This window comes from Anser anser, assembly GCF_964211835.1.
Source record: "Anser anser genome assembly, chromosome: 12".
Taxonomy (NCBI): domain Eukaryota; kingdom Metazoa; phylum Chordata; class Aves; order Anseriformes; family Anatidae; genus Anser; species Anser anser.
In genome coordinates this window covers 4,752,364-4,896,542 of record NC_139733.1, presented here as the reverse complement: position 1 = coordinate 4,896,542, position 144,179 = coordinate 4,752,364, and the positions used below count along the sequence as shown (strand labels likewise).

At 38.2% G+C, this 144,179-nt stretch overlaps 2 protein-coding genes across 11 annotated transcripts; one reads left to right on the top strand and one right to left on the bottom strand.

The window, feature by feature from the left end:
- Positions 1-30,178: 30,178 nt before the first annotated feature.
- On the bottom strand, positions 30,179-106,534 carry NUP210 (nucleoporin 210). Of its 2 annotated transcripts, XM_083796375.1 has the most exons (42): positions 106,431-106,534; positions 100,747-100,908; positions 99,082-99,213; positions 87,373-87,509; positions 86,461-86,592; positions 81,852-81,948; positions 79,731-79,881; positions 77,181-77,313; positions 76,162-76,320; positions 75,623-75,691; positions 75,208-75,314; positions 74,023-74,163; positions 72,649-72,786; positions 69,067-69,222; positions 65,803-66,001; positions 64,378-64,523; positions 61,546-61,767; positions 59,674-59,847; positions 58,230-58,422; positions 57,836-57,942; positions 55,505-55,609; positions 55,281-55,382; positions 53,430-53,558; positions 52,593-52,720; positions 51,572-51,707; positions 51,193-51,255; positions 50,385-50,564; positions 48,884-48,964; positions 47,796-47,927; positions 47,434-47,592; positions 46,456-46,547; positions 44,973-45,147; positions 41,083-41,258; positions 39,492-39,709; positions 38,856-38,992; positions 37,896-38,019; positions 36,887-37,033; positions 34,587-34,837; positions 33,794-34,013; positions 33,114-33,209; positions 32,900-32,983; positions 30,179-31,851 (listed from the first exon to the last, which is right to left on the bottom strand). In XM_083796375.1, exons 2-42 carry the CDS (start codon positions 100,797-100,799, stop codon positions 31,751-31,753), a joined length of 5,682 nt encoding a protein of 1,893 aa, XP_083652501.1. In that variant the 5' UTR covers positions 100,800-100,908; positions 106,431-106,534; the 3' UTR covers positions 30,179-31,750. The 2 variants fall into 2 exon arrangements, with proteins under 2 accessions (XP_083652501.1, XP_083652502.1); XM_083796376.1 differs by lacking the exons at positions 99,082-99,213; positions 100,747-100,908; positions 106,431-106,534 and adding an exon at positions 96,055-96,308.
- HDAC11 (histone deacetylase 11) lies at positions 87,517-140,693 on the top strand. Of its 9 annotated transcripts, none has more exons than XM_083796425.1 (10): positions 94,956-96,095; positions 113,514-113,662; positions 116,676-116,776; positions 122,362-122,478; positions 127,547-127,589; positions 129,170-129,246; positions 130,956-131,018; positions 133,122-133,218; positions 136,043-136,260; positions 138,739-140,693. In XM_083796425.1, the coding sequence occupies exons 2-10, from the start codon at positions 113,596-113,598 to the stop codon at positions 138,976-138,978; spliced, it is 1,023 nt and encodes a 340-aa protein (XP_083652551.1). In that variant the 5' UTR covers positions 94,956-96,095; positions 113,514-113,595; the 3' UTR covers positions 138,979-140,693. The 9 variants fall into 9 exon arrangements, with proteins under 9 accessions (XP_083652552.1, XP_083652551.1, XP_083652555.1 ...); XM_083796429.1 differs by having other exon boundaries at positions 95,353-96,095; positions 136,082-136,260; XM_083796422.1 differs by lacking the exon at positions 94,956-96,095 and adding an exon at positions 111,699-112,423.
- The last annotated feature ends 3,486 nt before the right edge of the window (positions 140,694-144,179 follow it).

The following is a 144,179-nucleotide window of genomic DNA, read 5'->3' as shown; positions in this document are numbered from 1 at the left end:
ATTCAAAATGTGAGTGAGAGAGCTGAAGCATTTCCCCTTGTGAGGAGAGGCTGATGGAACTGGACTTGGCCAGCCTGAAGAAGAGATGGCTTGGGGGAGCTTAGGAGCAGCTTTCTGATACGTACAAGGAGGTTACTGAGAGAATGGAGCGAGGCCCTTTGCAGCTGTACACCATGGGAAGACAAGCACTGGGAATAAGCTAAAATGAGAGTCTCAGAAAGACTATCAAAGGAAAAAGAAATGAAGACATTCAAGGATTGGGATGAAATTATCCAGAAAGTTTGTTTTCTCTGTCTTGGACTAGGAGACCTGCTGAGGCTCTTTCCATCCTAGCTTTCCTATCTGTCTAATTCTTATCTTCCTACAGCCTATTGTGTTATAAGCAGGCCTCTTTCTTTTTGAGAGGGGAAAGTCTGTGAAACCTGGATGGACACAGAAAAATCTGACACTGAATCCTAGTGACAGGCAGGATTTAACATCATTGCCACATCCTGATGTTTAGCTAAGACATTTCCCTCTCACCATTCTATCTACTGTGAGACACAGCTCTCCCCGTACCTGAAACAGAAAGCCAACATTTTGGTTTGTGGAGCCAAATAACTACGAATTTGACAGTGCTACATTGAGTACCACAATGCCGGGATCCATTTGTAGCTCCTGTTGTCATTTACAGTCTTTTTAAAAATAATTTTCCCCTAACACCACTCTATCAAACCTCACAATCACATCAGAGCAATGGAGACTGGTTATAGGCATTGTAACCTCTGCAAGAATCTAGATTTGAAAGATGAAATAACATCATTCAAAGTCCCTATTCCATATCTTCCACTTCTGTAACCCTTTGATAGAGTACTACCTCAAAAGTATGAACATTTCTAAAAATAATTTAAGACAGTAATGGTTGTAGAAGCAATTCTCAATGAAGCTCAGAAAAACTCCTGCAGTTTGATCCCCAGAATATTAAGTCTCTGTTTACCTTGCCACAACTTCCTTAAAGGACCAATACATAACTTATGTACACAAAATGTATTTAAATCTACAGTACTTCAATATTTACCTCAAATCTGAGCAGTACCTGCATGTGCAGCTGTTTGAAAACAGACTAGTGCTATTTTCATAGTAGGAGCACAAACAAGACAGGGCCAAATCCTCTGTAACAGGGTTTTCTACTTGGCCTACAATAATAACAAATTACTGAATCACTCCCTAGCTGAAAGTCTCACTTTGAAGCAAGCCAAGGAGCATGAAGATGGCACATTTTAAATATTTTTTTTCTTTTTCTTCTAGGGTGCAAGTGCATCTGACTTGAACATATGTTTGTTCTCACTGAATACAAACATAAACTGCAGCCCACCTTAATCTCCTTCCTCTGTCATATTCACAGCATCATGAGCTAGCCTGCAGTACAGCCAGGCTTTTTGCTGCACTGTAGATAGTTTTTGTTGGGCTTATCTGAAGTGATTCCTTTCAAGTAAGACTTGCCCCAGCTGCAACACAAAGCAAGTCTCAGAGAACAGAGAGGACAAGTTCCACAGCCAGTGCTCCTGTGATTGAGGGGTTGGGGAAAGGTTCCCACTTTGTAAAATGTTTTGGATCTTTTTACATTAAACATAACTATATTCAAAGCTGGTGTTCAGAAGCAGTTGTTCAGGATAATCTCCATAACTCCAGCATATTTTTAATGCAGTACCTAAGATAGCTCACAGTAAGCTTAGCACAGAACTTGCAAAGGGAAAAAAAAAAACACCACATACAAAGGAAAAACAGAACTGGCACAGTTTCAGCTTTCTGTCTTGGTTCTTTACAGTAAGAAAGCAGTGTGGCCAGATGCCAGTCCTCTCAGAAAAAAAAAATGAAAAACTTTGAACTCTTCCTCTCTTCCTCATTATGGGCAGACTTTTTCCATCACAGCAAAGTTCCCAAACTACAAACCAGGTTTTATAGTCATAAACACACACACAAACAAACAGAGACAATGTTTATCAAAACATAGGTCCCTATTTTGTCCTCATTTTTACAAGTTGTCCCTACTCCATTCAAGATGCTTTTTGGCAAATGATTGGTGGTTGCTACTGCCTCCAATTTTCTGCAGCAACTAGCAAATGAGCAGCCCAAGACAGGAACTACGATTTTAGAAGGACACTCAGTGAATCAGGTAGTGTATTTATAGCATATACCATCATTTTCAAGTATCCTCAGACCTTCTGATGTTAGCAGGACAACAGAGCAGGTCAGAAAGGCTATATCCTCAACTTCTCTCTAATACAGCTTCCTCTGTATATTCTCTTTTGTAACGGGAATCTTTTCTTAAATTTGTTCTTGAAGATTCAGTTCCTAAAGAAGAACTTGAATGTCTCATGGTAAACTTGTTCTATTAAAACTTCCACCAAACTCTCATTTGAAGACAGAAAGACTTAGCACCTTTCTTAGTTATTCTATTTCTGCTCACAGTAGTCTGAAGGAATGCTGCTTGCCACCACGTTTTCAGTCTCATGACCCTACACTCACTGATGCTTGCTCTTTAGATTTGGTTATTGCTAATATAAGTCGTATTTAAAAAACTGACCTTTGGCTCACAGTCCTGTTTGGTGCTTTTGAAAAGCCTATCTTCTTTTCTACACTATAGGGCTATATCACATCTCACTGAATTTCGGAAGGATGCAAAACAAATATTATGGCCATTTCCTAGTACAGTTTGCTAATTAGCATGAACATTAAGCTCACCCTATAAGTGAAGTCACTATGCTGTGAAAGGAAACAGATTATCAGCTAGCAAGAGGCATAGCTTCATTGAAAAAGACTGAATGAAGTACAAAAGTTTGCGACAGCTGCATATTTTGGTCCTTGCTTTTGAAACACTACTTGATCATTGTACTGTTGTTTCTTATAAGTGTATAACTGATTCTCGCTGGAGATTCAAAATTCAAAGTGACCCTTTTACCCCTACTTTTGCTTCTAAAGAAAACTAAGAATCAGGGGAACAAATAAAAAGGCAATAAGTAAAAGTCTCTATGCAGTGTTTGTGTTGAATTTTAAGCCCAAAAGAAATCAAACAGCTAGAGAACAAAAAAGTTCCATTTTGGCATCCAGAATTGTGTTCTTCCCTATTTACAGCAGGAGTGCAAGAATAGAAGTGAAAAATAATGTGTACTCAGGTAGTATTGCCAACACTACAGTGGGGATCTGGCAGAGGAACACTGCCAGTCTTGGGATGCAGCTTCAGGTTCCCCAGTTCAGAAGTAGTCACTTTCTTAAAAAAAAAATATAATAATAATAATAAAAAAAAAAGCCACTGGAGAAACAAGGTTTAACTAATCCTGCCACACACTTTAAGAGACTACTGAGCCCTGCATATCTGCCTTGCTCTTTTCCTAGTGCTGATCGCTCCCAAAAGATTGAAAGTTATACTTATTTGAGTACTGAATATTCATTCAAACCACTGACAACAGTGGATTTGATTTAAAAAGTTGGCCTGTGAGTCTCTGAAGCCTAGGCATATACTGCATTGTGCCAACTCTACTCCACAGGCAATGAGTGCCAGCTGAAGAGTGATTAACAGCTGGTGAGATTTAATGTCTTAAATCTTCACAGATGTCTGCTCACTGAAAGTGAATCAGCAATTTTCATTAAGGAGGATTCTACCAGTCAGAATGGATTTCCCTTCCTCTCAATATTTTCTGTCTTAACTGCCACATTGAAGAATTTTATTTAAATTCCTTTTGGTTATTTATTTCCCAGTAACTAGTTCGACTTGCAAAAGAACAGTGTTGTGGCAGTTTTTTATATTCTTTACGTTCTCTGATACGCAGCTATCAAGACAAGTAATACAATTCAAAAGATATGGTGTTGTTTTGGTCTCCTTCCTGTGTTTATCATTAGGAAGATGAGATTAGTAAGAAATTTCCACTTCTGACACACAAAAAATTATCAAAACATAACATCTACACCCCAAAACAAAACAGGAATTATAAGACTCTCCAGAAAAATGTATCAAGGAAACGTCTGCATAAATATCTGCAAATGGAAAGAATTATACTTGCATTCAGAATAACTAAATCTGAATCAGTGAATACTTTTTCATTTATTTCAGTGAGAATTGCATGAGAACTCCAGCAACCTTGAGCAGGAGTACAGGTAAGTCAGGCCAATTGGTTAATGCCCAGTGCTGAAGCATACAGAATTATGTACTGCATGTATATTATTAATATAGAGGTTTATATATTCAATATCAGAGTGCATATGAGAACATGAAACCCACTTCCAGCTCAGAAAAACTTTTCTTCTACTATGTTCCAAGTACTAGAAAAGACTTGAAAGAATTGAATGAGGTCTCATTTCACTGGAATTACTTCATAGGTTTTAAATTAAGAAGGGGCTTAATTACCTGGTTGATGGGACTGATTTTATTGCCAGGATACATCTCTAGAAATGTGGTGTATTCCAAGTCCTCAGTAAAGGCTCAGTGAGGACCTTGACAGTAGATTTCTTAGAATTGGTCTACTAATCTAGAACAGCAGCCATCAAACTTGTGGGAGCAGAAAATTCAAGTCATTGCACGGAATTGCAATTTGAGTCATTAAACAGAAGTGGGCATGTGGCCAGAGGTAGGGATATAAGAGATGTTGAGGACAATTCAGAGAGCAGAAGTTTGCAGTTTGTGAACCAGGTCACTCCCTCTCAGTACTCTTGGCTGTGATGGTCTCTTTTTCCACTTTTGGAAAAGCCATGGCTTGATTCAGTCTGCAGCCAGCAACACGCTCCAAGGGGGAACGCTGAGCAAAAAAGTGGGGCTCTCATTTTCAGAGTCTAAACTGTAAAAAAAAAAATAGTAATTCTAGGCTCTTGGTTCCAAAGCTCACAAACATTATGCTCTCAAAACAGAAAGGTAAGAGAGATGACATTTTAATAATTTAAATTAAATGTCTCAGTGCATGACCAGTGTTTATGTTTATTGTACCTGAAAGAACATGGCATCCAGGATTTTCACACAGTATTGTATTTTTTATGTGACAAGTCAAGACATTGCTGTTAAGGAAATGTCAGCGATGTGCTGTTATTAATTACAAAATTATAACAGAATTATAATGTGAAGAGGGTTTCTGAAGGATGCAGTCTGGAACCATGAACAAAAAGATTCATTAGCAACTGAAAACAGTTGGGATGCACAGTAAGACAGTAAGGAGAAAAAAAAAAAAAAGAAATCAAACCAATAGAAATTCAGAAAAGGCAATAACATCAATAACTGAGTATTAAGTAAAGCAATTCAGGAGTCAGTTCTTGTTGGTTTTCTCACTGTTACAAAGACACCATTTACTCTTAACAAATTTCAAAAACAAAGAAAAGAGAAAAAGTGCAACTGGAAATCTTAATTCCTATTCTAAATACCGGCAAACATCTTAACCATTTTGTAGCTTTCCACATATCAGTGTGGAAGTTCATGGAAAAAAGAAGCAGAACTGGGATTTAACTCTCAGTTCACTCCACATTTATTATATAAACACATCTTCTAGATTCTCCATAAATTTCATTTTTCTCCTTTAAGAGAGAAGAAAAATCAGCTGGCATAGTGCCCTAGGGATTATGTACTGTAATATAGGCTGTTCTTGAAACCTGTAGAAACAAAGAATCATCCAACAGACTGCTGCTAACTTTAGCACACAAGCAAAGTCATTTAGCTTATTATTTGTGAAATAAAAAGAAACAGACAGCATCTGTATACCTGTATAATCTTCTAGAGTTTTTCTATTTCAGAAAGATCCCATAGAAATGACACTTTTGTTTCTAGACTTGCTATGACTTCTTGACTTATATTATTAGAGAAACTGCATTTTTAAAGGATAAGTATTTGTAGGATTGTTTTTAATAACAACGTAACTACAGGCATACCCTTAGCTGTGATTTGGGCAAAGAGAAGCAGCCCAGGCATGAATGAAATATAGGAAAATTCTGATAAATTAGACAAAATAATATAAATCATACTAAAAAGGTAGCATTACAGTAATGAGAGTCAGTGTTGGCCAACATCATCTTCAGAAGCTGCATGAAGTGACCCCAGGTTGGCTTGTAAATAGTCCAGTGCAATATAATGCTGGAAAGACAAGGCACGTTTCTGAACTGGCCCACTTCTGTTTTGAGAGCAAGTCTGAAACAGAAACCTCACATTGTCAGTTCCTTGGAACTCAACTGTGAACCTAACTCTTAGCAGCCCAAAGTCTCACATTATGTTAACTTACTTAGCTTATGTGGACTTCCCAAATGATAACACCGTGCTTTTTAACATAATATATAAAATTAAAAAATATAGATAAAAATGGTAGCCAAGACACTTGGGGGGGGATGATTTAATTCAGAACAGTTTTGCAAGGACAAGCCTTTAGAACATGAAAATCAGCTTCTGTAGCAGCAGTATTTAAGATGAATTAAAGTCTTAAAGTAATAATTGCCAATTTTGTTTTAAATATACATTATCTTAAGATCAGTGTCTAGTGTAATGTGATTATATAGCTGCATAAGCGGCCTTCCCTTTAAAGCTGTTGATTAAAAGTAGCCTGAAATCTAAGCTTATATTTAAAACAAACACAAAAAGATCCTCCATATTTTATAGCTACAAAGTTAACCTCCTAAAAGGATATAAACCAGCAAACTAGCTTGAGTTTGCTCCAGCCAGAAACAACACTTCTGAAGATATTGTGTGTTAATCTCATTAAGTTATTTTGCATTAATCTGTGAGAGGCTGGCTTAGAATCATAACTGAAAAATATGAAACGATCACATTAACTTTCTCTGATGACTGCTTCAGTTAAAAAAAAAAATTTGAAAAAAGCAGAAGAAACCACGTCTTCCAGTGTTAAAGGGAATGGTAGGGTTATGTTTCCACTCATGCAGCCTGACAGACACCAAGGCAAAGAAGACAAACAGAACATATCCATCTGGGCCTAAAAACCCAAATTATCACCCAGAAGTTGCTAAAACACTGACTTTATTCCAGCCGGGTGAGTTGGTGCCATGGATTCTCCTAATTCAGGAGAAAGAAAAAACATTTGAAAATCAAAAGGTGAACAATAATTTAGTGCAAATTTAGTGCAAATGAACAAGCTTCTGAACATTTAAGTGAAATGAGATTGGTAGAATAAAAAATGGTAATATTAAGAACATGTAGACTCTTACAAGTTAAAGGAAATGACAGGCTGATGAGGAAGACCGTGTGAGAGGATGACACTGAGGATGCACAACCTACTTCAGAATTTTACAGAAGATGAAAGCAGCCTGGCTCACCATCTTTATCCTGCATGAAACAGAAAACCATGCAGCAGGAGTGCTTGGCGCCCAATGGCCAAACTCTTTCACAGAATCTATAATATCTGGCATTGAAGAATGGCATCATTCAACAAGAAATAGGAAGGAATTGTTCCATGTTTACTTTGTAGAGGACAGATGTTATTTGGAGTACTACATCTAGTTCTGGACTGAATGCTTTGAAAGATTAGAGATAAATGTGGTAGAAAAAAAAAAATCACCACATAGAATCTTAACTAAAGGAAATATAATTGCTTGTGAAAAAGAGAACAAGAAAGAAAGTTTTCCAAGCATTATAGAAAAGACAATATTGATTGTCCTACATTGTAGCTGGGGAGAATACAGTAAGTCAGCTTGAAATTGTAGAAGAGAAAATGCAAGTTAAACGGCAACAAAACCTCCAAAACCAGAGAACACCACTCTTCCCCCACCTGTCTAACCATGACGTATGCAGAGCTAGGGACACATCAAGGATTTAGGGAAACCTGCAGCATTGTATGTGCAGCTGCCTGTATGGGCACAGAGCATGCATTACACAGTGTGCTACATATGGGAGCAAGCAGGGAGCCACCCTTCAAACTAGTCCTAGTTTTATACATAACTTCATCTAGTTTATCTATAATTATGATTTTGGAACCCCTTGCAGAAATTCATCATTCATGAAAAGGAAGATAAACACAAGCAGGAAAAATAATGAAGGTTATGTTATACTAATTCTAGACAAGTAGAGGAAAGGCCATTCAAAATGAGACCGTGATGTAGCAGCACTGTGGGGACAAAGCGTGTCCTCGCACTATGTGCTGACATACTTTGGCTTTAACATTCTGAAGAGGACACAAGCCCTTCCTCAAATGTAATGAAAAGATATATAAATAGAATCCTCATGCAATAAACAACTCCTGGCTCTTTTATAGTGCTCTTCACCAGGTTTCAAAGAATTTAGTAGAGTCACCTCAAGTCTCGCTAAGGTTGTTGGCACTCTGTGGGCTAGATATTTGCTCTCCAGACGCATTTGTGGAGTCTGAACTTTCTCTAACCTTAAAAAATAAAACTAAAAAAAGGCACAATATACTGATTATCAGAGTAATTTTAAAGTCAAAGAAAAACAAATACCAATCCATCTCCCTAGCTTTCTAAATACCTTGTAATTAGGATGATTTGTTCCTTGCATGTTTATATGGCTGATCTGAACTCTAATCAGGAAGAGGCAGGGCATACTTTCTGCGTAATATGCAAAGCTGATTAACCCAAGCGCCGGATTTTATTGCCATGGGCCATACCATAGCAATAATGAATGCTTCCTTACACATTGTGTCTTTGAATGGCATTGCAGGAAATGTCCTTGTCACAACAAACTTACCAAAAAGCTAAGGCAAGTTATACCCAGAGGGCTCATAAATTTGCAAGCAAAGGGAAAAAATAAAAAAAAAGGCAAAGTTTAATTGCAGTTCAGCAACTCCACAGGTAATATTATTTATTTACAAACTATTAATTTGTTGTCCTGCTAACAGAATTGAATAGGGGAAAAAAAATCTTCCTGTGGATTGCAAAAAGGTCATGCTGCCTGAAGAAAAGATATCTCTAGCCATAATTTGCAATGAGGACCTCAGCTACCCTATCACAGTACGGGGAAACAGGATAGATTCATAAGATACCTTCGCATTACGGCCTAAGCCTGCAGTATTTACATTGATGTGTACATCGATTAAATTCTTTAATTGCTGTCACGCAGTCTTACACCTCACCCATTTGCCAAATCCAACATACAATAATGTTACACCTCCTAGAACATAGGACGTGGCCTATATTCCTACACTGTAAGATTTAATTCTAAAAACAATTTTTGGACATCAGATATTTAACATTTCTTATCTCGAGGTTGTGAAATTTATTTTGCAATACTTCCCATTAACAACCCCAGAAATTGTATTTTATTTTGTCTTCATAGCATCATTTTTACACAATGCTCAAAGGCTTATTTTGTGAGATTTCAACTTGTAATTTTTATTACTGATTTACCGTAAGCTAGAATTTTACCCTTCATTTAAGGTTACATTATCTGTGCGTGTGTATCTACAACTTCCATGTTGGAAGCAAATCACTTCTGTCAGGGTCTTTTTGAACAGTTCTCCCACTGCTGGAAGGGAGTTTTTTCAAGGTTAACAGAAATATAACAATTCCAGGTAAGAACTGTTCACAGTATCTGTAGGGGAAAATCCCTCTTTAGAACTCATGTTTTTGCTCATATGTTTCCACAACGTCTTCTGCTGCCTGCAGATTGCTTTTTATGAGACACATTTATAAGTGAGGGGAGGATAATGAGAAGTCCAGTGTGTCACCTTGCATCACACTTGATACATGTGTGCTGAGCAATCAGACAGACAGATTTCTGTTCAGGATTTGTCAGTGAGAACAACAGGAGCTTCAAAGATACAATTTTATGGATCAGAACCAAGTGTCCCACAGACACATAGGTAGATGTCCCACTCATGGAGGGACATCAAACCAAGCAGCTCTTATTTATCTTTTGGCAGGTAGTTCAGGTAGAATGTGAATAACCAATCTTGAAAAATTGGGAACAGGGCTACAGGTGTTTGCCCTATTCTGGGAAGAATATTGCATTTCCATTTAAGCTCTATAACCAGATTAACCTCCACAAGAATTTTACTGAAGGACAGCTAACGTGGAATCGCTATACAGTAGTAAACAAAGTCTTTCTCAGAGTATATTCAGAGGGAAATTTCTATAACCCTTTCTCTTACTCTTTCCCACTGTCACCTTCATTGTGAAGGGAAAGCTGGGCACTTCCAGCATCAGGTTGCACTTCACACGTGAGACAACCTGTAGTTATCCTGACTATTGCATTTTAAATAGCTGTAAATACTTTACCTGCATCTCCTCTTTTAAGCAATCAAATTGGGGGAACTCTCCAATTACATCCTTATTAAATGTAATAGTGGAATTAAACCTAGCCCACATGACACTTTGGATTCATTTTAAATCTTTTTCTCTACTCTAGGCAGATACTTCATTCTGCTGACTGTGCTCCTGAAATCTTTATGTTGCATTCCTAGATGCAATGATCCTAGATTTATATATATATGTGTGTGTATATACATATATATACACACACACACACGCATTAATTATTAATACTCTTTTGTTGTCCTTTCATCCAAACAGGGGCAAAAATCCACAAACAAAACAAAAGTCCATGCACCTCATCCTTTCTAGATCACTGCAACAATAAAATAACGTTAGGTCAAAGAACTGTTACATAACTGCAGCGCTTGTTTTGATTTTCTGGGCCATACAGTGGCCTGAAGTAATCTCCATCTGGAAGGCTTCCTCACTCTCCTGATGCACGCGTATACACACAGACACAGCCTGAAAGCATTATGGTACAAACAAGAATATGTACTTGTTAGTTAGGAGTATTCCCTCCCAGAGTCTGTGCTAGAACCTTCTAGATGGCATCTTCCCAGGCAGAGAAAGAGCACTAGCAGCGAACTCCTGCACGTACTGACCAAGTCCAGGAAACTGCTACAGCCCCACTTTACAGATCCCTGCCGACCTGACAAACTTGCTCACTGCGTCATAATCAAGTGATTCCACCTCACCGACGATTTACAGTAAGAATACATTAAAAATTAGGTGATAAGATTACTATTTAAATAATTCTTTTACTGCCTAAATCTAACAGGAAAAATACTGTGTTTTAGGTAATGACATCTGTACCAGCTACACACTAGTGAAAGTCAGAAAACAGATCTGTTTCTGCCATTAGTTAACTATGTTGCTTTATTCTTGTCTAGTTCTAATTGCCAACATTCTTAAAAATAATAACAGTACAAATTTGTCATGCTTTTTCACCATTGTCCACTAAACAGCAATTTTCCTGCTGGATTAAACATCTTAAAGTTCTTCAGGAGTATGTAAATACCATCTAATTATTTTAAAGAGTTTGGTTGTTTGTCTTTGAATACAGCAAGAGACTTTTGAATTACAACCTGAAATTTTATGCAATTAAAATAAATTCCATATGTATCTCTTTCTCTGCTCAAAGCCCTGATCTAGTATATAACACTAGTATGCTAGAAAGTTTATGAATTTGAGTAGAACAGTCTTAAATGGAACTAATTAACTAGGCATGATTTTAGCTACATATTTAAGCACTTTGATGAATCAGGCACAACTTTATTTTTTTTCACTAGAAAAATCTAAAGAAATGGGGAAGAAAAAAGCAGAAAGAAAATGCATGTACCAGAAATTTATCCCAGACTCACCCCAGATAACAAATTATGGTACTTAAATAGCTCAGTACTTAAATATCATTGGGCAAGATTGTCACATACCAGTTTATGAAAGAAACATTTTCATCTAAGTATGTAATGCTGATGTGATGTGTGCAATGGAATAAGATCCCCCTTTATGTGAGTAATGAACTTAATTGTATTAACGGGAAAATACTTCTAAATTATATGCAAATAAAAATATCTCTTTCAAAACATCAGTTTCCCACTGCTAACTCCAAAAAGTCGCCTTTGGTAACTTCAGCATTGGACTTATGGTATTGCCCTACTAAGTATGCCTGGCTTAGCTGCATTAAACAATTCTTGATCTGCAAGATCCTTAGCAGAGATATGTTCACATGCTTTTCAAAGCAGATTGTCAAAAAAACAGCATGTTTCTCCTCTTTTCTGAGCCTTACATTGCACTTCTCACATAATCATTAGTTAAGTGACTATTGGCTGATTCTTTGAAATGTACTCAAAAGTTCAGATGTGCTAAAAAGTAGTTGTCATTATTTTAATATTTAGAACAAGCACTGGTTTATTGACCACTGACTTGTAGCAAACTTTAGTCTTTCAGCATTTAGGCAAGCCATTTTCTACAGAAAGCTAACGCATCTTATTTCTAGCAATGTATACCTGGGAACTGACGAGCTGTGTGTCACTCGGACTACATTGCTGTTTGTATGTTAGCATTTTCCATTCACACTTTCTCTTCAGAGTGACAGGGTCATAGACTGAGCAAAGAACTCAGCACAAACACAGGCTTTGCCACTGGCCTCAGAGGGTCCTTGGGCAAGTCAGCTCTGTTTACTTCAGCTTTCCCAATGATGAGATGAGGTTAACAATTCTGATTTACATCACACTTGGATTCTCAGCAATTGAATACCTTACAGTTCTATATCAAGCACTAAAATGGTGCCTTGGGCTCTGGAAACAACAGTTCTTTCCCTTCTTTCTATTATCCTTCTCCACACAAAAACCCAAAAATACAGTCCTCAGTTGAAGAGTCTTATAGGTGTGTTTCATAAAGGATATAAAAATGTTAAAATTTACATTAAGCAGGGGGCGAATAATAGTAGAAAATATTAATGAAATGGTGGCCTGTAAAGTGTAACATGCAACATAGTGGTAAGGGAAGGAGAAAAAAACAGTTCCCTGATGGATCATGAGGTAAACCTAGTTCATCTCCTCCTTGGGGACACCTTACTGCAAACTTAATCAAAGGGAATACTGCATTATATACGGCCTTATAAGCTTGGTGAGCCAAGTGAAGGGATATCAAGAGCCATGTTGTAACGTAGACAAGGGAAACATACTTTAATGCCTAAGACGTAGATCTTAGCTCACTTTAGAGACTCTTGTCACATGAATTCTCATAGTTTCATGTTCTAATCATTTTCCATTAAATGGATAACTGAAAGCTATTTATGAACTTCGAAAAAACACTTCTGCATTTTTACAAATGACCACAAGCCAAGGCGCATGCAAATTCAGCAGCTGCAGGCAATCAAGGCACCACTATGCCAGGAACAAGATTGTCTTTTTGCACATGCAAATCCATATAATGAAACGTATTCACCAAAAGGGTATCCACAGATTTGCATAGTCATACTAATTAAGACATGCTGATAAAAATGACTAAAATGGTTATTCACAAGTATTTGTATATGAGCGTTTGTAGAGACAGAAAATTACAGGATGTAGTGTCTGTGGGATGGGCCTCTCCACTTGTGTTGGAGCCACAAGTTTACTAGCTACTTTCGATATGGAAGTTCCCATAATTCCATCATACACAAAGAAAGTACAGATATCTAGGTGTGCTTTGAGCAATAGTTTTGGACTGTAACAGTGGAGCTCCAACTCAGCGCAAAAACCACTGGGAAATTGCTGCTAAAAGTTTTGAACAGCAAGTAGTGACTGAGCAATATAGGTGCAACATTACCATGCTAAAAGCTTATCCAAATTTACAGATATTAAGGCAACTGAAAGATATTCTGAATTAGAAACCTGAGCAGTGGATGAATCAAGCAGACAGACAAATTAATTCACGTAAATAGGTGCTTGTTGAGTCACATGCAAAAAGTACTTCACAATTCATACTGCCACTTTAGGAAAGAGTGGGTGAGAGAAAAACAGTCAACTAACCTGCAGTGACATTTGGTTCTAATTTAGGAGAGTTCTCAAAAGAGACTGGAGTTTTGTTTGAAGTAGGAGAGTTTTGGAATCGTACACTTCAATTTGTCTTGGGCTCAGCATCTCAGGAAATGAATTGGATTTTTGAATAGAAAGCTCAAAGAAATCTACTTGAGAATTTCATATTATTCTGAGGAAACTGTTTAGAATGCAGTAACATATGTAATCCAGTTATAGCGTTGTACTGAGACTCAGGAGATTTCAGCTCTCTTTCTTGATCTACTACCAATTTGCTCTTTGAATTTGCAGGAGCTCATGCACATGACTTAATTCCCAATCTTTTACTAGAGGAACAATAATCTTCCTTACAGTGATATTCTGTGGCAGACAAACAGACCTAAGAAAATCGTATCCAGAAGATAAGATTCAATTAATAATTATTCAAAACAGTATATATTAGAAAAAGCAAAGTCATGAAAAAAAGAAATCATGGGCTGTTTGATCTTGGAAAGAGACAAGGAGGGGAAAATAAGAGTGAGAGAAGTGAGCTTTCAGCATGTCAAAGAGCGATAAAGCATAGAGATTCTGCTCCAAGGGTTGGACAGTAAAAAAATAAAAATAAAAATCTTCATTTGCTGCATGATAGATTTGGGGTTAGGTACCATGTTGGAAGGCAGGAAAACTAGAAATGAGCTTAGGAATAGGTTACCTTGAAACACTGTGAATTTTTCGTAATTAAATATTCTCAAGAACAGTTCCCAGAAAAGAACTGTTCTCACGAACAGTTCCCAGTGTCCCAGAAATGTTCCAGGCATACCCAAAATTACACATTATGGAAGGGAGCTCTCCTCTTCATTTCTTCCCCTTTGAAATTCATTTTATGGACTTTCTAAGCCCACTAAGGTGGCTGATAACTTGTCATTTTCCATCAGCTCCAGAACAGTCAGGTAAAATTGTGTAACTTCCAGCTGTTGTGGATCCTCTCAGTGAGGATAAATTCAAATGCTACTGCTAAGAAACTAAACAGAGATGCTGAGGAAAAAGAAACTCAGTGAGTCAGATTCACATACAGGAAAACAGTCAAGATGAAACTACTTCTGCTGTTCGAGGAATGCCTGTACTTATTGGTTCCTGCCTAAATCAGATTATTCTTCACCAACAAAACAAAACCGGAAAGACACAAGTTTTGAGCTCTTGCTCTCTTCTAACAATGTAAAGTGAAATTGCAGAGCAGCATAACTACATTGGAAGGAGTTTATCTCAGAAAAGGTTAGGTGAGTAGACTGTATAATTCACACCATTATCTGCCTGTAACAAACAACCCTCCTCCCCCCGCACTTTTTAAAGAAATGCATTAATCCATCTTGAATGTTTCCTTGCATGAGAAAACTGTGAACTTCTTTCATTACTCTAGGACAGAAGTTGGTATTAATACAAAGTGTAAGAGATTTAAGCAAAGTAATCAACTATCTTGGTAGACAGCTAGAATATCTTTCTGGGGTGCACACAGCACAGCATTGCTAGCTGGTTGAGGGAAACAATTGCCGCAATCTACTCTGCACTGGTGTGGCTTCACCTCAAGTACTATTTGCTCTTTTGGGCACCACAATACAAGATGGATATAAAACTTTTATAGAGCTTCCAAAGGAGGGCTACACAACGATGGTGAAAGGTTCTGGAGGGGAAGACGTGTGATGAGCGGCTGAGGTCCCGGGGTTTGTCCATCCCAGAGCAGAGCAGGCCGAGGGGAGGCCTCATGGCGGCCTGCAGCTCCCCACGAGGGGAGTGGAGGGGCAGGCGCTGAGCTCTGCTCTCTGGGGACAGCGACAGGACCCGAGGGAACGGCATGGAGCTGGGACAGGGGTCAGGATGGGTGTTAGGGAAAGGTTCTTTACCAAGAGGGTGGTCGGGCACTGGGTCAGGCTCCCCAGTGCAGTGGTCACTGCACCAAACTGCTGAAGTTCAAGAAACATTTGGACAGTGCTCTCAGACATAGGGTCTGATTTTGGGGTAGTCCTGTGCAGAGCCAGGACTTCAATTTTTGTGGATCTCAACTTGAGATATTTTATGATTCTATCATTTATTTTCAGATTTAATATAATCACAGAGTAAACTATAAAGAATATATATTCTGAATATATTCAGAATATTCTGAATATATTCTGAATTCTGAATATATTCTGAATGCTCCAGCAATCTAGGACTCTTCTAGTTTCATTCTAAGAGCAGATCTGAGGAGTCATTGTTGAGAAATTCCAAAGTTATCTGAAAATACAGTAATTTTTTGTTTGTTTTGTTTCTTAAAATAAACCGTCTGTGTTTTACATTAAAAGTATTGCCTGAACCTCTGGGTACAAAATTACAGAACATTTAGTATGCAACAAACAGCGACTTAGAAATTATCTGACCTCAGAGAACAAAATTTCTAAAGCTCAGTGGCCCTGAAATATTTTATGTTAGCAGTTCTTATTGCTTGAATTCAGCTAAATACACTGTGTGTGTTTCTGAGTAGCTGCAGGTAGTGGAAAAATACTCATTTCAAATATTTTAGCTACCTGGAATGAAACAACCTAAACAATAATAGCAGACTTACTATAGTCTCATCTACTCATGCATATAGCGTAAGAGAAATTTATAATAATAACTTAACGCAAGTCCTAAATCACAATTGAATAGTGCAATACATGAGACTTGGTGTCAAAAAAAACTTTATGTCCAAAATCCAGCAGCAAAGCACATGTGCTTTGCTCACACAAAGTTATACCACGTTAACCTGAAAGGACAATGACCCAGAATTTAAGAAAACTCACTGTTTCTAAGTTTAACTACTTAGAGGAAGTCTTCCCTCCCTCCTTGCTCTCTTCTCCTGAGTTTTATTCCACATATCCAGGCTCTCATAAAAATGAGATGAAGACTGGTAATCTTATTTCCTTCACTAGTCTCATGCTGTTGTATAAACCTACCTAGAAAGTAAAAGCCATCATCTCCTACTCTCTGTCTTTGCTTTCAATACCTTGTTCAACACCTCTTATTTTGTGGTTTTTTTTTTTTTTTTTGCTTTTTTTTGGTGCTTTTTTGTGCCTCTTTTGAGGCTACTTCTGAGAAGCTGTTCATGTATTTTACTTTCAGAGGTACAACGATGCTGACTTCCACTTGTAAAACTAAACTGTACAACTAGAGACCTTCATGTTTTATATAATGGTTTTTCAAATCCTATGAAGAAACTATTGGTCCACCAATACCAAAACTTCAAACTCAAGACAACTCTTTTTAAAATCCCAAGACAAGCACAAGCACAGGAGGTGGTACATTTGTAACACATGAGGTCAAGCTATTTACCACAAGGTTTCTCCAAGTAGCCTGAAATGCAGTTGATGCTGGTTGTCTTTGGGATCACCACAAAGCTCATCATAGGAAGACACAGTTTTACAATTTTAAGCTCATAGAATTGCAGCAATGTTTTTAATTAGACAAGCAACATTAATAGCTTGCTTTCTGCTACCAACTTTCATTTGTAAAACCATAACTGTCTGAAGACTTGGGCTTTACTGCTGGAATTGTTTCATTAGATGAAAGGCTTCACCTTGAAGATCATTTCACAAGAAGAGCAGGAAATAAATATTTAAGGTCCTATTCAACCGTAGCTTCTATATATAAACTGGTTTATTTTATTGCTGAAAGCAAAGAGATTTTATTCACGATAGCAATCACTAATCTAACAGCAGGATGCTGTTCAAAGATAAGCCTACATGCAAAAGCCAGAATGAATTCTGACACATTTACAATAGTCTTCTGGAAAGCAATACCACTCTGTAATTCTGCCTCCTTTGTTGCAGAGCAAATTTAATGACTTGAAAATGACATTTGACAGATTTTCTGAAAATACGTGTACTCACAGTACACAGTCCAACTATATCAAAATAACGACACTTAAACATACTGGGTGAATCAGCAGAAAGACAACAGCCAAATCATACAGAAAACATCTTTTGACAAAATGTTATGTTCATTCATTGGTGTCTAAATGACAAGATGTGGTTGTTGAACAAGGTTGCTGAGTATTTGAATAGGTCTAAAGAATGTGAAGCCATCACTCTTGGTCTGTAAGAGTATTATTACCCAAATTAAATGTTATTTGCCAGGAAACCCTGAATTTACAGGGTTGGGAATCTGGTACTTGTATATCATTAGATCAATTCACAAGTTAAGTCAGAGGGAAAAGTGCTACTAACAGACATATTAAGAGCAGTAAACAAAGGATGCACATTTGCATATACAAAGATGTTGTCTTCAGGGAGGAGGCCAGACATAGGTATAACAGATACAGAAAAACAGCATTGAGTTTTGAAGGAAAATACTTCTCTTCCCAAAATAGCACAATTTTTATCTACAGTTATGTATCTGAAGTCCACAGATTCCAAATCTCTGATGTTCTAAAGTCACAGTTAAGCTCATGGCTTAGTGCAATTTTCTAAATAACAAAACACACTGTCTTCCTTCATAACCCTCATATTTAGGGGAAAAATTTCTCTGTCCAGTGCTTTCTATACATACTACTACTGTGACTCACTGATGGAACTGAGATTCTACTTCCAACCCAAACCATTCTATGATTCTATATACAAACCCCCCACAAAATTTCCATCTTTGAAGAGCCTGAGATTTTTGTTTTACCATACACAGCTTTCAAACAAACTGAAGGAAGTGTCTGCAGGAAAGGATCATACCTGTATTATTAATGACATGCAATATCAATTATTTGACAGCAAAAATAAACACCCAGCAGCAAAGCTCACTGCCCATCACTGTTAAAATGAGAGAGAATAGCTCTTTCAGAGATGCTAACTGTGAGGAGGAAAGACAAAATATTCAGCCTGGAGAAGAGAAGGCTCTGGGGGAGACCTCAATGCAACCTTTCGATACTTAATGGGGTCTTATAAAAAGGCTGGAGAGGGACTCTTTACTCAGGTAAATAGTGATAGGACAAGGGGGAATGGTTTTAAACTAAAATAGAATAGATTTAGACTAGACATTGGGAGGAAATTCTTCACTGCAAGGATAGAGAGAGGCACTGGAACAGGTTGCCAAGAGAAAGTTGTGGATGCCCCATCCCTGGAGGTGTTCAAGACCAGGCTGGATGGGGCCGTGGCCAGCCTGATCTAGTGGATGGCGTCCCTGCCCATGGTAGGGGGGTTGGAGTTACATGATCTTTAAGGTCCCTTCCAACCCAAGCCATTCTAGGATTCTATATCTCATTTATCTATCTCTTCCTGCAGAAGAATCTCATATCAGTGAGGCCAAGAAAACCGCCCGCATCCAAATTTTGCAGTAAAGGAGAAGTATAATATAGAAACTATAACAATGCTAATAATTTATGTAACATACACAATATGAGCTCCAGCATGTTAGAGAGCATCATGCAGAACTAAATAGTCAGTGGCAAAAAAATTATTCAACAACCATAAAAAACACTCCAGTTAACCTTTAAACACTCCTATTAAATCAGTACTTCTACAATCTTTCCAAAATAATCCTTCAGTTCAATTTCTGATTAGGAATTAAATCATGGCATTCCAAGCAGGATGCGTAGCCTTAAATGTTTGGATACTTGCTGAAAATGTTTTTTTTGTTTGGTAGCTTTATTCGTTTTCTTCTCATCAAAGAAACAGTTGGCAGTGAGAAAGAACCAGCTGAGGTCAGATGCTCAGGACAACAATTATTTTTTTTTTTCTCCCTAAAAGATACTTACTATGCTAGAATCAAGGCCATTTATTTCCACTGGTATATATTAAACTAGCATAAAATGAAAAATTAATCTAGCAAATGAATGAAACCCCAAATTATACCAGGACCTGGTCATGAACTTCAAATCTGAAGATGACTATTGAGCGATGATGAAAGGCAGAGAGGTATAAAGAGAAAATGTATGAGAGAAATGTATGAGAGAATTTATGTAGAGAACAAAGAGAAAATTATATAGAGAATAAAGTGCATTCAGTCACTCAAATTACGTTGTGAATTCTAGTACTACAGGTAGACTGCAGTCTTTTTTGCAGGCTGAAAGGTAAGGATTTTTATGTTTTATATATTTATATAAATATATAACTACAATTACAATAGCTAGTAATTGTTATGGAGTTTATCTAGATAGTCACAGCTTAAGCTGTTGAGTTTTAACTCACTGTGATCAGATTAACATTTTAATTCCTTTGTTTAAGGGAGCTGACAGCAGTTTCCAATTTTTCTTCTATCATCCAGAATGCAAAGAATAGAAAAACCACACATAGTCTACTTGTGATAGTTCCCCAGATTCTGCCAAGATAGCTGGATATTAAGGTCATCAGAACATATCTGTAGTCATGTAGCTGGTAGGTAACTATTTCATACATTAAGGCCAATCTGATGTCTCTGCACAGTGTATAATACCAAACAAAAACTCAGAGAATTGCATAACTCCTCTGCTATCTTTGATTAATTTTCTACATACACGCGATACAAAGACAGAATGGATAAAAAACTAAAATATATCCCAATTTAATTATTTCAAAAAACTTTTGGAAGAGAAAACAACAACAACAACTCCACAATTACATGGACTTTAGATTAGTCCGCACATGAATTTTGAACACTCAGAAGCAACCAAGGAAACGCTAAGGCTACTGGTACCGTGGGAAATGCCAGCCCAATCCTCCTCCTGCCTTCCACATTGCTAGGTAGTGTACAAATGCAGAAATGGGAATCACATCAGGCAAATCGTAGGCTAAATAAAGGAGGGCAAACAATTGCACGATGATGCATAATTCAGCCTGGAAATCTGTAATAATGGTTGAAATAGTACTCAAATCTTTGGGTACCTTAACGAGTTCATCAATTACAGCCGTGCTGCTTCTACTGTGCCAGATCCTTAGGAAAGAGAAGTTTGCAAATGACTTCTCTGAGTGCAGTCAAGGGGAGTGTGCTGATTTACTGGTTTTAGTTGTCCAAAAACCAAGGGAATTCCATTGAAAAAAATGTGCATGCTTGAGAAAAGACACAGAAAAATCTACACAGCTAAGAACTCCCAAGTTCAGAAATGCACGATAGGTGCTATCTTGCATTATTCACTACTAAGCAGCAAGACTAATTCAAATGATTTTTTCTGTGTAATAACATGTTTACTTCCAGAAAGAATTGCTTTTTTTCTCCCTCTAGCTCAAACTTGCTTTCAGCTTACTTTTTCCTTTTCTTCTCCTTTTTTATTCAAGTTCATTCTTTCCCACCTGATATTGGTTTTGTGCCTGCCATTGTTGCAGATTTTATTATTAACAATGAGTAAACACTCAAAGTAACAATGAATTCCATTCAGTGATGCAGAGCAATTGTAAGATGTAAATTACTGACTTGATTCTTTGTTGGTTTAACTTGTACCATTCATGAAGCTTTCTTTTTCACATTAAATCTTCAGCTTTCCACAACTGATTCTATTTATATGTTGCATAATTAGCTGTTGCACTGGATATTGCTGCAGTGGAATAAATTCCACTGTGTATTTTCTGTTCACAAACATTAAGAAAATTCTATTATATAGCACTTCTTCCGTATAATCAAATCCTATATTCTCTGTTTGGGATGAAAAGAAATTCTGTTGATGCCTGGTTTCTTACAGATTTGATCCTCATGGAGGATTGCGAACTCTCACTAAAATTGTAAAGGTCTGCGTCTTTGTGGGTTGTCTAGAAGCTAGCAAAGAATGGGCTCACAGCACTAAAAATAGAGTTATAAAATTTCCTTTACATAGCGATTAAGTTCTGCAAAATTCATGAGGACTTAATTATCATTTAGATGCCCATTCTATTATCTAATTTGGTTGGAATCAGGTTAAAAATTAAAACAGTAAGTTTTAATTACAGCAAATAGACACAGGGACAGTGTGGCTGAAAACGCCTCCTTTCTTTAGGGATCCAGGCTAAAAATATCCCTACTATTATTCTGAAGTTCCCGGTTCCGTCCTCCCCCGATCCAATTTATCCCTACATCTGGGTAAAGCTCAAATGTACATAGAAACTATCATGAAAATGAAGCCGAATTATTGTTAATACATCTGGTAATGCTCATGGTGACTTGAATTAAAAGACTATGCGGCAGAAGAGTTCAAGTCTTGATCTCCATTGGTAGAAGATCGATCATAATACTGAAAGTCAAGGCTTCTTACTATTTTTATTATAAATATGATCCAACTTCCATTAAAGGCCATTTAATTGGCTCTTACAGGAAAACAAATAAGTTAAATCAGCTTTTACCACTCATTTTGAAAATAATAAAAGAAGTTCATAAGAATAGCATTTGTAATGAGTAAATTTCCTTAAACATTTCAAATAAGCTTTGACTTAGACTACCCAATTGATCGTTATCTTACTTGCAACATTTTTTAGGTAGTTTCTTTGTTACCTTGATACATTTTGAAAAATAACTCTTTTAGTGCCTCTTCTATTTATGACTCACTCATAATAACACAAATGACTCATGCTGTCAAATTACAAGCTATTACTTTAGAAAATGAGTTTTTTTCCCTTCCTTTTGGGTAAAATATGACAATTTTCACTATTTTGTTACTAAGGGCAGTTTCTTACTTAACAGGTTCTCAGAACTATTTTCTAAGTAAAACATATGCCACAAAAGACAGAAGTATCTCCCACCTCTTGTCTCTTTCAAAGACGTATTCATCTTTGAGAAAAAAAAAAAAAAAAAAAGAAATTATTTAAAACTATTTCCAGAACTTCAGAGGTTGTTTATCAGCAAGCTGTTTTTCAGTCATTGGATTTTATCTAGACAATTCTGCTTCTTTCTTTAAAGGTGGTCACAGCAAGCTATTAACACGCATTGGCTTAAAATTACTTACTATGGATACCATCGTTACAGCCAAACTCTCAAATCCCGTTTACAGTGATTACTGGTCTGCCTTTGTGGTTATGTTACATCATGCTTTCAATACCAAATGTAAAAAGGATGTTCTCGTGTGGGAATTAGCTTGCACAATAGGGAATGGAATATTTCCTGGGTCAGAAAACACCGTGAAGCTTTTTGTTTCCTGATAGCTTAGACAGTCCTTCAGATTGTTTTTTTTTCCTTCCACCTCTGGACTTCATTTTTTTCCACGATAAAATCAACAACATTGATCTAAAGAACTATCTAAAGAACTAAGGATCTAAATAATTCCTGTACTACCATGCAAACTGCAGTAACGTCACACTATTCTGTTATTGCAGATATGCTTACTGATGCTATAAGTCCTGAAAGTCAAACTGACTTTCATGTGAGGAAGCTGTTGCACTCTGATGATTTCTCCAATTACTATCCCAAATGAGGCCCAGTATTGTCTGCCTAGTGCCCATTGAAGTTTGGTATTCAGATCATCACCAAACCATTCTTTTATTAAATGATATTCCTCCTTCCTCCATCCCCCCTTTAGCCCTGCCCGTGCCACCCCTTGTTCCCTTAGTGGATCCCACTGGATGACATCCTCACTAGTTATTTGCTGTTAAGAGTGATAACAGTTGCACAAGAAAACTCTCTGGAAGCTCTTTCTTATGCATCCTTGTCCTTACATGTAACAACATCCATGATGACAAGATCCAGAAGATGGCTACATATGGATTCCCTAATACTAAAGAACACTGTTTGCAACTCAGGTTAATATTTTCTGTTCTTATAAGATTCTGACTCTGTGCATGTCTCACAAATGAACAGACACATCTTCTGAGAGAAGAAAAGCTGCAAGTCAGCATCATTTTTATTCTGTGGTCTTCATAAATGCAGATGCAGTTATCCTGACCTTTCTTGGATAAAATAAACCCCAGAGTAGGACACATTGCCACATTTTTTTTTAGGCATTATCAGCTGACCCAATATTGCCGTCTAGACATCTATCGGGGGGCTTTAGGAAGGAAATAAACCCGCTCTTTGGCTCAAAAATATCCCACACTGGAATGTTCTTTTTGAAATTGCTGCAGTTTAGACTTCATAACTGAATTCTGTGTCTAGGCCACATGCTGTCTTTTCTCACATGGATTCTGTGCCAAAAGCAACATTCATAGAGCTGTTCTTTCTGCTTCTTCCATCATAACCCTTGGTTTAAAGCCTTTTCTCTTTAAATTCATCAAACTTACAGCCTCTGATAGAGAATAGAGTCAATTCCATCATTTGATTTTTCATTACATTTTCCTTTAACATGCTTTAATTTTTTTTAATTTTTTTTCCCCCTTCCTAGGTCAAAATTCCGCCTCAATGGAAACAGAAATAACTGTCAGAATTCAAGCAGGTGTACTAATTTTTATTTAGAGATTTGTTTTCTATATTCTGTTTATGCTACTTTAGAACTATTTGATTTTTCCTTCATTCCTTCTGCCATTTTCTCTAAAAAATCCAAAGCACTGCTCATTAACAGTGACATTAACATTCATAGTGCTGTCCCCAACCCCACTTCACATTTGGATATTACAGGTCAGGTTTCAAAACTGACTCAGTCTGATGACACTGTAGCAGAAGCTGAACACCCGTTGAACCACATGGGTTATGTGAACTCAGTATCACAAATCAAAAAATCCTACATTATCTCTGTTGAGGTCTCTTTTCCTTTGTGAGAAATAGTACAGTAATCCCAGTACAAATCCTAGACCTTTGTTTAGGATGATATCAAGTTATCCGGTACATGTGAAGCAGCCACTTACCAGGAAGCTTTGCCAGGAGAAGACAACCAAAAGCAAATCAGTATCTTTTTAACTCTGTGTGCAAGTCTGCCATTAAATAGCTCTAAATACAGATACATATGAGTACTGTGCAACTACCCTATCTACTACACCATCTGGATCGGTGCAGTCTATATTTAGAACTAAAGCTGTGTAACATTAAGATGCTTAACATTTTTTCATTGCTTAAATGGAAAATTGTTCTCTTACCTGAACAGCAATGAGAATAACTCCGAGAAGTAACAAGAGTTCTAACACAAAGGATGCATGTTTGTGGCTACAACTTCAAATCTTAGTTTTCATTCGCCTTACCTCGTATTTACTCAGTAAGAAACCACTCCCTTATGACAAATGAAGAAAAATAAAATGTCACAACAGTGACATCTATAAACACAACAGCTTGAAAATAAACTTATGGAGGATAAATGCAAAAGTGAGAGGCACAAGATAGTCCTTCGGACTAGGCAAAATGGAAAGAGCACTTTAAATATGACATAGTAACTAAGAAGGGAACTCAAAAGCAGATGATTGGGTGAATTATAAACATGTACACAATGGCTGTAAATGGAAAATAACAACTGCATCTTGCAATCCATTTAGTAATTATGGTAAAACAGACCCTGAAGCTTTGAAATAGAGAGAGTTTAGCACACTAAACAAAGAAACAAGATGCTGTGCTGAATTGTGAAGACATTATACATTGCAGGAAATGGTTTATTAATATAAAAAGCTCTGGAGCTGGCCACCTGCAGTGGTAAACACAGTACCTGTGATAAAAATAGATCTGAAGATAGAAAGGACAAGTGGTATGAGGAAAAATACAGAAAATGGTACTAAGCTTACTGTTGGTAAACTCACAGCTCAAATACAGTGATGATAAATATGAATCAAGGAGAAAAATTAGTTTCCCATTCTTGTTTTAATTTTTCAAGCTTCATGAGGAGAACCTTAGAAACTGTATCTCCAATTCTTGTGCCCAGTTACACCAAGCAGTTTTCCCATTGCAGTTAACAGCTGAAAAGTGAACCCAGATTAGCTCAAACTAAAAATGAGGCAGAAGTTTTTGAAGTGGGGGTAATAAACCGACTAACACAGCTATAAAGACTAACATAACTATATAAAAACATGAATAGAACATCTAGTTGCCTTACCAGGAAAAACACTTAAAAAAAAAAATGGAAATAATTTGAATTCACATACCTTGTCTGTCAACCAAATGCTATCTCTAGAACTTTTTCTTCACCTGCAGTTGCTACATCATGTTGTTTCAGTACAATTACAGTGAAATGATGAGATGCAGCATAACGGGGGTGCAAGCGGCATGTCACAGAAAAGGCCAGGAAAGATGACGGTGAACGTCAGAGTTTCAAAGTCTCTTGAGTAGGTAGCTATACAGAAAGTGTATTGCTGGCAGAGGATCACTGGATATGTCCTGTAAGGAAAGGCCAGGGTGTTTAGTAAAACTAGGGGAACGTGTTCTGGTACACGTCTCTTTCTACTTACATGGAAGTTAACTGCCTGGTACCCCCTAGCAGTGCAAGCTGCAGGCACTATTTATGTACCACATTCATGCAGATCTAAGCCTAGACCCACGGGTCAGTGGCTTTTAAGTAAGTACACGAGCAGTATCTTCTTCACTAAAAGACCTAATACCAACATACATTTGTTCAACATGTGCACTTACTGTTACAACTAACAATTAAGTTCATAGATGTTGTAAGTACCTATGAGTAGCTACAAATACCTGGCTGTTGCATTTGTGGAGTAGAAGGGCCCCTGTGCTCCTGTACTGTTACTGCTTCCTCAGAACCACACAAAAAACAACATTTCGCCTTCAAGATTTTGTTTGTTTGTTTGTTTTTTCCCCCTAAAGACTTCCCCTTGCATTCATTCAAGAACCCCATCTACGCTCAGCTTGCTACAAGACAATGTTAGGCCAGTTTCCTGACAAACACGCATATACATTAAAAAAGCTGGCTAAGGAAAATGCCAAAAGGGATTGGTACACACTGATTCTGTCTAGAGCACTAAAGGGGGTTTCAAGGGATATTACCTGACTGCTTGCTCCTTAGGAGACCCTCTGTCAGAGATGACAGCTAGAACAACATGCCCCAGCTGGTCCGTGCCCTACTCCAGCTGTATCTCTAACTGGGGGAACTGGAAGGAAGAGGCATCTCGCTTCTTGTAAACTTCATGTAAAGAACAAAAGTCAGCAAACATGCTGCTAGAAAAATCTTCTCCTAAAGTTCCACAGAATAATCCTGACTCCTTACCAGGAAGAATTTCAGCAGAAAAGGTTGGTTCAACATTTTATTATCTGGCTGTGCTAGTTAAGGGGGGGAAATGGGAAGATAATGATTAAAGTGATAGTTGAACAATTCTTTGCAGCATGGCTGTTCGATGGGCAGGAATTTTCTAGATGAACTTTGAACTGAAAATAGGCTCTTTATACCTCACCCATTTGAGGTACCTCACTGACTTGTTTTGTGGCAGTACTCAGCTGCTGTACAGGAATGCATGCAGACATATGCCTGCTGATTCCGGAGACTGATTCAACAAAACACTTATAGACAATACCATTGCACTGTGTCATGCGGCCCCCCTCCCACGTATGGGGTGGAACCATATGAGGGAATTCCATCCTTTATTACCAATCACTTTTTTGTAAGGACTTTATATCTGCTGTCACAAGCAAACATCTTCCAATAATTGTGATCTGGTTACAGTATCTAGGAGAGTAATCTAAGCCACTTTACAAAAAAGCATTAGAGTGGTAGGCCCCCACTCTGCATTTCTGCCTCAGAGAGGCACAGGAGACCTGGGGCTAACTTTGATTAGTAGAGAAAGGTATTTCAGAAACAGTAATTGTACTCTAATTCTGAGTACTCTTATTTTTTTGTTGTATTTCAGTATGATCCTCATATTATTTAGAATGTTTTCCTAACACTTCCCTCCTGAGTACTTGAACATCTGCCAAACGTATTTCAGTGAACAGCGCCTGTTTTGTTAGCATGACATTTTCTTCCCCTTCAGGAATGAATTCCCTCAATGCAGATACCACAACTTGACTGGGATTTCATGATAATTGCTTTCATTCAAAAATTGCTCCTCCCTTTCCTAATCCTTATGGATGTTAATCACCAGACACAACCGTGTCACCTTTTAGATGACTTTTCTCATTCAAGTTTGCCACATGCCAAGTTTGGATTTAAAAAATAAAGTATGTGGAAAGCCCTCCACTCCTCCCCTCATTAGAGCTTTTTTAAAAAAAGGAGCTGAAATGGGGGTGAGAGGCAGTTTCTATACAATGAATGCTACTTTGCCTACCACAGGCACACACCTGTCTGCAAAATGGCTCCCAGCAGCTCTGGAAGTCGATCTGCACGGGCAGGGCAGGACAAGGCCTCAGCATGCAGGCCTCAGGGGCTCGGGCCCTGCTACAGAGGGCGCTGAGTCACTGTGCCCCAGTCCCCTGAAGAAGAGGCCCGGTGCAAGCCAAGTATAAGCTATAGCATTATCAGAAATACCTTTGCATAGATCAAGTCTAAATTTTGGTATAAATTATTAGCAAATAATAAACTAAAGTAAAGCAATCCAGCCCCACGTGGAGTAAAAGTACCACTTTCACAGCAGGCCCGAGGCCTCTGAGCCCCTGCCCTCTGCAGCAGGAGCCGCTGCGCCACGTGAACACTGCAGACTACACCATTACCACTGTTTGCTTTCATTTTCTGAGGTAAATGTCTTGGAATGGGACTTTCTACATACATATTTGCAATTGTGAAGTCAAAACCTGTTCCCTGTGGTATCAATCTAACGCAGCTTCAGTAGACACATCTGCCACAGAGCCCTCTGGGCTGGGTATGCAAAGACAGGAAGGCTTCAAGGGCAGTCTGAGTCATTTGCTTTGCAATTTCACTGTTCACAGGTTGGACCTGCTTTTTTCATCATTAATTAAACTCTATTCAACCCATTTTAAGAAATACTTGGCCTGAGAACCAACATCATGGGATGAACATGTGCATGGAATTGCTGGCATGCACTAAATCCCACTCCTACCAAAAGTGTAGACAGAACTCCTGCTCGATGGGAAGGGACCATGATTTTTATTTGAGTGCAGCATGATTTTTTGTTAACTGATGAGCTCAAGACAACAAGTCAACTCATCTAAGACATTTAGCTTACAGTATACACATTTCCAGCAGCCCTTCTCCCAGTCAGGCAAGTAAACACTTGGAAATAGGCAGTAAGTGAATAGAGGAGAAACTCAGTATTAGATGAAAAATACCCCCCCTCCAAACAAATACACAAAAAGACCCCACACACCTAAATCTCATTTTAGTCAGACAATTTTATATCCCCAAATCCCATCCACAGGATTTGCCCAACAGACTGACTTGAATGGTCTCAAGGCAAAAAAAAATAAAAATACTTCTTGCAGCAGGTTGGCCCCTGAACTATTCCAGCTCTCCATTTCACACTTTTTTTTTCCTACTTTTCAGAACTCCCCTCTAACACTAGAGTTTGTGGCAAATCAGAATTCATCAAGACGCATGCCAGGAGACTACAACTACCTGCCTAAAGAGGTGAAATAAACAGTGAACATTTGCCAAAGTATTCCCACCACTTGGAGCAGTTCTTATTACAGGACATTCAGTGACAGATTGGTAGGCTTAATAGAAGAGAGAAGTAAAACTTTCCTGTGGAAGATAAGCGTTTCTGTAACATTTATCACAGTAGCATTGAGATGTTCATAGCCCTTTCATCTCTCTCTGAAAGGAAGTGGAGAATGATGATGTTTTTCCCCTAATAAATAAATAAATAAATAAAGTTGGAAGTTTGGACAAACCTGGAAACTAAAGATCTGCCTCTTCAGCCACCACTGACTTCAGTAGGAGCTGGTGACACTTAGTGAAGACTGGGAAAAGCTCCTGACAATAAACAGTAGATGAAAAATTGTCAAAATATTTTAAAATCATTGTGTTATTAATAAATGTAAAATCATGATTGCAAATACTGAGGGCATGTGTAAGGATATAATGTATCTGATATACCATGGATACCTACTTCAGACAACGTTCTCAGCCACTTCCTAAGAGTATTTTAGATATATACACACACACGTATATTAAATGTCTAGTACACTATCTATAACATCATACCATATAAAAAAAAAAAAAAAGAACTAGCTTCCACTCACCTTTCTTTTCCATAAGGAAGTGTGTTCAAAAGCTTTGCTTCATTCATTCTCCAGCTATGTTCTATACAAACCATTTTACCTTTACTGTTTGTATGACAGTCACAATAATGCATATTAACAATACTACTGTGTTAATTAGCACAATTAGTGTATTAACACAACGTAAAAAACACACTTTTAGTGATTCCAAGCTAATGCATAAAGAAGACCTTATCCTATCTCACCTGATTTTGCCCCCATCATTTCCCTTTCAACTGTTTGCAGTTGGAGTTCACAGCTAAAAGGCTTTTCCACTACTGGAGTGAGAGGAAGAATGTATTTTAAGACTCAGCCAGCTAGAATCAGAATCAAGAATGCTTTCACAACAAAATAGCTTATTGTGGCAGGGGTGGTGTGGAAAGTGAGGTATACTCACAAAAGTTGGACATGAAATGTAGGAGGTGAAGTGCAAATAATACAATCTAAAGCCAAATTCTGAATAGCCAAAACCCAAGAAAGTGCATTAACAGTATACTAAAGGAATCTTACAAAGCTTTATTAAATAATACAGGTAGAAATGATTATTTATTTACACCTGAATTGTCAACTTTTAGTAGTAGCATATAAGGCACACATTTTTCCAACACAGGCAAATAAATTATACAAAACTTAAAATAATATGCATCAATGTTGCTTTTTTGCACTACTGCATGAAATCAAAACCATATGCCATTGGCATTTTCCATCCTCAGGGAAGTATTACCAACTATTGTAACCAGTGTCCTCACCCCCAACTGTTTAAAATTAAATTTATTTAGAAAGAAGTTCGAGTCAGCGTACCTCACCACCATCTTTTTTAGAAAGCAAAATACATCTGAGCATACATAGTGATCAACTGCCTGATTTAGCAGAATACTTTCTAACATACTCTGAATTGTACATTTTATGTCTGTATCATAGCTATTCAGGGGAAAAAAAACTGTCACAAATCAAGCAAAAAAAATCAGTAATACATATGCAGTGAAATGCTACATTGTATTTAACAGATCAACAAACAAGCACTTAGTTAGCAGTACAAGTATTCCAAAGTCTGGTCATACCAGTAATATCTTACTGTATAGGTTAGATCAAAATTCTGGGTGTGGCTGTATTAGTATGTACACATAGTATGTACGCACATAACAGAGATTAGCAACACTGAACCAACTGAAAAAGTCACTCACAGTAACTATGAAATAAGCCACTTACTTTCCAGTGTATCAGGTGACCAGTGGTAATAAAAGGAGGCTCAGTTCCTACTGAGGTATTTCTATACGTAAAACGTATTATATTTATGATCAGAACACAGGTAAGATAACTGCCTTCAGTTAAAAACATTTACCATCAGAAGAAAGATCCTCTTAGAAGGTACATGCTTTCACATTCACAGTCCAAAAAAAGTGCTTACACAATAACAAGAAGGGAATACTGCAGTTGTACCCAAAGGAAGCCACACTTTAAAGATAGTTTTATTTTTTCAGTTAAAAAAACAAAAACAAACAAAAACCCCTTTAAATCTATTCACAGTTGTTCCAGCATTCCCAATGTCTAAACAGCAAATTATGTTGATGAATCACATTGATCACATTGTAAGGCTAAACATAAGAATACTTATCAGTGCAGTACATTCCTGAGTCTAACTCAAAATAAAAAACTAATTTGAAATATACAATCCTTCATATTTTTGGCTAATATTTGACCTGTTCCTCTATTTCCCTTTTAAAAAAAGTTCATTAAAAAGAAAGTGAATTTTTACAAAAAGTAAATAAAAACTTTGATCACTATCACTCAGACTTCTACCTGCTTGAAGTGCAAGAAAGCTAGCTTAGCATGAACACTGCTTTTTGTCCATTCAACCTTGTCAACTGAGCATAAAACAGCAGATAAAATAAGTTCTAGATAACTGAAGCAATGACATAAAAAAATGCAAAGAGCTCTAAGTATTAAAATCATTATGAAAAAATACGAAATTATATTCAAGAGATGACTTGAATTGCATCAAAACTGCAACAGTTCTGAAATTTATCGTTAAAGGCACTGCTTTTTTTTTCCTTAGTCCTAGTGCATAATGATGAGTCCTGTTTTCTCTAACGTGAACCATAACTGGTGCTCCAGAGTGGGGATGATGGGCTTGTTCTCCTGCCTGAGGACTGAGGACTGAAGGAAAGCACAGGTGATGTAGGGAAACCTAAAGCACAGGGAAAAATCAGAAAAACAATCATACTCAGGAATGGTGGAGATAAAAGGAAAAAAATAACCGCCACTGATCGTTTGTTGGAACACCTGGTAAGCAAGTCTAATAATCCATTCAGAGTGAAATTACCTTCCTTTAGCTTATTGCCTGTTGAAGAGACATCCTATAAGTATAAAAGTTTTATAGGTCTTCTCATTAAGGACTTGAATTAAAGAATTAAATCCTCTGAGGGGGGCACAATACATTTCACTTTAGCAAGTAACTTTCAGGTTGAGTTTATTTTATCTGAAGTATCAGGCATGTATTTACAAACAGAAGAGAAGCCCACCAGTATCTTAACTACATCTGTAGTAATGCGAATATTAATTGCCACAGTTTATTACAGACCCTTAAATTAATAGGTGTTTTTTGCATACTTTTAAAAAGAGTTTGATTCTGCAACACTGCAAATAAAGTAAAATAGGAAGTAAATATCATACCAAACAATACAGGCAAACCATGACTGCAGGATCAAAGCAGTCAAGCAACAGATTTGTGCCCTTTGCCCCCCTAACATTTGCCCTTCCCTGTCTTACGACAGACCCAGATCCCAGTACCTCACAGCATGCCAACTGCACAAGAAATGCAGCACATGCTGCAGCTAATCTTATGTCATGTGAATTGAACAACCAGCCAGCTGCTGCAAAGCACATTGTATCAGCAACAGTTCTGCTTTAGTTGCCCTTGATAGGAGCAAAGTTGTGAATCTCTCCCTCCCCTCTATGTACCTCCTGATTTACGTGAATTCTCACACTTTTAACATGCTCCCTATTTCCAGCGTTGCTGAAGATGGCCAAGAGTTTCCAAAGAACTAGTGATGTAGAAATATAAAGTTGGGGGATAGGGAGGAGAGACACACAACAAATTTTCTAGAAACTGGCACAGTGCTCGTCATCATTTAAGTCAGTATATAGGCTAATGGAGGTGCATCCCTAAATTGAATTCAAATGCAGTATCTAGACTAATCAATTCATTCATTCATAACTGGGCAACAGCTGCTTACTGTTAGGGCTGCACTGAGGCGTTGTCCTTGGGGTAAATGCTGGATGAGTGTGCTGTTCTTTTGGTGAGAACACTGCATGATAGGCTGCAAGACATTGTAAAAACAAAACAAAAAAAACATTTAGCCTGGAAATCATTCCTTTATATCTCACAACTAATATATAGTATGTATAAAGTTATTGAAAAAATATTACTGCAGTCTTTCATTCTCTTACCTATGATCATAACAGCTGTCCCTGCTAATAGTGCAAAAAGCGTGAAGAACATTACTTGATAGGAATCAAGGAAGTGTTGGAATAGACTTGCTCCATCTGTAGAACCGATTAAAAGGAGACAACATTAAGTTAAAAGAGCACCTTATCCCTCCAATTTGTTGTAGGAGTTTTTCTTTACCTTCTTTTGGCTATTTCTATTTGAGTATTTATACTAAATAAATTTAATCAACTTAGTGTGATTTCAATTCTAATGACTATTTCCAATGCAATCTTCAAAATTTGCCAAGAGCATCTTAAGAGCATCTTAAGACATTAATATGCAGTGTTCTTTATTTTCCTCAGCCCCAATCTGCTTACCAATTTTCATAAAAAACAAGACTTGAGAGTAAATAAAAGCAAAGATAAAAAAAGACTGTTGGACACTTTAGCACAGAGATATTTAGATACTTCAGCAGAGTATTTTGGGCTGCCCAAAAGGAAAGTGTGTTCAGCTTCAGTCATAATGAGCAATTATGACCAATTATGAGTATTTAAGTCTTCTGGTCATAGTGAGTAGCTTAAATGTCAGTGATAATGTGAACTTCCAGCTCAGATTTTAATGCATCAAATTTTATAACTTTAAAAATTAATGTAAATAATGGGTTTATTCTGGCATATATAGAGTCTAGAGATCGACTTACGCCTCAGTGGTGCACTGGTTCTGTCAGTCAAGTAAATCACTGTTACTGGGATAGTGATAGACTGGTCAGTCATAGGACTAGAGACAGTTAGAGTAGTTGATAAGGTTCCCTGGCTCGAAACCCTTGGATCAGACAGACTGACGGTGTAGACTACATAACTAGGCAGCCCATAGGATTTCTCCTTCTCTAATGCCTTCACCATTGGTGACCCACATTTCACCTGCCAAAGAAAAAAAAAAAAGAAAAACAACATCCTGAAATAGATTGTTTGAAAAGCAAGACACACATCCATCTCCCAGGCCATGCTTCAGAAATAGTATTCCACACAAACCTAGACCAACTCATCCCTCAGCAAGAGCTGAACTTGGTTGTAGCTTTACCCTGACACCTTCAGCACTTCATCCCTGTTTATTGAGGTTGCCCTATTAACCACTACTTCTGTGGGTCTGGGCCAAGCCCATACAGGGGAATAAAATGAAAGCTTTCCCTACTAGGCTACGTGAACTGTGGGCAAACATCTACTCCTACCACTAGGGATCAAGCAGATTTTTCTGCTCCCACACGTGTGCTGGTTTACATGTCCCAGCTAGCACACAGGTGAGCCTGACACAGTTCTTCTACCTTGAAGCAAGAGTAAAAACTGGGGAGTAATACATTGAAGATGAACATTTCCAAACCATCTCAATCTCGTGATGGGAAAGGCAGCACAGAGTCCATTCGGTTAGGAATTTGCATGTAACAGCTCAAAATGCTTTTTAACTGTGCTTTAATGCTTTTCCAGCAATACACTTACCTCCAGTGTATCAAGTATTTCAGTGGCGCCAAAAATTTTCACATCAGAGCTCGTGTAATGGTTACTTAAAAGCATTTCTGTTTGGTCAGCATAAAACCCGGGATTAAATGGCACCTCAGTGCCAATTTGCTCCGCAGAGATGTGGCTGCCTTGGATTGAAGCTGTAACCCTGAGCACAGTTTTACTCATGCTGAGATGCTTCAGCTGCTTGTCAGTGAGCCTGTGCATTGTGATGGAACAGGTGTAATGTCCTACAAAAACAAAAGGATTTTGACTGTTAATTGTTGTTGTTTTTCCCTCCATGCAGAATGAGATCACTGTGACATCTTTAGAGAAGATCTTAAAAAAAGCTAAAATCCAGAAAAGCAAGTTCAGGGGTGGGTGGGCAAATGACAAATTGGACACAGTGCATCAGGTTGTTCAAGCATCACAATCCCATTACTAAAGCAAAAGAATTCTTGCCCCAAACTAAGCGTCATGATTTAACAACAAAAACCAAAACCAACCAACCAAAAAAAAGAAACCCATCCAACACAAAATCTAAGGAGACAATTTTCAGTCCCTGTGAGATTTCATTCTAACTGCAGTGAGATTCAATTCCACTTTGAATGTTCATTTATGCTAACATTGATAAAAAGCCTTTACTTTTTACTGTTACTTAGTATGATATATCATGCTTTCATCTAATGTTAAAATGACCAATGGTCAATCATCATCATCACCATCACCATCATCAGTTCTGTGAAAGCATGGTTAATTATTTATAAGAGCTTCATTAAAAGTTAGATATTCACTATGTTTCTAATCTTGTATGGAACCTCTTAGTCTATAATTAGCAATAAATATAACGGGAAAAAACCCCTCCTACAGTATGGATGATACAAAGCATAAGTAATAAGCAGAATTTGACTACATACATGTTTTCCCCTTACTTTCTTTTCCTAACAAAGTACCAGAGGCAGCCACTATTACGCAAGGTGTAACAGTTTTACACAGTAGGTACAGGGACTAACCCAGCAGATGATTCATGTTATTTCCATATAATCCATGGTATTTTATTTCTTTTTAAAGTCATATTATGGTTATGAAACACTAATACACATTGCAGACAACTGTCACAATTTTATTTCAATTTCCACAGTATCTGATAATTTTCCCTCCTTTCAAGTCTCAGCTTGTGTTGTTTTGGGAGTATGTAGGAATTCTAGCTTTCACTAAAAAATAAAAATAAAAATACAGCACTCAGGTTGCAAAGAGAAATTTGAAAGTTTGATAAATTCCAGAAATGTTTAAATTGTAGAACCCAAAGAATTCAAAATATATTACGGATTTTCACATTTAAGCTACTTCCCTCATTTTAATCATAAAGGTTAGTTTTACTGCAATAACTATGGTGCCAGGGCTTTTAAAAAGCCAACATCCAGCACAAAGAATATTTGACTCTGCAGCAGATAATTAAGTGAAATTTAATGATGCTTAGTATCCAGATGTTAAAATTCATAATTATTTCCTTTTATCCCTAGTCTTAACTTCTACTGCATTTAAGTGTATGACAAAGGCACTGATATCTAGCAAAAAAAATCTAAATATGTTTAGCTACTGGCTGTTTATTCTTGCAAATGTTTCCAGTTCTGGAATATTTGTCACCCAAGTGCTCATTTGTAGCAGGTGAAGAAGGAAATGTTTTGGTTCCATAGTTTAAGAAACGAATGTCAGGCCCTGTATTTGTATGTCGTATCATACACAAGGTAGTTTTTTAATTTTTGTTTTGTTTTAACCTCTGAGTTGGAGTAAAAACTGGACAGCTGCTAACTTTGTAAATTGTGTCAACCCCGTATATTATATCTATGTTCTGCAATACCTTCACTTCTGTCTCAAGATATCATTGGAATGCCTATGTAACTACAAATACATGTGGAGTAGTTTGCAAAATTACGACCTAATTTGTGGTCACTATAATTAAAAAGCATATTGAAATTTGCTCCGCCCCAGTGGAAAAAAAAAAAAAGCTACTTCAGTGTTGTATAGGGCAGAGTTTTTCAGAGTTACAGTAGTAAGTCAGGAAGAAAGATATGGAATGGGCTGCCACCGATTTCTGGATTTCTCCGTAAACAAGTAAACATCACTGCAGAAAACCATTGACTTAAACAAGTGGAGTACACATTAGCAACTCACTGAAGCCTGAGAACCTACACAGCAAAGCTCAGAGGCTTCAGCGGAAAATCTGTTTGGGTGTTCGGACTAAACCACAGCAGAATTCAAAGTGTCTGCCTGCATCACAGCATCTTCTCTCATCTTACCTGAAACTGCATCAAATCCAGGTTCTGCGATGAAAATATCATGTGCTGGGAAGTCAAATGTATCACCATTAAAATTTAGATGGCAACTGATAATGGACTGTGGTTGTAATTCAGCAATGGCTTCAATCTGAGCAGGCAAGCACTCTCCTGAGGGGAAGGAGAAAAAAAAAAAAAAAGAATTACAGGGCTCCCCTGTGAAACAAAACCATGGCTTGAGATATCAAGTTATTCTACTATCTTCCAAAATAGTTTCACAAGGTTATGATAATCTTGAAATAGCTGGGAATAACAGATAGCAGGCCTATCTCAAATCTAATGCCAGAGACAATAAATATTTTTTTTTTTGACAGGAATAATTTATTTACAGAAAAGAATGAACTAGAAAGAATTGTCAGCTCAGATATGTCTGCTGAATACCTTATATAATCCTGGGAGTCTAGATCTATATTTTAGTTTCTGGCAGGAAATTTTTTAGTCAGCTAATAATTTATATAAGGCACAATAAAATATTATTTCAATAAATGTTAAGTATTGAGGTAATAACAAAAAGGGACCATGATCAAGCAAAATACAGCTTATTAATTAACAGACACAAGATGATGTTTTATCTCTGTATTACATCTTTCTAATTGATGAAAGTTTCTGTAAAAAAAATTAAGGATGGCAACCACTTGAATATTTTTTCTTACTGAGCATGCTTAACTTACTGAGAAGGCAAGTGCAATTAAGTATAGAAACAAGCTTTCAGCTGATTGCCTATTAGCTGTTTTTTGATATGACCAAAACCAACATTTCAATTATCTAGTTATTTTATTAGTTGTGAAACTGTAATAGTCTCTGAAAATGGCCCTAAGAATCTCCGTAGAGCTTCTAAGACTCTGAATAGGCACTAGGGGATCATGGAGACCTTGCTACACTGGCTACAAAGACCATTCAAAGAAGCACCTATTGTGAATATACAAACATATTAAGCAATAAATATATAGCATAAACAAATCTTTCATCATACCTTTCAAATTTTTATTTCCTTCTCCAATCAAAACTATTACTTTTGAGGCTGCAACTCCTTCTAAGCTGGTTTTCACTCCACTTACATGCATTGCTGTAGTCCTCTGAGGTATATTAATGATTATCTGAATAAAGGATGAAGTACACAGTTACCAAAATCTGTATAAAAATTACAAAAACCGAGGCCAAACCAAATTGGATTGACTGCCATGTATATATCTTTATATGTATAACAGATAAGACCCCCAAGAGTTTGTGTTACTCTTCGTAAGAAATCCTGTTTCTTTATTTTTATTATCTGCCTTCCTAGGCAATTTAAGCTAGTAAGACATTTTCTTTCTACCCACTCCACATAGAGCTCTAAGACTAAATTTAATTTAAAAAAAAAAAGTCTGGTTCTTACGTCAGGCTGAACAGTGAATTACATCAACAGTACAATTGCAATGCAGAAAAAAAAAAGTAGTTCTGATCACTGATGCACAGTAATATGGTACTACACTTAAACTTCTCGGCATTTCATCCTGCAGTGAAACTTCATTCATAAAAGCAGCCTTACTCAAAAATTATTTAGCACCTGGAAACACCTTAGCCAAGCAACCAAATGTACAATGTAGGAATCATATGGGCTAAAGGCACAAACCATTAGTCTCAATTATACTCTTCAACACAAATAATTAAAAAAACCAAACATGACATGTTTGGACGCATATCGTACACTTTCCAACCATCAGGCAAGAACATGCTTATTTATACATTTAAATACCTTCTCCTTTAAAAAGGAGTGCCTATATTTATCTTTCTGTGCTTATACTTACATTTGTATATTTATTTATACTTAACGTAAATAAGTAAACTATTTAAATATATGTACACTTGGGTCTAAATAGAGTATAGAATAGAATATACTTTTGCTGAGGCAAACAAACTTCAGCAGTTCCGGCAGGATTTAGCAGTGCCTCACCTCTCTGTATGTTTTAAGTAATCCAGGAATTTCGTAATAGACAGTGGCAACACCAGAATCCCTTGCCACAGCTACACCAGTCTTGGAGTCAACTTGAAGGACACTACTTAACGAGGAGCTCCATATGCCTGGCAGGCCTGTAAAGATACATCATTTGTACATTGTACAGCAAATTTCTGTAGCTGAGGCAGTTTGTGCTGCACACTGATGTCTTTTTTTTATTTGCAGCAGGATTTTACTTCTGTCATGCACACACACCAACTGACTTGCAGTTACTCTGACAAAAACACATTAATACTAAGAGTTAAAAATAGAGAGTGAAGTCAGACCATCCTGGCCATTTCTTTGCACCATTCCCACAAAAACAACAACAACAAAACAAAAACCAGCCCTTTCAAGCGAAGAGAATGGGAATGTCTGAGGTCTGACACTTGTGAATACCATACAAGCAACATATTGCATGGTACAATTAAAATTAGAGGAGTTGATCAAACCTATTTTTATCATTAACAAGAACAGTGACATTTGATTCTGAACAAACATCATAAATTATGCATTTAGTTTTCCTGAGAATGAGAAAGGCAGGCTGATGTCAAATTATATGGCTGCATAAACAGTCACTGAAGTGCCGCTTACCTTCTTGGTTTATCAGTGAAGTACTCAGGCAGAGGACATCACCTACCACCACATCTATAAGTTCAGGAAAAATGGCATGTTGCACGGGAAGGGGGACGTAGTCTGCAATTCCACCGTGTTCAGCATCCCAAACTTTAAGCAAGGTCAAGCCTACATTCACAGTCCGGATAACAAATGTGTTGTTGGTGGGTCCTTTCCCAATTTGTACAAAGTCATCTCTACAGATAAAAAGACAGGCTTTTGTAGTATGCCAAGTTTGCTAACGTCTCCCTCTCTACAACAAATAGTAGGTACAAACTCTGGCTTTAGGTGTTTGGCTTCTTGTCTTCTGTGATAGCTATTTTCTAATGAAGAATGACAAAACAGGAAAACGAAAATGATTTAGGTGTTACTGAGCCAAATTTTAGTTTTTACATGGTTATGCTGAAAAAATACTGAGGTCATAATTATGTATGAGAATTATTTCCTAATTTTAAGAAATGTAGAATTTTAAAAATTATCTAATTTGTTTCTTTTTCTTCTTCTCTGGGAGCTAAGAAGAAATTAAAACAACATGCAGCGTTCCAGCCCTAACTTTACAAAGCTAAATCACATTTGATTACAAGTTCTGGTATTTACCAAAATTTAGTATTCCCAAGTGCAGTAATGCACAGAGCACTTAAGTGTACCCAGCACAGAGACTGCCATCCTGCCACAACCCCACAAAGACAGCAAAGTCTTGACAGTAGTAGAGCTGGGTAGATAGAGCTGCCAGTAGAGTGCTGCACCTGAGGTTAATGAGCAGTGCTTCTGTGTCTGGGGCTAACTATCACCCCTATGCTGATTCAGCTATGCCATGTCTAGCTTGGAAGCTAGGGTAGTGTTATCTCAGGGACCTCTGTATGCTACAGCAATTTCTGTAGATCGTTTAGGTAGGAGAAAGATAGAAAATCTTGCATTCAACCTTCCGCCCCCCCACCCCATTGTAATCATTACGAGTAAGTTGTAACTGTAAAGTGCTCTGCAGAAAACACACTATGTTATAGTAATGGAATTAATGATTGTTTACTAACGACCAAAGAGGGTTGTTTTGTAATATTCTTTGAAGCAGAGAGCAAAAGTCCTTTTGAGGTTTGGCTCTGCTGTACAAAGGCTATACATGCATATCTGAAGAGACAGCCTCTGATCCTGAAAGTTCACCATCTTACATAAGACGTAAGTGAGTCAGTGTAAGAAAGTACTAGGAGAAAAGGAGAGGGGCAAGACAAGGCAAATGCTAATAAGATCAATTGTTTATATAGACCACTGATGTACGCAATCAGATGATTCAGAGTCACGTAAAGCAGAAACGTACCCCAGCAGGACCCACTAGGGATCATGCTTATCTGAGCAACTTTCCATTTGCTAGAGAATATTGATTACTAGCTGGAACTCTTCTTTCTGCCACAGCGCCTCTGAAAGTCTCAGAGATAAAATCCTCTCTTTTTTAATCCCAGTCCAAGCCATATCTTCAACTGATATCTTTGGGGCAGTATTTGTTCCTTGCTGTAACTGGCCTATGTGTACTTGGCCTTTTTGGTCTCCACAATTAACACCTGTGATAGATACCTACCTATTTGTTGCAAAGCTAAGCACAGAATTATGTGAATGGAAAGCATCTCCAGAGTTATCATGAAAATGTACTGTAAACGTCAGTGTCACACCCAGAGGTAGAGCCAGTAATGCCTCTTTGTTTTGCATGTGCAGAATAGGACTCATGGAGATCCTGAGGTAGGAGATGGGATACACCTGTAAAACATCAGGAGTGAAAAATTCAGAATAGCCTTTTTTTGTTGCCTCTATAACAGTCATCTAAAACGGGTCTTAATATGCAAATATACAAAGTTTCCTTGACAAATCACTTACTGTATGTTTAGCCATATAACAGTACAGAGACATGGAGCTTTTATTATCCGTAAAATAATCCGTATTTTACAGAATCACAGAACAGCTGTGGCTGAAAGGGGCCTCTGGATGTTGCCCAGGTCAGCCACCCTGCTCAGGCTGGGCTACCTACAACCAGACGCCCAGAACCACGTGCAGCCAGGTTTTGAGCATCTCCAAGACAGACTCAACAATCTCTCTGGGCAGCCTGTGCCATTGCTCAGCAACCCTCACAGTGCTTCGCTACATTCACACAATTTCATGTTTCAATTGGTGTGCATTCCCTCTTGCCCTGACACTGCCCACCACCGAGAAGAATCTAGCTCTGTCTTCTTTCCACCCTCCCACCAGGTTATTTCTTCATATTTTTCTCTAAAAGGACTGGGAATTGAAGCAATGTAGAAACCCACATCACACACCTCAGAAACTACATTCTTGTCATATAAGGTAAAACTGGTAAGCCTTCCTGGATATGCAAGAGAACAAGTTTTTCCTAGACTTCCCTCCCAGTAATTCCTGAAGTCAAATACGCAATTTGTTCCCCACTTTACCAGAACAGGAGTAACTTGCAGTGACTGTGAGCGCAAGGGGATGAAGTGATTGCTGTTTCCCCAGTTCTCACTAAGTGAGAAAGGTTAGATGATACAGGCAGGTTCTAACAGCCTCGGCTCTGGGAGAAGATTTGCTCAATAGAGGAAACGTGAACAGTAGCTGCAAAGGTGTTCCCTGGTAATCCCAGCAAAATAACGTTGTAGAGACTACAAACTGCTGCCCCTCAAACAGGCCTGCATTGGTCTAACAACAGGGCTTCCAAGGTGGCAAAGAACACCACCCACTCACCATCTTCCCTCCTGGAGTTCTGTGCTGCTATGGTTTTTCTGACCTGGGCACATTTGCCTTGACCCTGCTGGTTGTATGATGCTACAGCTAGGCCATCCTCCGAGGCTTGGGCTGATAGAAGGTAAGTGCAAGAGACAAAAGCACTCAGGTCTGGCACCTGACAACTCTTAGCAGTCAGCAGGCTACATTTCGCTGCCTTAATGCTCCTCCTCAACTAAGATGGAAGTTATGGAATTCTGCTCCAAATTCTTTAGAGAAATCTGCCAGACTGTCCACATGTCCACACCCCCAAAGTTTTCTATTATCACTTCTCTGAAGGAAGTTTGACTCAAGGTAAAGATTTCACAACTTTAAAAAATAAAATAAAATAAAAATTACTGTTCTTGCTTAACTTACCTAAGTTAACTAGCAAAATTACCCAATAAAAGAGAAATCTGCTCTTTCTGTTACAGCTTTTGAAAAATAAATAATGGAAGGGTAGAGAAAGCAAAAAACCTTCAAACATATATAGCAAACTATTTTAAAAGAGGCCCTCAAGCTTATCTTGTAGGAAATTCCCTTTTTTCTGACCTAAGAGGCCCAGCTGAAATGTAAAACTCTGCAATCTGAAAATGTACATGTCAAAACATAAAAAGGAAAGAATAAATTTGGCCTCAAGCAAATCGCATCTTTGGCGCATCTGGAAAAAAAAAGAGTGGTTAAAAAACAGTACATGTAACTGGCTACTCCACAAGCTGATAGACTGCACAGTCATTTTGCCCAACTAGCTGAGGCAACAAATTAGCAAAAATGACATTTCCTTTAAAGATCTTCAGTCTTGCTTTACTTCAAAATTTCATCTAAAACTGGCCCACATGGGCAGCTGCTAAATTTAATATTGAGAAAAATAGTACTTACTGTTAAAGCATCTCCGTTTTTAAAGTATTTGTTATTTTAAAAATATATATATTTAAGTACATCCAGTAAGGCTATGCCTACTTTGCTTCCATGCTAAGCTTTGGCATACTGCTATCACTCCTTATTTCCACTGTCCTCCTTGACTTACATAAGATAGTCTTTTTCTGAGCAAAGTTGAAGGTCTAAGCATTAAGGGATGCTGCTGCAGCTTGGTTCTTAATTGTGCACGGTTGTAAATAGACAAAACAAGAACTTATGAAAGGAAGGATGGCGTGAAGGAGAATATTCTGCCTTACAATGACACAACAAGATTAAAGCTCATCTGCTGTTCCATTGCAAGTTTTTGCATGTGACCTTCAGCAAAACCACTCAAGTCCTCTCTGTTCTTCATCCATAAACAGAAGCCAAAATTATGCTCTGAACTCATGGGGTTATTGTGAAGTTAAAAATGTTATTTCCATAAAAGTAGTATAGTTTTATTAAGTACAGGAAAATAAATCTGTTGTATGAGATTCTGAACAGAGACAGTTCCTCCTACAAAGCTTTCACAGACTTAAAACCAGTGCACTGACTCCACAATTCTGCAATACTGTAAACTGTGTAAGGAAAGAATGCACTAAGGGAGAATTTAACTTCACTACCACTATATGCTGACTAAATGTCATTTGAGCCAACTCCAAAGTCATTAGACGTCTTTCACTAGCTAGATCCAGCAGTGAAGGGAGGAAACAAGGTCATCTATAACAGAGCTGTACGAATTTACTTGCTACCACCTCGCAGCAGGAGTGACATTAGTGAAACTAAGCCACAATCTCTTTTTTCATTCTCATCCCAGGAGACAAAAATGAATGTTATGGTTAAAAAAAAAAAAAATCAAAAACAATCAAGCCATTTCACAGTGATTACAATAATTAAACCTACAAATAATTTAAAGTCAGCACTTGAATTAAATATATTTCTCTTTTAGCTGGGACATACCGGAAACATGCTGACAGAGTAAAAAGGGATTAGAGGAGGTGGAGCAGCGGGTATCTCAAAGCTCATGTTGCCAGATGAAGAAAGTTCTTGGGACAAGGACTTCTGAACAGAAATGAAGTGCCTTAAGCATCCAGTAAGTAAGATGTATTATACTTCATGTAACAGCATTTAGTTTAACAGATGGTGGTTGGGGAAAGAAAGACGTTTTGTTGGCCTGAAACCAAACTGTCAAGTTTTGCTACAGATTTGTATTTCCTTAAAGAATCCATATTTCAGTGTAGTTTAGGCACACAGCAGCCTTGGACATGCTCCTTGCCAGCTCACCAAACACAGGGAACTTATTGCTTCTGCTGTGTATTCTCATGCAGAGGCTCTCATTATGTAAAAGCTAAACAGCTGGGAAACAGTGTAGAAAATTAAATCTGGGGGCTCTACAGTTACTACTGGTATCTAGAAAATCTAGGTATCACACACAGCATCTCTAGTAAGGTATTTATGTTCATTACTGCAGATGATGTTCACTTTTTTCAGTTATTGTCAAATGCATGGTTATAACAGTAATATCTTTTTTGTTATTTATTTGAACTTCTGTAGAATTTTTAGGATTTTTTTTTAAAGGTACATTCACCCAAAGACTTTTTGTAAGATGTACCATATATAAGAATTTGGTGGGATTTAATCTCTATCTAGCTTGTATACTAAACTTTTTTTTCAAAGCCCAAAGCTATTAATTCCTATACATTTTTCAGAAAGGAAATTTATAATGTGCATTTAACCGACTCTGATGCAGTAATAAAAATATCCTACTAACAGAAAACTACATCAAGTTACAACTCCCGGTAAAGAGAAAGAGAAAAATATTACCTTAACAGCAGCTACAATTGTCTGGTTAATCCCAAATGATTCTTGTGAAATTACTTCAATTGTTGATAACCCTATCAAAGACCCAGAATTAAGGACACCTCTTTCATCAATTTTTACAACAGGAACTTTATCTGGTCCATCCAGGACACAGTAACTCAGGGAAGCCACTCGGTCCCTTAAGGAAAAAACAAACAAACAAAAAAAGACACACATACACACAAAAAAACAAACACAAAGAAAAAACAGGGAACTCATGTAAATAAGTAAAACCGTATTTATACCAATATATTATGCAAATCTAAGACACAGAATCATAGAAGAGTCCTAATCTGGTATACATTTTTCTATATCTTTGCAATATAAACCGAGAAGAATGTGCTCTAATCTAAAAAGGAAAAGATCCAGTTCTGTTTCAAGCTTACTTAGACAAAGTCTCATCTGGGTTTATGCATTTACTGAAACCTAGTTGTTGCCCATTGCCGATCAGTGTTATCATTTCTTGATGCAAACTTGGTTCCAAACAATAATGGCAAAGGCTACTACTACATGCAGCTTCTGTAGTCATTTTCTGTAAATGATATTTAGAGGCAGATACTCTGCCAGGGTCAATGCTGGTATTAGAGACAAAGTCAGGGACATGATTAAGTGGATCTCCTAAGTTTCCAGGAAATGGTTTTGTAGACAAGGTTAATTTTTGGAGTAACTCTCACCATTGTATTTGCATATTAATAAAGTGAGCAAATACATAAACTCACTAGTTGGCATTCTGAGACATTAGCTGCTTTTAAGTATCACTTATCACAACTTCCGAAATACTATAATAATTGTTTTTCTTTTCCTCCTAAGCTTTTCCATCCAGATAGAAATAGCCTACTTTATCCTAAGAAGCCTAGTATTCAAGCTGTATTTTAGCTGCCCTTTTCCTGGCAACAGTGCAATTTTTTTGGCGGTAGAGTTCAGGCTGCAATAGTAGATAGTGAAGATGCTGGGAAAAAAGTTTACAAACGGCTATATAGCAAATTAATCACTAATTAATCAGAATAAATTGCTTAGAAGAGCAACCAAATATCAAGCCCGAAACAAGCCTGCAGACTAAAAATGTTACCTCATTTGGGAAGGACATTTTAATCTCAAAAGCTAGCCATAGCCTCTGTGTGAGAAATGCAGAGAACTATTTTCTATAAAGCTTTCATTACCTATGAAAACTCTGGTGGAAGCATGCAACTGCTTTAACTGGCTCTGCATCTAAAAGTTCCAAATATCAAATAAATTATCAAGCTACTATCTAACCAACACAAGATTTGAAAGAAACCAAGAGTAGAGATAAGATACTAGTCATCACCAGATAAGTTGTGTATTATATGGATGTACTGTAATACCCTTTTTAAAAGATTGAAACAGCAAAAATTACCTTACACAAAATTGCTTTACAGTTTTGATAAACTGTTGACACAAATCATAGTATTTAAAAATGGTCTCTAACCTGTTTGTCTGAAGTTTAATAAAGGAATTTGGTGACATTAAGATCTGTTCTGTTTCCACTTCTGGAGTGACTAGATGAAGTTTTTCATATACCTGGAAAATAAATAAAAGGCACTTTAGCCTACTGCTGTGCACAGCAAGCCATTTACTTCATCTTCAAAATAACAAAAAAACAAAAAAACAAACAAAAAAAAACATAATCTTATGTAAGATAAAATGTTATATATAAGTTAAAAGCCAGAAAATCAGAAAATTAAACATGAATATTTGAGAAGGCGATACAGACCATCTTTTAAAAATTATTCTGAAGAGCATTCATTTCTATGGCTATATTGACACTACCAAGCAGTTTGAACAAAGAAGCAGATCTGTCAAGTGAAGCAGTGTTGGAGACCCCACGTTGTCCCAGATTATTTTAGACAACCCCTAGTGTGATCCCATGGAGGGAACGTCCACAGAGGTGCATTCCTCAAACACATCTTCCAGTTTTTGTTCCACATAAAGGAATCCAGTTCACATACTTTGAAACTGCTCTTCAAAGCATGGTAAGTGGAAACAATGGGAGATTCATTTCAAAAGTTAATTCCTGATCCAAGCTGACACACTTGCATAGACATACAAGATAACCACTACATGCAAGAAGTATTAGCATGCAAAGAGGTACTACAGAACCAAGGTTTTCATACAACATTGCTTACCTGCAAAAAGTAAAAGTCACCTCAATTTCAGGTGGTCTACACCAGAATCTAAACTCCTGAATTTCACTCAGGCATTACACCAGTGTGTAGCTATTCAGTGCAAAAACTTGCCAACAGCTGGAACTTGCAGGTTTCCAAATACAGGAACATTATACAACAACAGTAAGGGCTCAAAGATGAGCCAAGGTCAGAACAACATTTTTGCATTTAAAATTCCCGACTTCAAATACGGGCTTAAATTCAGCTCTGAAATATTAGAAAATTACACGACATCATCATACCTGAATTTGGATTTCATCAGACAGTTCTCTTGCCATGTTGTAAAACTGGTTAGCTGCAGGATCAAGGACCTTCACAACAACTTTCAGGCCTGTTCTTCCCTTTACTCTGCCGTAAACATCCATTGCAAAGTTGTATTTCGCAGGAAGCTGAAAAGAAGCCTTGGACAGAAGAAAGCAATCAAAGTTTTACTCATGGAAAGAGTTGATATTGATATAGAGGAAGGGCCACACCCAACACTGACAATGGCTCTTTGATTTTGAGCAAGTGGAAGCAACAATATTTTCTTAATGCCTATTACATGGCAGTTTCCTTTTCCCAAGATACACATACATACAAGCATGCACACACACACACGTATTACCTCGTTGTGTCTTGTCTTTATGTCCAGAGTATCCCTCTTTGTGACAGACCAGTGGAATGTTAACCCCGGCACTGCATTGCCAAACGAAAAAGGTGTCTGACTACTGGTGATGCCCACTACATAAACTGGCATCTAGAAATAGAGAAACCACTGTCTTAGGTAATTCAAGAATGATAACTAAACCTGCACACAGCAAACAAACTTAAAATTCATTGATCAAGAGATGCTAATTCTTACGAAGGAAACAGTTTGGCTGCTGTATACATTGCAAGGGTGCACCATGCAGTAGACTCCAAAAAAAAAAATTACAACCAACAAACCACACCATCTTGTAAGAAAGTACATTTTGATCCTCTCTCATATGCTACATGCTCTACAAAAAATAACAAGTACCAGTTTTCCAACAGAAAAGATTAATTAATTAATTAATTTGTTCCATTTGTAGCATCAAATCACTTCATCTTAGTTAAGTCATATGCTCATGCTTTCTACATCTTTGCCTAGATGCTCTCTCTGATTAACTGTTTGCTCAGGACAACAACCTTCTTCCATATCCCCAAATTAAGACAACGTAGCATATAAACGCAAAACAGGGATTTAATATTTTTTTTTAAATCACCAAAACAACCTAAAATCTCTGGCTATTTTGATTAAGTAACTTCTAGGAGAAATACAGAGTCTGAGTACAACTTATTAAAAACAATTTGAACAGTATCTGTACAATATATCAGCGGATATACTGCAGATTTTTAATATACAAAGGAAGAAAGCCTCCACTACAACTAGAATGAAGATGAAAGAACACTTCTTTAGATTAACTGATTAAATAATGCTTCTTCAGCAGGGCCTGGATTTCTGAAAATCAGTCGTGTGTACAAGGTAAACTTGTCCCATTTTGTTTTCTTTAACACATTCAGCTCTGGAGCTTTGCCATTGAAAGCACATGAATTCCTGCATCAGCAGTGGTAACCCTCAGAACAGGAGGCCACTCAGGGCTGGGGTGGTATTATCAGATTTTCTGGTAAGAATGATCACAACTTGCAGGTCAAAAATTTAAGGCAATAAAAGTTAATCATAAATCAACTGACCTGTGTACCGGTTTTCATTCGTGTAATTGGTGCATGAATTCTAACAGCTGTCAGCTGTACAACTTCAACTTCCACTTTGTCCTAAAAACAAAGAAGGTCCGGCATTGTAAACATTTGTTAAGTGTGAACTGTATTTCACTTTTGGGATCCATTCACTGTTTTGACAATAGAGATTAGATAATGACGTGATTTGCATGTGACTTACTACAGAAAAATACAGATGGATATAAGTCAGTATTCGACTAAAAGATTACAGAAGAACTACCTTTTTGGTAAATTGACAGGCATTTAAAGATGCCATCTAAATTAAAACACACACGCATACACTCTGCTCAAGGTTACTGACATGATGAATGATGGAGCTGAGAGGTGACAGACAGCAAGGAACTAGATCGTAGGAGTCACTGGGAGACAGATGAATAATCCCAAAAGTTAACAAACAACAACAAACATGTTGAAAGAATTTAGAAGGAAATGAAAACAGTAAACACCAAAGGTGATAATCAAGAATAAAAGGATGATATATGTGATACTCTGATGTCTTCTCTTCACAATATCCTTATATTCCTGACAGATTTTTATTTCTATTGTATATCATGGAGGAAATGTCAGATCTGGCCCTCACTGGGCAGTAGTTTTACCTTTAAGTTCATTCTGCTTCCTGACAAACATCAGGGCATGCTGCTGCTCCCTCATTACAGTGTACACCCGTATATAGGTATATATAGAGACACTTTTTTTTTTCTTTAAGTTACTTAGTTTCTTCTTGAACTGTAGTGACATCTTTCAAGCAGCAGAACTCTGTGGTATGCAGCAGCCTTCCTCCCTTGACCTCAAATGAAGAGCCATAAGCTCTGGCCCAGCGCATGTTGCTCTGAGCATCATGCAAGTCCCAGGAACTTGAGCTCCCTATAGGCCTGCTCAACAGCTCCCACACACTCTGCTAGTAGCAAGTTATAGGGACACAGACTTCAGTGGAATTCAGGGATTCATTGCTTTAACTCCTTAGACTGGTTTAAACCACAACACAAGACGATGTTGTTCTCCATGGCCCGCCTATAGCTTAAGAGACAACAGATTGCTTAGGCAAGTTACCTTCTGACATCTACTGACATAAGATGCTGCTAAACTATATTGTTCTTCCTTGTGTTGCCTTAACCTTCTGCTGTTTTAGAAAGGCTTCTTTAAACAGGCTTTTCTAGATTTAAAAATCAAGTTGAAAGATATCAAACAGACTGTTCATAAAGTCTCCTTGGGTTATCAGTATAGCTTAGTGTTAAGATACAGCAAGATTCAGCACTTAACTATCTGCTGAAGGTATCTTCTTTGTCAGCAAACGCATGAGCTCACATGCCAGGGAGTAAAAACCCCTGCTTTCTTTAAGGAGATAAAAAAAATCAGTAAAGTACACAAGATGGCAATATTACGCAAAAAGACTATTTGATCTAAATCCATGAGTTGTTAGAGACTGTCAGCCCCAAACAGCAGCATAATACATCACCTGGGACACCACAACAATCTTCCCTGTCTCTGCATCAACAGCTTGCACCACTCCTGTTACTGTCCCATTCCCAACTGCCACTCCTCTGATGAGTCCAGCGCTGTTGACTGACGCAATCTTTTCCTCGCTGATGGAGAAAATGATGTTGGATTGAGGTTGAGGGCCTCCTTCTGAAGTGATCTACAATTAATAACACACAGAACAACTAAATTTATTCATCAAATATTTGTTCTGGTTAATGTCACAGTGTACACCTTTCCCTGCTCAGCACCTCAATGCAATCAGTAAGAAAAAGCTGTCTGAGCCTTTCCAGACCATCTCAGAACTTATTTTGCCTGCATGCCGGTCCATCCATGATGTTGGACTGAGAAGTACGTTAAACTAGCACAGAAACGTACTGTGTGCTTTGTACAGTATGACATTTGATGCTATGTCTAGGCCAGATAGTTTAAGAAAAAAATAATTACCTCACTTTCTCTTTACCACACATGGTATAGCTCTGTGTTCTTGTTTGTATAACTAGTTCACTATACTTAACTTCATGCAGATGGCAGATTTATTAATGCTACCCTGGTATTTGACACTGGAAAAGCTTATGCTCCCTTTAACGCCAACAAACACAAAACCTTTGATCCAGCAATACAGTCAAATGCAAGGTGGCTCAAGAATGAAACTGCTCTCTTGATGGGAAGAACATTCAGCGAGAACACAGCTAACGTGGAAAATTTACTCCTAAAAAATAAGCTGTACACATTTATTTTAAAAGAGAAATTACAAAAGAAAGAAAATATGTTAGAAAATGCCTTACCTGGATCATGGCCCCTATAATCAGGGTCACTTTCCTTGGCAGTAGTCTAAATGGGGGAAAGACCTAAAAATGGAAATACGAATACTTGTGTTCATGCTATTTTAATCAGACAAATTATGTCAAGATATATTACACACAAGTGTAAAACTGGGTCTTTATTTGCTTAATTACAGTGAATTGAGCATGCAGAAACTAAACTTATCATTTGCAGTTGAAAAACACAAATCTGAAACAGACTAGCATTTGCGTAAATTCTGAACAGAAAAAGTAAACAGATTATTCTGGCAGATTATTATATTATAAATTAACAAAAATATACTATTCCTGTGCTATCATAACGGATTTTGTTTACACACATATTTAATCTGAAATTATTTACTTCAATCTGTTGTGGAGCAGAATTGATTCTTTGTCCTCTTCTGTCCGTAACAGTTGCCATAAGACTAGTCTGACCTAAGGCCACCCCATGCACTAAAAATGCAGCAGTATGGTCATCAAGAGCTTCAGCAAGTGGGCTGTAGTGAGGAAATACATTAAAATACATAAGTTCATTGAATAAAGTACATGAATAACAACTGCAACGGACTTATTTAGTACATATCGGTTTCATCATAAGAACTATTAAGTGACTATGTAAATATCACAACTCAACATGAAACACAATGAAACGGCTCTTCGCAGCCTGTATTTCATTTTAAAATGAAATAGAAACAAGAATGCTAGCTGGTGCAGGCCACAACTCTGCCATGGAATCCAGTAAAAATTTCACAGGTATAGGCAACAGTGGGACAGGCCTCAAGTACACACCTTAACACAAATTAATGGAGTGGGATAGATACAGCCAGACAGTACTGCATGATGTATGCACAAACGAACAAATACTTCTCCATACAAAGCTGAATGTTTTTATTATTCATTGTTTCAACACTAAAAATCAGTCCAAAAACAGTTTTTTACCTCTGATTTTAATCATTGTGTTTAGATCTTGGAAAATAAGAAGATTTTAGACAATACGATGATTTAACCTACCTGCTTATAAAAAGCAGACAGAATGAGCTTGATAACATGTCTCCACAAATACATTTGTTCACCTCATATTATTTTCAAAGTCATGGCTTCCAAGATGCTGATGGCCGCGTGAAATGTTATAGCATATGAAAAGTTCCATTAATCAGCCAACGAGACTTAGAGGGTTAAGTTAAACAATTTTTTGAGGACATTTAACAGGTAATCAAGACTTTGAAGCTCTACTTTAGAAACACAACTTTTGAAGTAAATGCATTATCAAAAGACCATTCATTGTATACCAGTGCCTCCAAGAGAGTATCTTTATTCATTTTTGCTTATTCTGACTATAAACATTTGCAGATTAATAAAAAAAAATGAATCCATGAACTTACACAAGTGAAACAATTTGAGATGCTGCCTTTAGTTTTAGATCCATGACAGTAAAGTATTTAGCCAGAAAAGGTTTCTTAGAGTCGTCCAGAACTCTGACATAAGCCTTAACTGTTTTTCCAATCTCCACCTGAAATACAGTCAAATCCAGTCATTTTTCATTTTCAACTATTTTAAAAATAATTCTTATTTATTGACATACATGTTTTATTTTATATTACACTTTTTGTAGAGTATGAGAGATATGGCCCAAAGCATAGATTAGCACTGCTTTTAAAGAATAATCCCTGCCAGCTATAGTTAGTATCAAATTAAATAAATGAATTCAAGTCTTTCAGCTGGCAAGGGCATAATTAAAACATCCAGGAATATCAACACTTATTTTGTGTAAGACTTACTGAAGCTGGCAAGTAAAGTGAGGTGGACATTTTTTGTGTTCATTTTTAAAGCATAACATACAGAAAATGACCCTGAGGCAAAATATACTCCTAAAAGAATTGCTCTCAAGCTCTTCAAACAACAGGAAATGTAAATTAGTGTGTTCATATAAATTATCAATTAACATTGATGTGTAAATACAAAAGTTGAGATTGCTGCTGCATTGAATATCAAGTAGGAGACACTTGATACTCTGAACGATTAAGAACCTAACATAAATTTGGGAGGGAGAAACAGGTACAGGGAGATAAAACTATTTCTCTAAGGTGATACAGCTGTAGCAGAGGGCCCTAACCACTACGTAGTACCAGCCTGTACATGTTTTAGGTTTATGCTTATGATCAGCACAAGGTATCAGGACAATCTGGATCAGCTATTAACACTGGTTCAAAGCTACTAACCTTGTCAACAACTCGGACGTACAGTTCCTGTATATCAGATACATGAATTTCAGCTTTAGCTGGTGCAGGGAAAGCCAAACACAAGTCATGAATCATTACAGTCACTGATCCTGGAAGCAGAGGATGCACCTACAACGCCAAAAGAAAATTCTACTATAGCATTTCTTATTTTCATTTGTCTGTCATTCACAGGATAAAATTTGTTTCCCTTTTAGGGCAGAAGTAGTTGGATGCCGAAGTCTCCAAGCCTTAGACACAGATAATTCTTCCACTGAGGCAAAATTAAAGCCGTAAAATGCATTTAAACAGTATCATACTATTGAACTAGTGCAAACGGCCCTGGGCAGCAACTGAATTAAAAAATCTTAATCTAGAAGCAAGTGTGTCATTTTGTTATTCTCCTTTTGCCATCAGAATAACAACAGACAACAGAAACGAATCAATGTAACTTTTCTTAGAGGACAGAAAAACAAAATTTTTAGAAAAAAATGAGGATAGAGATTATGCCTGTAAAGCATTAGTACTGCTTCCTAGGAGATTCTTTACAATTACTGCTGGTGGAAGATCTTTCCAAGTAGGAGAACAACTGACTAGTCAGGTATTTCTTGAATACATTTTTTCTTTATTTTTACGTTACACTCACCAGCATACAGCAAGAATCAAGCGATAAAGAAACAGAGCTTTGCTCACAAGCAAAAGCTCTCACAGCTAGGCACCCATCCTAAAGTCCTCTCCCCATTCACGTCCTCAAGGTCGCACTTCCATCCTTTGCCCGCATTACCTCTGCAGTTCTCTTGCAGTTTTGCCTGACCTTGCTACACACACCCCAGGGACAATCCTGACTATTCTCTCCACCACAGGAACCTTCACTTTGGCCAGAGACAGCACAGATGTCTGGTGTCCTACTCTTCCATACTTATGGAAAAGAATTCTCTGAAACAAAGAGTGACCGACAACCAGGCCTCCCAATTCAAAGGAATTTAATAAAATTCATAGCCTTACTTGGCAGCACTACAGGAGTAACCAGTAAGAGGAGTTGGAACAGCTGTCATTTTGTTCTTTGAGGGCACCCCTCTTATTTTTGCCTCAAAATTAAAAGAAATATAAAGTCTTAATAAATATCAGCTGTCAGAACGGCAGCCATTCCCAAGGCAGGTTGCTGATGCATACGCTGGGGGCATATATTAACATGCATCCAAGCAAAGTGGAGAAGCAGGTGTGACACACAAACTTTATTTTATATGCTTATAGAGCAGCAAGGACAGCTGATCTGGACCGATAGCTTTGAAAGATTATGTAGGTTGCCAGCGCACTGAAACACAGCAAGGCTATCATATAGCTAGCTTTATTGCCGTGATAAAAGCTAATTGTGTGAGGGCATATTTTAGTTCATTTCTTACCCAAGCCTTCCTTCTGCTCTAGAGTACACAACTGCACCACTGCAGTATTTTACTGGAGTTAATTATATTTTCCCCTTAAGAAAAATTGGAGACATAAAAAAACAAACACATAATGCCTTCTCTCCTTAAGTGTGAAAGGGATTTCTTACATCTCCACTAAAAGAATAATAAAAATAAAATAGTGTAAATATGAAAGAACGAAACCAATATATTACTGCAAGTGTCAGATAGGCTTTGTTAGCTTTCTAGAAGATGTGTAATCCTGTTCACAATGCCTGTAACCTTTTTGTTATGGGTTAGAGGTTGCACACTCAAAGTACGAGACTGAATTTAGAACAAAGTCATCCCATCCAATACCAATCCCCTTCCGATACTTGGAACACACACACAAAAAAAAAAAATCACACATTCAGATTGCCAGACAGACATAAAATTATGTTACTTCACTCACCAAAGCAACACCTTGAGTTTCCTCATGACTCACAGTGACAATGTTTGCAACACTGGTATTAATGAAAAAGTATCCAGAACCTTCTTTGATGAACAGTTCTGCCTGCAAAAACAAAAAAGCACCACAAATTAAATTGCATCTTGCTCGTACTTTGCTAAAACTGGCATCCTTACCCACATCATAATTCTTGATATTCTAGAATAATCAGCAGAATAATGCATTACCTGTATGTCAGGGTGATTGTAAATGGAGACATCGGTAGGGCTGACTTTTACATCTTCCACTAGAATCAGCTCAATAGCAGCAGACACAGGTAGAAGAGGTTCATACTGAAAGAAACAATTCCATTTACCAGGTGTAACAGCAAACACTAAGTGTTAGAAAACGGTACAAGTCTCTTTTATGTGCAGGAAAGGATTCTTAAAGCAGATGAACAAAGAGCCAGATCTGGAGAAGTTTCCATTAATAGAACATCCACAAGGTCAAGCAATTGTTTCAGCTGCTAGCGTTCTTCTCGGCTGCTAGTGTTCTTCATGTAAGGTCAGATACAGGACATGCTATCATATTCTGCATCTTTGTCCAAGCTAAAGAACAAAGGCCTATGCACTCAAGACTTCACAGGATCAATTAACCACGTCTGACATCCACTGATAGGATATTAACTCAGAGACCTGCTTTAAGTTCATACAGAACAAGCAAGTGGAGAGAGAATATTTTCTTCTATTTCAAGATCTTTTTAGGATTCTTCCTAGCAGGCCACCAAAAGAAATTCTTCCTGAAATTTAAGTACATAAACACTGGACCAGATGCAAGTCTAATCATTCATTCATAACAACATTAGCTTAAAAAGGGAAAATGGTTTTTAGAGGAAGTTAGTATTATGTACCCATTTCACCTAATTAGTAGAGTGATTTCCTTGATGTAGAAAGGATGTCATCTTTCCCTAACAACATAATGACTGCTCCACTTAAACAGGGAACAGTGATCAAGACATCTTAATATACCATCTATTAGATTTTTATTTGACTGTTAGAAAAAAAATCAGTATGGACAGTTTTGAAAGGAGAATATAGCAGGCTTCTTCTAATGCATTTGAAAAAAAAAGCAAATCATCTAATTTACACAAGCAACACATAAATCCATGTAACAGTAGCAGAAGTGATGCCTACAACTACACTTTGACCAGAAAAGCTTTCTCCCAAACACAAAGACTACAACATGAGAACTTCAGTACCATTCTGCATGTATATATCCCACACTGAAATAATACAAACTTCTATCAACGTGAGAGAAAGTTTAGAGAATTCACTCTTCTTTTTATGTCTAGATGTGAGAAAGAATATTGAATATTGATGCAATAAAGCAGAGCACATAAAATTACAGAATGACTGAAGAACACCAGGTACCCTGATTACAACTCAATTTTCTCAAGAGAAAAAGATACAGAACCAAGTATCTCAGGTGGCACAGTACCATCTCTCTAATCTAGTAACTTGAAGTAATAGTCAGTCCAAGATTTGGCAGAATTTGACTTACAGACAACTGGGACATAGTATACTTCACATTATGAATGTCTATTTGTGACCCACTTTGGATTAAAAATACTGCAACCACTAGCCCCATATTTTACTCTGTCTCAACTCTATGTTCATGGTACATGATTCAGAACTGTACATAGTCAAGGACCTATTTAAATCTTGCTTAACAAAATTGAAACAGAATTTCCATTTAGAGAAGCACAATATTTTAAGTTACTTACTATGCATGTCAGGGTGTTCCACAGGATGAAATTTGCCCTTTTATTTAGTTAAAATAAAACATCACCACCACCAACAACAGAAAAGCAACTACCATTTACATCTGCCTTCTTTGCTCATCATCTCTACTTTTCGCTGCTGTTCTTCCATGTGTTAAATGTCTACAGATTTAAGTATTGTAAGGAATGGCTATTGACTTCTGTCATTACAACTCATTTATATGGCTGGCACCATCTAAGTGAGTATCCTCTCCCTTCTTTATGACCAATGGAGATCAAAGAACGGGCATTAGTCAGAGTACAGATTTTACATACAGTTCATATGACAGTATCAGCCAGCTTTTGCTTTGCTCACCTATAACATCCTTACCCTGTTTTGCAAGTGGAAATAATACATTTGCCTTCCTGTGTAAAAACTGCATTAAGCACATGGTTTCTTTGGTGAAGGATAAGTAGGAGAGCTTCACCAGTTCATTAAACAAGTCTGGATTGAAAGAAAACTAAATGAAAGATGTAAAGGGAAAAGAATAGGACATATTTGATATGGATAGCAGAAAATAATGATGAAGAAAAAAAAAGAAAGCCATGAACATTAAAAAAATCTAGTGGTATGAATCTGTCTTCAGAATTTGTTATGGAGTTGCCTTATTTTTAGATTATTATGCACTGGGGGAATAAATGTATACAAATACTACACATTAGGCATCACAGGGAAATAATTCCACGTCCTGCCCTGCCCACCCAACCCCTTGCCTCTCCCCCCCAAAATAAAAAACAACAAAAAATGAGTTCTTAGTACCGGTATTTTTACTTTAGCTGCCTTGAGATGAGACTGTTGGTATCCTGTTGCAGTTGCAGAAATAGCAGTTGTTCCAGACTTGTGATGAACTAGAACAGTTTGTAAGCCTGGAACCAAACAAAAAGCAAAATAAATCTGATTACGAGGCAGGAAAAGACAAAGTATAAACTGTTCACCTCTTCCATTGTCATTCTGAGACAACAATGACTTTCCTCACTAAAAATACGCTTTTTGTTTATTTTTGTTTACTAACGCAGGCTTAAAATGCAAGTTTAGGACAAGCTGAAATACGACTGCAGATTACATTAATTTCTTAATCAAGATCAGACACTACCATATAGATTTAATCCTGGACTCTTCAAATAATGAAATGCTCATTTAAACTGATTTTTACCATGCATTTTCTTTTGACTGCTTCCATCTTCTTTCAGAATCAGTTCCATTGGCATATTAGGCTCAATATTAGCTAAAGACATTTTTGTTGATTCCCAGATAACACTCAGGGAACTGAAGTTATCAAATTTACTTCCCTGTTGGTCATAAGCAGACAAATCCAATACCGGATTGCGATAATTTGAAACAGGAACCTGAAAAAGAATGAATATTTTGAACTGAAAAGATTCAAGGGGATTTTTAATCACGAAAAGAAAAAAAAAAGTTATTTTGAGTTCTGTAACACTTACTGTATCATTCATTACGTGAGTCATATTCATTAAAATAAGCCATCAATGCAAAGTCATTAAGTTGTACTTCAACTGCAAGGGGTTTTTGCTGTTGGTTTTGCTTAGTTTTAAACCAGTAAATTACTCTAAACCAACACCAAACTACGCTGCTCAGGTATATCGTATTTTGAATTGAAAGAAATAAAAAATGTTGCTATTAGTCAGAAGATCTAGCACAAGATTTTAATGTTCATCTCGTGTAATGTGCTAGCAAAAACAGTGCACTGATATAGTCTAACTCTTGACACATATAGAGCTAGAAAAATAGGTGAAGTCTAAAATGACTTATAATATGCAAAAACTTATCTTGTTGTTATGTAAAAGAAATAACATTAAAAGATTCCTCAACTCCATATGTATTGCAGTTTTATGAAACTAGGATGACTTGCAAATACCCTTAAGCAATATGAACACAACAAAAGAGTTTACTCGGCAGACAAGGTATGACAGCACTCATTTGGATACAGAAGAAAGTTTTAATGCTTGGTAATCTACACATACATATTTGTCCATGCACTACCACCCATATTTGCAAAACTGAATAAACCTGATGTCACTGAACAATACACACTGCACATGCAAATGGACACTTGTAATAATAATCTAATAATAATGCATGGTAAAATATCTCTATATATACTCAATGGAGTATTTCGATTAGAGTGAAATGGTACAGGGAAAAAGATTATCCTTAAAAACAGCCACTGGAAACATATATACCCCCCCCCCCCCCCCCTTTTTTTTTGTTGTTGTTGTAAAAGTTCAACTTGCTTTCATTCGCTTCTCCCCTTCTGCTTAGCCCCAGTTTTGAGACAGGTCAGGTTCACTGAACCCTTACAGTGATTCTTTTGTGAGAAGACACAATATGTGTGCTTTTGCATATACTCCTGTTTTCTGATAACATCTCTTTATAAATGTATTCAGATGACCACTGCAGGAAACTCACATTTAGACTATTCTCTGCAAAAGCAGTTAATGATACAAGTGCTGCCCACAATCCTGTAGCTACTGCAACCCTCGCAATCTTCAAATCAACTGTTTTGTTTCTTATGTAGAGGTCCAAATACTGATTTATATGTTACAATAACACTTTTTTGTTTCTTTTCTCAGCCTTACCACTTGCTTGTTTTGTTGCAGCAAAGGGCAGGAGAGATCAAGCTGAGGACTTCCATAAACAGGAGTCAAAGTGAGTCGTGAAGGGACAGCACAGATAAGCTTCACCACAGCAGGCTCAACTGCTGGAAAAGGGTTGGTCACCGTGGGATTGTTTCCAACTGTTAAGGCAATAACCTAAAAAATTATGAAAACAGGAAAGTGAGGAGAGAGAAAAAGACTATTCAGTTCAGGCACATTCTATTTCACATATCTCAGTTATACTCTGCTGTCAAAAGAAACAAGCAAAATATGTTTCTTGTGGATTTATAGCACCATTGAAGACACATGATTTAAAAAGGACACACATTTCAAGAGAAGTTCTATGCCATTATCAAAGTACTATTCCTGGAAACTTCTTCTAGGTATTCATGTTTACTACTATCTAGCTTGACACAAACAAACCTTTCATAACTTAAAAAGCTAACAGGCTGGTTTTTTTTCTTGTCAGAGTGAGAATAGAACAGCTCAAAGACAGTATTTATAGCCAGCTGAAGATGTTCAAAACATCTTGAGCTTTATTTTACGTGCCCTCTTTAACCCTCAACAAAACAAGTTGGACATAAACACAGAGAAGGTTATCCCAGCAGGCTGAGGCAGATCTGGTTATCTGCCCTATGTAGCCAAAGACACACAGATGCTATCTCTTCTGGACAACACCGAGGAGAGTCAGCCAATGCATCCACAGTCACAGGCAACAAAAATATATTTGGTCCTTTCTCAATCTCCAGTTACAGAAACAGAATTATAGGAACATTCAGGTTGGAAAAGACCGCTAAAGATCATCCAGTCCAACCTGTAACCTAGGACTAAAGTCCACCACTAAACCACACTACTAAGTTCTAAACCTATACTTTTCTTGAAAACCTCCAGGGATACTGACTGAACCACTTCCCAGGGCAGCCTATTCCTATGCTGCACAAATCCTTCAGTAAAAAATTTCTCTTGATACCCAATCTAAAATTCCCCTGGTGCAACTTGAGACCATTTCCCCTTATCACTTTGTGCATGGGAGAAGAGCCTGACCCCCATTTCACTACAGCCTCCTTTACGGTAATTGCAGAGTGAGGTAAGGTCTCCCCTGAGCCTCCTTTTCTCCAGGCTAAACAGCCCCAGTTCCCTCAGCAACTCTTCTTAAAAATTCTTTTCTGGACCCTTCACTGGCTTTGTTGCCCTTCTTTGGGCATAAAATAGCTATACTTTGTACAGTGTCTGCTGAGGAAACCAGTTAACCAATTTGGCAGCCACACTGAAACGCTTAAGCGTCACAAAATTACAGGAGAAAGAAAAAAATGAAATCAAAGCTAAATGCTTCATAAAGCAGGACAAATCACTTCTGCACGTTGGAGAAAACAAGACCAGGTGGAACATGACTACAGCCATTCACATGACTGTTATTTGTTTGAATAAACACAATTACACTGTCAGATAACTTGGTTCAGAGGAGCAGGTCAGACTGAAGAGTCCGTCTAGCGCAGTAACCTTCTGCTACACTCCTATTTATGTAAACTGAAGCAAGCTGCAGTTATTCGGATCTATCTGTTCTAATGCATTCTACAACATAAGGTTACTGTGACTTGGCTTTATACTGCAATAAACCCATCATAAACCACTTTATAACGTAACATTATGAAATAACTCTCTAAAACCTGTACCAGCATCACAATGAAGAAAATGCATAAACAATGTACTTAATGTGAGTTCTTTACTGGCTTATTATAAAAACTACTCATTATTTAAAAGGTATATGGTATCATAAATCTGTCTGAAGCCTGTTCGCAATTGCCTTAGCTCAGCATTTGATGGAGGACAACACAAACACCTTCTGGCACTTACTTGCTCTCCCAGACTTTTGCAAGATACTCTAACCCAATGCTGGATGTTATTCCGAGATGTAGGAAGTCCAAATAAAGACAGGCCAATACTTTCTTCATCCTCAGCAGTGATGTTCCTGAAGAACTTGGAAGGCTCTTGTACCCATGGTCTAGGTCCTCCCTCAAATAACATATCTTTAGAGGAACCCAGAGTCACTAAAGCAACAGATGGAGGATCAACAGTCTGGAATGAATGACAGCTAGGGATTAATGATTCTATTCACAAATACTTTGACTGTACTTTGCAAAAGAAACTTCCTAGAAGTCCGATTCGTTGTTTTGATTAGTCTATGTTTTTTTACTTACAGTGGTTTGTAAATCTGATTATTTAAGAACCGAGTTGTACCAAAATGATTAGCATCACCTACAGCAATTCGACCCAGTCAGATTCTATTCAGTAGAGCCCAAGGATGCAGAGAAAAGTTAACTATGTTCTACTCGCATCTCTTTCATGAAGAGCTACCACAAGAGAATGACTGAATATACTCTCCTGAGCACAGAAATCTAACACATTTTTTCAAATTTACATCACTTTAATGAATGAGATAAAATCCAGTTTTACTCTTCAAAAATCCTTTCACTTTCTCTCTCCAGCACAGTTCTGTGCTCATAATTGTTTTTCTACCCAAGTTTTACTTCAAACCTCTACAAGAAATTTCAGATTGATGTGCATCACTGGGATAGACTGTGCTGTTTATCATCACAGAAATTAACCTGACATATTAAAACACAATAACCATTTGTAGTGTGTGTTCCACAACCCCATTTGAGTTTAGTAAGAAAGAAATAACAGCTAACAAGAGATGGTTCAATTCTTCCCACAGGTGCCTTTAGGTAGGAAGAGAGAAGCATGGGAAGAGTTGGCATAAATGTTCCTCTTTCCTCCCAGTTACTCCTTGGTTATATTTGTAATATAAAAGGTAAAAGCCCAACGGAAAAACAAGAGATTTAGTTTTGAGTGTCTGCCTGCCCTTTGACTCCTGTTTATTTTTCCTCACTTTTTATACTATAAATTGTTTTATGATAGACATCTGACAGAAAAATGCACGCATCCTCCATTTTGGGGCATCATAAATATTTCAATCTACAGAAAGGAGGGAAACGAATATGGAAATCACCATCGTACACTTCAAAGAAAAATTCTTCACTCTGTGAAGCTTATCTTAGCACAGATTTAAAAATTATCTCTATTCTTTAAGCACAGAATACCTAAGCAAAGATTTTTTAGAAGTGTACTTAATCTACTCTCCCTGTCAGTATATTTTGGCTCTGTTATGTACACTGGAATCATTTTACTTTATAGATGAAAAATGGTGTTATAATGCCCTAAGGGGCTTGCTAGTAAACGGGAATGATGGCATACATATGAAAAAATCCTCATTAAAGAGACTGTGTCTCTCTCACATGTACTGCTAACAACAGAAAAGCTTACACACACTGCTCAGGATGTTTCAGCATCTTCAATGAATTATACTCTGCAATTTAACATTTTTGTCAGAAAAGAATCTTTAAAAAGTAAAATCATCATTACAGTCAAGTCTGAATGATTTGCACAAACTTTTGTTCCAGATTTTGGAAAAAAGCCATGGTCAAATCTATTAAACTTCAGTTTTGCAGATTCAGTGCTTGACATCTGAAGACGCAAGTATACTGTGTTATATTTCCAAATACTGACCCTGTCCTCAGGTTTTTTTCCTGTTTTCTTTAATAAACCATCCAACGTTTCTCTTATTTGTAGGGAAAAAACATTCCTTTTCACTGTCATATATGAATGTCAGCTTTCCATTCTTGCAAAAAAAAAAAGTTTATATACTGTGACAGCAGAAATCATAAACTAGGTTTACTTTTATTTACTATTATGTACACAGAATCGTAACTGCACCCTTATTACCTTCTTAATCCAATTGTTAATTATTTAAAATGAACAGTCAAAAAAAAGATTTGTCTCACATCATTTTCAATCCATTTAGAGTATGCTGAACAGTTATTTTACTAATTGAAGTAGGCTGTTAAAAAAAGAGATACACAATTTCTGAAGGATTCAGTTTCATGAATGAATTGTCTGGATGTTGTACTACAAAGTTGTTTTTCAGCATTTTACATACTCAAATTTGGTTATTTAACAACTTAATTTCTGCTTTTAATTTACCTGGCAGTTTTGCTCCCTACCCCTGAATTTCTTATTACTCTTCCAATGAGAAGATGAACATGAAAGGAAAATAAATTGAGAAAAAAAATTGAAAAGAAAAGAAAAAATAACTTGCAGAAGTCAGGTAACTGCAAACTAACCAGAAAGAGGAACTCTGCTATAAAGCTTGCTATCCTCCACCCTCAAAATATCCACTCCTCCGCAGTTCACTCAGATGAGGGTTATTCCTATTAACTGTCCTGCATATTTCTTCAGATGACAGCAATTGTGACTTCTGCCAAAAATCTGAAAAATGGGCAAGGATTTTAAATTCACTTTCCACTTCAGAAGTTGAAACAATCTGTTAGTTCACCACTCAATAGCCTTCTGGGTTGCAGACACAGTATCTATGTAGACAAACTCCACTACATATTTATATATATATATATATATAATAAAAAATATAACATTTATATATACACATATATGCTCCATAGACAGACGATTAAAACACAATGACCCAAACCAAAGCATAAGACTTCTCTTGCGAATCAACCATCCAACTTTTTTTTTTAAACCCTACTACTTACATAATATCAAGCTGTAATTTGTCACTTAAAGGCATTTTAAGGTATGGATTGCTTTACAAACAAATAAAACACTTACTTTTAATGGTAGATAGGCAGCAATGGTGATGCTAGCGCTGAGGTGGACATGACTGTGGGTATAACTAACAACAAGTGTTGTGTATCCTTGAGTTTCAGCTTTCACTTTGACTCCACTACAAAAATCAGCAGTTGGCTTAAGCCTTCCTATCAAATAAATTAAAAACATATAAATATATATTTGGAGAGAAATGCCTAGACACTTTAATGCTTGCTCTACATACCTTTTCTCAGCAGAAGCATTTCTACCAGAAGTAACTAGAGAAACGCTCTCCACCTAAGTAAAACACTCACTACTGTCTTTCATCTCAAACCCAACAATTACTGAACAATTCGTGTCTCTCAAACTTTATTTTCAGCCTGTCCAAAGCAGGTCATGAGTCTTTTCTCTGGTACAAACTAATATGATTTTCTTTCTCTTATGAGAATAATTTGATCTCGCTGTTTTAAGATGAAACTGGATCGTATTTAAGCACAAATAAGTCGCATGGTTCAGATGAGCCTTCCTGCACAAACATGCTGTATTGCCTACAGTTTCAGTTATCTCTAGCTGAAGTTAATGTATTTTTGTGCAACTTTTCTGCTTACTCAGAACATTTTGGAGTTTGGGGGTGTACCCTCACCCCTCTTTTTGCAGAATAAAAAAAAAACAAGGAAGTAAAACAGTACAAGAGCAAATTATGCACTGACATTTAAAATAGCTGCCTCTCAGGGAAACAGATGGCACAATGCAGACTGGTTTTACTGGCTTGGTAGCACAGGAAAGAGCTTCCATACAAGAGGAACTGGGAAAAAATTAATAGTACATCTGAATAACATACTAAATTCAGCAGACTCAGGAACAACCACGTTGCTCAATATCCATTTAGCCAAGCAATACTAATGGCAATCTTTGAAAATAACATGTAGATTCCATGTTCTTGCTACATTTCTTAAAGCAACAATTTTAGAATGACAGAGCTTTGGCAAAATTTTATCAGCTGATCATCTTAGTTTCTTGCAAGCAAACACTGTCTTATAGAACAGAAAGCACTGCTGGACACAAACGGCAAAGCAGTTCTTAGTCTTAGTGTTGTTGCAAATCCTCCAGTGCTACCTCGAAAACATTCAGCTTTGTTACAGAAGCATATTAAAAATACTGCATCAGTAGAGACATGACAGACTGCACTTTTTCCAACAAATTAGTCGCCAAAATGCTTTCAGAGTCCCACAAAACATCAAAAATATCAAAGAAGTTCTGCATGAAAAAGTAAATACATTCTCAAAATAAAACTGCATACCTACTCCCTGATCCCCATCTTCTAAGTTAAAAGCGTATCTCTAGCAATACTCTAGATAGCAGATGACACACTGATTTAAAGGAGGTATGTGATTTAGTAACATTTTAATTTAACTTCCAAAACAGGGAGGGATGAGGTTAAATCACCTTGCAATGGCACAAACACGCCACGGTTTTCTACTTCCACAACTAGATCGAAGTGTGAGCAGTCACTCAGTGGGACTGTCTCGCCTGTTTCAACATTGGTTAGGCCATTAATTCTCAGAGGCAGCTCCAATACTTGGCCAACACGTGCTTCAACTTGACATGGTGTGAACTCCATCCCGCTAGGTTCAGTTACATACACCTGAAGGAGGAAAGAAACATAAGACAGAGGTGAATCAAATCTGCAAAAAGGTACCAGGTGAAATGGAAGACTTCACTGTGCTCTCCTTATTTTAATTAGCCCTCTTGTAGTCATGTCCCAGTTGCTGATTCCCTTTGATGGCTGAAAGTATTCTCTCTCATATTCAAACTTGCTTTTGCGTTTACCTACTGCAGAAATGTATCAAAAAAGGCCATGGAAAGCTTGCTACTATGTTAGTGTTCCTGTCCTTTAAGAGTTCAAGTTCTCATTAGCTCGGGGATCCTTCTACTGCAACTTGCACAACTCTCCCTTCTGCTGCATGAATCATAAAGTGAGGATTAAGGTGCGTGTTATCTCCAGGAGATACCATCACCAACCAGGCCAGCTTGAGTATCCAAGCTTGACTTCTACAAGGTAAATATTTGAGCTAGACCTGACATAGTCAGCAAGTGTCCCCAGCCTCCAGCCTGGATCTCTCACAGCAGGTCTGCAGAAGCTGAGGGAACTAATGGCCCTTTCTCACATGAGCTTATTTGATCGCCTTTTTTTTTTTTGTGCGTTTCTGTTGGCAAAACATTTCCAAAGGCATCCAAGGTATCCCCAGTAATGTCAGAAATCTAAAATAAGTAACCAGATTTCTAATGCCTAATCTTAAAACCTTCTGCTTCCACAAGTAATGCTTATCTGAGAGATACCTTGAAATTAAAAGGGTTACTTCCTAAAATAAGACTGGCAGAAACTGAACTTGCATGCTCTTGTATATAATATGTTGATGAACAAGCCTTAGCTATATTATTTATTATTGTAATTTGCTACTTCTTCCCATTACTGTTAAAGAAACTGCCACAGATTTACTGCATATTTCCTAACAATCACTATGATCAAAGCTTTTCATTTGCAATACCTTTGTTTCTTAACCAGCTGCAAACAGCTTGAAAGACAGAATATTGAAGCATATGGTAGAGTTAATATTGTAACCCTTGTGGAACACAGCTGACTATTCCTATTGCTCGCTGAGGTCAGTAACTAGAATCCTTCAAAGATACTCTATGCAACTCCTAGCACAAGAACAAAGGCATTCAAAAATAACCAATTTGGATTATGCAATACACTGCTCTGAAAGCTCACATAGAGAGAAGTACTTTTTTCTGTCTTCAGGCTTTGACTTATGCTTGGGGATAAGAAGTTTTAACTGAAAGCCCTCGTTCTTCCATCTCTTGCTGGTAACTGTCACTGTTTCTCACTGCTGAAACCTGGTTATGCAGGGAGCTACTTCAGAGCAAGTTTATAAACTAAATTCTACAGTTTTAATGACCAGTCATGAAGACTAAAGACATTTAAAGACCAAGCATGAAGTGTAGTACCTATCTCATATCCGTCTTGTAGAATTGATATAGTCAATTCGAGCACACACACATGCAAAAAAAAAAAACCACAAGCTAATTTCCCCTAAAAGAAAGAAACAAAAAAACAACAAGAAGATACACACAACAGCAGCAGCATTGGTAGATGCAGTAGTTCCACGTAAAGCTTTGTTAGAAATATCTTTCCCAATACACACATCCAAATAAAGAGATGTGTGCCTACATAGCTCTCTCTTCATTCTGGGACAGACTTGGGAGTCTTAATCAAGAACTGTACATATATATATATATATATATATATTTTTAACACTTTTGTCAGGTGGGACTCTGGTAAAACAGAAGTGCAATTTAACAATTACAGCAGTGCTGCACATGGCAATACTTTAAAATGATGAGGTATTTTGCATAGCTAATTTACGTATTTTGAAGGCAATCAGCTTGTTCCCCACCAGTTGCTAAATTACATGCATGTATACTGGAAGGAAGGTGCACTGCCCCAGGGCTTGCAAGACATGATTCCTAAATCAATTGTTGTGCTCCCTCAGAAACAAGAACTATCACCTTTTTAAAGCCTTGGCCAGATGGAGGTTGTTTGCCAGCCTCAACAGTATCTGCATGGCACAAACAAGCCTATTTCATTTATGACCATGCAGTTAGACAAATTGTTTCTGGATCTCAGGTCAGTCACACATGCTCAGTATACTCTCAATTTTAAAGAGGTCAGCAGCAAAATTCCTCTTTTCAGTCACATTTCCAGTCCAATGCTTAGGTCTTTGCAAGAGGCATAGATTTAAAGCATAGATTAAAACATCTGAATTTGTGAAAGTAGCTTAGTACTGCTTCACAGCAGTAATTACAAAACACAGTAATACTTTGTTTTTATTCTACATTAAGTGTCTGGCAACAGCTTGACAGGCAACACGCATTGACACAGTTTCATTAATGAAAATGATTTGCATCCAAAGCATGCAACAAAATATTTCCCAATCAATAACATGCTAAAGTATTTAAGATTGTAGTTTTACAGGAAGTAGTAAACAGAGCAGCTTCTTCACTTATCCTTGCACACACTGTTCTGTGCGTAATTACATATACTGTTCCTGTATTTTCTTTATTCTTCATCACGCACTTACCACCCTGACAAAATGCTAGGAATAGGGTATGATATACACAGAGATGGCACACACCCTCTCAGGAGGTATGTTTTTCCATTCTTAGCCTTCTAAAAGATTATTTTTTCCTTGTCCAGATTTAGTATCTAGATTGTTAAGTGGCACTGTATAACATCCCAGTCACTTCTTCAGGCAGGAATTTCCTTGCACATCTTGATGATACCTGTCATTTTATATCAAGGGAAAATGTTCACCTCTTACCCTGCAAAATATATTTAATTTGGCTTGTGTGCTTAGATAGCTAGACCAGAGGAGAACAACTGTTCACTTATTGCACTCAGGACTTTCAACAAAAAAGAGACTTACCAAGGAAATCAGGAGGGAGGCATAAAAGTACTACAATTAATACAGAAGAGACAGATTGATTTTGAAGAAGCATAAACTCTGAAACCAATCACTTAACCTGCCCCAGGGCAGGCAGGAAAACCTCTTCGGAAAATCTTGGAAAGGGGAAGGCCTATGGGATTCTCAACTTCTGCTATTTTCCAAAAGCTGTATTTAAGAGCAGCCAGGGAAAATCAAGTTTTACCTTCATTTCTCCATAATGCAATGGATTCTGAACATCAATTGCCTGAATAATACTGATGCCAATATCACTTCCAGTTGTCATTACTCCTTTGACTGTCACCGTAGCAACTGCCTGGTTAGAATAGGACCAGCTGAAATTTCCACTTCCACCATGTGCCTAGAATACAGAGAAAAAATTTAGGCTTTGAAGATTTTGCATGAGAAGCCAGGAACACACTGATGAACAATGCTATTATTGAGGATATAAGTAAAATAACACCTCAGAACTATCAAATAAGCAAGGTCAAGTACAAAATGAGAAGATTACCGTTCTTCATTCATTTTAATTTCTGATTTCTTCAAGCCCATATCCTACATACTTACCGGTGCTACTAACCCAAATATATCTCCCAGCTGCAGAAATCTGACACTCCCAGAAATTGATAGTGTTTGGACTCAGCACATGATTTCACAAGTTGGCACACAGGATTATTATACATCTGAAAACTCCCGCTATTTTTCAGTTACTGATAGCCAAAGTGTAGATCCAATGATGTTGGATCTCATAGCTGCTAACCTGATACTCTGTACTGACTAGCTTCTGCCAATGAGAATTGTTAAGTTACGTGAAGGGAAGAGAAAAGGAGCAGGGCAAGCAGGGAGGGAATGGGACAACAGGGGGAAAAAACAAACAAATATTCTTGGTATTACTTCTTTGATTTTACGCTGAAAATAAGCACATCTACCTGCAGCCATTCAACAAACATGCTGATCCAGCAATCAATCAGCTAAGATGTATCGAAACTGCCCATGCTTGCAGTGAGCACTGTGAGGGTCTGCGAGATGTACAGGCTACACTCCCACAAAAGCGTCAAGGGAAGAGTCAGTTACTGACAAACTTATAAGCTCAGGTTTATCATGCAGATTCCCATAAAAAAAATAAACAATGCCACCACACACACAAAAACACACATGGAAAAAAAAAAAAAAAAAAACACACCCTTTTTCCTTAAGCTCCCAGAGACAAATGATTACACACACTGAAAAACAGCTCTTGGCAGACAGCACAGGGTAATATCTGCTGCAGGTTCATACTCTATAAAGTCAAGGGCCAAAAAACATTTAGCCAGCATAAGCAGAGAATTGTCTTCCTTGATGTTAAACACTAGTAACTATAGAAAATCATTACAATGCTATAAAATATATAGCTTTTAGATAACATTGTGAGCTAGATGAAATGCCTGTTGAGAATAAAACTGCAGCGATGTATACTGAGAATGCATTTTTAAAGCAAATTTTAAAAAAGTGACTGTCACACTCCAAAATAAATATCAAAACTGCCTCAGAGTGAAAACTAAGGCGAACACTGTAACAATGTTTACATGATTTTTAAAAAAATTTCTTTAGTTTCCTCAGCATTTGCTCTAGCCCGTTTCATAATTAAACTGATGTAAAAATGGACAAGATAAATCTTGACTAGAAGTACAGTGTAGAAAATAAATCTAAATTATGCAGCAGCTTACCTAATAGCTTCTACCAGAAAAATCAAAAGGATAGTAATTTCCCTTTTTCCTTTCTACGAACACATTCACAATCTGATTACACAAAGAGCACCAAACAAAGATGAGTGGATGAATAGTTAAGAAGATGATGCATAAGATATAGCAAGAAATGTTTTGCTAAGGAATGTAAATGTTCAGAACATTCTGTAATTGTATTTTCAATTAAAACAGGGAAATGAGCAGAACACATAATAATACCCAATTCTTGATAATACTATAGAGTCACATCTCCTTGCCATACAGACAAAATGCATTACCATAGTTTTGTTTTCAAGCAGTCAGTTTTCTCTAAGAGAGAATAAGCCAACTTCTGTTTCAGACTAGTTGTTACCCAAAGCTGAACTTCACAAACTGTTACCACTGAGGGTGATGCCCTCACTAGAAAAAATAACCTCTAGCTTGAAATCCACGTACTTAACTTCATAAGATGCCATTTCACTTCTCTAGTGCATGTAAGGAAATATCTTCATCCTATTTATTTATTTTTAACTAAATGTTTGCAACAGAAGCCATCTTATTAGCACAAACATGAATACAGGAACCAACAAAGACAGCTGAGAAAGTAAAACCTAGAAGTCATTCTGATACCATCTGGAGGGAGTTACTTTAACTATAAGCAGAATTTGGCTAGATCCAAAAAACTCTTTCATCTTATTTTCAGGTCTCTTCACTGATTTAGTATAGCCTGACTCAAAATCTACCAAGTAGAAGGCAAAAACTAATGTACAAGAAGGAACAATAATCAAGCTGTGTGTCACTGTAAACAACCATGAGTATTCTTGACTGGGCATTGAGAGAATGATCCCAGTTTCAGTAAACACAAGCTAATTTAAATATTGGGAGTCAAAAAAAGATCTTTTTTATTTTAAAAAAATCGCAGTAAAGGAAGTTAATTGATACAGATTATTTGAGTAACATGAACAAGTGTTCTCTAATGAGAAATTTGATTATATATATAAGGTGAGACAAGAATAGAATTGCAAAGGAGGTGGAAAACAGAAAAAAAAGACATTTACTTTCCCTCACTGAGTTCTAGCAGAAATTATGATGAAGTACTAAAAATGCGTATTTGTACTAAGAATTTTTACCACACTCTGCTGGTGTGGTTGGGTATGGCATGAATGAATTCTAACTAATCCCACAAAAGGTAAAAATGCAGATGACAATTTCAAATTCAATGGAAATAACTTCACGTTTACACTAGAGAATGCAAATTTATATTTACAAGATTGATATATTTACTTTAAACACCATGTGTCCTGCTGTCTGTTTTTGTATACTCTCTAGTAGATGACAAACTCGAAACTCAGCACTTCTTCATGTTAAAAAGGAGAGGCAGGAACTGTGCATGGAGCACAGGATCTTGGGGATACTGCATTGAGGTGAGAGTCTCAGTTCAAAAAGCACGAAGTTCTTCTCTCCAGTAGAACATACACAAGATACTAGAAGATAAGTCATTTGCTTTACAAAGCCTATGGGAAGGATTGACAACACTGGAGCAATGACAGAGCATAAGAAATGTAACAAAGTACCTTTAAAAGGGAATGCTGTCAGTGAAACTATCTTTCCTTTCCTGTAACTTTTTATTAGAAGCATGAGATATGCCAAGAGTGAAGGATACTGACTAAAAAGGTTGGCAGGGTGATGCTCATTCACCCTGACACGCCCTTTTTGCAGTTTCTTGATACTCCAATTCATACTTCCGTCCCTTTACAGAAAGTAGCAGTCTCTAATTATTAGTATGGAATTTCATACGTATGATGTTTTCTCTAATTTCAAACTACTCTTTGTGTGCACATGCAGGTGCTTCATGAGGGAAATTGGAAGCAGGTGAAAGGTAAGAGGTAAAAGGCTGCTTATATATTTATCTACACATTAATTCCTGCAAATATAATCCAACAAAATACCTCCAAATAAAATTTTGGATATCACTGTGCCTGAATTATTCAATGTCAATTCTACGTAAGTAGCTGAAGTAGTTACAGGCCTCACTGCATCTGCTTGAGCAATCCTTTCAGCATTTAGATACATCTTTGGCATACCTGTATGGTGTACTGGTAGACTCCTGCTTTTGGCTGCCAAGGAAATGTCAAAATGCTGGGTGAAAGAACTATTGGAACATAAATTTCAACTTCTTGCTGGTTTCGCACTGGAACTGGGAATGTGTATACACCTCCATCCTACAAAAAGTAACAGTACAGTGTTATAAACGACATCATAGTACTTCCTGGGAATAATGCTTAGTCATATATAGACAAGCTGTTGAAAATATCTCATATAGAAAAGAAAGCAATTAAGCGTCCCTTATGAACAGCATTATTTGTGAGCAAATAGTAAGCTCATGGCAGTGATGTGTGCTATTCAATTACGTGAGTAATATTACTATGGAGATACAAGTGTCCATGCTTATTTAAAGGCAAACTGCAATAGAAAATACACTCTCATCTGGAGAACTAATCTGATAACTCCACAAATGCATTTACTCCTTGCTCATTCTCCTCTGCAGGAGGTATAACAGAATCTCTGCCTAAAAGACCCATTTCTCAGTCCATCCTGAAACACTGGCCTTTTTTACTTTGCTGTAATTTTAACGCCATAACCCTCCTGCACAATATACTGTTTCTTGCTGGTGTTACTACAGAAAACTTCAACAGCTCTCACCAAACCTCACTTCATTCAAGAGTACCTCTCTGACACAAAGAATGAGCATGGCTTATCATACACAAGGACCTATCAAATCCTATTCAAGGAATAACTAAAAAGATTTCGGAGCAAATGGGTTCAAGTGTTGAATCTTTCCAAGTTTCAAGCAAAAGCAAATCACTTTCACACCACATGTCCTAGTTAGCCATACGTTCAGCAGCCTGCGCAACTAGCAGAAAGTTAATGAATATTAATTTGAGGAAATATTTAGGCTGATACGTTTGGCAGATTTTCATTCCAGCATTTAACAACACTTACCAAATGACAGAAAACTTTCCAAATGTAACTGAATGCGGAACAAGGCCAGGGTATGACACTGATGATCCTACCACAATAAATTGTAAAATTCACTCAGAATGTGAGAAGACCTTTGCACCTGCACAAGGATATGGTATGTGCCCACATAAGGTATCTGCCATGAAAAAAAACATAAGTGCTGTGCACCACTAGTTTAATAGGTATTTGCCACACGCTCAGTAGCAAAATCCCACAGACTTTATTTAAGCAAATCCTCCTTTGACTTAATTGACAGTTTTCCTGAAGTAAGGCCTTTCGAATTTGGAACTTAATCTGTTTAAACAACGATGGCTTAGATCCATGCAATTCTTAGCTTTCCTTTTACAAGGTCTGCCATCTACTAGAGTCACTACTGTGCAAGTAAGTGATTTTTAAGCCTAATGGTAAAAGCAGAACAGTTTTCTGTAAAGACATACCTGATCTACTACTGATGTCAGTGCAGCATCAATAATGGTCTGACCCTTCTTTATTGCTCTCACATAATGATATGATCCATTCAGAGACGACTTCAGGATCTCAAAATACTCTTCAGAGAGCTTTGTATTAATTCTGATATTCTAAAATCAAAACATTACATAAACATCACCACAGATAATTAGCATTAATGCTGTATAGACAGCCATAAACATTAGCAACAAATCAATGAGAAAATCCTACAGTAACAAAGTTCAAAGAAGCTCATCTGAAACTGAATAAGAACTGTTACCCTATGAAAGTTTCCATCCTTCAACAAGACTGTACTTTTCAGACACATCATTAACTCCACAGAAAATATATACTTTTTATGATAACCACAATATGTAACTTAGCACAGAAGTAGCAATATATATAGCACTAAAAATTTGGATTTTACAATAATTTCTTTTTTTTTAAATTCTTAAACACAAAAGGGAAAGAACGTGATTAACCTGCCACAATAACACATTTCTTCTGAGATTTGGCTGAAACTCAAATCTGTATCTCAAGAAGCAGGTACAAATAAATTAATAGTCGCAGAAACTCAGTATTCTGAACAGCAATCATTTAATAAAATTATTCTGCTTGCAAATGAACTATTTAAAGCTCTCTTTTTTTTTTTTTTTTTTTTTTAAGGAGTACAATATATTTGGTACCTAATACCTAAAATTCATCTTATTTGACTACCCAAACAATTCAGTGTTTTAATGCTAGCAAATCATCTAGGCTTTTCCCATAATCAACTGAAAGGAAACAGCTAGCTTCTCAGGAGTATTATAAGCCTATCTTATGCTTTGTTCTTTAACAATAGGAAAGACTGCCTCTACAGGTAACAAAATTATACTGGGGGAGGTAGGTGAAGGGGTGGATGAAGTACAACACTAGTACTGCCTCTCCACAACTGCAATTTCCAGTGCAGGGCCTATGCTACATATTTGAAGCGCACTTCTTCCAGTTTTTCTACAGCATTTACACTCTAATGGGCACTTTCACACAAACTACTACACAAAAAAAAAAAGCACAGGGGAAGGAAAACAAGCAGCTTTGAAAGTCATAGCTCTATGTAAACAAACTGTTCAACTAATTTAAAAGACAGACAGGATTTAGGACACAGACACTCAGAAGCATATCAACATTTCACTTACCTCAGATAAATACACCTTATTGCTTGATTTATCGTATACTTCTATTGTAATTTCATAAAGTCTGCCTGTTTCTAGGACCCATCTGTCACCTGGATGAACCGTAAAACCTACAAAACAGAAAATATTGAACGGCACAGACCAACATCCTCTTTTTGTAATGAATAAAAACATTAGAATTCTGTTGGCCACGCTCTTAAGATGTCCCTTAATTGCTTTAAGTTGCTGATTAAAGAGATGAAAGAAAATAACTGTTCACTACTAAACCCATTTCACATTGAGTTAACTTTATGAATGATTTTTCTAGGATAAGTCATACAAGAAATAAAAGGATATATATACACACAGAAATACACCAACAAAAGAACTACTACAAGAAACGTTATAAAGCAATCAGGAAAATTAAGCCAGTACCAACCTAAATAACCAGGATTTACAACATATATAGTGCTGTTTGGTAACCTGGAAACCCCTTGCATGCGAATACCTGAAGTTTCAGTAAAGGAACAGATAAGTTTTGACAGAAGTCAAGATCAGCATGTTCCTAGGGGTCCTTGTGCCCCTTGAGATATTTAGAGCTAATCGTACATTAATGATAAATGTTATCCCCATTATCCCGAAAGACACAGAGCATTTTGGAGACATCCCAACAGAGAATACTGCTCTGAATACAAAAATTAAATAAAGCCCCTTCACATTCCCACATTGACTGAGGAAAGCAGACATGATTTAACTGATCTTTTCCAACCTAGTTTCTTAGAATATTTCAAGGCATCAGGCAACTCTTTTAAGACTGAATTCACAGCAGTGCTGCTCTCTATACTCCATCAGGTGCTCCTGATTTTCAAGGGTATCAGTACAAATGTGGGTAATTTTATCGTTTTGCGCTGCCAAGGGTTGGAGGTTTGTCTCCTGCCACAAGGATCTGGATGGAAAAGCATCACCTAGGAAGGATACTCTTGTGCTCAAGTACGAGATTAGTTTGTCCCTGCTGCACTGCAGTTACAACTGATGTTGCCTGGTCCAACTGGGCAACCGGCCAAGACAGATCTCCCTCAGGGCCAAGCACGTTGTTCTGGAGCTGCAGCTCATACTGATCAGACGGCATCATTAATTCTGCACATAAAACAAGACAACATATGAAATAATAAAAGCAAGTGTGTCAGTGTTTGGATGCTGCTAATTATTGCTGATTAATTTTTATTGATGCCTAGTGCATGCATTAAATCAGTATTTTTAATGTCTTGCAGAAACAGCATTTGTGTGTTCAGCACACATGCACACAAAATGAGCTACTTTGCCTAACTTTCATTTCTTTGAAGCTTCAGTTTTCAACTGGTATCATCCCACTGTTCAGACCTAACATCCAATTCATTCCCAGCTTCCAAAGCGGTGAAGTTACTTTCTGCAAGTTACTGATGACTTCTGCTGCTTTATTCTTCTCTATAAGCTGCTGATGGACCTAGTCAAATATTTCGTATCTAGCCGTTTGCGTTCTGTTTAAAGAAAGTTATCAACAGCACAGGCTCCTTGTAAACAAGGGATGTAATTACAAACTTCCACACCTTTAAGTGGAGGTAGAATCAGCTAACCAACACTTGTAGAAATGGAACAAATCCATTTGTCAACAGAACATTCCCTGTTATAAAAAATTCTTAAACTAAATTTAGATTAGTAAGTCAGACACTGTTTCTTAGTCAATGTGAAATATATTACTGCATCTAAAATGATAGCACTAGTTCCTATTCTAAGTTACCTTTACCTTCACGTCCTCAACAAATTTGTGAGATTATATCCTTTATAGTCATAATTTTTATGAGAGAAATCCTAAATGGCTGTATCATTGTGATTTTGAAAAACAACCTTCATTGTTCTGTTGTTTGTTATATAGTAACAAACCTATCTAAACCCAATTAAATACTTCCCTGCAGTGAAAAATTCACACACTTGTTAAAAACAAACATAACAGGACAAACCTGTAATCTTCCCTTGTCTTATTTTCTGAACTCTGTACTGAATTGATGTTCCTACCAGAAGATAAACATCATATGCCGGATTTAAAAGGATGTTTTCCAAAATAAGCAATCTGACTTCTGCAGGATGTACATGCTATTGATTGAGAAAAAAAGAAAAAGCAATTCACTTGTTTGTTTGAAACATAACAAGCAGCAATAGCTTAGAATCTATAATGAAAAATAATACTTTCTGTAAGTAGCTCTTTATTATCAAGTTTTGCAAAGACAGGGAAATGCAGAAGACAATGAATTGTATGTAGATCTGCTCTGTGCATCAACCCCCAAAAAAAGTTAATCCAAAAGAGACAACAAAACTTGTTCAAATTAAGCTCTGTGTGCCAGGAGGGTGTCAGAGCTTTCCCATCACTCAAAGGGACCGGGGATCTTCCTTCCCCCCAGAAGGGTACACGCAGAGCGATACCCACCACATGCCTGGCGGAAGCCAGCAGTGCTGCTATTGAACCCGCTCCTGTATCTTCCCAGCACCTGCATTAATACCGCTGTGCAAGCCTATCCTGCATGGCAGTACGCTGCTGCTTTAGCAGCAGTAGCTTAGCTGTGTTCATCCACTGTCACAATTTCAAGCACAACTTCCTTTAGTCACTCTTTTTCCTAACTCCTGTTTTAGCATCAGGGAGCCTGATGATAATTTAGATCACTATACCATTTAGAAGCTATGGATCTCAGAAGCATAAACATTAATGAAGCATGCCTTGTACTTCAAATACTCGCTATCACCACCATTTCCAAAGTGAGAAATGGAGACAAAGGAGGAATAATCTGGACATGGTTCAAAAGGAAAAGTGAAATGAAAGTTTTCTGGACACATTCCAGAAACAACTTTCTTTGATTTTATTCTCTCTTTACTGCCAGTCTCCCCAGCAACCAAAATGGAGAAGCAATTCCAATCTACGCATGGTTCAGTAATATCGTGCAAGGCTGAAGAAAAACTAGTCTGTATTGGGCATCGTTTTAGTTTAGTCTTCTGAAGAACACAGGAATACTTGAGACTGATGCACGGCGACTGTTTAGACATCCAGAAATTCTTTTTGCCTACTGTAAAACAAGACAGCTCCATAAAAGAGATCCTTTATAACTTCATTAAGGAATCTGTATCAAACTCACTGGTCTATTACATTAGGAATACAATAGAAAACATACAGTTTTATAATTTAAACTGTATATCGTGGTTGCTCAAGGGATGTTCACTGAAAATGTGTCGTCTGGCAGAATGAAAGATTTAAATGAACTATTAACCACAAGCAAAAAAAAAATTGCAAACGCAGTAATATCTTTTCAATTGCACTGACAGTATTCATTCAAAACTAATTCAGAAAAACGTTAAAACAGAAAACCAACCAAGCTACAAGCACTCAAGAAAAAGTATTGAGTCAGACTAATACTGTATAATTTTAGAGTAACTATATTCATCAGAATTATTTATCAAGGCTAAACCTGTAACAAAAACACATTTCTCAACATATCCTACCATTTCTGCCACATTACTAGTATTACATTGATTTAGAATATTTCCATAGAACACTTTTTACAGGTGCAGGTTCAATAGTCCAAGATAAGTCTGGTTTAAATAAAAACATTAAGTACCACATGTAATAAAACAAAACTGCAAAACCAGACTGCAGATATGAGACGAACCTCAGAAAAAAAACACGTTTTTTACAAGAGATTTTTAGGTATGAAACTGAACTGATACTAGCAAAATGCCAAGTATTGGAGTCAGAATTTACAAACAACTTAGATGGTTGTGTGTGTTATTGCTATTACAGAAAAAGCCATACTGTTACCAGAGATAACTGAAAAACTCAGTCACTTCAAGTTACAAAGTAAGAACGGTTCTATATAACAACCGGGAAGACTGCCAATACTGCAGTTTAACACTCCTATAGCATTGACATTTTTATTCCAAAGACCTTCCTGGGAAACCAGGACCTAATAAGGTAGAATTAGAAACTAATGAAGTATTTGTATGACACTCATTTCAAGCACAACAGGAAACAAAGGTATATCCAAGATAACAATCCTTGTTTTGGCTACTTGTTCATTCTAAGAACTAAAGAGTTCTAGTTAAAAACAAACAAACCTAAAGGGCCAATGCACTACCCAGCATGATTCTAATTATATATGTAATATGAATGACAATCAGGAGTAATAAAATCTTACAGAAGCACTTGAAGCATACTCTTCTGCTTCAGGGTCTTTGTCAGAGAGTCAGGTTTAGAAAGAATGTCTGGGACATGCACTGTCCTGGGTAAGGCAGCTGCATCAGGGCAAGTGCAAACTCCAACCCTCTCATGGAGATCAAAATTAGTACTGTCACCTTCTGTGATATGGACTCTAGAGTCAATCCAGTAAGACTAAGGCAGTGCTGATATCCCCAGTAGCAACTGACATCATAAGGAACAATACAGCAGGGCAAATTTACAGTACTCCTATAACACTGGATTATAAAACTAAATTAAAAAAATAGAACGTCACATTCAAGTTTCTTACCTTATAGACGTTTTCCTGTATCGTTGCTTTTAATTTAGAGCTCCCTGTTTTCATTCCAGACACCAAAATGGTATCTCCTTGCTTGGCAACTTTTTCCATCTCCAGTATATAAGAGGGTGGAATATAAGTGGATTCTGAAAACTTGAGTATACTGAAAGGTGAAAAGAGAAGTGAGCAGAAAAATTTAAACCAATCTTTGTAAAACCACACAGAAACACCACTACCATCTATTCATAGCCATTTCCATGTCTTAAGCAAATTTAAGATGTCTGCCTGGGACCAGATATCCAAATTTTACTTATTCCTGTACATATCTGCAGTTAATTTGCGTGACTGATAAAAGTTTGTTTGAAGCTTGTTTGTCAGCCTTAAAAAGATATCAGAAAACTGCACATGTTGTCTACAATGGTCCCTCCAGTTTTTACACTACATGTAGACTGCAAAAGCTCTCTAGATTATTGTGGAACAGCAGATGTGAAAGACCAACAGCTTATGTTTATAAAAGTAACAGCTTAATGAACCATAACACAACTTTGACCGATATGAAGAAGCTTGGATGCATTTAGTAGGTATTGTGTTGTTTTTTTCCATAGTCATTTATTCTCTTAGAGAGCTGATTTCCCCACATTATAGTCAAGCATCATATGAATAAAGCCAGGTTCTTTGAAAGAAGACAGTTTCCTATGTTACTATGTCCCTACAATCTATCTACGTTTTGTTGGAACCTGTTTTTGAAGTAACTGAAGCCTCTGCTATATGAGTTTGAATATTTAATCTTACAAGATCACTGTATGTTAAGGAAGTTTTGATTAATGTTGTACTTGAGAAGCATCTGTAACCTTTTTTGTGAGAAAAATCCACGTTTCACGTGTTTGCAGTCTGGTCAGATTCAAGGGTGTCAGGGATGTATTTTTGCTAACATTCCCATTGAGCAATGTCAAAATTCACCATGGCATTTAATACAATGAATACTAGCACAACACTGCTAGAGAAAAGGATCCCAGTGTTGTTGACCATTTTACTTTTAGTATGTTGGTGTCAGTGTAAAGATAGAGCTCTCAGAGTACGACTTGAAAAACATTCCATCAAGATAATGGTAAGTAGCCTTCAGTAGTTTAATAAGGATGCAAACTGAAATTTCTGTTTGAAGCCACTGAAGTTCAATTACTTTAAGCTGAAGACCAGAACAACAAAATCAACACCATAAAAGGATATAGAGAAGATAGTGAATAAAAAGACAAAGAAAACAGAGGCAAGAGATGGTCTGGTGACATACCTGTAGGAGCAAAGAAAATCGTACAGTTTGGATTCTTTTTCTACCCCTACCACAGATGAGCTCCTTGACTTCTGAGCAAGAACTCCACCTCCATTAAACAGAGGGAAACTGTATTTCCCCTGTTATACAAGGGCACTGGAAAACACTGACCTCATTAATGAGTTGAAAAGCACTTTTAAGGTCTTCAGATAGCAGTTTCCATAAAACACAGCTCTTCTAAACTGCAGTAAATTTATTCTTTGAGTCAGACCTGGTAATGAACCAACCATCATGGCTTATTTATCAAGCAACTGCTTTCCGTTCATTGCTTGTCTGAAAGGAACTATATTGAATATCTTTCATTGAATTATTCCATCTAGCCTTGTGAGCTGTATCTAGCTTGCAAGCAGTCACTTGGCCAATTCGGATTTAAATGTTAGCTACTCTGAAAGCTATTTCAGTGCCAGAACTGGGTGTTGACTGAAACCTGAAGCTCTATGAGCCAGTAGAGCTCCTTTCTGGAATGGAAGCCCCTTTCTGTTGCCTTCTGTTGTGTTTTTTGTTTTGTTTTTAAATCTTCGCACAAAATGTTCTCTACTCATTGGATTATTGGATTAGAGCTACCTGGGCTGCTCATTAACGCTATCAGTTTTTAAATTAAACAGGGATGAGAGTGTCCAGGAAGTTGAGTAGGTACAAAAAAAAAAAAAAAGGAAATAAAAAGACGTACACATAGGCACAAAACAATCAACACAAGTATTATTTTAGGTGTCAGCTTAGTTAACTGCCTAGATGTGGGGAAATATTTGCAAACCCAAAGGACAGGAGATTTGCTTTTTTTTGGAGAACAATGTAAATGAACTTACCGCAATGCATTGTGGGAATCTGAGAAGCCATCAGCCTCCGTGTCTTTTACTATTGTCCAGTCAAAGACTAATCCTGCCAATGTGCTGAAAGTGTTTCCTGTGAAACAAGCAAGTAAATTAAAACAAAAACAAGTAACAACCCATAAAGTCTTCCTGGAACACAAGCTTTTTTCCCTAGGAATTTTATCTTATCCCTAAGAGAACTACCAGTATTTAATTACAAAAATCACAATCTATTTTGCTTTACTGACCTGTGCAAATTCAATACAATTCTGTCAACCACTTGTCTGTCTAGCTTGCAATGCCATATACCACTTCATCTTCCAAAAATAAAATAAAATACGCACATCTCATCTTCAAGATGGGTCTTGCAGCGTCAGCTGGGACAAATAAATCCCAGTATTTACTACGTTTTAAACTACATTTTCAATCGTGTTCCTTCCCTTGACATTCAGATTTACATTAAACTAAGAATCAAAGCAAATATATTCTCAAATTCTTATGCTTTAATGTTTATTACACCTTTAAGGTGCAAGAAGATTTTAAGACAGGACAATGCAACTTACAGCCTATGTTCTCTTTCCAATTTGTACACAACTTATTGCGGACATCTCTGAGTCCCAAATAAATAGGACTACAAACAAAAAACCCAAAATGAACATAGCAATATAACTAAAATTGATTGGTACTGTGTTATTTAACACACAATCAAGTCTAGCTTTCTTTAATGATACATGCATTAGCTTTGCAAAGCTGTACGACACTTTTTTTTCTTGCTCCAATTGAAAATAAAGTGGGCCAGCGGAGAAAAAAGCAAGTTATGGCACTATGGAGAAGTGATGCCTGGACACAGCCAATGCTGCAGCAAACTGGTATCACAAGCACAAATGCTTCCTTACAGACTTGGAACTGCCATTCATCTGGCCTGGATGCCGTGGCTCCTGTTGGGGTCCCCCACTACAAAGACAAACTTAGGTTGTCAAAGACAACCTGAGGTGGTGGGCATTCCCCAGGTGATGCAGGGTCTTACTCCTTCAAGGCAGGACCAGTGATCTCCACAGCATGGATGGCAGCAACAAGCCACAGGTTAACCCTACCAGAGGCAGCACCAGGGAGGCAGACAGGTAACACAGCACTTGCCATGAGCGCCGAACGCGTCCCTGCCCCTCTGCAGGATCACAAGGGTGTCAAACAGGCCGCCTTGGCTAGCCAGAGCATCACCCTCACAGGCTCTTCAAAGGTCGCTGCTGGCTGAGACCTGTGCTCTGAAAATAATTCAGTCTTTATACAACTACTGATGTAAAAAAGCTTTCCTATATCATCAGGTTACAGAGACAGCAAGTGCAGATTCGAGACTTGTCGGAGAGGCAGGACCTGCTGTGTTTCCTTGGGTTAGAGTCACAGAAGACCAAGTACACCTTGGATGAGGGGAGAATCACTGATGACCCACCCAAAATCCATTTGCTCTCAAGCGTTATGGGTAGATCTCTCTAACTGGGGACTGTACATGTGGAGGGTTTTTATTTTTCCTAAAGAGTTACAGAGGGAATTGCTACCTGATGTTCAACTATTAGTACAGGGGAAAAAGAAGAGGAACAGAGAAAAAAAGGAAAAAAAGAAAAAGGCGGTCACTACTGTCAAAGCTGCAGTTAGGTAAGGTACTCTGGAAGCAGCTAAGAAAGAGTTGGGATGAGGGGAAAAAAAAAATCACAACACTGTAGATTACCAGATGCCTCATAGATGGGATTAGATGTGGAAAACAAGCATTTTTAGTGAACTAAATTGTACTCCCAACATCCTCAAACCCCTGTAAGAGTAAAAAGGATAAACCATGGAGACTTTCAGATATCCATAGACAAAAGCCCTACTGACCTTTAGTGGTGGTATCACAGGGCTCTTAGAACAAGTTGAATATCAAACAACTACAATTACTTTGTATCATCTCTCCAGAAGACTGAATATACTTCAGATCCCCAACTGCCCCCAGCAATTCTTTCACAAAGACTATGCCAGACTACTTTAATCAGTTTTACAAAGATTAAGTTTGCAAAGCATTCTAGTTATGTAGCAGTAACTTCACATTTTAATTCAGTTCCCTGTATACCACTGTCCTATGAAAAATTTGCTTGTCATTCCCAGACTGAAAAAATATCCACAGTAATTTTAGCAGACCATCTTATGCTTTTGGAAGATGTCTTGAAATACTTCAAAAAAAATGCTAAATTGATAGAGAAAATGTTTTTTCACATTAAAACAGTGTTATAGTCAACTAAAAGCAACATTTTTTTTTCCTACTCCAGAAAATCCTTTTGACCTGATTTTTTACAGCTAGTTCACCATACAGAATTGGGGCAAGTACCACACAGAAATTCAAAGTTTTTAAATGTAAAACCAAAAAAAATATCATTTTTACAAGTTTACTATGACACGATCAAAATGTAATCTGCAGAAAGTCAGAAAAGTAGGAAACATTCAAATCTCCCTAAAGTATTAGCTCCACGCACTGCTACAATGACCAGGCAATACACAGCTGCAGTTCTTCAAACACGGCTGTAAATTTCAGGACAATCATCATTTTGTTAGGCCTCTGTTTCAACAAGCTGAAGGTCTGTCATATGAGCGTTATTATGGCATGACAAACTCTGTTCAAGTTAAGGGATTTCTACCCTTTCTAAATACCTAAAAGGATTACTGGAAGGTTTGGGGTTTTTTAGGTTCCCATAATTAAAATGGTTTATTCACATGAATTAAACTACTCCTGCTTATGAAAGTCTTTCTAGATGTGGAGATGTGACAGTACCACTGAAGAAACTGAACAGAAGAGCTCAAATTTATTCTGACAATTCTTCAAACTTATTTAAATCTTAAAATGAAATCACCAGTCTCTCTCTTATTTAACTCTTCTCTAGTTAATTCATAATAAAATAACTTCAGCAAAGCTCAACAGGTAAAAAAAAAAAATGACTTTTTTGTATGCCTTTTTATAAGTAGAAAATATTTACAAAAAAAGAAAAAAAGAAAAACTGGAAAATATGTATGGTAGAGTAAGGAACAAAACTATTCCTGAAGGTATATCAGTACTCACAGGAGTGGAAGCATCAATATTAATGAATGATCTAACGCATACCAGATGCAATAATCTGGCAATATAAGATGCAATAATCACCATTTGTCCCAAACAGATCACAGTTGGTACATAACTTTTTAACCTAGGTTGCATAGTACACAGACTAATACAATGTACTCAGTCTCTGTGGGGTGTGCAAGTTTTCAGCAAAACTAAGTAGATTTTTCCAGATTTTCATAGAACTGAATAAACATTTTATTTTGACTTTTTCCTCTTTCTTAATATTAAGAGAAAAACCACTTGAATTCAGAAGCACAGACACCCAAGTTACTTGGATCAAAAGGAACTGATTTTCAAAGCTTTAAAATGTATTCCAACCCCCTAACTTCATGTTGGGATGTTTAGTCCTAAGGCTTTTAACAAACATTTTGTTTCAATCATTTAGATTAAAAGTTCACCCTGGGTTTTAAACCACTGCTCATGTTCAAACTTCAAAGTTGGATGGCTTCCAAGGCAAATTTGTCCATTGAGTATGCTTGAGAGGTTGTCAAAACACCAAACCAAGAATCTGGTCTTACATGTAGCATAAGAAAACAAAATTACTTTTCATTATTAACATTATTGTCATACATAACCTGACACTTGTGGTTTTACAATTAAACAAACATACGATGGGCTCATTAACTATTCAAAATGAACGATTCAAGTTTTTATAGCTGTTTTACATATCATTTCCTTTCCATTAGCTGTCCTAAAAATCGTTTAGTCCATGTGAGTGTTCATGTGTGCATAAAAATTGATTGTTGAAACAAAGCATGAAATTCTTACCAGAATCATAGCTCCTTCTGAAGCAAGAAACAGTATCATAAGCAGAAGCTTTATGCTCCTACTAAATAATTATGGATTTGATCCATATGCGCTGGATAGGGATTAAATCTAAACTATACCTCCCAAGAAGAAGTGCTTCTATAATAATCAAAAACACTGATCCAACCAAGAGGTGGTTGGTCCTTAATATCATCTTTGAATGTCCTGTTGTATGCTTGACTGGACACAAAACGTCCCTTCACAAAATTCATTAAAACATCTCAGCTCAAAAGGAAAAAAAAAAAAAAGACTACTTCATATTCCTCAGTCTAGTTAAATCCTGACATGACATTTCAACAGAACAAGTGTTGTGTCTTCTTCCACTACATTCTTACTCCTGACCTGAAGGTAGGATTGCTAATAGCTGATATCTTCATTGTAATAATTTTAAAACCTGATTTTTAAAATACTCTTAGCACCAGAGTTAGTTGTCCTGGGCAAGTAAGGAAAAAAGGCAAGAAAAAGACGTTAGAAATCAAGCAGCATTTGATTTTCCTATTCAGGTAGTTGGGTATGTAGGTTTTATACCTAAAGGAAAACAATGGGTCACTGAATGCATTATCCAGAGAACTCCCTTTAAATTGCTCTGCTTGGCTTAACATTCAAATTGTGTCGCAAATAAAACCAGTGCACATACCAAACAATGAAGAGTTTCAGTACGAGTAAATTGCTTACCTTCAGAATCCAAAGCTTGAATTTTTAGCTTTAGTGGTGAATCTTCGAGATAAAGTTCTCTTGTTGTGGACACAATTTGGATGCCATGAATTATATCAACTATAGCATCACAACGAAGAACTTGTCCAGTCGCTTGAAGAGACGTTAAAAAGAGCACATGAATCAGCAGCACTGGAAGTGCTCATCATCCAAACAATAGCACTAGCAAGACAAAATTCACCCCAAATTTAAGCTGATGACACAAGACACTGACATTGAAGGAAGTGAAATTAGGTCATGACCTTGACTAAGAAACTCTCGGTCAAGTGGTAACTGTGGCTAAACAAGCAAGAAAAGTAGTTCCCTTCCTCACAGTTCCCTTCCTCATTGAGCTTCAGAATAAATCTTTTAAAAAAAATTGTGATTTCCAACTACGCTAACAGTGACAGACACTTTAAGTGCATATTAAGAGTTTGTACAGCACAACTGTCAGACACAGCTTGTGTCCTAGAGAACTTAATGACTGCTACCCAGAGACCATAAAACCCTATATCCTGCTTGATTTAGTGACTGCAAGATTATTTACTCAGCCATCTGCTTTTGCATACCTGTCACTGTAAGAACTAACCAGCGACATTGTATGATAGACACAAAGGCAATTTCCAGCTTTCTAAAGGCCAAAGTATTTTCAGCCTCCACAATCATTGCCTTTATTTTTTTTTTAAATTACCTGCTCCTCTGGATGCTTCATCAATAGTAATTCCAGGCCTTTAAGAAACAGAACTTTAAAAAACAGCCTATGGAAAGTGCAAAATGATTATGCATCTGAATGGACACTTGTTGTTTCACGCACTTTTAAATCTCTACTTTGTTTCTAGATGATGCCAGGATGTCCAAAACAAGCATGATGTGCTTACAGAAGTTAGAACTTACTTATATCTTCAGCAAAGATGATACTTGTCAGACGCATGGGCTGCGAGGACCGTGCCTGGACAACAGCCTTCCGCGAACACTGGCGCTCACCCTGGTCTGCCGGCTCTATGCTTGCAACCTCTGGCCTGGTGGAGGACCTACAAGATTATGTAGTTACATTAGCAGGAGTTAAACTGCTGCTAGAGAGAAGTCAAAGGGCTGGTTTAAAAACCATCTAAATAATTTACATTAGATGTGCTACATAGTAAGAATTTGACTTTCACAGGAGATGGAGTACAACAGCTTATCAGGGACTTCAGCAAGAGTGAGCCTGGGTTGGAAAAGGGAGGAAGCACAAACCAGAGGCCCACCAGAGCCCAGACAGACAAAAGCGCATTTCCCTCTACTGTGGCAACTTCACCGCTAAATGCAATTCAGCCTAAGAGCTATCTCCAGCTATTTCCAGAGCTACAAAACCTCTGGCCTGGCTATTTATTAGCTTAGAGGTGTGGAACAACGAGCAAAACCACACACACACAAGACTGAAGTAGAAGGTAAAACAGTTCTAGCTAACAGCTGTTAAGAAAAGTTCCATTCGCTACTTGTCACTGGCATCCAGGTGTTTGAGACAGCCTTCTGGAAAAAAAGGGGGGCGGGGGGCTCCTGATGGCAGAACACCACAATTACACACGTTTGCTGTGACTGAACAAGTGAGAACACTCTTTTAATTAAGAAACTAAGAAGTACTGATTTACTCTGTTTAGTCAAAGTATGTGATGCTGTAAAACATGCAAAGTCGTATCTTTGGTGAAATTTAAGCATATATGGAAGGAATTTTGACTTAAAATTGATGCACCTATTGCTTCCTGCTCTGACTTGTATGGCTTTTCTGAAGATAACTGCTCCAGAAATTAACTCAAGGAAAGCTCACACGAAGCCCAGCTCTTACTTCGGGGTGGGGGGAGGAATTCAAATAAATATTAGAAAACTAAGCTTCTTGAAATTAAATTTGAGTGTACCAATGTACAGCTGAGGCCAGTGTTCAAAGCAGCTGTCACCAGGAGGTCACCCCTGTGCCCCAGGAGCAGGGCAGATCCCATCTGTTGGTGCTGCCCCTGCGGGAGCTGCCACAGGGACACAGGACACAGAAATGCCACCCACCAGGAGCATCTTGGTGCCTGGCAGCCATCGCTGCTGGTCAGGGTTCATAACTCCAAGCTCTTTCACGAGGGTCCTTTGAAGGACTAAAACAATGGAAGCACGCCCTGAGGACAAAGCCAGTCAGGAGCTGTTCTCCCAGCTGATGGCAGCAGTTCTGATGAAGCCATCTAGTTATCTGACGAATGCAATCTAAACCATTTACCAGGATCCCACCCGGTAAAGGTGGTAGAGCTGCACTGATTCAGGCTTTTCTTTGGAGGAGGTTCAAAACCACCTACCTGGGAGCTACGGGAAACAGCTTTTAAGTTGGCAGGGGGCTGGCGGGGGGCTTCGAGCCAGCAGCAGCAGCGTGCAGACCCTTCTCTGCAGGCACCAGCTGTACCCACTGCTGTTACTGGCATAGCCAACCGGAACAAAACAGGGAAGACAAATGTCTTGTTGACTGAAAATGTACCCATTTCAAAAAAAATAAGGTATCACAACATGCTCGGTTTTCTTGGAGATAACAATCGCAGTCTAGGAACTTGGCTTGCAATCACTGCAGAAAGGTAAAACCAGGGTCTGCAGATTTAAGTAACAAAAAGCACGACTTGGTCCACGAGTCCAGTCAAGCAAAACGCCACCACCCACTTTGTTCGAGGCAGTCACTAAGACAGGAAGCGAGCATTTCTTACAGGGGCTTCAGGAAGCAAATAAGCTTGGGCCACCTCTCTGGTTCCCTGCGCGTGGGTCTGGATCGTATCGCACTGCACCCGTCCATACAGCAAGGCCCCCAAGCTGGTGATCCAAGGGCACTGAGTAGTCAGAACATTTTTAATTGTGCATGCTAATGGAGGCATACGGGTTCATTAGGCACTGCGGAGCATTATCATATTTTTATCTTGGGCAAGATCCATTAATCCAATGAATTATTAATTCATCCCATTGGTGTGCTTCCAACGTTTTGCTCACAGAAAGATGAGTTTTAAAGGGTTTTGAAACAACAGCAGCAATTGCTCACCCAGAAATTTCAAAATATTTCATCTGATCAAGGAAATGACAACCCGCAGCAGGAAGCAATGGACAATTTAAACCCCAATTAAAAGCTTAAACCTCAAAATTGTTTGTTATATTCTAGATACCTAAAAGCAATGCACACAAATATGAGCATTTTTATACCAGGGTTACACTGTTCCTAAAATAATGACTTTCTGTATTATTAGAATTTGAATTTCCTACACAGTGATTAATTAAAGAATGACCATTAGTTATTTTCCTGTTATTCTATAGCTACCTAGGCAAGCATGAAGCAGCTTCCCAACATTCAGCAAGTTTCTTTAAACAACATTGGTATTCACAAGCATGCAAGCTTTTTTTTGTACTTGGCTTGTAGACTTTTTAAGCTGAGGGTGCAGATCTCCCTTAATAAGCAGGCAGGCGTTTTTTTAAACAAGCATATATGTATGGAATTGGCTTTTATTTAGTTCTTCACGTTGTTGAATAATCTCTGCTATGAGATTTCTTGATTAATTTGATATTTTGCTTTTCTGTACTCTGAAACTGATTGTGTTTACTACGCAACAGGGGTTTCACCATGTTTTGTGTTGGTTCTTTTAATATACCATCCAGGACCACAGCACACAGCCACTACAGTAAGCACCAACAGCACTATTGTGAAACTAAACCTAATTATAGGATATTTTTCAGATTAGAAAAAGGCAGGAACAAAGGAAAACTAGAAGTTTGTACTAAATTTTAGCTGTAAACTTACACATACTCCAATTACAAAGACAATTCTAAGCTTTTACAGCCAGCTATAGGTTAACTCTTAGTTGACACTGGAGTGATTAGATACTATTTGGACTACCTGGTAAAGGTAGAATATCAGCTGATTTTATAGCTTTTTTTTCCCTAATACAAATACGTTTTTAATTTTATTCCCAATAGGATGTCTCTTTATCTTAGGCAACTGCCTGAACTTGTTAGGTGAAGCGTGGCCTGTTGTGATTTATTTCATGAAATGGTCTGTGTGATGGTCTTTCTTTCTTTCTTTTCCTTCTTCTTTTTTTTTTTTTTTTAAACACTAACCTCTGAAATATTTGATAACCCCTCGATACCATTCAGCAACATTAAAAAACACACATTCTGTTTTCAACCAATGTCTAATTCAGGGCCAAGTACGCAAAGGTTAAAGCACTAACCAAAAAGGCTGCGTATTGCAGTGGCATTACTCTGCTGTAATACACGAAGGGATCGCTACCGTGTTCTAGATGGACAAGAAACTTTTGCTTTAAAATGGCACCAAAGACTGCAGTTTGTATCATCTCCCACTTACAGCAGGTCTTCAGCAACACGTCAGTGTGTGATAGTGAAAGCTAAGCTTGTCAGAGGTCAAAATTAGATCCTGAGAAGCAAGCAACGGGAAGCATTTCTGGCACTAGCTCTCAATCCCATACCAGTGTCTAGAAGAAAGAGCAGGGCAGGGGAAGAGGCTCGAGAAAGAAGAGCGAGGTGGTGGAGGGGGGAGCTAAGAGAAACCCCAATATCTGTTTCCTTCTGGATAAAATCCTACTTGCAGAGGAATTGACGAAACTTGCAATAAAGACAGCCAGCCCTCTTGCTGATTTCAATTTCATTCATGAGTTTTTCCCCCTTGGACACAGAACTGCATGCCAAGGTCATGATTTACAGATATACCCGGCCCTATTCCTGTACTTTTCATGGACTGTTCTGCGATATCACCTATGAATACTTCGAGGATCATATTTAATCTGTTTATCAGCTGGTTAAAGATTCGGCAAATATTTTTCCTTAAATTTAGCAATACTCTGCTAATTTTTATTGCTTCAGCATACTGCATTGCTTCTTCAGATCTTCAGACTAAAAGCAACTGACTGTATGAGCAAAAATCCACCTCTGCAGAGAGAGATGCACCATAACGGTCAGTTGATCAAGTATTTTAGGATTACATAGGCAGATGTGTAACCAGAGAGGAACTGCATAGTAAAGGTTTTCAAGAGTTTGGTAGGACTGGGTTGACGAATACAGCATGTGCCTTACTGCTACTCACTCTCAGGGCTAACACTGTTGGCATACAAAAATGAACAAACAAGAGGCAGAGCAGCATACAGGCAACTGTAGTTGTATGATAAAAAGTAGATTCCCAGAGAACCAAGGATGGGAACTGAATCCATTCCAAAAGCAGCACAGAGGGAGCCTGGCAGAGTTCCCTCAAATCTTAAGGATTTTCAACTACCCAGCGGGAGATTATCTCTGTTGTTCACTCAGTCCTCTCCTAGGATGTTTCACGTTGTAATAGGAAAACAAAAAGCGGCAAAAAATCCTCAATCTAGTTCTTCTTTAAAGGCAAATGGAAACATCACACACCACAAAACAAACCAAGGATGAAGCACTCATGAGATTTTGTAATGGTGATCAACTGACATGCCTGCTAACTTCAGGGGAAGCAGACTAAGCCAGCGGTGATAGTTTTTGCAGTCCAGCCCAGCCGCCCAGCTGCAACTTGCATGCTTTGTCAAGCCAACAGGTGGCCAAAAGCGTTTCGCTGTAAGTGCTTATCTCTGTCCCTTGCCTAGCTGCGTGAAGGAGAGCAGCAGGCTGCACTGCCCCGCTGCTACTCAGCGTCGTGTTTTAAAAACACACACACACACAACTAAGAGAACGCGATAAACAAAGGTTGGTCTGCACAAGTTGTTCTGACATTAGCTTAGCCTGATTTTAAATTAGAAAATAGAAAATAAACTGAAAAATGGCAGTTTAATGCTAAAACACAGATGTCACATTTTTGCATTATTTCAAATAATCCGGTCTGTTTAAACCTTAGCGTATGCAGACACCCTTAAAACTTAGATTACTAAGATGAGACCCATGACTGAAGAGAGCAAAAGTCTAAAGAGCATCTCATTAAGTGTTCAGCAGCAAAAGCTGCCAAACTAAGAAACAAGAGTCCCTGCTCTGCCTGCCCTCCTTCCCGGGCAGGATATGATCAGATTCAGAAGTTGTTTCCCCAACAGTAAACCTACACTGCAGGGTGACACATTTGTTAAGATAAAAACCACAGCTATTTCTTGTGCCTCTTCAGCTCTGGCAGAAGATCTATGCCAGACACTCACGCCACCCGTTCCGGTTTCAAGCCAACATCCTCAGGAGCCAGCCGCAGGTGATGCGGACGGCAGCAGGACCCGTGTCACTTAGCCTGATTCTGAGCTCCTGCTGGTGTCTGCAGGAGCCTGAAGACACACTGGGAAAGCAGGCACCTCCTCAAGACAAGAGAGCGTTTTGCTACCTGCTGCCACGGCCCTGAAAGGAGGAAATGCAGCACAGCTGGGAACCAAAGAACGGAGCAAGGATAGCAGGAGATGACAATCACTGGAAAACAAGTCATTTTGTAACATGGTAAATGACAATCAGTACCTCACACTAGCCATTCTTCAGTCAGAATCAAAGACTTTTTTTTAGGCCTCTGGTAAAACAGGCATCAAAAACAACAACAAAAAAGCTGAGTATCAGAGATTAGATTGCCAGACTTAAAACAAAGTTACAGACCTTGGTCAGCAACTCTAATGTATTTTTTTAGAGTACTGTAAGCCATCACATATATCCCATGGACTGATAAGACCTATCTACAAACCAGTATCAGAAACACGAGATAAGGAGCTAGAAAATGCCCTTTGCCAGCCAACTACTGCAACAGCACCATTGCATGTAGGTTTTGGTTTCTCTCAAAGTACCACAGAAACTGGAAAACTGGAAAGCAATTCAGTCACAACATGTTATAGGCTGATTTTTCAAGAAATTAGGTATGAATTTGGAATGTTTGGGATGTGTCCTGGTTCCAGTTAGGACAGAGTTAATTTTTCCTCATAGTAGCTGGTAGGGTGCTATGTTTTGGATTAGGATGAGAAGAGCGCTGATAACATGCTGATGTTTTAATTGTTGCAGAGCAGTGTTTACACCAGGCCAAGGACTTTTCGGCTTCTCGCTCTGTCCTGCCAGCGAGCAGGCTGGGGGTGCAGCAGGAGCTGGGAGGGGACAGACCCAGGACAGCTGACCCAAACTGGCCAAAGGGGTATTCCATACCATCTGGCGTCATGCTAAACAATATATAGGGGTGGCTGGCCGGGGTGGGGGGCCGGCTGCTCGGGGATAGGCTGGGCATCGGTCAGCGGGTGGTGAGCAATTGCATTGTGCATCACTTGTTTTCTTACACATTATTATTATTAATACTATTATCATTATCACTATTATTATTATTATTGTTATTATTATATTCCTGTCTTAATAAACTGTCTTTATCTCAACTCACCGGCTTCTCTTTCCCGTTTCTCTCCCCCATCCCAGAGAGGGAGGGGGGAGGGTGAGCGAACGGCTGTGTGGTGTTTAGCTGCCAGCCGGGTTAAACCACAACAGGATGACTGATGCAGTTCTTCACAAACTCAAAGGACATCATTTGCAGATAGGCTGTGTAACATGGGTGGCTGGGGGGTAGGAGGCAGCGTATGAAAGCTGTTACACTACAGCAGCACCTCAGTCCCTTCTTCAGACACAGCTCCAATCTGATCATTTCCGCTCTGAATTCCTGATTTCACACATGCAAGCCCCCCCCCATCTTACAGATGCAGTCACTACTTCTGAAGTCATTACGCTTGGTACTTCTGAACTTGTTCAGTTTAACGGCCTTCTTCCAGTAATAGCTCCTGCCAACGACTTTTTCAGAAAAGTACAGGAAACTTGTCAGCCAGTCAATACAGAGCAACCTGCCCCTCCAAAGTACAGTTCTTCCCAATACCCCACAGTTTGAGGACTTCAAGGGCAAGGATATAGCGGGAAAGAGCCACAGATGCAGTCTAACAAACATGTTCAGAGCACCGCAGCGAGTATTTCTGCTTCTGCTCAACCCCTCCTAGCTACTGCTTCCTCTGATCATTTTGTAAGCACATGTTGAGTTTTACCACCCACATCCTGCCAGCCCCTGCAAAGCAGAAGTGAAGAAATACACATTTACAACCTCAGTAGAGAAAACGATGGCACACTGTATGAAGTCAGTGTAGTTTCCTTAGTTCTCAACTGAAATGAATCTCTGAAGGCAAACAGAATAGAGGATAGAAAAGCAGACTGAAGAGCATCTGCACAAGGGCTATGACCCCGTAGCTGGTAAACAGCACCAGCGTACCATGCTCTGAAGTGCCTACAAACACGCTCAGCTGAGATGCGTGCGGACCAAATCGGCTATTTCCCTGGAGTACATTCCTACCTCTTTTCATCTGTAGGTCCCGGAGACTTACAAACACCTACAGGCTTCTGACAGACAGCATCTGGCACATGCATGAATGGCTGTAGCCATCCCCCAGCAGGGCACTAACAAAACAGGGAAAAAAATCTATACCTTGCAGATTTTACTAGTCCTTTGACGAGTTTTCTACCCTTCTAGAATGTACCTCACTACATACAGAAAATTCTTTAAAGGACTCAGTTTTTACAGATTACAGTAAGAAAACAGAAAAGCCTTGTACTTGTGAGTTTGTTGTAAAAATGGTGCATAAAATTAAATTATGTGACAATATGCAGCTCTATCGAGTAACTTGCTCCCAGTCAACTTTGGCACAGCTCTTCTTACCGCTCTCGTATATGTGAACGTCCTCATGTGCGTAAGTTGCACAGATCAAAGGCCTGTAACTAGCTCAGGGATGAGAAGCATAGGCCCACCAGAAAAACTCCCACAGAGAAAAAAAATAACCCTAGAAAACGTATTTTAGTAACTGTCAGCCACAAGTAACAACTAAAAAGTGCTACTAGCATCTGGCACATACAAAAGGATCATCCCAAACATCTCCTGACTGCTAGAGCTTTTTCATGCGGGTACCTCCTGCGTATTACTGATCCAAATTACAATTCTAGCATATTAAAGGAAGGATGAGGAGCTGATAACGTTTACTTAACATGAAGGCCGCGACAGTTTCTAAACCTGTGCACACAGAGGCGTTTGCCTTCAGCCCCTGGTGCTTGACCCAACCCAGATTCGGCTCCCACGTGGGCCTCCCCGCCAGGACTCTGGGTGCTGAGCACGAGGGCCGTGCTGGAGGCCCCCAGGAACCAGGGGAACGTTCATCCCGGAAAACCTGGCCTGGCTTTCCCCAGGTGACACACGGCCTCCCCTTACCGCCTCAGCAGGAGGCTCTCCACCCCACCTCAGCTTTGCGCTGCAGCTGGGTGCCTGCTGCACCCTAACCCCGGACCCCCTTTCTGGGTGCAGCGGGGCACTGCCACCAGGGTGCCAGAGCACTGAGGGGCAGCAGGACCGGCGGGGGGGGGCACGTTTGGGACTAGTGGTGCTTGAGGGTCCCTTCGGCCCCATCCTTTGCACGCAGCCCCCCTGCAGCGGCTGCAAAGGGCGCACCGAAAGGGGCAGCAGTCCGCCAGGCGGCCGCCCGGCCTCTCCCTGGGGGGCTCCGCGGGAGGCCCGGGGCCTCCCTCCCCGCCTCCCTCCGTCCCTCCCTCGCTCCCCGCAGGTGCGGCCGGGCCGCGGCGGCTCCCCGCACTCACCACCGGTAGCAGCCCTCGCTGGCCTCCAGCGTGAAGTTGACGTGAGTGCCGCGCGTGAAGGGCAGCAGCACCTTGGGGATGTTGAGCTTGGGGGAGGCGGCGAGGCGCTGGAGGACGAGCAGGAGCAGCAGGAGCAGCGGGAGCGGCAGCGCCCGGGGCGCGGGGGGGGCCATGCTCCGCCGCGGGGAGCCGCCGCCGCCGGCGGGGAGCGGGAAAGGGCGGCCGGGAGCCGCGGGCGGAGGGACGTCAGCGGCGGGGCAGGGCCGGGGGCGGAGGGGCCGGGCCCCAAGGGGTCGGGTCGGGCCCCGCGGGGAAGGTCTGGGCCTGCCCTGCCCGGCGGGAGCCGCGCGGTGAGGGCGCCGTGCGCGAGGCTGTGTCAAACTTTGGCCACGCCGAAAGCCTCGGCTTCCAGGCTGCCCTCGGAAAGCGAAACTGGCCGACGAGCACCTGACTTTATTTTCAGGCTTTCCCTGTTTTTAAATGTCTGGATAATGTGAAGTCTTCAGAAATGCTCCTTCACCAAAACAAACAAACAAAACCAACACCAAACAAGTGCACATCAAGAGGATAAACTCCAGCAAAATAACAGGGCAATGAGAAGGTTATTCTAAAGTGCACCATGCATATATGCACTATAACTACTGCATATTGTAGATACATAGGTAGTAGTTACGTAAGTTAGTATGTAAGTTATACTTTCTATATCTACTAGACCCGGTCCAGCAGCGCCCCTTGGGCTCCCTGTGCCGCAGGTGAATACGCCACACGCCATCAAACCGTGCGGGCACTCCGGTTATACGTGGGGAGTCAGAGCTCACTCAGTGCAGCAACCAAAATGTTCTGTGCTGCCGCCCTCATGGACCTTCCAAATAAATAATTGCGTGATTTAGAGTCTGAAGAGAGAGAGGTAATAGTAGCACGCCTAATGAAAGGACTGTTCCGTTAAGGATGAAGTTCTGGCAGAGAATCCAAGAAGCTTACAGCAAACTGAGTAGGAAACGAAAAGGGCAGCTAACGGTCCCAGTAGACTGGAAGCTGGCAATGTTGTGCCAATTTTCAAGAAGGGTAAGAAAGAAGACCCTAGCAATTACAGGCCTGTCAGTCTCACGTCAGTGCCTGGTAAAATTATGGAGATGATGATCCTTGAAGTTATTGCAGCGCACCTGAGGGACAATGCAGTCATTGCTCCCAGCCAACATGGGTTCATGAAGGGTAGGTCCTGCCTAACAAATCTGATTTCCTTTTATGATAAGATCACCCATCTAGTCGATCAAGGGAAACCAGCTGATGTGATCTTTTTGGACTTCAGCAAAGCTTTTGACACGGTTTCCCATAGGATCCTACTGGACAAATGTCCAGCATACAGCTAAACAAAACCATTATACGATGGGTGAGCAATTGGCTGACGGGCAGGGCTCAAAGGGTTATGGTAAATGGGGCCACATCTGGCTGGCGGATGGTCACCAGTGGGGTCCCTCAAGGCTCCATTTTAGGGCCATTCCTCTTCAATGTTTTTATAAATGATTTGGACGTAGGACTAGAAGGTGTTCTGAGCAAATTTGCTGACGACACCAAACTTGGAGGAGTTGTGGACTCGGATGAGGGTGGAAAGGCCTTGCAGAGAGATCTGGACAGATTGGAGAGCTGGGCTATCACCAACCACCTGAAGTTTAACAAAAGCAAGTGCCGGGTCCTGCACCTGGGATGGGGCAATCCTGGCTATACGTACAGACTGGGCGACGAGACGCTGGAGAGCAGCCCCGCAGAGAGGGATCTGGGGGTTGTGGTTGACAGCAAGTTGAATATGAGCCAGCAGTGTGCCCTGGCAGCCAGGAGGGCCAGCCGTATCCTGGGGTGCATCAAGCACAGCATCGCTAGTCGGTCGAGGGAAGTGATTGTCCCGCTCTACTCTGCGCTGGTGCAGCCTCACCTCGAGTACTGTGTGCAGTTCTGGGCATCACAGTACAAAAAGAACATTAAACTGTTAGAGAGTGTCCAGAGGAGGGTGACAAAGATGGTGAAGGGCCTAGAGGGGAAGACGTATGAGGAGCGGCTGAGGTCACTGGGCCTGTTCAGCCTGGAGAGGAGGAGGCTGAGGGGGGACCTCATCGCAGTCTACAACTTCCTCGCGAGGGGGAGTGGAGAGGCAGGTGGCCTATTCTCCATTATCACTAGCGATAGGACCTGTGGGAACGGTGTTAAGCTGAGGCAGGGGAAGTTTAGGCTGGACATCAGGAAGAGGCTCTTCACCGAGAGGGTGGTCACACACTGGAACAGGCTCCCCAGGGACGTAGTCACTGCACCAAGCCTGTCTGAATGTAAGAAGCGATCGGACTGTGCACTGAGTCACATGGTCTAAACTTTTGGGCAGACCTGTGCGGTGCCAGGAGTTGAACTTGATGATCCGTATGGGTCCCTTCCAACTCGGGATATTGTATGATTCTATGATAACAGACTTGGAGAAAGACAACTAATAGTAAATTCAGGCAAGAATGATGGAGATGGGACTTTTTTCCTGATGCTCTCAGTGTTTAAGTTGAAGAATAAAATTCTGTCCTGCGAAATAGCTGGGAAAGATGGTCAGTTTCTTTCCTCCTTATCAGGCCTCATCTGATGACACTTGAGCTGCCCCCACTGTGTCTGTTTTACTCATCTGTGTTCTCAAAGTACAGTGCTTTATGTGTATTTCCTGGCCAGTGGTATTTACATGTATTTCCTGGCCATGGAGCTCCTTCCCGAGCTCCATGGCTTTCATTGCTGTGCTTTCTTCCTGCTTAGTTTGCTGTCTGCTTCCCTCCTCACAGCTGCAGAGCCCTGTAAACTATCTCCATCAAAAAAACATCAGTTGAGGAAGTATGGAAAGTAGTCCTACGTGCAAGAAGGTACTTAAACAGTCAACAGAGGAATAAGATATTACAACTGGTATCCCTCATTAATATGGAAAGGGTGGTGGGAATTAGCTGTTCCTTGTATTTGAGCATTTGGTTATAACCATCCATTATTTAAAAATTATATGGATGATCTTACCTACGGACAAATGCACACAGCTGCAAAGCTTGACTGGCAAAACTCGCATTGATTTGGCATCGGTCCTGCTGACAGGAGGTAGCTGCCTCTGCATTACGTCTCTGTTCAGCTGCTCCTCTCCGCCTGCAGAGACTGAAGTGCAAGAGGGGGCATTACATTTCATTACTTCAGAATAGGTATCATAGACACAGTATATAAAACAACATTCATTTTTTAATTATTTCTTTATCACTTTCTTTGCTAGTGGAGTTATCATGTTCAATTTACTGTATTAGACTTTCTGTGTCTTCATACGCCTATTGAAGATTTTATGAGAACATCCTCTCAGCCTTACAACTATTCTCTACAGAGTCAATGATGGATTTATAGCAACTATAAAACCGAACACTTTGGTTATGCCTGCCAGTATTTTCCTTCCAAGATGCATCACAAGAAGATGTTTGGCCAAAGGAAGGCATAAATTCAGTAAATTTCTATAATTAAGGCAGACAGATAATGGTAGTAAGGAAAGAAAATTTTAAGTTCCAGTGAAGTTGATTTATTTCAAATTATTCAGAAAGAACGACTTGTGTTTAGAAAAACAACGACAAAAACGTAAACTAAGAGCCAAACCTGCCATTCTTTGCATTCTCTAATCTGCCATGGATGTCACTGGTAGTTTTTCAATGTGTACCAGGTAAGCGTGATCGAGTCCCAAAAGAAAAATGTAGTTCTTTCAAAACCTCTTTTCCTGTTGTACAAATCCATTTGATATGCAAGACTTTCCCGGATGGTATAAAACCCCAAGACCTTACTAAATTATTCAGGATGTGTCTGATAACACTGAGATTATGAAACAGTAACATCAGATAAAAATAAATGTTTTTCACTTCAGAGTTTCTCTACCTTTCTAATGTAAATTTATGGTTATTAAAGTAAGCTATTTATAGCTCTTTTCAAAGTGTTACATAATAGTGTTTTTGCCGTGTGCCTTTATACAGAGATAGAAATCATATTAATGAGGTATTCACTGAACAACTGAATGAATGTGTGAGTGATGAGAATTCACAAGAAAGAGACGAGACAAACAAACAAAAATGCCAACCTTTGTTTCCCCTTAAATACATCAGGGAAATTTAGGAAAGCACAGAGGTCTTAAATCTTGAAAATAATTAATATAATATATAAATAGGCAAGTGAATATGTTTAATGACTTAGGTAATAGTACTAAGGAGAATGAATTATGAACTTTTCAAGGTTACTTGCTTTCAAATCCAGTATGTACACCTCAGAAATTTTAAATAGGCATTCAGGTACAGTAATTCTGAGTCTTTTTAAATGTTAACACTGCTCTGAATTGGTTTGCTATTTTCTATGCTTTAAACATCAGCACGAGACCGGTTGCTGTACTGCAGCATCTTTCCAATTTCCCCGTTCTCCTGCGAAACAGTTTTGCCTTTACTCTGTGCTGGAAATGAGGGCTCTGTCCTGTGCCCCTTGGGCACCCGTGCCCTCCCAGATGCCTGTCCTGGTGCCTGCCCACCCTGGCAGTGAAGAAATATTTCTCCACGCCTGGCCAGATCCTGCCTAGCGCCTCCCACTCCCTTCCCCTCCTCAGGGAGCTGCAGAGCACAGCCCGGCTGCTTCTTGGCCTCCTCTGCCCCAGCCTTCCCTCGCAGCACACACCTCAGCCCTTCCTTCTTCCAGCTCTTGCTCCAGTCACTTTCAGGTTCCTTCATGGCCTTTCCATATGGTAGAGCCCGCAGCCGCACACAGGTCTGGGGTGAGGCCGCACCCCGGCAGGTCTCCTATACCCATGCAGCAGGATACTTCTGTATTTCCCCATATCTACAAGCAGTACATAAAATGCATTTCAAATGTAAAATTACGAATTTTATTTTCCATTCTAATATCACGTAAGTAAAAAAATGAGGACATCTTGCTGACCTTGAAGAAACCTAATAATTTCTGTTATTGGATGGTGAGCCCTTCCAAAGGAGATTTAAGTTATTGCCATGGAATGATAGAAGAAAAAGCACGAGCTGTTGGAATATACAACAGAATATAATACATTATGTACACATTAAAATCTGCTATGCAGATCAGAGTACAAAGTCTGACTGCACCATCTGGTTCAAACTACCTCTAAATTCTATAGGTCGTCATCTCTGGAACTATGATTGCATCATTCCATGAAATACCCAAGCACGCTTTGGAGTCGCAAGGATAGTCATGCCAATGCTCTTTTAACTATTTCACAGGTGACAAAAGCTTAAAGTAGTGTTTGATAGCTTCATGATTCTTTAAACAGCACGTGAAGCTGGGATATTAAAAAAAAAAAAAAGTCTGATCTCTGTATAAGTTTTTGGTTTTTACTTAAGATATTTTCAGCTTCTTTAAGCCTAGGCAATAGCAGTTAGTTTGAATTCCCTAAAACTCTGTGTGCTCAGTAGCCTGTTTTTTCAAAAAGTCCCATAAAAGGCAGTAGAAATTGCAGGTGCTCGTACTTGTAGAAGTTAGGGGTTTTTTATGACTTTTTTTCCAGATTAGGAACGAAGCACAAGTCATCCTGATTTCTACTGTCAACACTGCTCTTATGTGGAGAATTTAATTCATTAGGCTGTCAGTTTTCAATTCAGCAGGAGGTTAATATTAGTATGTCCCAAGGATCTGTGCTGTAGTTAGTACTTAATATATTCATTAATTATCTGGAAAGGCAGAAATGAGGGGTAGTACAAAAAAATGAGGTCAGCAGGATTTGCAGATGACAAAATTATTTAGCATAAGTCTTTATAAGAGGAAGCTGTGATGAGCTTCATGGAAACAGAACTAGACAAATTGGTGGCATAATGGTTGATGACAATCAGACATTGACAAATGTATGCTAGTGCACATTAGAATGAAAAATCTGAACTGCTTGTGTGCATGGCCCTCTTCTAACTTATCACTAACTCCAAAGGGAAAAAGAGCAGCCAGCACAATTTAAAAATTCTTCTCAATGCTCAGCAGCAGTCAAAATCTAAGTAAGTTGTTTTAATACAAAAAAATAAATAAATAAAAAATAAAATAAATAAACAAATAAAAACAGCATAAAACCCCACAACACAGTAGAAAATTATCAGTTCCAGTATTACTTTAAACTTCACAATAAGGTAGGGTCATTCAATCTCGCCTGAGACTAGGTAAGATAGGGCCATGTCTCAATAATTCCTGAATCCATCTTCAAGTCTATTTTGTTTCTGATGCAAGAATCTGGAAGCCCATTGGTATAACAAGCTGGGTAACATTGGCAGAGAGTTTGCCTTCCTTTGCTTTGAATTATCAAGATCGGTGCCATTTGGTGTTACTCTCTTGAACAGACTTCTATTGCCTTTTCAAGAAGTGATCTGCTTTTTACCAAATATCACCAGTCAGCTTTTATTCCTTTATGAACACCCTGAGCATATCAGCACTCTTCCATTTTATTTCTCCTAAATAGCTGGCACCTTGGTGACACCATTTATGTTCTTTATAAACGTTTCCTCTTGGGGTCCCAGTGACACATTTGTATTCTCCGTTTTCCCCCCATTTGCTTTTCTTATTGGTTTTGGTTCCTTTTGAACAAGTTCTTGCTGTCTCAGATCAGCTGTCTGCATAACAAGCATACTAATCAGGTGATAATGAGACAGGAAGATTAACTTATTTATTAGCATTACACATGCTAAGGTTAGAGCCAAGGTTAGCTACAGTATAAGCAACAGTAATCCTACAAGACTAGGTGTTTTTATAAGATGAAATCTGCTCCAGGGTGATACTGCAGTTTTTAAATTTTTCTGCGGCGGAAATGCCAGACAGTCCTTTGCAGCAGTGATTGCAGCCCAGACCCCAGAAAAGTGTTTAGCAACAGGTTTCCATGCAATTTTTAAATTGTGGCTCATTTTAGTAACTGTGGAACAACATTGTTCTTATTCCTCATGTAGAAGGCGTGGAACACCTTAAGTGAAACACATGAAATATTAACACATGAAACACATGAATATTAACTTATTTTACTATTATATTACTTATTTTACTATTCTACCTAAAATTTGTAAAATCCTTTAAGCGTCTCAGATAAGAGCCCCAGAAGCGCCATGCTGTCTTATAAAACTAGGTATCTGACGTAATTCATAGAGGAAAAAAGTTTTAAAGCAACTCCGCAGCTTGCAGTTTCTCTTTGTGAATTTTTCTCTCCGTGTTTTTATGTAATAGCATTGTAAATTAGTTACAGGGATGCCAATTTTAGCCCCATGTTTGTCAAATGAAATCACATATAGATTCCCAGCAGTATGTTATAGGAAGCCCAAGGTTTTTAGAAATGCATAAATAGAAGAAAAAAATATTTTTCATTTATTAGTTTTCATTTCACAGAGAATCTTCTTTGTTCATAACTGACTGTTGTAACGGCTTTGAGTCTTTGATTATTGCCAATTATTTGAATAAAGATTTGTTATTATTTGAAAGTTTGAACTTTTGGGCTCTAACTAATTAGTAGGACAGGAGGGCAGAGAAAAGTAGTAAAGTATTCACTCACATTTCACTAAATTACAATGAAATGATCCTTTCAAATTGAAAAGCACTTGGTGAAAAGCAGGAGACAAATGAGATTTTCTGTATAAATAATGAATAGGCCTCATTTTTTAAATTTAAAAATCAAAAAAATACATTTACGTAGCTTTGTAAAATGCTGGGCTTAGTTTTACTGAGTTCAGAACACATCTTGTTTGACCTTCATGGAGTTTTCTTCATATCTGATTCCGCATCTGCTTAGCTTTAATGACTGTAATGCTAATCTACTGAAAAAAAATTACACTGAAGGCTCCATAACCATTTTTTCCTTCCAATTTATGCCTGAGTTTTGTCTCACAGTGAACTAAATAGATTAGTTATATTGCAGGACTACGTGCATGTGCAAGTACTGTATTTGCAAAAAATAACAACATTTGCTTCATAATTCAAATATTAAGCAATATCTCAGTCTCTTAACGGTGCCCTTTCCTTAATCCTAGATCTTCTTGTAAATGATGTAATTTAATTAAAAGCAATTCAACAGATCTCAAGATACTCCTTCAGTGCAATAACCATCTGTAAAGGAACTATTTTATCGACTTCCCAAATTCTTCAAGAAATTGCATCATTATGACTACAGGCACTCTGCCCCCCAGCAGATTTATGCATGTACTTATCTTTGTACACTGCAAGTCCAGTGAATTGTTATATTTAAATTGCATCTGTTGGTAAAAATTGATCCAGATATGTGAAATAAGCATATCTGAGAAGTAGATGTATGACCTGGAATTCACATTTGACTGCATTCGCAGTAGTTTTTGCTACTTTGGCATTTTGCAATACTGTCCTGAGTCCTGCTACAGACTGCATTCTGTTCCACTGGTACTGGGTTGGTGCAGCTCAGACTAAGGTTTGAAAAAGCTTGATTAGCTTTCTAAGGAGCAAAAGTTATCTTTTCAACCAGATAAATCTACTTTTCTTTCAGAGGGGACTGTAATGAGTTGACAAGCAAGATGTTTTTAACATTTTCCATATTTGAATGAAAAAATAAAATTGAAAGTCTGTCTTTTAACACATATCAGAGACAGCACATCACTCCCCAAACATTACTTATTACTCATAGAATCATAGAACATCCCGAGCTGGAAAGGACCCACAAGGATCATCAAGTCCGACTCCTAGCTCCACACAGGGCCACCCAAAAATCGGACCCTATGTGTGAGCGCTTGTCCAAATGCTTCAAGCCCATCCCAAAGGAGCCAGCATGCAGCCACCCCCTCCTGAAACCCATCAGGCCTGTCATCGTGCAGGCAGCACACCCCACAGACAGCCTGGGGGCAACCCAGCTGCACAAGCCACCACTACTTAATTAGCAATTACACCTTTAAATTAGCCCAGCTGTGGGCCATTGGGCAGGGCCAGGTGGGCCCAGTAAGTATCTAAGGGCAGGCAGGGGCCTTGCTTAGCTTTCCACATGTGGGGCATGAGGAGGTAATGATCAGGTAAGCCTTCTAGTTCAGGCTGGTGACCCAAATATATACCTGGCTATTGATTATAGCTGATTATGCATTTACATACATTATGTGTTTGTATTTTGTTACAATTTGTCATTTACTCTTCATCTCTTAGTGTTGCCCTTTTTCCTAATAACAGAGCAAATCTCCAGTGTGCTAGCTTACATCAATAATAAATTACATTAATTGCATATTAGTTACACCATTATAAATGTATATTAGATACTGCGTTTAATAATGCAGTTAAATAGGCAGATTTACTTGGCAAACTGCTGAAACTAACTTTTTTGTAACATGTGAGTATTTGGTTTTTGATTAACGAACCAACAACTTATATATCTGATATTGAAAAACAGGTGTCCAAAGTTTTGTCTCCACATTGAACTGTTCTTCACCCCCTTTCCTCCTTTCCCTCCTCCCAGCTCTCCCTTCTGTCATTGTGAATACAAACAGCAGGCAAATGCAATTGTCTAAGAACATGGGTAAACTGTTCGGTCTTCCAAGGCAGACACCAGGGAGCAGGAACAGTTAGTTTCTAGAGAGGTCAAATCAGTGTGCAAGGTGCTGAGGTTAAACGAGGACAACCTAAAGCACATTGCACTGCCAGGAGAGGGCATCAGTCTGAGGAAATATTATGTATCGCTTATTTCTCACCCTGCTAGAATAGCTCACAATCCTCTCCTTCTGAACTTCACTATTCACTAGGGACACTGCTTCTAATTAGCTGTAGCTTGAAACATCTGCAAGCTCACCTCCTGTCCAAAACGCGCCACGAGGCTTTGTGGTCCTTGCAGGACACGGACATTGCGCCACGCGACTGGAGCACCCACAGTGGAATAAAAGTCATTAGGGATGACCGATACTGTGCCTTTGGCCATCGGGTTACACGCATTTGAAAGTACAAAGAAGGGGCCTCTGCAAAGGCTTAGCCGTCTTGACAGTTTAAAGGACTCAGATACACCGCAGCAGCTAGGCTGGGCTTACATGGAGGACGGCTTCGAGTCTGGGTAATTTCTGCACTGGAGAGGGGAATATTGTGTTTTGTGAGGAGGTTAATTGGTTTGGGGAAAAAAAAAAACACACAGAACTTAGTTCTGCTCCCGCCCTCCCAAACACCCCTGTTTAGTCATGCAAACATTCAAATAAACCAATAACAGCTTGCCCGAGGACAGGCTGTTATAAAACATACAGACAAGTTCAAATACAAATATGCTTAAAATTTAGGAAAAAAAATACAGAAAAGGTACCAATTACCCAAATCAGGCTATTTGGGCAGAATTAATATGCATATTTTTTTCCCATGTATGACTTTTTTTAGCCTTTACTTACCTGTTCAAGCAGTGCTGGTATATGGACATAAGCCCTTCTGAAGAACCCCTGCCCTACCCAGGAGCACAGAACAGATGATACTTTGCTCTTTTGTTTTCTCCTCATTATTGAAGTACGTGCCCTGGAGCCTTATCTACTGCCCATGATTCAAAATGTGGTCTGGAGAAAGATAATTAATTTCCTTTTCCATCACATCCAACTACCCAGGAGCCACCACTAGTGAACTGATCTCCCCAACATTCCTGCAAGCCAGAGAACTTGCAGTAGGAGTAATTACAGGAGTAGCAGTGTTAATAAGGCGTGTACACTGATGGACAATTGAGACACTGATGCACAATTCACAAGTCTCAGTCATTTGAAATGCTTGTTATAGGGGCACATTCAGGGATTTCTGACATTAATATGTTTAGATTTTTCTCTCATTAATTGAATGCATAACCAATCCTGTAACTGAATGCCAACCTCAGGCACCCCCAAACAGCACATTAATAGTGAGCATCTGTGAAAGGCTTTGGTTCGACTTCTGAAGGATTCTGTTTCAGAGGCAAGGCTGATTCTACTTTCACACGGGGACAGCCAGGAAGACAGCAAACTTGTCTGCATGTCTTGATTTACCGTGCTTGGCTGTAACAGCTTTTTTTACATAGATGTGAAACTGTAAATCCCTGAGGGCTCCACCACATTCAGACAGGGGATTTCTCTCCCTCTTGGTAGCTCAAGGACATACGGATTTCACAAAGATCAAGACCTTCAGCTGAGGCACTAGAACAGACGCAGATGACCATACAGAACTCACCTTGTGATTAATTCCTTATTGTGTAAGAACAAATTAATAGTTAAACTTGAGAGAGAGAGCACCAAATACTCTCAAGAGTTTCACTGATGAGAGAGAAGGGCTGTGGGGAAGCAGAATGGGAGGCCTACAGCACAAGGCAAGTCAGCAGCCAGGGAGCTGAATCACCCTGGCCACTGCTTTGCTCTGGTTTTTCCCAGCTTTTCTGGTGGTGAGGAAGTCAAAGAAGTCACTACGCCCTACTGCTACACTTAATCACCACATGCCACAAATCAAGATGGTATAAACTGCAATTAATGCAGTGTTAATACAAGGATGGGTGTAATCACAGTAGCTAAATGAGAAGGGTGCTAATTGTTGGTCATTGACATACTTCAACTGATGAGCAGCCTATTAGTGTTAGAAACGAGCGAGGTTTATTACTATCACGTTGTGTGATCAGCATGTCTTTGTCAAAGTAACTTCCTGTGGAATTAAAGTCAGAAATGAGCTCCTCCTTAAACGCTAAGAAAGGGTTTTGTTGTTGCTGTTGTAGTTTTGTTTGTTTGTTGTTTACTGAGGCAGTTAGAAAACATGGTTTGGGTTTGCTTTAATTCTGACCATCAGTGAGATGGAAGGTGGTGAGGAAAACAGAAGAGGCCTATCTTTTTCTGAATTTCTCTTCCTCTGTGTGGATATTATCAAAGATCCCTGACTTAGATACTTTCCAACAAGTGTTTCTTAAACTGGCACTGTAGCAGGGTGTATTTAGTCTATCTTTGTTCCCATAATACTCCTATCATCTCTATTTATATGTAAGTAATACACATATGTATAATGATTCTTCACAAATTCATTGTGTTTCTCTCTGGTGCTCGTGTTCACCCTGTTAAGTAGCTAGTTCCACCTCTGAAGGGACCTGCAAATGTATTACAACTTTGAAAACTTTTGTTGCTCTGGAAAGCACCTTATTGTATTAAACACAGTTTTCTCCATTTTTGTATTGACTTGCAGATGTTTACAGTGCATGAGAGTAAATGAAGCCCCCTGGCTTCCTTCAGCAGTTGGTTTAAAGCTTTAGGTTGAGTCACTGCAGTGAATTTGAGAAGGCAATCTAAAGTCTTTTTGGAATAAGCCCTTGCTGGGATTTGTATCATCTGAATTCTGTTGTGATAGCCTGTATCTCTCATTTTGAAAATTACATGACCCTGAAGGTACGAAGTGGTGGCTAGTGGTATCATGCTCTATTGTTTTAAAAGCTGAGGATTTCAGTTAGATGTCATTCAGCAAGGGAGAAAGACTTAGGCTAGTACCAGTGAAGATAAGAATGTGAGAAGAATAACGATGTCTTTAAGGAGCATTCAGGCCTTGCATTTCCAGCTGTTCTGAGCAACAGTAAGGAAAGAAAACTATCAGTTTCTGAGCTATAAAAAGCACAGACCTTTTCCTGCTCTGCTGGATTATAGGAATCAATAATTTCACATTTTCTACACACCGTGGAAGTAAATGCCTGATCTCAGTCATGTCATCGCATGGCAGATCAAAGCCCTTGGGATCAAAGAGATTAAAGCACAGGTTCTCAGAATACTGTTTTCCAATTGGAAAACAGATGAATTTATAAAGAAATTTTAATTAATGAGTTCTTATTTAAAAATAAAAAATACAGAAAAAGTAATTACATCCCAATGTAAAAACAGTCCCATTTCCTTATATTCCTTTACAAGTGTTTCATCCTGATTTTATCTGTAGCATATTTCTTTATGCCACCTGTTTCAAAAGCCTAAACTCAAAATAGTTTGACAGCAAATTATCTGTGATATGGCTCTTACTTCTGCCCTGAGGGTGTCTTGCCCCTTTAAAGTAAGGACATTTTGCATCTCACAACCGCAACACAAGGAGGTGACTTGCACACTGCTTTTTTCTACGTGCTGCCATGACAAGATGGAGGCGAGAGTTTGGAAGTGGCCGAGTTGCCTCCATACAGAGGAGGAGCATACCTGTGTGAGTCGGGCCCTGATCAAACCTACTGAGATTATCCCAGCTCTTGCATTGTTCCAACTCTGAATGTTAGAGGCAGGACCTGGACACTTTGTAGGAGGTTAAAATAACACTTTAAGGTGTAATGACTCTTAGTTTGACGACATACTTCAGTGACCCAAAGGATTCATTACATGCAGATTCATTACATGCATCCATAGACCCAATTTTCTTATTATTATGGATTTGCTATCACTGACTTTTCTCTCTAATTCCAGTTTCTTAATATGAAAAACTTATGTTTCAACATTCATCAAGTTTTAGTCATTCCAACACAATGAAACATCAGAGCTACAGACATTTTCTATTCTATGGTAGGTTGAGAAGCTGATGATGGGCTTTTACTGTCCCTTCAAAAAACAAGGTAGTTTGTCAAATTCTGTCTTTCTACTAAGGAATGAATGTGCAACAAATTGCAAGAACAGATGTAATAAACAGATTCAATTACTGGCAGACCTAACCAGCCCGTCTTTTTCATATGGGACACTAGTCAGACACATTCTTCTGTTTGCTGAAATAAGTTTTTTGCTAGTATGCTGGGCTCAGGACCCATCTTGAAATGGATCCACACAAGTGGATCCCTGAACTTCAAAGAGGCCAATCATATGAACACCTTGCAAAGAGTTCCGTGGAAGGCCAGGGTCGTTACCTGAGTGAATTTCAACCTGGAGCCACATTATAAAAGAGTATTTCCCTTTGAAAGGAAGTCTCTCCTCCCAAAGGTGTTTTTTATGATTTTCAGCATGAAATGAATGATCTCCTGGATGACAAAGAGCAAATTAAACAGGCCAACCTTGAGAGTTAATAGGCTGCTGGTTATTTATTATAACAACGATATGCCTGTGCTTTCAAGTATGCAGCAATTAATAAACTCCCTTACCACAGGACACCAGTGTTATCCATAATGTTGTCAAAACCATTCAAGTCACACTTTGTCTCAACACAAGGAGAACTGTATGAGGATAAAACATTTCCTTTGTCTCGGGAAAATAGAGCTATCAGTCTGAAAATAACATCAGTACACTGTACAAGCTGGGCTGTAATTAATCTATTTTCTCACTTTTACAAGGCATTTGAGGCCTAATTTTTGAAGGATTCAGAGAAAAAAAAGGCTGTGTTCTGTACTGTCTGTAACTATTTTTTACTTGTTATAGGTATGTGTCTTTATTCTGAGTGACTTTGGTCATATTCTCATAGTTTCTGTTGACTTACGTATGTTGCCTTGCTTTTTTAATTGTAAAGCAAAGATTAGAACTCAGCAGAACTTTTAAAGGAAATATCTTTCAGCCAAAAAAATGGATTTGGGTATTCCAGTACATTTTGTCAATATATATTAATTTCAAAGTTTGTTGGTTTGTCTTATTTTTTTTTTTTTTTAGATCAAAATATTTCACTTACACATATTTAAAATAATTTCAGGTTAGACTTTTATTTTTAATCCATTTTCTTTTAAATATTGTGGTATCACTTGAAACCCAAATCTTCTTAAACTTTTTGAGAGTGAACCAAAAATGTTGTTAGTTGTTTTGCTCTGTTTTTTTCAACCATGCTGTAAGGTTTCCTAATCCACCTGCCTCAAAAATTCTGCTGGCAGAACACTAAAGCTCTGAGAATGGCCAGTACGGGTCATTGTTGTGCATGTTTTAGGCCTACTTCATGAGGAAGTTTTTGCCTTCCTATATAAAAAGATAAGACCAAACAACAATATTATGCCTCATGTGATTTGTTTAAAAACTGTTAGTAGTGTAACTGACAGCAATGAAACTCATTGCAGTAATGAAACTAAGCGTAAATGTTTCCACACTTGGGTTGTTCGTCCTCTGGGGCGAGCGCTGTGACTTACAATCACAGAATGCCCAAATGCATCCAGTAATGCAGAGGATTTATAAACAATATTTTCTAATTTCTAATACTTTAAACTCAGCAAGAGTGAACAGTTATTAGTCTAAATGTGCAGAGCACTTTCTTAGGATGCCTCCGAGACAGCAAGCGCATCTCTGCCACTGAAGCAGAAAGAAAAAGGTGTTACTGAGAGGCCTGTTGGGGATCAGTCTGTGGGTAAGGAGAGTTTGAGTTACGGTGGCACAGGAGGAAAACGAAAGCAACCAACGTCACATCTAGCCAGCACAGAGAAGATGCTTTAATTTGATTTTGTTGGGATGAAAATATTAATGGTGAAGTCAGCTTTCCATTTTGAGGAGTGTGGGTGTCACAGCTCAGATATGAATAATAAATGGCAGAGCGCTTATGAAAAACAATTTACCATATCCAACAAATAAGGAATTTGCAAATGTTTTTAATTTATGGTTAGAAGTTAATTTAAATGAAAATGAAATATCATTGTATTTGTAACTAATTAACCAAGCAACACTCAAGCTCTAATTAAACACCAAGCATTAAGCAGTTAGTACCAGACTAAAAGGTAGATATGCTGAACTAATGCTGAGGCATGTGCATGAAGGGCCAGAACAAAAAGAAATGTTAATTAAATGATAATGTCAGAGGGACAGAATGTTTTCTCAGGATACTGGTCTCCTGCTGCTGAATAAACACCAAGGTGAAGTCCAGGCATCCATCAAAACTGCATGCCAAGCCCAAGCACAAGGAAAGATATTTGTCTGGAGCTCTCGTACAGAGGTGCTATTCCTCCTGAGGAAAGAGTACTTCTGCATTTTTATGGGCTGCTTGACAGGCATTGCTGCTATTGAGGGCCATTTCTCATGATGGTAGTATTGATTCAAATGCGTCTTCTGTATGTTCAAAGAGGAGTAGTAAAGTACACTTAGAAATTGGCTCTTGAATTGAAATTGGCTCTTGGCTCTTTTTACTTGTGTATGGCGGCTCCAAATTTAGCAGTGGTATTCCTGGGGGAGTTCGGCCGCTCATCGCGATAATATCACGATTTCACCTCAGCTTTTCTCATCCTGCTCCCACTGTTGTCTCTCCTCACTTCCTAACGCCTCATGCATTTCATTTTACCACAAGAATCATATTTTCCTGCCCGCAGAGGCTCTCGATGCGGACCTGCTGTACCACCCCCCGTGTAACACCTCAGCGTACCGCCATTTCCCTCACGGCCCGGCCCCGGGGCCGTGCCCTGCGTGCCTCCGCCCCGCGGCGGGGCGGGCCGGCGGGGCTGGCGCGGCCGGGCGGCCGGGCGGCCCGCAGCCTGCCCGGCGGGGATGTGAGTATCGGGGCCTGGGCCGGCCCATGCGGGGCCCTGCCGGGGCGGGCAGCTCTTGGGGGCGGCCTGGGCGGTAGGGCCGGTTCTAGCCGCTGACAGCAGCCGGCCTGGAAGGCCGGGGGAGCCGGGAGGGAGCGGTCATCTGCGCTCTCGGCTCCCGCAGCCCCGAGGGCCCTCTCGCAGGGGCAGGCGGCGTGTTCCCGGCTCGGGTCGGCGCGTCCCGCTCTGGGCGAGCCGCCTGTCCTGGAGGGTGAGGCGAGGGGGCCCTGCTGGTGGGCGCCCTGCGGGGAGCGGGGCCGCAGACGCTGCCTCAAAGCCTCCGTTGTGCTTTGGTGCCTGTGGGGGTGTCCTTTAGAAGGGCGGTTTTGAGCATGTTTAGGCTGGAAATAAGGGGGTTTTGTTTGTATTGTTCATCTGTCAAAGAACCCTTCTGTCTGCTTAGTAAGTTGTGAAGCCTCTTGTAAACTTCAAGTAAAGCCTGTGGAGCGAGAGAGGTGTTGGGGTGTTGGGCTTGAGGCCTAGGAGGGACACGAGCAGGTGGAGCGGGCTGCGTATGAGCAGGAGCCTCTTAGGTGCAGCCTGACCTGGCCAGCGTGCGCACGCGTGCTTCAGGCAAAGATCAGAAAGTGTGTTTCTAAAGGAGCCTGGTAACGCGTTTATTTGAGGTTATGTCAGCTCATAAAGCTGGGTGCACCTGCTAAGACAGGTACTGCTCAGTGAACTTAAGGGGGCTAGGGGAGAGAAGCAAATGCTTCCATTACTTCATTTCTGCAGTTAACCTCATATGCATAATTCACTAACGTATGTTCTTCACTAACTTCTCTTCCCTACTGGTTATTTAAAAAGTTTTAACTGTGCTGGTGGGAAGTGAGTTATGTTACGTAGCCTGACCTCACTGCTGAAGAACAGTGAAACAACAAGCAGGTGTTCCTTTCAGTAACTATGGGAAATAGCGTCTGCAGGAACCATTCCCAGTGAAAAGCTGATAATAATAAGAACTTGAATTTATATTTTGGGAATTCAATTAAAAATATTGAGTTGCATATGTAGTTCCTAGAAGCAATGACTAGTTTGGTGTTTGCTTTTAAAGGCCTCACAGAAGTGAGTTGTATGAAGACATTCCATCAGTATGCTGGCCTATCGTATATTCTCCAGACTACAACATCACTTTCATGGGACTGGAGAAACTGCATCCCTTTGATGCAGGGAAGTGGGGAAAAGTAATCAACTTCTTGAAAGGTAAAGTACGAGAATATACCACTTAGACCAACATTTGTACAAGTTGATTAAAAGAGGTGTAATTAGCGCAGGCTTCTGTTAGTAATGGCCGATATACTAGTGACTGTACATCTTCACTTCTCCTTGTATAGATTTAAGCCATGCACTTTAGTCGCTATTGCAGAGCTTTAATATTCTGATGTATTTGCAGATTTAAATCCTAACAAGTTAAATTGGTTGTAGGATTTGTGAGGTAGGTTGAATGTCATGTGTTACACATTCTTGAAGGTCTTCCACATGAAATACTGAAAAGATGAAATTGTGTCTTGTTAGAGCAAACATCCTACACCAGGGCTTTTGAATACAAAGATTTATTTCATGGTTCTTTGAAAATATAAGTTCTTGTCTGCTTTACTAAATAAAGCCCATGGTTTTGTTTTTGGCTCCGTCATGGTGTCTGTACATAGTGAAACTTGTGAAATGTGATTGAAAATACAAGCTCATTAAAAGATTTGCTCTCCCCAGAGGTGTGAATAATACTAGTCAGAGTAACCAGCTTGGTTGAATTCATTCTGGCCCAGAGCTTTACAAGGCTGAGTAAAAAGGAGTAGGAAGAAACATAAGTATGGCAATGTGTTAGACAATCTTGAAATATTCCAGGTCTTTGTGATTCAAAAGGAAACATGAACTGTGCAGAATTTCATTTCTTGGCCATTATGAGAAAGATTCGTGTGGGATATATGAGAACTATTTCCGCCTCTGAAGTGAGCGCCAGAATACTGACTTCAAGCATAGCCTGAGTCAGGTGCCTTATGTGCCTGGCTCAGTGCCGTGTTTTGATACTCAACAGATTTGTAATGATTCTTACTTTTTCTTTCAGTGCAAGACTAGTGTATGAGAACAGTATTTCCTTTAAGTTTCCCCTTGAAGATAGGTGCTATTTGTAGTTTGAGTTCTTTCTTTTGAAGACTAAGCCTGGATCCAAAACTGAATGCAGACTTCAATTTTGTAGCAGTGAATGGAAGATCCTTCCCATGGTAGCTGCAAGCTTACAGTTCGGCTTGCAAGACCTACGTTGCAGTTTGGGAGTATTGTGTACAGCTTTCTGTAGCCAGTGTGCTTCCATTGCTTTTGTACCTGGTGTAACAAGAAAGGAGACATTCCATCTGGCTTGTGAAACTACAAGCGTTAATGACCAGCTTGCTGCGGGCTGTAATGTAGTCACTCATGAGACTGCAGACAGTCTACTGGCAAATAGCACTTCTTGGTGTGAAAGACCAGTGCAACTTGTATAAATCCATTCTTTTATCAATGTCGTGATATTATTCTGATAATGTCTGGGAGGAGCTTTGAGACCTCTAGTGGCAGGCAGAACTTTTTGTGATGGTGCTCGTTATTGCTGCTTAAATAAATTAGAAGATACAGAAATACTTGAAGGAAATAGAAATGTAAGAACACGAGTTAGTGAGATCCTATAAAAACTTGACATTTTTATCTAAAATTTAAGTTTGTTTGTCGAGTTTAAAAAAACAAAAAAACCCACACCTTTTTCTTGCCAAGACAAAGGTTATCCAAGAGCCAGGCCTGTTCAGTTTATGTGGGCCTAATGACTCCTTCAGCTGATGATCTTTTGCAGTGAAGTATTGCCCTTCCTACTTTAGGCTACCTTTTATTCATTTAACTGAGGTTGAATGAATTCTAACATTCCATTTAGTAGCTGAATCTGCCTTCTAGCAGTTAACTATCCATGTCTTGGATTCTATGAGTAACTTCTGAATCAAAATCTTTGCCTTTCTGCTCCTTCTCTGTGTGAATTCTTTTCCTCTAGCTCTTTTCTACGTGAAATATCCACTCTTCCCTCTTCATCTCTAACACTCCTGGTGTTCTCTGGCTCTGTAGTAACTTCTGTTAACAGCTGATCTGCACAGTTCCTATTATCTTCTAGAAAATCACCAGTGAAAATCTTTCTACACTCACTTTCTCCTTCCTCAAGAATGAAACTGTTAGCATTTTGGCTTTACGTCTGACATGAATGAATGAAATGTTTCTCAAGCCACAGTCCAGAAAAACATAAGCTTGCCAAAGTAAATATTGTTGCAGGTGCTGCTCTTGCATAACACTAAGAACAAAATCTTTCATATTTTTGAATTGATTTTCCTCTACTCCAAGTGTTAGAATTGAAGGAAAAGCATAGTTTTAAACTGCAGCCCTGTAACAAATACTAAATTTAGTGTGGGAAGATCATCATGATGCCTTATATTTGTTGTTTGTAGCAATCATGCAAAGCAACGATGTTTTTCTGAAGGGCTTGGGTTTTTTTTTAAGTCAACCTAAACTTCAACTTTCTGGCAAGTATGCATTCAATTGTATCATCCTTGTTCACATACGGAAATCTTGGAGTGATGTTTTGTAACTTGCTCTTTTAAAACCAGGTTTTAAATAAACTATCTTTTGGTCTCTAAGGGAAAGAATTAATAGCTGCTCATTAGTATTTCATGAAATTAAATGAAGGTAGGAGTGTGACAGATATCACAGTTACGTGTAAATGTTCACTGCCATGAATATTCAAGTAATTATTATTATTATTATTATTATTTTGGTGCTGCTTTGATTTAGGGAACTGAATACTAGTATCAACTGTGGAATTTCTTAAAGCATATTAAAGGAACATTTGATGTATGAGCACTAAGATTTCTCACGTGTATCAAGTCCTAGACTGTAAGGAGTCTTGTGATTGTTTCTGTCCATCCTCTGTTAGTACCAGTCTTTTCTTTCAGTTTTAACAAGACATTACCATGATTACACTGTGAAAAGTTTCTGTAAAAAAAAATATATAAATAAACATTAATAGTTTACATGTATAGAGATTTATGTATTTGGAAATATATAAACACTGAGTAAACACAAAGGGTTGCACTGATTTATGTTACAGATGTAGGAATTAAGGTCAAAGTAGCTTCTTAGGCAATGTGGAGTATGGGAAGTTAAGTGATTGTATACAATGACAACTACAATTTCTCTCCTGTTGTTTCAGAAGAAAAACTAATTGGAGATGACTTGATTGTACAGGCACGGGAAGCTACGGATGAAGATCTCTTGGTTGTTCACACGAGGCGCTACCTTAATAAACTAAAGGTGCTGTACTTACTAATGTGTCTGTCAAGCTAAGTGTCTAGAAATAATGTGAAGGGTAACATATATCCTACTTGATTCATTATAGGATCATTTTTTACGGATTATAGATCAGTTTTTCATATTTTGAATTCAACATTCACTTTGAGAATAGTGACAAAATCATAGAAAGACTAGGCAAGCCAAATTACAGAACATGGATGGGAAGAGGGTCTACCATCTTACATAGGCATATTTCAGCAAAGTTAAATGAACATAAGAAAAATTATGATGTTTGAGATTCAAATAATATTCTCCTTACTACCAGGGATTTGGTCTTAAAGTGTTGTTTTGTTTTACTCTAGTAAAATCTGGTCTTGAGGTTGAAATTTTATTGAAGAGCCCTGAAACTGAATTTGTTATTTCATATTATTTAATGTGAGGTTTGCTTTATGGATTTGAGTTTTATATAATCTCAGAAGAGCGTCTGAGTAGGAATTCTGTCATTAGTCTGTTGAGGGGGGAAACAGTGGTTTCATACTTAGAGACTGACTGTGTCAGTGGAATACAAGAGCCGAAAGATCAACATGGGGCATAATCTCGTGTGTTATCTGTGTGTGGAAGTTTCCAATAGTGGCCCATACAAGGTTAAATATTCATGAAGAAAAAAGAGCATGAATTGGGTATTTATAAATGAAACATCCATTTGTTAAACTTGTTTAAAGCATAAACATGTGAGATCTTTGTTTCTGAAAATGTATTGTCATCTGTAGAAGGAATTGGATAGTGGCATGTGACACTGCTTTTTGTTGGTAACTCTTTACTAGGAGGGAAGGGGAGAGATTTATATTAAAAATAATCTTGCATTTCATAATTCAAAAGAAGTTACTTTGAGTCATCTTTGCCCTTCCACAATGAAAGAGTCCTTGTATTGCTATTTCTGGAATGTTTTATTCTGTGTAAGAAATCTATTATTTGTGTGACTTTCTCACTTTTAATCCTTTTCTGTGTTCTTTTAGGCATCTTCATTCATTGCTAGGAAGTTACTTGCAATTTCATACATCATTAGATTTGATCTTATTGCAGCTGTTCTTGATACTGAGCTTTTAATTCCATGGAACCACCCACCTCTTTTTACTGAGTCACTTCTTTGAAGCAGGATGTAATGTGCATAGCTCTGTTTGAAATACAATAATATTTTTAGTACCTGTAGGGTGGCTTCACAGAGAATTGTCTGATAACCTGTGTCCTGGTGTTCAAAACCAGTACTGTCTTGTGCTTCCAGATGTCATTAATTGTATCTCTCATGTTGCCCTTTTACTTGAGAGCGTATTTCCTATGCTTGTAGGAATTGGAAGATGTCATATAGGTCATGATTGTGAATTCCTGACAAGCAGCAAAGACAAAAGTGGTTAGTTGCAAATGAAAAATAGCATAGCTAGACATGGTAAGGCACAAGGCATCCTCTCTGCTTCCTTATGTGAAGTCTTCTGTGTTACTGCATTCTAGTTTTTAATTCAGACAGATACAGATCTACCAAAAAATGGCGTAGTTTTGCATTATGTCATATAAAATTTGAACATGAATTTGGTGGTATATTTCCATGCACGTGCAAGAAGAAATGGTGTTTGATACCTTAACAGAAGCTGAAGAAACTGCCTAGGATGATTCTGCATTTCATAATTCAAAAGTAGTTATTTTGGGTTGGGGTTGATTGTAGTGGAAAAAAAAATGCTGTGCACAAAGTAGATCAAGCAGTGTACTGTAAATCAGTTCTGTTTTGGGAGAAGGGGTGTACCTGTTTGCCTGCTTAAGGTGATATGAACACTCCTTAGAACAAAATTTGGTGTTTTAAATTGAGGTGACTCTCCTCTCTGAGATATTCCTTTGAAGAATTTAGGTCTGTAAAGTAATGACTAGACTTTGGATAATTTGCTTGCTGTCTCTTTGTCTCTTCTCGCCATCTTGTTCTAGTGTTATGGAAAATAATGAATTTCATGTATATCGGCATTCTGAAATTCTGGAAGACATTAGGCAATGAGGTTTAACCTAGTTTCACACTTCGTAAGTCTTACACTTGAAACGTTTTAATCTGACCCAGAAGTCTTATGATAACATAAGTGAGTGAATACTGAAATGTAAATAACATGGGTAATGCTTGTGTGTGTCAGTCAAATGTGAGATGTGCTTTTTCTGGAACTGACCTGAATCAGGTGATAATCAGTTGAGCTTACAAATTTTAGTGTGTTTTTATATATTTGCAAATGATGTCAATGTTAAGAAAAAGTAATCGCTTTCTTGGAAACTTAAATTTTTATGTCTAGTGAAAAGTGGATGTGTTTCATAAAAGAAATCAAGAGAAATCAAGCTATGTGGACATCTTGTTATGTATGAGATCAGTATATCACATCAGCGATTTATATACTCCTTCAAAAAGGAGCATATAGATTCTTCAGAACGAATTTTACATGGGCCTAGAGGGCTCTGTTCTTGTGATTACAGAGAGTGTTTTCTAGTGTGTTTTGGCTCTTGCCCTGTCATCTGAGTGCATCTGCTGTGAGACACAGAGGAAAGACAGTAGGGCTCTTGGGCATAAAAGCAGTAGAAGCAGCCTCGTACAATCAGTTCAGCCTGTGATATCTCTCGCTGTTTGAGGTGTTCAAGAAAACAGCACAAAATGGATTTGGGCTGGGTGCATTGCTGTAGTTGACCATAGATGACTTGGTTGCTGAAAACATATGGTTTCGGTTTGGATAAAATGAGCACCACTGCAGGTCCTTACCATTCCCCTGCTCCTGTCCTCAGTTCATGCAGTTTCATGCTGTCACCCATTCTCTGCTTCCTATGTCATGCTTTTTGCTTGGTTATTTTTTTTCAGACTTCATTGGTGAAAGTTTTGTGAAGGCTAGTAGTTGTTTTCTGTAAAATATTCATTAGAAAATCATGAGATGAAATAAATGTATTTATTTTCACCTAAATTTTTGTGCAAGTGTTAATGTGTCAGGTGAAGGAATATAAAAATGTTATTTTAAAGATTATGGTATTTGAATAGAACACTGAACAGGAGGACTCGGTTACAGGGAGAAATACCTGACAGGCTTCAGTGTTTACACTAATGTGCGAGTGCAGCAGAGCATTCTTTGCAGCTAAAGTGTCTGTTTAAGCCTCTTAAACAAAAGGATGAGGTAGGATTTGGTGATCAGTGATTTGTTTCTTGTTAGCATTCCTAACTCTTCAGTTGGAAGGCTGATACACAAAAATTGCAGTTCTTGGCTGGTTGGTTTTCTTGGGAGTAGCGCTTGGCTACCATTAGATTTTATCAGTTCAGTAATTTATGAATGCATTATTAATAATGTTGCATTCATACCTTGACCTGGAAGCTTCTGTGATAATTGCAAGCTTCTTAGTCTCCTGATTGTTTTTATGTTAATTCAAGTTAAAAATGTAATTTCATTATCTATTGAAGATGAGCATAGCTTTGTCCCCACTGACCTTCTAAATAAAAAAATTGTGTTAGAAGCTTGGTGTTGGATTTTTGAGTCTGTGAATTTTCCCTTAAAGCTGGGACCTGCTCCAGAAACTTATCAAAGATTTAAACACAGTTTAAATTTAGATATTACAGATTTTTTTTTTTTAATTTGACATGTTGTTGGCTATTTTAAAATGCTGGAATGCGATGAATGCATAACATGAAAGGCAATACTTCAGAGTTTGGTTTTGGTCATTCGTGTGCTCTTTGTATTAGTGCAGGATGGTCAGCATAAAAGCAACTACTTTAGCTTTATCTTCCTAATATTAGTTTTGCAGTTTAATTTTTAGTCCTTGCATCCTTACTACCACATATTCAAATACTTTGAAAAATTGTTTATCCTTATTAAGAATGGAGGTTTTTATAGTCAAGGAATAACAGTTGATAGTTATTATGATTTTATTATAAAGTCCTGCGAGACTATGCTCATTAAATGCGTATGTTACAGAGTCTGGGCTTAAACAAGGACAATTGAGAACTCTTGAGGTTTTCTTTAGTTTCAGGGTTTTGGGGGATGTAATACACTTGTGGGGGATGTTGCACTTAGCTAAACTTAATGATACTGCCTAGTAGTTAATTTGGGAGGAGGGGATAATGAAGGAAAATATGCCAATTAAGGGTTAACCCAACTTCTTTACTCCTTTTAAGAAAACAGGGTGTCACTTTTAATTGAGACTTACATGTATACATAGTTTTATCTGAAACACAGGAAAGTAAATATATATTCTTGTAAATTGTCTGATCAGCAGTAGGAATCTGTTAAGTTACAGACTTACGTATCTACTAGAATGTTGTTAGGGAATCAGTAAATTGGCGATGACTGAGTGAGAGCAAGTATCTAACAAAAGAAATAGTAGCTGATATTTCTCTATAATATATACCATTTGAATGCAGAAAATAGTGATTTTTAAAATTCATGTTTGGTGGGTTATTCTGTATCAAAGGAAGCTAATCTTCATTTCTGTGAAGATTTATGCTATGGCAGCTAACTGACAGCCTGGAAAACATAGTTAATATAGTCCTCATCTATTCAAAATAATTTCTTATTTTTACAACTTGAAAAAAGTATGCAATTATACCAGACCAATTCCTTTTGAGTTCTTTTTCAAGCATATACGTAGCTGTTCTGCAAATGTGTTGCAGAAAATGTTGGAAAACAAAATTAGCACACGGAAGAAAAAAGCAAAACTACCCACAGTTTGAGGCAATACATTTCTTAAATGCTACAGTGGTGTTCCTTGAGAAGCATTTTCATTGAAGTCTACAGCTGTATTCTTGAATCAGACTTTCTTTATAGTCAGATGTTTCTTTTCCCCCCATATGTCAGGAATTGCATAAACACAGTGAAGTCCAAAGCAGTGAATGTTTTTGGACTTGGAGCTGCTCTGTAAAAATCCTCAACTGTGAATAGAAAGCTTTGTTTATTCCTTACCAACACCATTTATGGTTTTCTTGCAATCACTTAACCTGCAGGAGGATAGTTGTTGATTTGAGTCTTCCTTGCTTCTGCTTCTTCCCACTGAGATTATTATTTTTTTTAAATTCAAGTGTTTAAATGCTGAACTTTTATGATGACCTTTCAGATTTGTGATAAAAAATGTGTATATTTTATCCAAATGTAGCCTCTTACAATTCCATTTTAGAATGTCAGGATTGAATCTGGTTTGTTACATTGTGCTTGTTTTAAAGCTGAAATATCTTGCAAAAGTATTTTACCAAGTCATTAGAAAGCAACTAAAGCATTTTGTTATTGACAAAGAGATGATATTGATACCTGAATAATATAAATGATAAATATTATTATAAATAAATTTACAAATGAACTGTTGAGAAATACCACCCACTTACCTCCAAAAAGAAATGTTCTGTAGTTAAAGCATTGATAATTGTGAAGTCAAAGGAGCTTTTCTGAATACCAGAAAACTCTGAGATAGTCATATGATTGTCTTCTGTTAAAATTGAACGATTCTACATCCTATCATTTGTAGATAGAGAATTTAATAAATAGCAATTGCTGAGATATCTAAATGTCATCATGAAGACAGGCTACATTAATTGGAACTTTTTTTCCACCTTGTAGTGGTCATTTGTTGTGGCTACAATCACAGAAATTCCACCAGTTCTCTTCCTTCCCAACTTCCTTGTTCAGAGAAAAGTTTTGAAACCTCTGCGAACCCAGACAGGAGGAACAATAATGGTAAGGTGTTCTTGATTCACTTTTTATCATATTTATGTAAACCAATGAGTTATAAAACTTTGTATAACGCAAAGCCTTGAACCCTGAAGTCCTGCAGAGGGAAGCAAGTTAGTGTACAGTCCTAAAGTGAGCAAAGTTTGGCACCTGTTAGCAAATACCAAGGTGAAGGGAAAACCTGATTTTATGGTCTGTAATTTTCAGAGGCAGTAGTAAGGGGGAGCCTGTGCAAGCCATGATAGAGATGGCAGGACTTAGAGCAAATATAGAAACTGAATAGCTTTGAACTGTGTTCAAATTCTAGGAATGGGAGGCTTCAAAAATAATCAGGTAGAAGGTGTTTTAAAGCACATGCTTACCTAATGGCTGTGGTTTGGTTACTGTAGGTACTAGGTAAGCGTTGACGTTTAAAAATCACATTATGCTTGGTTTTAAATAGTTAGTGTCTATTTTTAATGAAGCAAGTTACTCTTTCTTTTGTTGTAGATACTGTATAAGCAGCTCAGCTGAACTGGGGTGAGATGTAGCCTGTTTTCACCTTAACAGATCTGTTTTCTGATTAGTTAAATGAGTGCTCTGGGGAGAAGAGCTGTGTGTCACCAGACACTTAATTTTGCCAGAGAACTTCTATTAGAGACGTTGAAGAAGTACGAAGAATGAAAACAATAGTTGGAACCAGGAATGAGTTACTTAAACCGCGTATTGAGGAAAAGATGCCTTAATAAGTTTAAACCTCTAACTAATGGAATCCTTTCTGCCCTTTATTCATTACTTGTCAGAGCAGATCTAGAGTTCAGAAACGGTACAGCATGGTGCCAGGAGATGTTAACAGTCCCAGTGTCTCTTCACAGGCACTGAGCTGTAACAGTTACATAAATGGAGAACAAATAATCCCATCTGAAATCCATAATATTATGATACAAATGGATTTTTGCTGCCTTTTAGCTACCCTTTCTGAAGGCAGCTGTTAGTGGGTGCATGTGGAAAGGATAGAAGCAGATACTGCTTTTTCCTGTATCTCTTTGAAGCCAGTTACTGAAGAACATTATTCTGTGGGTTAGCAAACCTTTCAGAATATGTTTATGCCAGATAGGAGAATACAATTTATTGCAACCACTAGATATTAAAGGTGAGCAAGACTGGGAAGCTATAATAGAATGATAAAGTTAACAGCATTACTTTCAGAAATAGGCTATTGAGTAGCTTCCTGTTTCTGTCAACCGTAACATAGGTATTTAGTAATCCAACTGTGCACTGGAATTGAGGCTTCATATTTTTAAATGTTTACCTTCTTGAATGTATCAAGGATTCATTCAAGACATCAATAATATGATAAGCTTTTCTGTGATTACTGCATAGAAGACAATGCAGCATGGTATTCAGAAACAGTTAAAATACTGGATTTGAGAGTTCAGTGTGAGAGAACAATGCAAGGGAATTTAAAAGTCTGATGAAGCAATTTTCCCAAGTATTTGGTGAGGCTTGTGAGATTAACAGTCACTGCTCTCATTTGCGTGTAAGTGGATCTGGGCACTATTTAGTTTGAGTCCTCCTGGGTGAAATGATAGAGAGCCAACTATAATCAGATTTTTAAGGTAATATGAAATATATTGCTTTTCTGTTGTATTTGTATGTCTTAATGGTAGAACAACTTAAGGTATGATGATCAGGAAAAAAATAGCAGTTTATATAGATATCTAAGTATTCTGTTAAATCTGCAGCCTAACTGCTTGATTTGCAAGTGTATATCTAAAAGTGACTGGAGGCTTTTATTCTCCATACCTTCTCAGATTTCAAAGCTTAATGGGCATGCTGTGAATTAGGCAAGTAAAAAACTTGCAGCGCAGTTGACAACAATATACAATTACGTGTATTTATTGTGGAGGAGCAAGAGTTACTTAAATTGAAAGAATATTATGTTTTGCTTAGTGCTAAAGACTGAAAATACTAACTAGAAAAATGTTGAGCATCTATTTGTATTTCTTCAGTATCTTGTTGCTATCTTTAGAAGTTTTTTAATCCCAGAAGAAGTCAGTGGAGCCATGACAGTGTCCTCAAGAAGTGCTGTATCAGCAGTAGCCTGAATTGCTTGTAGTAAAATATCCTGGGTGTTTGCATTTATGTAGAAATATTGTCATTAGGGAATGAACCTGATGTAGACAGTATCAAGTGGGGTTTGGGGTATTTATGAATGTATTCTCAAGCAAGCTATGTTTCTGATGCCAAGGTGCATAATATAAGGACTCCAATTATTTTTCTGTAACATTTTTTATTGACCTGAGCTTTGGAAACATGATGGCATACGTAACTAAGGGTTTATCTAATTGTTCTTGAAAGCATATGCTTTTTTTATTATTTATTTAAAGTTGGTGGGCTTCAGACAAAGCCAATGGAAATTTTGGTCTGTTGTTCTGAATGCATAAGAGGGTACATAACTTTCTGAAAAGTAAGAAGTACCTCTGGAAGGAGGAGAAGGTTGCAGAGTTCGGTTTTAATTTAGATTTGTGAGTGGGAAGCAGATTGCTTTTAAAATAAATTGTATATGTCTTGCCCATTTTTGGCCACTGTCCAGCTGTTTTTGTTCTTGCCTCTTAAAATCCTTTTCCTAATTCTACTTTGTCTTCTGTTGCTCAGTCTTCTTAGATGTACATGTTACTTAATGTCAAAATGAGGTAAAGAAATAATATAAAAGTGTTTGTACAGCGTAGCAGCATCAGATATGTTTTTTTGGAGCGTTGAAAGCCTGCATAAGCAGGAGAAAAACAGAAAAACTACTGAAAGTGTTGTGGGTAAACTTTTGGATTTATTGCACTATGGGAGGTGAGGTAGCAAAGTACAGCTTCCTTTAACAGGTGTTAACTGGTGAAAGGGAGATGTAAGAAGTTGAACACAGCGCATCCCCTACTGCAAGCCAGCATAAAGCCACTGGAATATTGTTTTCCTGGTAATTTACCAGGAGCTGGTAGATAGCACCAAACCGTTTTTGCTGATATCTGTGTAGTCAGCTTTCTTTCAATGGAGTGTGTGGCGAGTTCTGGGGCAGTTTTATTTATCTTTTAAGCCTTGTGTTATGGATTGGCTAGTAGTAGAGAGGGGGAAAAAAAGATAGCTTTCTGGATTCATGTGATTAATACAGTCCAAGGTGTTTAAGTTTTTGGTCCTCACTCAGAGGAAAAAGTAGCTTCCTTCCGTCTCCATTTAGTCCTTCAGTATCACTTCAGATTCCTGCACAGTTCTCTTCTGCATTGTGTTACTGACCACAGTCAATAATGGTTATTGAGATGAGTCTGCTTTGCAAAACCCTGTCTGAGGAGGAATGTGCAGTGTCCTCCTTTACTACAGTCATGCTGTCTGTTTTTGGGGACAGTGGTTACAAGGGATCACAGAAATGGTGGTAGTGAAAAGTGATACGGAAGAGTGCAGAGTTTGCTAATACACTACCTTTGATATTTCTCAAGGGTCTTGACATTCCCTCTGGTCCTGTCACTAGTTACCCGTGGGAAGAGGCCGACCCCCAGCTCCCCACACCTTCCTTTCAGGTAGTTGGAGGGAGCAATAAGGTCTCCCCTCAGCCTCCTCTTCTCCAGACTAAACAACCCCAGTTCCCTCAGCCGCTTCTCACAGGACTTGTGTCCCAGGCCCTTCACCAGCTTCGTAGCCCTTCTGTGGACATGCTCCAGGGCCTCGATGTCCTTCTTGTAGTGAGTGGCCCAAAACTGAACACAGCACTCGAGGTGCGGCCTCACCAGAGCAGAGCACACCTGCCTGGTCCTGCTGGCTGCACTATTTCTGATACAAGCCAGGATGCCGTTGGCCTTCTTGGCCACCTGGGCCATGTTCAGGCAGGTGTCGACCAGCACCCCCATGTACTTGAAAAGCAGTTTTGATTCACAAGACAATAAAGTTTGTACGGTCCAAGTCAGAAGTACAGATAATCTTCTGCTGTGCTCAATGGTCCTGTTTATCATGAAAATTCTGTTGTTTTTGTTCTTTTTAATGATTTTAAACAACATAGGAAGACTGGTTGTTCATGAGCAATCCCTAGGAAGTATGCTAAATAACAGATAATGTGCTTTTCCTGTAACTTAATTGGTATTATGGTTCAGAAACTATAGTCTTTTTCTCAAGATCTAATTTAAGATGGCATGTTCTTAGTAGGATAATGTTTAACATCCAGGTAGTTTCCTTAATAATAAACTAGAATTGTTCAAATACTAGGGATGGATAATTCTCAACTGTCCAAACTTCCTTGCTTGTATGATATGCAATACATTTGTTCCATAATTATGGAAAAGAATACTATGATGTTCCTTTTTTATTATAGCTAGTAGCTAGTAATATATTCTTTTTAACTTATTTTTAACCTGTAGATAAATGCTTGCTTGAGTCTTCCTAGCCAGAATAAGTCTTTTTTTTTGTTTTGTAAAATGTAATTTAAGCCTTGATTATCTTTTCTCTGTTAATACTTTCCCTTCCTTCAATGTCCTTTGACTTTATAGGAGTGTAACAGGCACAGTTTTTTTTTTTTTTATTGAAAGTCAAAAGATCAGTAATGTTCTATACTGTGCTTGTTACATTATTTAAAAAACAGAAATAGCCACAGGACACTTCATACTGTGGCATTTTTCTGTCCCCACCCACAGCTGAAGCTATGTTGATCTGTATTTTCAAGATTTGGAGCAAAGGTTCCTCCTGTTTCTTACATGAGCAGGAAGGATATTAGGAGGTTCTTGCTCTCTCTTATTCCTACCAATACTTGTGCTTTCACTTTTTAGTTTGTCTGCTAGGGGTCAGTGTTTGTCTCCTCAAAGCACAGTTAGTTTTAAATCTGTTTGACTGCCAGAGAATGAAATACAGATGTGATATCAAATATTTTTTCAACTAATTATGCTGAGAACAGTTTTGTATGGTTCGTATTCAGAACTCTGATTCAGAATGACCTGCAGTAGTAAAAACATCTGAAAACTCAATGGGCGTGTTAGAATGTCAAGAGCTGCGTTTGGGGTGGGAGCAGACAGCGCTAAATGTTTGCTTCATTCGTTCATCAAGTTCTTGCTGTAATTTTCTTAAGGCAGGAAAACTTGCTGTTGATAGAGGCTGGGCAATCAATGTGGGTAAGTACAAATGTAATGCATTAAGTGATACCTAAAACTGCATTTAAAATCATTATTTTGATTCAGTGTGATGTGTATTCTGTTTATAATAACAGAAAGTGACTGGATTGTGTTTATTTTAAATCAACTTTAAAGGAAAAAATGGTAAAAGTCCTAGTGGATTTTTTTATTCACTATCATCCATGTTGCAATTTTATAACTAAATGAAAATTATTTTAGAAAGCAATAAGGTGACTGGGTAAAGATATGGTACATACCTACGTAGAGAAAAGTGTTTGGGTTGTAGTGGTGAGGAAAAGAAAAGGATAAAGGTGTTCAGATTAGACGTAAATATTTCAACAAAACCTTCCATTAAATTATACAACAGTTCTCCTAGACATTATCAGCCAATTTATATATATAAACACCAAATCAAGGGATTGGCTGATGTGCACGAGAGTTGACTCTAACTGGTACAGCCCTATTTTAGGCTGTGCAGTTCTTCCTGAAAAAGACTTAAATGAGGAAATTATGAAGAATGAGTGAATATGTCTGCTCTCTTGCTCATATTAAAATAGCAATGTAAAACCAGTAGTAAGCTATTGAAATAATATTTTGTCATGTAAGACTTAGCTTGTCATTTTCACACAGCTCATCAGTTACGGGATTTTCCATTATTCCTTACACACACTTGATATTTCTGAAGGCAATAAATCCTGCATCTGTGCAGCTTTCCTGTTGTTTTTTTAAAGCAAATTTCTGCCTTGAAATTGGAGATTTGCTGTGTAACATGTCTAATATAAAACTACCTTTTTATTCGTCTTTTAGTAACAAATAATACTTTAAAATGTAATCTTCTACAAAGTAAATATCCAATGTTAAAAATTAAATACATTTAAAAAAAAACTAAAATTCTGTCATTTCCTGACATATAAGAGGGGGTTGTTAATTTTTTTATTTTTTTTTTGCCTAGATATTTGTAGTGGGTTTCTTGGTTTAAAATGTTCTGGGTTAATATATAAAAGTATGTGTTTTGGGAGGAGGAAGACTAAGTACTTTTCGTTATACGTAGCATACATCTTTGTTTTAAAGATCAGTTCTTAAAGTTTCCTTCAGGTTTGACTGTTTGTGTAAATAAACAGAAAGATGATGACGTGTGCAAATGCTGATAAGGCCATAGTTCTTAGGTATTTTTTGACCCAGCATTCAGCATGGGGAAAGAACTTTCCATGTGTCCTTTGCATTTGCCCATAATGTTAATTGGCTTCATTAGCAGTATGTCTTCACTGACTTCAAAGCAGTACGTCTTGTTGTGTGGGCACTACCTTATGTGTGTGCATTTCTCAGTCCCTGCTAGGTAAAAGGGACAATGGCCTTCAAACTGGGCATCTGCTGGTCCTTTGTGTGGTGGCCTGAAAGGTGCCACAAGATGTGTACAGAAACCCTATGCAGTGTCTTGCGGTGCTAGGCTGGGGATTGACAGCTCTAGGCGAGATTTTTCCGAAAGGAGAAAAAATACCTGATGTGGTCTGTCTCTTTGTAAAGACCATGCATGTTCCCTAGTATCCAGCTTTTCACCTCTTCCACATTTTTATGTTTAGGAGGTGGCTTTCATCACTGTTCAAGTGACAAAGGTGGAGGGTTTTGTGCATATGCTGATATCACACTGGCTATTAAGGTAAGAAATATTCTTAAAATTGTATTTACTACTGTTAATGCAAATGGAAAAAAATCTCCACATAAATTAATGAGAACTCTCTAACATCTTAATCAGAGAAAATGTAAACTAGAGACGGATAGGAATAGGAAAACGGTGTGATACTTAAAGTTTCAGAACACAGTGCATATGCAGCTATTGTTAAGCGGAAGGAAGAATTGCAGGGGTTGCAAGATCTTGAATGTAAATATGAACCACTACAATTGCATTAATAATCTTGAAAAAAACAAAACCTACCACTAGCAACAAAAAAACGCACTCAAACCAGATTTAATATCCTCAGTGTTAATTATTCTAGCCTTGCAGTTGAACCTGCAAACTCAACGAGTTTCAGTGACTACAATGAAGACTTTGCAGAGACAAATCCTCTCTGAATCAAGCTGCGCTGTACAGCCCTCAGAGTAGTTCAAATTCATGAATAAAAACGTGGATGTCTCCAAAATAATCACTGAATGTGAATGAATTCATGTGCTATTTAGCTGTTGAAAGGCTGAAGCAAGAGCTTTCTGCAATTAGAGCTTATTTTTATCAAGTGTACTATGGTATATTTGTATACTAGAATATTTATAAAATATCAGTAATAATCAAAACATAAAAAAGCCCTAATGACTGCAGCACACTAAATGACATAACACCCTAATTTCTGTACACTGTAATTTTTAGAAAGTAATCCAGTGTTCTGTTTTCTCTAGCCTTAAAATACAGATTGAGAAATTATAGTGGATGACAGTTTGTACAAAATTTTATTTTTTTACCATGTCTGTATTAAAAGTTAGGAATTTGGCAAAGTTAAGATGTAAAGAACTATTTTTTTCTTCACAGACATGGAATAACAAATGAGTTTTACTAGCTTAAAAAGTGACTTTAATGTATACAGTCCCTGCTGTGGCTTTTTAAAAATGGTGGATTTTACGCAGTCGGATGCCATCACAATGGAGCGTCTCCCTTTCAGCTGATAAGCCTCATGTGTGCCATCATTTGTGTCTCAGGAAAATGGCTCCTCACCATTTGGGGGCCTACGCAGCTATTGCTTCACCCTGTCCCAACCCAAAGTTACTGCTGCGCCTTTCTCCATGCTGTTGCTGGTTCCATTCCTGCCTCTGACAGCACCAATGCCACAAATAGCTTTTTTAATCCCTAGTTGGACCTGTCCTTTTTGTTTGGCTGGTGTGAAGAGGCATACCACCTATGCTTGCATAGAGCCAGCACTGCTGTAGCAGCATTTACTTAGTTTCCTGGACTTTGATATGTTTTTCGGTGCCATTGGGCTTAAGCCTAATGCAGAGCCTGCTTCGTAAGATACTGCGTAATGCTGTAGAAGGATATGTCCTTGGTCCTACGTTGAGTCTGATACCTTTTGTGAGAAAGAGGAGATAAATAGAAAGCTTTTTCTGCCCTTTCTCCACCAACATTTTCTCCAGGTAGGTAAATACCTGCACAGATGGCTGTACATGCATTTGATACGATGGAAATGGATAGTTTTTAATATATAATCACAAAAAATTATGTGAAATAATTAGAAATTTTGGAATACATTTTTTTGGAGTCATTTGGAATGCATACCATTGAAGCCAAAACAATAACACACTGTGCAAACTTCAAGTCTTCCGTTAATCTGTCACCTACGTTTGTAACTTACCTCTTCATCTTTTCTTTGCTCACATATCCAGTTCTTATTTGAGAGAGTACCAGGGGTGTCCAAAGCCACGATTATCGATCTGGATGCTCACCAGGTGAGTAACGTACCTGTATTCAGTACTGCGTATGTTTTGCTAGAAGCGTGCGATAAAGATCACTTTTCTTATAGTAGCATAAAATGTCAATTCACAGAACACAAAGTTATTCATGGACAGTGGAAGCTGTTAACAGTTGAGTTGTTTAATTATCTTATGTTCCAATGGGCTGATGAGCCAGTTCAATAAAATTAAACTGAGTTGTAGCTCCATCGTGTGGCTAGATGTAAATATATTTTTGAGTTGCATGCTGATCAGTAGCATATAGTCTGAAGAGTAGTTCAGTATCCCAGAAGAAACTGAAATTTCTTGAAATGGAATTACAGGTAGTTCAGCTGCTTGATCATTGCAGCAATCTTTGTAGGAGATGAATTCTACCTTCAGTGTTTTAATAGAAAGATTGACTTCAGGCTAATGAAGTAAAAAATAAATCTCTTCAACCGATAAAGTGATTTGCTGTGGGTATTGAGAACAAACCTCCTCTTTAGTAGGATTTTCGAAAAAAAAAATCCTAAAAGGAAGGAAGTAGCATTTTTAGAAAAGCAGTTAACATGCTAAAATTGTCCAGTCTAAAGCACTGAAGATATTTTAGTATGTGTAAATAAATAGCTTATGAAGTGGTTCCATTGCAGTGAAGAAGCCTACGGGCTGCAGAAGTGTTCCATCTTCTGCCATTTCTCTTACCTGCAAGTTAAGGCATCTAAAATTGCCAGGAAACAAAGGCATAACTTATGCAGCAAAAAGATGTTTTGCATTTCTGATTCTCTGGGCACCTCTGTCAGGTTGTAGATGTTTTTGTTTCTTGTGTTCTTTAAAAGATTTCTAGTATATTTGCTGGCTTTCAGGCGTCATGCTAGTGACCTCGATTGGCACTCTTAAATCACCCCTTACTGTAATTGTTTTCTTTCTTTGGGGATTAAGAGGTGTGTGAAGTAGTAGCTCAGCAGATCCTTTTGAAGTATGCAGACATCCTCAAATTTTGAGTGTCCCAGTTCTTGGTGCATTTGAGCGTTTCACCTTTCTTAAGAAAATGGTTGACCAGGAGGCTCTAGTATTGCTAAATGTTTCTGTGTGTACCAAAGGTGCTGAAGAAATATGTATGAGTTGCAGTTTTTTAGCCTAAAGAAATGCGAAGGATTATTCTAGTGCTTCCAGTTCCCCTTTTCATGTGCATTGACTAGCTTTAGCCCTTTGTTTCTGTATTTTGTGGTTGTTGTTTCCAGGGGAGGAAGTCATAGCAGAAGTATAGCTTAACTGTTTGCTGGAAGGTTTACAAAAATTACGTAAGTGATGTGCCCAAAGTACTGAAGATGTATCTGGATTCTGTTTCTATAGTTTAAATGAAATCACTCTAATAATGTAGTGGTTGGGTCCTATATGATACATAGATTTTGACAAAATTATCTTGGGGATTGCTGTGAAGAGAGATTTTTGAAAAAATCTAAATGACAGCCAAAAGAATACTATTTAAATTCAGAGATGGAGTTGGAGGGAAGTACTCAAAATCTGAATTTGCTCTTGAGCACCCAGCTTTCCACCCAATACAATATTTTTGTAGGGAATTTACGGTGATGAACAATAAAATGTTAAACAATTAAATTGGGTATTTAGTGTTTCTAATTTTTCCAATGACTACTTATCTCACCAACATGAGAGTTTTGAGAGAACTGCAGTCTGATCTTTTATCCTTGTACTAGGATGTAAGTATCCTTGCATCAGAATCCATCCTGAATGCTGAAAGTGACATTTTATACAATTGGAAAGGTATCTGTTCTGCAGTCCTGGCCACAGTTGCTTTTGAGATGCTGATGAAAACAATTGGCTTTTAATTTTCACTTATTTTTCTTGTATGTGCAATGAGATCTGTAATTACCTTCACAGAGATACTAGGATGCCGATTTTGATAATACCTACAGTCTTCAGACTGATACTGTCAAAGCCCACAAGGCTCTATACCTCAAAATAACCTTGAAGACAATAAAAAAGGAAATGCCACAGGAGTTTTAAATGTTTGGCCTTTGTAGTCTTAATTACCTTAGAATTTGCAGATTATGTAGTTCTGCGTGAGTGTGGTAGAAAGAACTAACTCTGAATTTCCTTCAGGGAAATGGCCATGAGAGGGATTTCATGGATGATCAGAAAGTATATATTATGGATGTGTACAATAGATATATTTATCCGGGGGATGGATTTGCTAAACGTAAGTATAATTAAAATTCATATTCCAGAATGTGAAAGAATTACTGTAATAGTGAACTCATTTACTAATAAGTCTCCTTGCAAGTATGTTAACTAGGTTTTTTTTTAAGTTCACGTTGAACATACCACTTTAAATGATTTTCTGATATATCACAATAGTGTTAATTCTGTAGCTTTCCCTCACTTATTCTAGAATGAAGTGTCTTCCTTCATTTCTGGGATGAATTTCTGGAACACAAAGTGTGGGCATTGGGTGGACAAAAAAAAAAGGCATAAGCATCCCTTTATTCACGTATCAAATGGTAACATTTCTAATGGATGAGTTAAGACCAAATCAAAGAAAGCCTTTGTTAGGAAATTTGAAATACCAAATTTTAGGGGACCGGGAGGTGAATCTGGTGTTTGCCCTTTGTTTCTCAGTTATTCCTTCAATATGTTTTTCTGAGTTCTTTGCTTTTATACATAGTGTCCGTTAAAATTGGTAGCAAATTAAATTCGCTCTAGTGTAGATACACATTGTATGGTCCTATATAGCAATTCAGTTACTGTTTCTTACTTACATATGCTTGAAATCATTTTCTACATAAACTCAGAGGGCTTTTGGGGTTAGGCCTTCTTATCATTGAGGCAGATTGTGCTTTCAAAGCTGCTGAAATGATGGGATTGCTACAGATTCTGTTGGAGCTTTTTTTTTTTTCCTGGGGGGGAAAAAGTGTTATGAGCCACATCTGTGACAGTCATAGAAGTTACTGCTTGAAGAGTCTTTCTGTTGTGCCTGTTTTTGAGCTGCACAGAGGTTTCTTCTGTGTTTCTCCTGATGACCTGGGACTTCTCAGGTGCCAGCTGTTCCAGGTGCAGGCCTACCCTGGCAGCAGTACTGTTAGAATGGATCCTAGTTTGATTCAATTCTCAGCCCTCTCCTGTGAAGTTGGCAGTACTACCACTCCCTTACTGCAGATGAAGCATGAGGTGCCGAAAGCTGTGGCCAAAGGCACATGTAGTTAGAGTAAGGGTGCCTAAATAAGAATTCACTAAATTCTTTAAAAATTATCATGCTAGGTGGCTGGTTGAAAACAAAATCAGAGAGGGAGCCTTTTGAAGGGAGATAGAGGTATGACCTGAGAGTTTGAATCCTTAATGGAAATCCTTAACTGCTCTGTCTCTCTGGATCTCTTACTTGTGTTCTCCCCCCTTTATTAGAGAAGACTATTCTGTACATTTTTCTCCACTTCATTAGGGAAAAAAAAAAAAAAAGACTGACACTGCCTAAGGCTTAGCCCTAAGGATCATCATGCTGTTTCCCTGAAAATAAATGTTTTAGAATTACACAGAAACTTAGGAGGAAGATAAATGTGAAAAAAGACTATTTCTGTGAACAGTGGGCATAGAGGATTGACAGCTGAAACTCAAAATTCAGGCCTTCAAAAAGCATTGCTGGTGGTTTGGGTGTCATTTTACCTGTGCTCAGAACTGCAGAATTTTATTCACAAATTAGCAAGAAATGGATGAAAGGGTATGAAATGCAAAGAGGTGTTGGTTCTAACCTCTAGGTCCATCACTGTACATCAGTAGTCACTCTGATCTGGGTAACAACTAATCAGTGTAATTCTGTTTGTTTTTTTTTTTTGTGTTGGAGATGAAGTCAAGATAACTGCAGCAGTATGGAATCTTATTCCTGTTTGTCTCAAACTTATGGTTTTACTGGAATGACACTTGTTTGTTCCCTATTCTAATGCATTTACCTCCCTCTTAAAGTTCTCTCCAGCTAGCAGAATCTTTGCCTTGAAGAGGCTCTAGGTGCTGGTCAGAACAGCACAACGTTGCAGACTTTTATAAATACTTATATAACAATAAGAGAAGAATTCAGGAGAAATAAATTATGGAAACTAATGTTTGCAGTAAAAATAATGGAAAGAAAAATAACGCTTTGCTAATGTTGAACAAAGAAAGCAGGGAGATACTACCCAGCAATCACTGGGACAAATAAGTGTCATTGTGTGTTGAATTCCTCCATGCACACTTGGTGGGTTCTGAATCCACACTTAAGATTTAGAGCTCCAAATCATTTAAGTCAAGGCATAGGATATGCTGAGGTGGAGGTTGTATCTTGAAATACCTTTGACATAATTTGATTAATTCACATTTAGCGTTACACACGACTGCCTAAAGGCATGGAAAGCTAGGCTTTATAACCTTGGACTTCTTTCCTCTTCTGCCTTCTCAACCCTTCTTTTCTACTTCTAATGCTTTCCTAGAAGCATTGCAAATAATTGATTTAAATTAAGAATAGATATTTGCTCCTTCTATTAGGATTATAAGGTAAGAACATTAAATTGGAAATGCTTAGGGCAAAGCTAAATCTTGTTATGCAGAAAGCAGTTCACGTACATTCATGATCCCTTGCTGTTAAGTTTTCAGGGTTGAGATAAAAATAAAACATCTTAATTTGTCTCAGTGATATTTATCTTGTGTTTTTCTTTCCAGCTGTTTCTCTGCAAAAACAATTCAGTGTTCTCTTATGCTCTATTCAGATTAATTAAATGATTTTTTAAATGCTTTCTTTGCTGATTGGTAAATGGATTTGTATATTGGTCACTTCTCAGTAACATATTCTGCTTGTGTTTTAGAGATTTTTTTTTCCTGCATTGAATTCTGTTTTCAATGGAATTTTTTCAAGGTCACCGAACTTGCATTTGCTGCAAAAACAAATAGTTGAATAATGTTCTTTAATAAAAGATTCTGTGAAAATGTAGTGTATTTACAAAATTTCTGGAAATGTCTTTTTTCATCACTTACCTAAGTCTTGCTTTTTTTTTTTTCCAAAGCGATCCTTTGTTTGTTCAGTAACACTGAAACTTTTTTAGGTGCCATAAAACGCAAGGTGGAATTAGAGTGGGGTACAGAGGACACAGAATATCTTCAGAAGGTACATACTCACGTGGAAGGAGCGTTAAATGAACTAAAACCTGACATCATTGTTTATAATGCTGGGACTGACATCCTGGATGGCGATCCACTGGGGGGACTTGCTATTTCACCTCAGGTTTGTATAATACTAAAATACATTCAGACTCTCACTCTTCACTAAATACTGAAGGCGCTCCTGAGAGCGCATTACTTGTGGCAATTTGTTAAGTGAAAGCAAGACCCATAACTCAAAGTAAAACCAAAATGTTTTTCTGTTACAGGTGCATCTCCGTTGCTCTTTTACCATATGTTTTTAGTTGTCTTTTTCTAGCTCTAAATATTTCTGTTGTCATGTGCCTGTTTAAGTATGATATATTTTTCTCTCAAAAATTTTCTCTCTAAAGTATACAAATTTTGAACAGGCAGATAGTGTTCAGAGAGGTGTGTGTTTTCACAGTGCACCTAGCTCTTCTTTTTCTTATGGTTCTGCTCTTGCATCTGGTTCTTTGTCTCTTTTCCCCTCATATAGCACATTTGACATTTTTGTCACCTGCCCCCAGTATGTATCTTACATGTAACTTCCTCTGTGGCACTCCTGTTTGTTTTGAACTGTTCTTCTGGTGTCTTCCAGGTCTAGCAGTTTGTGCAGCCTGTCTGTGCTCTTAAGAAATGAACATTTTTTCCTCTTTCACCACTCATTTCTCTCCAGCTATCACTCCGTTTTTCAGTTCAGTTTAACTGTACTCCCCAATCTAGTTTCAGATTTAATTTTTATTCGTTCTGTGTAGCTGCATAGAGGTCTTCACCTTCCTGAGATAGTGACAGATAGGCGCTTTTGTCAAAAAAAAAAAAAAAAAGACAGCTCATCCTCCTCAGACAGCTTATCAAATCTGTCCTTGTTCTGATATTTGAATTTTTTTTTTACTGTCTACTAGTTCAATACAGGAAAAAATGCTTTATTGATTTGTGAACTCTCAGAATCCTTTCTAACCGAGCCATCATTTGATCTGTTCTGTTTTGCAGTGCTTTAGTTCTCAAACGCTCTTCTACAGAGCTCTAGTTCCATACTGGTTTATGTTGCCTTTCTGATACAATTCCTCATTCTTCTTGTCTGTCACTGAGCAGTCTGTCGTTGCTTTCTGACTCATTGCAAAGTCCCTGATGGGTTGGGGTGGAGGAACTTGGGAACTGGTTGGAATCGCCAGGTATTGTTTCTGTGGCTGTATAAAAGCCTCTCTGGATGAGAAAAGAAGAGCTGAGAGGCTTGGACTTGTTTTTCAGATTGGAGAGGATACTGCCTGAGGTGTAGGATCTCGTGTGGTGGAACGGAGCTTTTTGGGAAGCAGTGGCCATCAAGAGAAATGGAAGCTGGTGATACATAACAAATACTTAGACGTGCCCTTTCAGATTTCTTCCAGGGTGGAACAGTGTTAATCATCAAGAACCATGAGTTGCTGTAACCTGTTGTATGCCATACAGAAGAAGAAAGATATAAGATGTAGGGAGGAGGGAAAAGAAGGGTAAATGATCCTTCTGGTCACAGGCAGAGATGAAAGGCAGCGTGTACCATTTCTCTCTGCAACCACTGGTTCAGGTGCCTTCTTTTCTCTCTGATCTTGTTGGCTTAGGGAGTGGATGACTTGTTTCACCACATTTGAAATCCCAGTCTATTAGAAATGCCAAAAATGAAGGCATTGACCCTTGAAAGTTCATCTCTTCAAGGCTCATGAGTCCATGTCCTCAGTTGTAGATATTGTTTGTGTTTTTAAAGTCTTGCTATAGTGCTAATTATATGCAAAGTATGCCTTCAAGCTATTGCCAGAAAATGTGATATGTAGCAGGTAAGTCCCTCTTAACTTTGTAAATTACAAGCGTGGCAGCCTGTCATTTTCAGTTGATTTATTTTCTTTTCTGGTAACAAGCAGATGCTGGGAGTAAGCCTATGTCTTTTTCCCTCAGTTTTTCCAGGATCGGCCACTAGAGATCTTGGAGGAGAAATGAGGCACTTAGGTTCCCATGAATAGTGACTGCTTCTAGTTCTTGTGTGGGATAGCATTTGCTGATTCCAGTGATGGTTCCCAGGGGATGTACAGCTTGTTCTATGATTCTGTTATTTCCTTTAAGGATCTGTTCCTAATATAATTCTTCAGTTTCCTTTGTCTTGATTTTCTGTTATTAGTCCTTACTCCTACTCTGTTCTTTTGCAGAGTTGTGTCAAACTATACAGAAACTATTACTGGTGCATGGTTTTACAAAATATTTTTCAGCTGCGTTTGAATATTACTCTTTTCCATCTGTTTGTGGTCAATTTTTTAGAAACTTTTATTTCCTGGGCAGGAATTCTTACAGGAATTTATACTAGGCAACTTCTATCTATTGTATCCTCTAAAACCAAGACAAAGATTTTGTATTTGTTGTTTTTCAAAGGATTTTGCACATGAAGTTTCTAACAGGGCTTGTAAATTATTATTTTTTTGTTCCTAATATAAAATGTAGGGCTTAATTGCTGATTAAGCATTCCATACTGCAAATCCATAAACAATAGACTGTCTATTAGAACTAAAACGTCATATTTGTATCACTTTTTTTTTTGGTAACTATTGTAAACATGCAGGGAATTGTGAAGAGAGATGAAGTCGTATTCAAGGCTGCCAGAAGCCGCAGAATCCCGATCCTGATGGTGACATCTGGAGGCTACCAGAAGAGGACAGCACGGATTATTGCTGATTCTATCCTCAATTTGCACAACCTGGGGCTTATTGACAAGGAATTAGTGGCCAGTGAAGCTGAAAATTCCAAGGTAGAAAAGATGATTAGGGACTCCGTTACAGACTTAACCAACTTGTCATTGTAATAGTAAGTTACTAAATTTTAGGAAAGAAAAATACTGTTTTAGGAGCAGGAAGTCTTCGCATCATTATCAAGGTTAATATAAGAAATTCAGAAAGGACTCGGCTTGCCTTTAAAGTAATGTATTGCAGATAACACACGGTTGCAGATTAACTGTGTTTAACCTCTGAAACTATCTTGAGCAAAGGCAAACAAATCCTTTTGAGCTAATTTAGATGTACTCAAGGGGACCTTATTTCAGTTTATAATATTACTGTAGAAAGCTTTAATTGCTTCTTATTGTTATAGGTAGTCTATTATATTGAAAGAACTATGCAGTTGTTATCCAAAGACTGTCCCAGACCTATTTCACATGATACGGTTCTGACAGTGGTGGGAGTAATCTGGACTAAACCTATTGGCATTTTTCTTAAATACTGCATTTATTGCTTTTGTGTGTGTGTTCTGCACAGTCTTCAACTGTCGATTTAACACTAGTGTGCAATACTATGGAAAATGGTTCAGTTGCTTGGCTTTTAAGCCACAGCCTATTAGAATGGAAGTTCATTAATTTGTATTTTATTCTTATTGATGATAGTGACTTGATAGTCTTTTAAACAGATCTGGAAGTAGAATATGAAATATCTTTGGCTTCTTATGCAAATGAGTGGTAAGGGCTCAACATTAAGTCTGGTTTTTGCCTCTCTTAAAATGAGGCCTGCATATAAAAAGCAATAGTTACTATGCATCGTAAATCAGATTAAAAAAAACCTACTATAAAATTTAAACTAATATTAGAGTTCTGAGAATTCTAGCAGAAAACATGTAGAAATAGAATACCTTTTGTTATCACATCATTTATGTGATCACACATGCTTGTCCTGTATAAAAAATTAAGAGTAAATTTTTTTTTTTCCCAATTAGTGCTTTTTAGTTGCTTGAAGATTAGTGGTAGTCATAGCTGCATAGCTGCAGTTGCAGTAACCAAGTTGTTCATATTTAGAAATAAAAATACTGTGAAATTTCTACATTAAGCTAATTTAATAACCATATATGAGAGCTTCTAGGAGGTACTGTAATTTGAGAGCAAAATAATGTATTCAGAAGCAAATTTGGTACATTAACTCTAAAGATTGTTCTATTTAAGTTGGTATACTTCGCATTAAGTACTGTTTGTAGCATTGGGTCATAAATGTACTAAAGTGTATATTTTGCAAGAGCTTTTTTTAACTTCCGAGTATTCACTGATTTGTAGTACAAGTTTAATGTTGTATTTCTGTGAAGGGACACCAATATTTTCCTTGTAGTAGAATTGGTACGTAAGTTATTTAAGGAATGTTTAATTCTAATCAGAATACTTACCTCAATTGTTATTTTTAGATTTATGGGGTTTGTTAATTGTAGCAACTTGCACACTTGCTATAAATATCTGCTTTAAAACAGAATTGGCATATTGCACTAATCTTGAGTTGCAACACTGTTATTAAAAGGCACTTTTAAATTTCTTACTATATGAGTGGTCAGCGTACAACTAATGTTGAGATTTATTTTTTCTATACTGTCTGTGTTACTGAAGGATGTTGCTATTCTTTCATATAATTTTTATAAAATTATAAACTATGTTTCTATGAACTAAACCCCTGTAATAGTACCATATGATCTTTTCCAAAATACATTGTGTTTGTGTTTATATGTTTATTTTTCCTCAGTGGAGATTAAAATCATGTTGAATATTGCTAATTGACTTTCTTCACTCTGCACGTATTTTTGCTGTCAAAAATTTTGAATGGAACACTATTAGAAAGACAGGAAGATATATTTTTTCATAATTAAAATGTAGCTAAAACTGCAGCGAGTCTTAGGGCTGGATAGTTCAGTGTTCCTCAACAGTGGAGGACTTCGGAGTTAATGTGTTCACCTCGTAAAGTGAACTTGGGAGTTTTGTATCCAAACACATTTTAACAAGTCATCAAAAGGTGTTAATCTGGAATTAGAAGGCAACTTTATATTCTATTGCCTATATTATAACTCCTATTTTAATTATTTTATTACAGGTATTGAACTGTAAACTAAGATTCTGTTAAGACTGAAACAGTTTTTAGGCCTTTTTTCTGAAATTACTGGTTTATAAACTAAATATTTGCAGAAGAACCTATTAGCTTTCAAAGACTCATGTAAAACTTAATGATCATTAAATAACTGTCGTGGCTGCATTTTGTGTTTGGCAAACACAACTCATTCATACTTTTTAATTTTTTAATTTAGCGTAATACTAGATTTTTGTCAGAAGCAGAAGTTGAATTCCCACATGTTAAAAAGCTATGCCAAGACAAATGTCAACAGCTCCTCGAAAAGAATTGATGAAACTGTTTCTAAGTTGAATTTAAACTTCAGATATTGTATGATTCATAAATAATGTAGTGTTATCATTAGGCAAAGATGCGCTGAATATTTTTTCATGGAAATATTTGCAGGTATTGACAACCATCAGAATTTTTAACTTCAGTAAAAATTTTTGTGGAACACAAAGAGCTATGAGGCTCTTAGGATAATGCTGTATAGTCAGATTTTGTTGAGAAAATGGGAGGTTTTTTTTGTTTTGTTTTTGTGTTGGGGTCATTTTTTTTAATTGCAGTTGTAACTATAAAATCTTCCCATAAAAGGGAGGAGTGTTTCAGAACTAATACCCGAACTTATAACAAAAAACATGTCTTGAAGTAAGGCTGGTAGGTCCTCTTTCATAATAAGACAATGGTTCTGACTCAAATTATTGAAGAAAAATTAGGCTTGTCTAATAGCTTACAGTTAATGTACAAATGAGTTTCTGCTTAGTTGTCTACCATTGAAATGTATTTAATAAAACCTGAAGAGTTGATGCTGTCATACATCTGATTTGACAGTTGGTATGTTGACTTCCAAGCTTTTGACTCTCTTCTTTTACGACCCAGGTACAGTGCAGAAGTTGGCGTTTGAGGCACTAGGCATTGTGTTAGCAGTCTCATACCGATTACATTTTAGCCTTAGCATTACATTATTACATGGTAGTATCACCTTCTTTTAACCTGAAGGTCAGTAGATTTTTATTTTTTTTTACTTTGATTTTTGAACATCCTGGATTCTGAAGTCCCAGACTTATAAGAAAATTTTTGATAAATGCTCTTGTCAGCTGTAATTGTGATAGAATATGGAGTTTAAGAACATGAGTTGGTAGTCAGCTTATTGTGCGCAGGGCGGGGAATATGTATGTTTGGTAAATAATACCTGTCTGGGCACCCTGGTTCCCTACTCCTTGCTGGTCTTCACAGCTCGAGAAGCCTAATGGTTCTGAAACTGCCCCTGACCTTGTCCTGCTGTCCGAGGAAGTTGTTCACCAGTGTTACTGTCCTCTCATGTGCATACGAGGTACGCAGTTCTTTTCAGTGCTGGCTGCATGCTTTCTTGTGGTCTGTGAAGCGGCACAAATGTCTTGTACCTTACATATTGTGCTATATAACTTTGTCCTACACGCAACATAGCGTGGGGAGCACACTGACAAATCCAGATGTGGTAAGTTAGTAATTTTGGACATGCTGTTTTGCCGGGAGCTGCAGGAGCATGCTGAGTTCAGAAAGCTGCTGGGTCTAGGGTCTCGGTACTGTGTGCTGTGCCAATTGTTGAATAATTGGAAATACTTTCCCTTCTGGAAAACTGCTTTTCCTTGCAGAAGAAGAAAGTTCACTTGCTATCTTTACCCAATGGGAAATGATCTTTCTTACGCTCCCTGGTTGATTATGAAGAGCAAAGCATATCAGAAAGAGTAATGAAGGGCCTAATCCCAAGTGATGTTCTGCGCCGATCTTGCCTTGAATTTAGCACTGCTTGTGTCTTCCACAGCTAGAGGCAGGCCCAAAGTTTTTTGGTCTGTACTCAGCTTTATCTTAAACTTTAAATAGGTGTGACTTCCATGTTTTTGTTTTCCATTGATCATGATATATTTGGTAATCTCTTGGATTTCCCATCCAGTGCTCATCTACTTTTCCTTTCCTTCTGTACAATTTTGCCAAAGTAACTTTTTTTTCCCTGAAGATTAATAGAATTAATTAAAAAGAGATGTGACATCTTGGTAAGCTGTATGAAGGACTAATTCTTACTGCTTGGATCTATGCTTACCACAGCAGTGAGAATAGGAGGTTGGTTTTACTCAGCTTCCAAATCACTGCAAGCATGGTACTCACCTTTAGATGGTACCCACCTTTAGATGATGCTTAGAAAAAAGTAAATAATCCCTGCCTTACTTGTCTACCACATCCTGAATGTGCAAAAATGCTGTATCCTGCATATAGTAGTAACTTTCTGAAACTGCAATCAGAATATGGCAGTATGACAAAACTTAATTGAAAAGATTGTTTTAATATAAAAGTTGAATAGGAGATGACTGTGGTGGGGCTGCGACTCTCACTTACTAGCCTGCTGCAGTTCTGACCTCTCCCAACATCTCATCTGAGATCAAACTTCTGTTTGGAGGTGGAGTAAGCACAACTTTGGAAAGACCACTAGTGATGAGGCACATCTTGTGTTATCACTCCTGCAGTATTTTTATTTGGCCAGTGTGATGGTCTGTGGCATTCATTTCCTTTTCTTTTTTTCCCCTTCAAAACTAACATTACACCTAATTAGTTCAACTATGTTGTCAGATATAAAGCTAGTTACATGTTTCTGTTAATCAGATCCAAACTCTTGTTTTATTTTGCAGTTGAACGTAACATCCTTGGAGCTTTACTGGAACTGATTATCTTTATTTTGGAAATTCATGTTTGGTATAAAAATGGGGGGGAGGAAGGGGATGCATTCAAGACCAGCCTAAAAGGATATTTCATGTCTTTACGGTGTCTTCAAGTTAGTCTTTAGTAGAGTTATAACATGCAATGCTTTGTAAGAGCAAAAAGATGTCACCTTTCTTGCAGTTTTGACATCTTAAGAAACACAAGTTAATCCAAAAGGTAGCTTGTCATTTGGCCTGTGGTTTTACCCTTGTATTTGCTGCAAGTACAGAGGAGAGCAAAATGGACATAAGATGGAAGCAGAGAAGAAACAAGGAAATTGAAAATTTCCAAAGTAAAAAGCCGTAGCCTGCTCTCTACTTTCCTTACATATGGCATGACATTTGAGAGCTGCAGCCAACAGGAGACTCTTAGCTTTCTGTATGAACCAAGTAGTATCTTTCTTGTTGGTATCTGCATTGTTATT

Coding starts and splice junctions, on each gene's coding strand:
- NUP210 (XM_083796375.1), bottom strand. CDS start 100,799: ATGAAGGAACCTGAAAGTGACTGGAGCAAGAGCTGGAAGAAGGAAGGG. Junction 59,848..61,545: donor GCAAAAGTCTGGGAGAGCAA/GTAAGTGCCAGA, acceptor ATAATTTTTTAG/GTTATTGCCTTAACAGTTGG. Junction 55,610..57,835: donor CAGCTAAAGTAAAAATACCG/GTACTAAGAACT, acceptor TGTTTCTTTCAG/TATGAACCTCTTCTACCTGT.
- HDAC11 (XM_083796422.1), top strand. Junction 122,479..127,546: donor AGACAGGAGGAACAATAATG/GTAAGGTGTTCT, acceptor AATTTTCTTAAG/GCAGGAAAACTTGCTGTTGA. Junction 136,261..138,738: donor GACTTGCTATTTCACCTCAG/GTTTGTATAATA, acceptor GTAAACATGCAG/GGAATTGTGAAGAGAGATGA.